The sequence below is a fragment of the Budorcas taxicolor genome, chromosome 25 (assembly GCF_023091745.1).
Source record: "Budorcas taxicolor isolate Tak-1 chromosome 25, Takin1.1, whole genome shotgun sequence".
NCBI lineage: Eukaryota > Metazoa > Chordata > Mammalia > Artiodactyla > Bovidae > Budorcas > Budorcas taxicolor.
Window position 1 is genome coordinate 22,794,477 of NC_068934.1, and position 128,189 is coordinate 22,922,665.

The following is a 128,189-nucleotide window of genomic DNA, read 5'->3' on the forward strand; positions in this document are numbered from 1 at the left end:
AGTATACCTGTAAAGCTGATCGATAAAGAAAGGTAAAGAAAGAATTCTCTTTATATTTCTAGCATAAAGAAATGGAATTATTTTTCAAGAATATATTTTCATCACTAGAGTAAGGCAACAATAATCAGAGTAAGACTGAATGAGATCAGAGTAAGTCTGTAGTGCTTACATATTAGGATCTTTGTCATTTCCTTTGACACAGATAATTTTTCCAGAGATGCAGGCTGGAAGTTTCTATGCTGCTGCAGAAATAGGAAATAGAAGCAATAAACAGGTGACTGGAATATTTCGTATAAGGAAATACAACTCAGAAAAAGTGAGGGCAAAAACAGGCTGAAGTGTTGACCTCACTGAGAAAAGAGATGTCAATTTCAGTTACTGTGAAACTATGTGTTTTCTGATTGTGGGCCCAATAAAGTGTATACAGGGTTACAGGTTGTAATTCAACTCACTTTACACCATAAAACCACTCTAGAATTCAGAGAGAACGGACATAATGTTTTCAAAAAATGCTTTGCAATCTCATCTTCAAATCTATGATCTATCCTTCTTAGAAAGCTCCTTGTAGAAGAGGGTGACTTTATCAGCACCCAAATGTTATACTCATGAAAGTTTGTCTTGCCTGAGAGCGGATATTCTCAAGGTACAGGTATGGCAAGGGGCTGATATCGAGGAAGATAGAAAGAACAATGAAGGAGTGGACAGATGCTCTGAACAGATACATCACAAGGAAGAATATATGAACGGACAATAGGCACAAGAAGGAATTGTTCATTGGGGAATGCAACCTAACCCCCAGTGTGATACCATTCCTCTCACCCTCAAGAATGGCTAAAATCTACAGGATTGACTACACTGAGTGTTGGTGAGAATGTGAAGCAGCTAGACCCCTCATACATTGTGATGGGAACATAAAATGATTCAACAACTTTGGGAAAAATTCTGATCACTTCTTATAAAATTTAACACTCATTTATTCTATGACCCCTCACTTCTACCCCAAGAATTACCCAAGATAAATAGAAACATATGTTCACAAAATACCTTGCCACAGATCATCTACAGCAGCTTTCTTCATAATTGGCTGAATCCCAGAAGCAGTCCAGGAGTCCATCAACAGGAAAAAGAATAAGCCATGATATATTCATACAATAGAATACTACTCAACAATATACATGCAACAACATAAATAAGTCTCAAAAATATCATGGCGAGTGAAAAAAATCTATATCAGGCAAGTATCTCCAGAGAAACAGAACAGGATCAATAAGTACACACACACACATAAAGAGGTTATAAGAACTGGCTTATGTATTTGTTGAGGTAGGCAAGAGCCGGGTGGCAAGCTGGAAGCATAGACTGCAGCCTTCAGGCAGAATTTCTTCTTCTTCAATAAATCTCAGTTTTTTGCTCCTCAGGCTTGGAACTGACTGGACAAGGCCTACTGACATTATTAAGGGAATTTGCTTTACTGAAAGATAATTGTTGATGTTAACCGCATTTCCAAAATGCCTTCACAGCAACACACAAATTGGTGTTTCATTACATAACTGGGCTAGCCAATTTGACACAAAAAATTAATCATCACAGAAGCCTTACCAAACAAGACTGCATTCTCTGATTTTATTTATGTGGAATTCCAAAATAGGGAAAACTAATATAAAGAGGTATAAAATCAGAAAGGAGTTTGTCTTTGGGGGTTGGTAGTGAAGATGCACGAGAGAACTTTCCAGGGTGATGATAACATTCTATGTACTGACAGGGGTTTGAATTACACAGGTGTGTACATTTGCCAACAGTCAGGGAATATATATTTGGGATTTGTGCGTTTTATATATGGAAACTGTATTTGAAAGGAAAAAAAATATCTGCAAGCAAATAGTGATCTTTATTTAATAATATAAAGGAAATGGCAACCCACTCCAGTATTCTTGCCTGGAAAATCACATGGATGGAGGAGTCTGGTAGGCTGCATTCCATGGGGTCTCAAAGAGTCGGATAGGACTCAGCGACTTCACTTTCTTTCACTTTCACTTCATGCTGAATATTGAAGGAAGTACATTGATGTACTTTTAAAGGCTTTGAAAAGTAACTGATAGATGGCTAGAAGGGTAGATAGTGATAGACATGTGATAAGGTGAGTTGGGGAGTGTTCGTGGCAGAGTGAAGATGTTTTTGTTGCTTAGTGGCAAAGTCATATCTGACTTAGTCATTGTTGCCCACCAGGGACTCCTCAGGCCATGGGATTTCCCAGGCAAGAGTATTCAAGTGGGTTGCCATCTCCTCCTCCAGGGGATCTTCCAGACCCAGGAATCAACCCCGGATCTCCTGCACTGGCAGGCCGATTCTTTACCACTAGATGAGTTATACGCAAAAGTTCACTGTATAATGCTTTTGACTTTGCTGTATTTTTTTAAATTGTCATAACAAAATGTTGGGGGAAAACATCAGTCTCTCAAAATAAATTAACATGTTTGTATCTTTCTTCCATCAACCGGCTGGAGTCAAGTGTCAACTCCAGTGCTATATCAAAGTACTCTCACTAAGACCATCAGCCTCTACACTGCTAAAACTCACGGCACTGTTCTAGACCTAGCATACTTTAAATTTCAGAGAAAGTGGCCCTGAGCTTAAGAGGTCATTAAATATACTTGAAAAAGGAGTGTTGTCTCAACTTTAAATACTGGCTTGCTTTTCTTCACAGCCACTGATTCTTCTGCCTTTTCCTAAGCAGAAAACTATCAACATCAATCTCTTTTAATTTTCTGTGTCCTAGAACCTTGCTACTCAAAGTGTGAGTCAGCAGCACTGGTATTAGCTTGGAACTTGTTAGAAATGCACTTCTCAACTCTGAGCTACTGAATGAGAATCTGCATTTAAACCAGAAGGTGACACAGAAACGTATTAAAGGATGGGAAGCACTGACTTCTAGCTTAGCTGCCCAAGTTCTTTGTTGATCTAAGATATCACTGTTTCCTGATTATCCACCTGCTGCTCTGGATCCTCCTTCGCAGGCTCCTTTCCTTCTCTCCACCCAGTGTAAATTAGAGTTCCGTCCAGATGTTCTGATGCTCTTCTTCCTTTATCCCAGTTTTGGCCATCTGCCCACCTAAATATTGGAGACTCCCATTTTTCTTTATCCACTTCCTTGAGGCCCGGGCATGTATATCCAATCTGCCTATTGACAATTTCTCTTTGAATGTCCCACAGAAACTTGAGACTCATTGTATCAGCAACCGAGTTCAACTTTTCTTCTACTATGCACCCTTCTCCCCTTCCCCAAACTGCAAGGCTCAGTTAATGGTGCCACTGTCTAAGAGGAGAGTCATGGTCATGCCAGAGCCTTTCTTCTCTACTTTGTACCATAACCAGGTGCCATTCACTCAGCTTTCTAAATATCTCAGATTCATCCCCATCTCTCTCACTTCTTAGGCTTTTTTTCCCTCCATACCTAGGCTACTAAAAACCTTCATAACAGATTTCCTGCCTCTGGTGAACCACTCCTCCATTCAACTGCTTCCAGAATGGTTTACCTAAAGCTAAACTTTCACCATTTCTTTATCTTGCTTTTAAAATCTTTCAACAATGAGCCTCACGTTCAGTATAAATTTCAAACATCTTGGGCTATACTTACATCTCACACAGTAAGCAAATCCCTTTCCACTAGCTCACCCTGGAACTTAAAAACTCTGCTGCTTTTTATTTCAGTGGGGTTGAGTTCAGACTGAATCCTTGCCTCTCTCTTTAATTGTAAAAGCCTTGAATAAAGTCATCCATGCCTCTTTAACTTTGGTACAGTTTTTGCTTCGTCATTTGGTAATTGTCATTTACCCTTTGAAGAGAGCTTAAACACCACCTTTTTTTTTATGGAAAATGCAATTTTATTTGATTATTTAATCTCTACTAAAGGCATTGTAAATGAGCTGATTTTTTTCCCTCAATTTTATTTTATTTATTTATTTTTTTACTTTACAATACTGTATTGGTTTTGCCATACATCAGCATGAATCCGCCACGGGTGTATATAAGTTCCCACTCCTGAACCCCCCTCCCACCTCCCTCCCCATACCATCCCTCTGGGTCATCCCAGTGCACCAGCCCCAAGCATCCTGTATCCTGCATCAAACCTAGACTGGCGATTCGTTTCTTATATGATATTATACATGTTTCAATGCCATTCTCCCAAATCATCCCGCCCTCGCCCTCTCCCACAGAGTCAAAAAGTCTGTTCTGTACATCTGCGTCTCTTTTGCTGTCTCGCATACAGGGTTATCATTGCCATCTTTCTAAATTCCATATATATGTGTTAGTATACTGCATTGGTAAACACCACCATTTTAAGGAAGACTTCCGTAATGATCTCCAGGCTTCCTTCCTCCAGTCTACAACAAAGATTTGGTTGTCTTTCTTCTAAACTTCCACAGTTGGTACACACTTAATAAAACCATGTTTCTTTTTATTTATCTGTCTTGTCTCCCAGAATGGGAGTTCCTTAATATATAAGTATGTCTTGCATCTCTCTATCTCCCACTTATAGAACAACTTTGAGTCTATGATGAACTTCAATTAATGGTGGTTGAATGAATTTATAATTAAATGAACAAAAATATCAGGTCTTTTCATAACATGATACTGAGCAAAGCATGACCAGCAGGCTGCATTCTGCTTATTTAATGTCTGAAAGATCTGAGGCAATCATGAAGAACAAGTTATCTGATAAATGTAACACACAAAAAATCTGGGCTAAGCAAGAAAGAGAATGAATATCCCTCTTCCTTCAGGAATATATCTCATTTTATGTCCTGTACTAATTACTAGCATCTGAGGATCTCAAATGTCTCTCTACTTACTAAGCTAAACATTTAGTTTAAGAAACATATATATGTTAAATTTTTTTTAAACTTTGGATAAGAAAAATAGTATTCCTTAGCTCAGTTGTTTAGGCTATAACTTTGGTAGCTGAATGTTAGAATATTGTGAGTTTCATGTGTGTCTTTGACAATGTTTTCCTTAAAAGGAAGACAGTAACCTCAAGTTTATGCCTCAAGACTTGTACAGGTTAGAGAAAACAGACTTAAAGGTTTACAGAGCACATCAACTTTACCACATTCATGAGGAACACAGCCTATCATATAATGGGTGCTAATTAGAGGAAAGACATTGAGCAAAGCATTTTATAAGCACTATTTCATTTAAATACCAATTCTATGATTCAGATACCATAATTATTTTAATTCATCAAGCTCATCTTATTGAAATCTTCCTTTGTTTACTTTGTCCCAGCCATACGACCATTCTAGTCTGAATTTCCCATCTCAGAGCTCCTGGCATGCGCTATTTCCTCCATGGGCACTCTGCTCCTTAAGAATCTTTGTTTGGCTGATTCCTTCTCATCCTTCAGGCATCAGCTAAATTTCACCTTCTCAAAGATGCTTTTCCTATTATCCGAGTTAATACTCTTTCCAAGCTACTCTCTACCACTTCCTCCTGATGTAACTTCCTTATAGAAGAGGTTCTCAAAATGTCCTTTGCAGTCCAATGGGGACCTCTGAGACCCCTTTAGGGAGTCCATGAGGAGAACAATATTTGCATCCTAACACTAAGATGTTATTTGCCTTCTCACTGTATTGACACTTGTACTAACAGTGCAAAAGCAGTGGCAGATACAAGCCTAATGCTTTAGTATGAATCAAGTCATTGGCACTAACTAAACTCGTGGTCATTGTATTCCTTACTGCAGGACACAAAGACAAAAAATAAATACAAAAAAACAAGCTTAAGGATATCCTTGATAAAGTAATAAAATGTATTAATTTTATGAAGCCTCTACCCTTGAGTATAAACTTTCTCAATATTTCATGTGATGAAATGGGTAATATGCATAAAACACTTTTGTTGCATACAAAGTACGATTTTTCTCAAAGAAAAGCACTAGGATGACTGAACTGAGAACAGAATTAGCTTTTTCTTTTTTCATGGAACATTTCTATTCAAAAGCACAACCTAGAAACTTGGGTATTTGGCAGACATTTTCTAAAATGTAAACCAAATGAATCTGTCACTGCAATGAAAACAACTGACAATATTTGTTGCCAGTAATAAAATTTGAGTTTTCCAGAAAAACTCAGAATTTAAAAAATTTATATGTGCCACCATGAGCTTGAAAGCTTCCAGATACTTGAAGACTTTTCTCATAATAACTGTGGTGATATTAACAAATGTGATTTTTTATGTTGTCTGTACACGTAACTCAGTGAACCAATGTTTTCCAAATGACCAATGCATAATGTTATAAAATCATGTGTAGATTAAAAAAAAGCCATTGAAAGTAAAAGACAGACCAAGGTTATTGTTGTAACAGAATATGAAAAGTTTATTGATATGACTTTGGATTCTACATTGCAATTAACATTTTAAAAGCTGCCACTTGACAATTTTTATTCCTTGTTTACATTCTATTCCATATTTGTAATTATTGCTATTGTTTGTCTCCAATCATCGACTATTAACCATAAGAATAGGGTCTGCATCCATCTTATTCATTGTTATCACCTGTGCCTAAGAGAGTGCCTGGCACATACTAGGTGGGTGACAGGTATTTAGTTGCATGAATAAATTTCCATTTTAAAGTTGAAGGAATTTAGTCATAAAGACATAATGTTACGTACCCAAGGTCACAGATCTACTAAGTGACTGAGGAGGAATTAATTTCTGTCCAACTGCAAAGCTTATGTTCTTAATTAAGTTCCTCCACCAAACTACCTCTCGAGTGAAGATGTGGAAAGGTTTTGTCACACAGATACCTAGGTTTAATATCAACAGACTTCGAGCTTTTGTGAACTTTTATAGCCTCTTATGTTTGATATGAACTTATTTTAGAACTACAGGAAAGCAGTATTTGAATCCAACTTCTCACAGACTGACCCAGAGTTAGTTATTCTGAAAAACAGCCCTGGGCTTCCATCCAATCCCATGGCCACGTGTGGAACTGAGGCCACGGAAGTTGCATGAAACAGTTTTCACTTCTCCAGCTTCATCCCAGGCTCTTTCTTTTCTAGAATCCCAGATGATGAGGAAAAGTACAAAAGAAAGGGGGCCTGGAATACTAAATTGAGGACTTTAACTTTCTAACCATAGTAGACATTTTTCCATAGCTGACAATTAACTCAAACATCTTTCAGAGATATGCTTTGATAAATGGTGACCAGCTACACCAACCAGGGCCACTGCTGAGAGACTGAAGCCACTAAAATGGAAGCATATTCTGAGAACAAGGAACTTTGGAAAGGTTCTTGCCAGGTCTCTCTTGCAATTTAATTACTTTCCATTTCTAGATGACATTTAAACCAACAACAAAATATTTTATTGCTAAATTATTTCACATGCTACATGGCAGCAACCAAATCAAATGCAACTCAAATTGTCCCTAAAAAAGATGCGTATGTGTGTCTTCACAGGTAACATAGCTGGGAAGCTGGAGAATAGAATGAAAAACAGCCCCGTGCACTCCTACTCTCTGCCCTCATGGTGGTGAGGGCAGTATTATCAGACACCAATTCCAGTGCTTAGGGAATGCTTGAGTGCTTCATCAATGTTGACCTTAAGCTGTGAAGGGCTACTTAGCATGGTAAGATCACCAGCTCCTAGCCCAGAGCAGATGATCAATACATGATCATTAAATGACTAATTTTCTACAATGCCAGTATATATTTCACACATTCACCATGAGTAGGCATCCTTTAAGCTGGAAACACTATGGTTGTACTGAAGACCAAACAATTCCTACTGTCTGTTGCAAAGAAGGTCAAATTTGTAAATTATGGTGGTTTATATACTTCCGCCAGTAAAGATGATAATATTTTACCTTTAGAGAGATCTGATATCCAGATCACAGCTGTCAGATGAAAATATTGACTTAGCCTACAGCCCTACTACAAAATATAAAATAGTGCCATCTACCTCTTCTAGAGGAAATTCAACCATATTATCATTTGGGGTAGGAGTAGGGGAGAATAATAAAGAAACCAGATACATGACTCAGATTAATTGAGGCTTAAAATGATTCCAATTAATACATTTGCTAATTATTTTCTCTAACTTTGATATTATTTATTTTATTTCTAGATTTCAATCTGTGTTACATCCAGACACAAGCACAAAATAAATGCTTCATAAATGTTTGTTGAATTAATTTGATACAATGGTTCTCTGAGTATGGTCTGAGGAGCCCTTGAGATCGTGGTGTGCTGCAGAAACTTCTGTCATCTCACAAGCAACAACTATCACATTCGTGAGAATTTTATAAGTCAGCTGTTAAATATGATAGTTATTAAAAAATAAATTATAAAAATTTGCAATTAAGTTATATAAAAATAAAGACAATAAGTACTCAAAAACCCATCATTTCCTAAATATCTTACTGCATTTCACTATTTCTAAGTTCTTGAGGTTTTTAAATCTGTTGTATTTCTATGTAGAAACATCTAACAGTGTGCTACTCTGCATTCCTTCCCAACTTTTTATTATCATTCATTTTGGGAAGATTTACAGCAGAAATATTAGCAAATGCTGCCGATGGGGCTTTTCTTTCCTCCTTGATGAGCTGGCTATCATAATATTTACTAACACTACTTCCTGAGAGTTCACAATACTCTTTCAGGTAGTCTACCAAGTCCTCCTCCTTAATGTGAGAGAACAGATTTTCTACATAAATATTAACCAAAACAAAGATTTAAACAGATTGAATGCAGAAACAGATATGAGATTCCAACTATAAGCTAGATATTAAAGCAAATTTTGAAAAATGTAAAATTATGCCCTTCTTCTCACTACTTTTTTTTTTTTCATGAAAAAGTGTTGTGTTATGCTAAAGACAAGATAATAAGCCCAAGATGGAGTTGCATATGCTAAACTCCATTTCCCCAAGTGAAGACCTAATTACAGTTTCAGCTCCCACAAAAATGAAATCTTAAGCTAGTCAATCAGGAACCTCCCGATCAGCATTAATTAAGCAATTTACCTGATAAACCCCTACAATAATAAAGTAACTTTGCAACAATCAACCTGCTTTTAGTGCAATCCCCTTATTCTTGCTCACTTCAACCTAAAAAATCTCTACCTTGTATACCTGGTCAGAATGCCTTTCTATCTGCTAGATTGAATGTTGGCTGATTCATGAATTGACCACTGAATAAAGCTAGTAAACATCTTTATAATATGCTTAGTTGACTTTTTTGTTTTTAATAGTTAATGTAATAATGTATTTTTTTCATTTATACACTAAATGGATCCATTTATACTTATTCTAATATGGTAAACGGAGAAGGAAATGGCAACCCACTCCAGTATTCTTGCCTGGAAAATCCTATGGACAGAGGAGCCTGGTGGGCTACTGACCATAGGGTTGCAAGAGTCTGACACGACTGAACAACTAAACCACCAATATGATAAACATTGACAAATATGTCAGAAAAGTAAAAGCTCTTTGGGGTCTTCAAGAATATATTTTAAGAGTGCGAAGGGGCCTGAGATCAAAACTTTGAGAATCACTGACTTAATAATGCAGTAAACCCCATATAGCGCTATTTGACCTAGTGTAGTTAAACTAGAAAAGCAGGTCTATATTCTCAGGCCTTTGTGACCTTGGGAAACTAATGATTGACCTTTTCAATTTTGTATTTCTCCATTTGCAAAACGAACAGGGCCAGACAGCATGACCTCAGTGAACCTTTTTTTAGCTCTTAGATTCTGTAACTAGCAGAATTATAAACGAGCTCTGCCTCTAGTTTGAAAGCAGGGGAAATCTTTTTGCTTTGTCATCTTTTTTATACCTCCAACCCACATCGTCACTGTCTTTAACAATCTTTATCCGCCTAAGCTCCTGCCTCCCAAAGGATTTAACATTAGATTACATCACCATAACTACAGAAGTCACTGCTTCCAGTGTCAAAAACTCAGACCACTCTTGGACTAAACTATGTCATATAGCAGACACAAAAACGCTCTGCAGACCAACAAAATGCCACGGTTTAGTGTCACTCCATCCATCAGGTGAAAAATGAAATTCCTAAAGCAGGCACTGTGACCGAATTTAATAAGGCAAACTTTCACCCAAGACCTGCTTTGCATCTCCCACAGCAGCGGAGTGACATGAGTGTTTTCTCCTTTCTGTGCAAGTACCACAAATTAGTATTTGCTTGCCATCCTTTAAAGTGTGTGAATTATCCCTCTTAATTCTAGGCAAGTCCGTGGAGGCTTGCCTTCCGAGCTCACTGCAGCAAAATGCAAATGATGTATATAATAATAAAAAAAAGCCCTTGCCAAGTGAAACTGCAGCCTTCACTTTCATATCACATCTGCGTCTCCTTTCCTCCAGCGTACCCATAGCCAGAGCGAGACGTGAAATCGCATCCCAGTCTGCCGGAAATTCAATGTCCGGATCCCCTCCCGACGCCGAACAAACGAGCAGAAAAAGCAAGCCCGCGGGGGGCGAAGCTGCGGGGGAGGTGAGAAGGGTCAAGGGCAAGCGGGGCTGAGCCGGCTCTGCGGGGCTCCCGCCTCCCATCGCGGGGCTTGGACGGTTCTGGGTACCACCAAGCCCTGGCCGGTTAGGGGCCCAGGAATCAGAGCTGCGCTAAAATGGCTGCCGGAGGAGGGATGCTCAAAGCCAAGGACAGACTGCCCTCCTAGGCTGCCCTGCCGCCAGGGAGCGTCCGCCTCCCAGCAGCAGGCGAGACGCGGCCGAGGTGCCCCAAGCCCAAGGCGAGGCGACCTGCGCCTTCATTTAACTCTGCAGACGGTCACCGCAGCACCACCCTTCTCTGCGCGGCGCGTGCAGCTAGGCATCGCCATGGCAACCTCTCCCCCACGCCCCTCCCCCCATTATTGAACAGCTGAGACACAGAGCGTCTCTCAACCTGTTACTGCGCAAGTTAAAGCAGCCCTCCGAGGGCTTAGCTTCCTAACTCTTGTTCTTTGCGCAGCTGATGGCTTCTTGCAGTTAGAAGAACCTACCCGTGCTTTTCCAACGTTCTCCCCACCACTCCTGGGCCAAACGTGTCAGTGCATCTTATCATTCTCCTCCAAAGAAATGCAACTTGGGGGCAGGAGTCAACTTCAACCTCAATTTCCTGACACTAATCTTGGAACCATGTTACCGTTTGGAGGCCTCAGTTTCAAAAGATATAGATCATTAATAATTTAGATATAGTTATTATAAGTTATATATTGATAAATTATAGGAAAAACCTCTCCCTCTTGCACCTATAAATGTTTGAAGATACAATATTCTGTCTAGCTTCAGCCTATCAGAATGCGCAATGAAATGGCATTCTGGAAAGTAAATTGATAAGCAAGTATTTCTTTTAATTGTGAGTAATTGAAAATAACGACCCTTTAGGACAAAAGTGTATGCTCAATGATCAAAGAAATGCAGATTATAATAACTATTTAGTAAAATATGCTATTTAGTAAGGATTCTTTTTTGTCTGTTTTAAATAATAGCCAGTGTTGACAAGGGGTGGCAAAACTCATATACAGGCTTAGTGATGGTGTAAACTGATACAATCTTCCTGGAGGCAGTTTTTTCCAAGAAATAATTAGAGCTGTGAACAAAATATAGCTACAAGTTGCTCATAGCAAAAATGTTTATGATATATATTTTTTAATCCAGCTAAACCTACACTGAGGATTGGATAAAGAAATCAATACAATGAGATATTGTGTATGTTTTTAAAATGAAATAAAAGAATACCTAATTCCTTGAAAGGTTTTTTAATAATTTATTGCTAAATGAGAAGTAGATATTAGACAGTAATTTGGTCTAATTTTGTTTTATTTAAATGTATTTAATAAGGAAAATGTCAACAATGGTTATCTCTGGGTGGTGAAATTACAGATGACTTTATCTTGTTCCTTACTCTGTGACAATGGCAGGCATTTTTTAAACTTTTATATATTTTATATATTTTTATATTATTTTATATATTTATATATAACAATTTTTTAAAAATCAAACATGTTTTGCCTGATGTTTTATAAGTAAATAAATATAAATATTTATAATAATATAATTATAACTTAGTTATACCTAAGCTATAGTTAAATATATTTTTCTCACAGGAAAGTAGATTTTAATAAAGAATAGAGATCTGGATTACTCTAGTCATTTTTTTCCTTGCCCCTGCCCCCTCAGATATCTGAGCACTTGCATCTGATTTGGAAAGGAAATATTTCTTCAATTCTTTAGGTCCTACCAAAGGAAACAAAAATGAGTTTCCACTGAGAGCATAATGACATTAAGGAATACTCAAAAACATTTTAGTGTCATACATCTTCATTAAGGATTAAGACTTTCATTTTGTTCTTGTTCTCTGGCTATAGAATTGCAAATTGAAAAGCAGTTGTGGGTTTAAAGTGGAAATTCATGAGTGATGATGTGAGGCCTGTCTCCAGTGCCAGACTGTACACAAAGCAGAATCTTTCAAAATAGCCTTCTCTGTGGTCGCTGCACCCAGGCTGCAGAACAGCAGAGAACCGCCCATCATCCCATTCACACATGGCTACATGATCTTCCAGGGAAACTGCTCTCTTCTCACCCTGGGGAGAGTACCTCTGATGTGAGAAGCCCTGCAGAAGTACACTCAAGACACCTCATTTCTAAGGAAGAACCCAGGCCTGACCAATGGTTGCAATGCAACCAGTTAAAGCTTGAGAACTGTTCCTTGTGAATAATCCCGAGGAAAATAAATCATACACATGGGCAAAGATATAGCCACAAGAATGTTTGTTGTTATAGTATTTTATAACAGTAAAATCTTACCATGTAAATGTCCAAGAGTTAAAGAAATCACATTACAGCTGAATGATAAAGCTGTATGTTGCCATTAAGACTGAAGACAGGAAAGAATATTCAGTAAAGCAGGAACAGCTCAGTGCAGTGTTAAGTGTAAAGAGGCAAGTTAAATATAGAATGTACAATGTGACTTCATTTTTATAAAATATTTCATATTACACACTATATTTAATGTTATATACATAATTGGAAGCAGAAGCTCAAATCCAAAATTATGTATTAGCAGTTATTTTTGTTTTAACATCTATAATAAGTCCATTAAAATATGCTTTTCATGGTTAAGGAATTATTAATAAGGTATTAATGGGAAAAAATGTGATTTATTAGAAGGAAGGGCTCTGATGACTTTTCAAACATGCATTGGCAGGCACCTGGAAACACTTTCAGAGCATACATTTTATTTGTTTAGCAATTAGAGGATGCACTGCCATAGTTACATTACCCACTTCGTGTATACATTCCTCTGGACTAAAGTACTTGGACCATGTCTTTCTCTGCAACCTAATTGTTAGAGCAGATAAGACACCAGTCAACTGAGCACATCTGTTTACAACATTGAAAAGAAGTCAAGTTAAAGGTTGCCTAATAAGCACATTCTATGCATTCTCAGAGTGCACACATACTCTGGATTCTGGTCTGATTTTCCTTAAACCTCTCGTTTATAAACGGAGAAATGGCCGACCATATGACTCTCTAATTGGCAGTCCACAAATGTTAACCCATCAGTGTGCAGGGCCAAGCTTTTCAGACTTGCAAAATCTTTATTGCCTGGTCCCTGCCAACCAGCGGAGCACCTGGTCCCAACTCTGCCGTTTCCACCTCCTGAGCTTGGTTGTAGTGATTCAACAGCAGCTAACACGAAACTGAACCTTATTACATTCTTGACTTTGTTCTAGTTCTCTAAGCAAATCTATGGAGCAAGTATGACTCTAAGAGTGTTCTTCCCATTTTACAGATGAATAAACTAAGGCCCTGAGAAGGTAGCCAATCTCACCATCCAGAGTTAATAAGCATTAGGATCTAAACCCAGGAAGCTTGGCTCTGGCTCTTAACTGTTATACCATCACCCAAATAATGTATACTGTTTGTCAAATAAGTGACTAGTTTCACTGACTCTCCACCTTAGTCTCAGTCCCTCTCTATAGGAGTCCCTTCCGCTTAGCCAAACTCAAACTCTTCTTTCAAAATACAGATGTGATGTATTGCCTCTGAAAACTCTCCCTCAATCAAACTTAAGGAAATTCCTCTCTTTTCCTATATGTACCTTAGTTATGATACTAATCATGTTGCTATAAGTCATATTTATTTACCTACTTCCACCATTAATGTGAGTCCTTCAAAGCCAAGATTTAAGTATCTGTTACTCTTTATATTGCCAATGCCTCCCATAGTATCTGACATAGAGAAAGTTCTTAATAATTGATCTATGAATGAATGATTACAAAGAATACCATAGAGTTCTGCTTGCCCAAATATGTGGTCTTCAGTTTCCCATCATGACAGCCACTCTTGCTCCATTAGAGTAGGTGCTGTATAGATGAACACTGGACTAGCTGTCAAAAGACCAGTGTCATGTCAACTTTGCTCCCAAAGTACAATCTTCGCCTTGCTTGGCTCTTAAGTGTTCAATGTTAGGACTTCCTTGGGGATCCGGTGGCTAAGACTCCATGCTCCCAGGGCAGAGGGCCCAGGTTCAATCCCTGGTCAGGGAACTGGATCCCACATGCTGCTCTAAGAGTTTGCGTGCTCCAACTAAAGATCCCGCTTCTGCAATGAAGATGGATGATCCCACATGCTGCGACTAAGACCCAGAGCAGCCAAATAAATAATAAATATTTTTTTTTAATGTCCAATGTGTACCTATCCTTAGGGACGGAAGGGAAAATGTTAGGCAAACCTATTAAGATATTATTGGGTATTTATTTTGACAATTTTGAGCTATTCTGTTTGCATAAAGGGCCCCAAAAAGGTGGGACAAGAGGATATAAAGTCATAAAGGGTTTAGGGCTCAACGTGTAACCAAAAAGGAGTTTCACTTTGATGAGGCTTTGTAGCCAGCAGTCTGAAAACATCACCAGATCTTTCTGCTCCAGGTAGTTCACACTTCTTTTCCTGACAATCTGCACCAAGATAAGCATACCAAACTCATGGTCTTTTGGTATCAGTGGTCTTCAACAGGAAAAGATTATTTGTGCTGGTTTCAGTGAGGTCACTAGCAGGACTGTGAAGCAGTAGAAGGTAACTAATACTTATACATTAAAATCAAAATATGATGAATGTTTAACACAATGTTTCTGTTTGATCATTACCATTTGCCTCATCTTATGGTCCTCCTGCAATGCAGGAGACCTGGGTTCAGTCCTTGGGTTGGGAAGATCCCCTGGAGGAGAGCATGGCCGGCCACCCACTCCAGTATTCTTGCCTTGAAAATACCCCATGGACAGAGGAGCCTGGTGGGCTACAGTCCATTGGATCGCAAAGAGTCAAGCACGACTGAACGACCAAGCATAGCACAGCACAGATGTTCCTGCATTTTATTAAGCTATCCCAGTTTGGGGATGAACCTAGGAATAAATAAATATATAATATGAAAATAAATATACCTTTGATTCACTTTGAGGCTCTGGTTTGAACTTTGTTTTGGACTTCTAGGTTTATTTGTGACCACGTTTCTCAGAGAATGTAGGGTCCTCATGGAATGCCAAAAAATGCCTTGAAAGGAAGAATCAAACACCCAGGAGTGAAGTAAAATTAATGTCATCTCCAAATATTTCCTGCCTTCTGATTATACACATTGAGGCTTGGCTATTTCTCGGCTCATTTGACCACCAGGGAAAACTCTAGCTTTTGTTATAATGCTGTTGCTTTTTTAACTAAAGGTTCTTTTCTGAAGTTTTGCAAAGTCTCATAGATGTCTAGTGACTCCTTGTGGAGTTTTCTCTCTATGTGTAAAAATTCACTAAAAAGTTGGGAAATTAAAAAAAAAGTTGGAAAATCATAAGATCTCAGAATTGAAGGGGCCATAAAGGACTTAATGTAACTTTCACCCAATTTTGCAATAACTGTAAAAGGAGGCGGAAAATATCTGGTGACAAATAAACATCTTGTGTATTACTACCCCTTCTCTTCTTCTCTCTTGTTGAAATAGACTCATAAATAATATTGCACAAAAGTAACAATTTCAGCAGGATCCAAATGAAAGAAAAAAAAGGAAGAGAAGGGAATTTCACATTTTCAAAATCTATGACAGCCATTCTATCGGGGAACTAGATCCTCAAGATATTCTGGTCTTAGTTGGTAAACAAATAGTCAGTAATCAATGTTCCCAGTACAATGAGCTGTCTCTAAAATCCACTATCCCAAATCCCCCCTAAATTGTCCTTCTACTCTGAAATATTATCTCTAAGGTATGCTTTTTGATATTTTATTAATATCTAACAATCCTGGTTGTAGGGACTTGTCATTTGGGTCTCAGCACTTAAGCCTCTTCCCTAGGACTCTATTTGTCTATTGTGGAACAACTTCCTTCCACACTGGGTATAGGCAGTGTAGGTGGTCAAATTGGTTGCCACTTCCTACGCTGGTACTCTTGCCTAGAAAACCCCATGGATAGCAGAGCCTGGTGGGCTACAGTCCACGGGTTGCAGAGTGGATGACTGAGCGACTAACACATGCACAAACGCATACACACTCTTGAAGACTCAGGACCAATCAGATGGTTATTATAGCCAATTAGATAGTTTCTCCAGGACACTGAACTTTAGCTAGGAATTTAAGACCCCAAGAAGCCCATTTGAGATTGTCATTGCTACAGTGGTACTCTACCAGACTCTTCTAGTTATGAAACCATGTCCATACCCCACAGGGCTATATTGAATCGAGACTAGTTCCAAGGCTGATCCCATCATTTTGTGGCATTCTCAATGTTTTTCTAGTATGGTTTCCTTTTTTTTTTTTTAAGTAAGCCAAATTCTAAAATTGATTGTGGTGATGGTTTGGTTGAACAAATCTGTGAATATACCAAAAACACTTAACCGTGCACTGTAAATGGGTAGGTTATTTTGCACATGACTTGCATTTTAATAAAAGCCCTTTTTGTAAAAAAAAAAAAAAAAAAGAAGAAGAAGAAAGAAAGAAAGAAAGAAAAGGCAGCCAGAGTTGGTTTCTACTGCTTGATACATACAAGAAATAATTGATATTTTCTTGTCAGGATAAAACTATTTAAGCTGGAAAGGATTGCACATTCTCAAGTTTCTTTAACAGTGAGTTCACCAAGAAAAATTAATGGGGCACTAGCTTTTAATGAGGGTTGAATAAGTCTGACAAATACAGTCTTCTTCTGAGGGGGCAGGAAACCAGGAGCTACCACATAGGAGAGATTTTAGATGTCCAGATTTGCCCAAGGACATTGAATGAGGGGGATGATGAAGTCAGATCAGAGGGTATGGATATATGTTGTGATAGTCTGCCAGGAGGGGTAAGTTTTATTGTCATTGGTTCTAAATCCATATTTATTTGAAGTTATACACTTAGTGCCAGGCTGATTACTCCTCTCTCATTATTATCCATGCTATTATTTCTAATAGCAAGTGTAGTAATGTAGGATAGAGAGCACATCTGTGAAAAACACATAATTAACTATTGTTGCACATCGCAAACCCTAGGGTAGAATCTTTCTGTGTTTTATTTTATTTAAAATTCACGACAACCTTGCACCTCTACTGACAACAACTTCGTGGTTTTTCTCAAGGTTACAGAGCCAGGAGGTAAAAGAGTCAAAATTCAAACTCAGATCCATCTGATTCCAAACATCAAGGTTTTTCTTTTTTTTTCTACCCTATAATTCTCTGTCAGCTTTCTGAAATGAAATCTTTCAGTCTTAAGTGGGGGCAAGAAGTAAGTAATTATATATACACATAAATCCTGACCAATAAAATATTATTTTTCAATTAAATGAACACGATGAGGGGTATTCTGAACTTTTTCACAAACATAAATACACGCACACACACAAACAAACACATACACACACACACACAAACATACACACACCCTAAAACTCCCATATTTTCTAAGGATATAAGGTTCATTCAGTCTACCCCGGCTTACTTCTTGGCCTCATTTGTTCTTCCCTGCACCTTGTTCCCTCAATACACCATGAATTATTTACATGCTGTGTTTACTGAAGTTTTCAAAGATTTTTTTTCTCTCTGCTCAAAGTACTCTTCCTCTACTGCTTCTATTTTTGCTTAATCATTTCAAGGAAAATGACTAGTTAAATCATCCCTTAACTAACCCTTCACCATGGATCAACTAAACACTCCCTACCTTCTGCAGATTTCCAAAGTATCCTGTGTCTGCCTCTAACACAGGACATTTCAGTCTGTATTATATTGGTTTCTCAGTTCTTCCTGCCACTAAAGGGCAGATTCTTGAGTCTAGACACTGAATTTATTTGTCTTTAAACTTCAGTCCCTGGCCAGTGCCTGGAATACATTAAGTACCCAATAAATGCCTGTTGATGAATTAAACAATCAATCACTTAGTAGTCTGGAAAACTAAAACTTATTTTCGTAAGTGTAATAAAAGTTTACTATATGATAGAATGTTCTGCTTAAGCAATCTGTTTAAGAGATTATCTATTACCATAAATGTTAGCAAAGAACTATCATATCACAAATGCATGAAAACTCACTAAACATAGCATAATTTTTCTTGAAGAAATAGTTTTGGATATTATGATGGTTGGGGATACAGTGGGTCCCCACTGGTTGTCATCAGTAGGATGCTTCAACATCTTTTAATAAAGAGATCTGGTTAGCTATGTCTCAAATACTAGGGAACTTATTATATAGTGTTGTCACTGTTGTCATCCCAAGAACTGATCCAACCTGGGGGAGGGCAATGCTTATTTTAGAAGAAATTAAAGAGATTATACTCAATGATTTTCTTGTTATCTTAACCTTTGATATTGTCACCCTGACGCATTGAATTTAACAAGTATGTGAGCAATAGGTTTCTCTTGTGGCTCAGCTGGTAAATAATCGTCCTACAATGTGGGAGAACTGGGTTGGATTTCTGGGTTGGGAAAATCCCCTGAAGAAGGGAAAGGCTACCCACTCCAATATTCTAGCCTGGAGAATTCCATGGACTGTATAGTCCATGGAGTCGCAAAGAGTCAGACACGACTGAGCAACTTTCACTTTCAGCAATATGTAGGTTGACCTAGGCCAGTGGCACCCCACTCCAGTATGCTTGCCTGGAAAAATCCCATGGATGGAGGAGCCTGGTGGGCTGCAGTCCATGGGGTCGCACAGAGTCGGACACAACTGAGCGACTTCACTTTCACTTTTCACTATCATGCATTGAAGAAGGAAATGGCAACCCACTCCAATGTTCTTGCCTGGAGAATCCCAGGGACGGGGGTGCCTGGTGGGCTGCCGTCTATGGGGTCGCACAGAGCTGGACACGACTGAAGCGACTTAGCAGCAGCAGGCCAAAGATCATGTTTGAAGGCTAAGCCAATGATCTCGTGCTTATATTTTCCCAATTCACTTATACTATTTTTATCAACCAAATCCCAACTCTTGTTTTGAGATCCTGACTTGATATCATATTTTGTCCCCTCCCATTTTATAACCTTTCAGATTCTGTCCCTGGCATTGAGGACTTCAGTAATCAGCAAGGGCTGATTGGCTAAAGTCCCTCCTTAACTTTAACGTCCCCTGTTGCCTATGGAGGAGACTCTACTTCAATTGGGAGTGTCTTTCTTTGCCTTGAACAACCCCTCCCACACACACACACACACACAAAAACACACACCAGCTTCTTCCAGAGAGAATGGAAGTACAGAGAGATTAGACAGGCAAGGTTTTGACAAGTTGGTTATTCCTTTTTGCCTTCATAAATGTGGGATTGGTCTTTTATCATAGGATCCCAGTTGACTCTTAGCCAACATTAAATGACAGGCAATTAACAGTGAACTTTTCATAGGGAAAATTTGTGTTCTCAGCATTTCCTGAATTCTAATCCTTACTTTGAATACTTGCATGTGTGCAAAAGCCAGACAATTATCTTTTGTGTCTTCATGTCACTATCTGTAAAACTGATTATAAGAACAGCTATCTCCTAAAAGAGAAAAAGAAAGATCCTTAGATTAACTTGTTCACAGAGCGTTAAAACAGAATTTAAAAAGGACTCTATATACTAAAATGATGGCTCACTCTTATTTCATTTGGGGGAACACCAAGAAGTCTTGCTGGGACTTTAGTGAGTCATGCACGTATGTGTGTAATGCTATGAAATATTTATATAGTAAGTTATGTCATATGAGCTCGACATAATTTTTAGAAAAAAATTATTATGTGTGTGCCATATAGTCACAACCATGGGTGTGCTAGGGTAGGGAGGGGGGAAGACAAGAAGTCATAGCAATGAATTTCCATTTCTCAGTTTCCCCTCATGCTTGTTCATCAATCATTCCTGTTTTTAAAGACAAACTACAGAAAATATAAAATATTTAGAAATATATATGGGAGGATTTTATGAGCCAATCCTTGTCTCAGAAAATCATTGCTCATTTTGGAAGCAGAATGTTCCAGTTTAGTTCACTGAGCTCCCAAGGGCCACACCAGCGTAATTTCAGAACCAACTGTGCTCACAGCCCAAAACCAGCCTCTAAAGCAACCATTCTTCCTACTTTTTTCCTTTAAATGATCTGCAAGTTAAAATAAGGTGATTTTACCCAGGTGGGGATTGAGATGCTAATGTTTCCAAAGAGAATAAATCCAGAGTTTAACATAAATACATAAAATGTACATTTCTCATTTTTGATAGTCTTTTAAATGTTGACATAGAACATTCAAACTGCATTCATTCACGGAATCGGTGCCTAATTTGAACCATATTTTCCATTGGGGAGATGATTTTATATGGAAAAGGAAATAACTCTCTCTGTCCCTCTGTGTATATTGAAAGAGAAATCTGGGGCCTTTATACAGTCTGTGCTCAGGTTTTGATTAAAAGATACCATGGAAATCCCATGAGAGCTCAGCCCAAGGTAGAGAATTTGATTTGAGCATACTGAAAAAAGATTGGGTGCCCAAATACCAGTCTTAAGTATCTTTTCTTACCAAACTGTATAATAAACAATCCACATAAATGTAAAAACCAGCAACTTCCTGAATAATAGTCACATCTGTTTTCCAGTCAAACTTAAATCCCCTATCTGTAAATTTAGTGAACAATTCATTTTAGAGCTAGAAGAGAATTCACTCCAATTCCTTCATATTACAGATGAGGAAATTGAGGCACAGAGAGACTTTGTAATAACATTACTAATCCCTCCAGTCTCAGCTAAGAGTAGTAACTCCGTGGGGAACCCTTCTCTGATTTCTACCACCACCAAAAGCTTAGGTCCCCCTATTTTATTTATACTCACAAATTGCTCTGCTTTTTCCTTCATAGCTCTTAATGTAACTTGTAATTATGCAATATTTTTTGCCATGATATTTTGGTTTAGGGTCACAATTTTCACTTGCCACAAGTGAAAAGTCCATGAGGCTCCGTGACTGTTCACTTATGGACACATGCCAGGACCATAGAGGGTTCCCAGTAAATGTTTAACAAATCAACATTCAAGGAACATGCAATGACACAAATACATATACTACTTCCTCTATAAATGAAAGAGTAGACTAAAACATCTTTAAAATTTGCTCCAACTAAGAAAACTTTATGAATGCTCGGTTAAGTCAGCTATTCTCAGAAAAAAATGGAGAAATAAAGGAATGGGCAAAGTCATCTACCTCTCAAGACCTATAAGTTCAATGTATGGTAAATCTGTCCCATTCAAAGAGTGGAAAGTACATTGAGAGGTTGAGGGGGCAAGTTTGCCTTAGTTTCAGTCACTGGTGAGACTTCACATGCCAGAGCCCTTAGGCTGAGCCAGTGTCTGATCTGTGTAAATTACAAGTTCCATACACAAAGCACTCACAAAATGGGGGCAGATGTAAATGGCATCTTGTCTGATAACACTGAAGGAACAAATGTAATTGGCATTTTGATAAAAATACATATGTTCTCAGGAAGAACCATTTTGAAGCATGCTACTGAGTAGAGATTTAAACTGAGATGCAAATAAACACCTCTTTCATCTTTGACCTCCAGGGAAGCTTGATTTATTAAGAGTGTAGGGAAATGGAATGATTTGATTCCTGGTGTTATCATGGGCATTGAAGTAAAGTCACAGAAGGACAGGAAAGTGGATTGGTTTTAATCCATTAGCCTCATCTCTCTACAGCAAGCCTACAGGTTTCCCCAGCACAAGAGAGAAGTGTTTATTGAATTTTAGAACATAATTCTTCTGCTTGCTGCCTCCCATTCTGTGAATCTCTGGTGAAGAAAGAACACCTTTTGAATTAAGAAACAGGCAAGAGTGAGAAAGAGGTGAAAATTGGACCGACATTTTGAACATGGAAAAAAGAAAGAAAAAGATAAGGCTGCCTTGTATTATAGATAGTTCATATTAGAAGGAAAATATTTATGATTTTAAATCCAGCCATAATCCAGGGAATAGTAATTAAGAAGGCATAGATGTTGAATACATCAAGTCTATTTCTGGCCTGAGCAAATAAAATAGTTATACAAAAACTGTAATATTTAGCCACTCATTCCTCAGACTTTAAACTTTACTTCATAACCATGTGTTAGGACCCAAGCTTGTGAACTAGGACAAAAATACAAGATATATACCAGCCTCCATTTGTCATTATTTGTTGTGCCATCCAGCTAAATTCACTGGACTTGACTATGCTGGCCATTTTGAAGGGTCTGTATATCAGCTATTTGCTAACAATGACCTTTTTATTCCTTCATTCCTTCTTGCATTTCTTGACATACTCATGTCCTCAAAAAGTTTTTTGAGAACCTTTCAAATTCCAGGTACTGTTCTAGAAACCTAGGCTATAAGAAGGCAAAGAAGAAGGAGGAGAAAAAACAAAGAGAAGAAAAAGAAGGAGGAGAAGCAGAAAAGAGGAAGAGGAGGGGAAGGAGAAGGAAAAGAGGAAGAGGAAAAATTAATTAGAAACTTGCAGAGTACTTTGTTTTGTTGAACACTAGCTCGGTATAATAGTTAAATTTATGTGTCAACTTGATGAGTGTATGGTGCCTGATTGCTTGGCCAAACACTAGTCTGGATGTTGCTAGGAAGGTATGCTATAGCTATAATTTAATATTTAAGATTAGTTGACTTTAAGAAGATTACCCTTGATTATGCAAGTGGGCCTCATCCAATTAGCCAAAGGCCTTAAAAGCAAAAACAGGTTCACCAGGAGAGAAGGAATTCCGCATCCAGACCATAACATGGAAGTCCTGCTTGAATTTCCTACATACCAGTCAAATTTTATACTAAAGATTACAGTATCAATTTTCCCCTGACTTTCTAGCTTGCTCTTCTACCCTGCAAATCTTGATTTTGCCAGCCTCCAGACATGTAAGCTAGTTCCTTAAAGCCTCTGTCTCTCTTCTTCATAGAAGATACATTCCTATAATGTTTTCTATTTACTTAAATATCTCATTTAATCTTTGTCACCAGAGGCAGATCCAAATATTATGCAGCTTGCAGGTAGGGGGCCCTTCATAAGAAAAGCAATACAAAATTACAAATATAAAATCAAGTACTCAATTTGGAGAAAATCTGCACAGATGATGACTTGAAACTTATCCTTTACTTGTATCACGGTAAATCCAGTTCTTCTTATAACAACCTATGAGAATAGTACTATTATTTTATTTCCAACTAATATAGAAGGGAAATGAGATTTAGGAAAATGACTTGCCTCACATCTTGGAGCTTAGGATAGGGCAGTGTAAAAATCTAGGCTAAATTACACCTCACGTTTAATGCTGTTTATGCTAAGTATACCAGGTGACATTTCAAATAGGAAGTTTCTATTTTGGGTTGAAGAAAGGCAGTTCTGAGAGGTCTGCACCATCCTCACCAGCCTCATAAAAAGTTTGATGTGCCTTTTTAATTTGTAATGCCAAAGTGTACCATTATGACTTCTGACCAAGCACAGAACACAAAGAAGCAATCTACTGCGTGATGTACCCGAAGGCTTGAAACTCACATGGTGCTGGCACATTAGGATTTATGGGCATGAAGGGATAATTGAACACTAAAAAAAACCTGAAGCAAAGTGGAGTGATTTTAGTACTTATGGGAATGAAAACCCATTTCTTTTTCTCTTAGTCCTCATTCCCAACCAAATGTTATATGTTAAAATTAAGATACTTGGCTTTAAAACAAATGTGTATGTACCTACACTAAGCTTTGAACAAACTTTAATATTTTGCCAATTTGTTTCAATTTTTTAAATAAAATATTACAGATGAAAGTTAAACCACCATGGTATACTCTTCTCAAACACATTTCTCTTCACCTCAATAAATATTTGTTGAATAAATGAACAGATACAATTGCGATAATATCTTTCCCCCCTTTCCTTCTCAGTCGCTCAGTCGTGTCCGACTCTAGGCCTCCACGCTCCTCTGTTTATGGGATTCTCCCGGCAAGAATACCAAAGTAGGTTGCTATTCCCTTTTCCGGGGAATCTTCCCGACCCAGGGATCAAACCTGGGTCTCCTGGATTGCAGGTGGATTCTTCACCATTTGAGCCACCAGGGAAGCTGTGTAATACAAAAAAATTATGGCCCAAAGGTCAAGCAAAGCAGAATTTAAGGAATATTGAGAAGAATCAAACAGTTAATAATAAAAAATTCTAGGCAGCATCTACTTTTGTGTAAGTGTAAGATTATCATACAGAAAACTTGTTCTAGGGAAAGTATCCTCTAGAAAGAGAAGAAAATATAAAGAAATAGACTATGTTAGAGACCTAGTTAAGGGCCCTCCTTTTACAAGTTAGAGACTGAGACTCAGTCTTACTAAGTAACGTGTCCAGGACACATCTCGACGGTAGAATCAGGACTGATTCCTAACCCCGACTTCTATTCTGGGCTCTTGTTTACCTTATCTGTGTTCTCGCATTTTACGGCCGAATCATATTATTTATTCACTACCTTTTTACTTTAAATTTGGAAAATTAACAAATGAAATGTCATCTACCCAACAATTCTCTAGTTCCTATCCTCTGCTTGACTAAAACACCAATAAATGAGCACACCCTGCAGATTGAAGTGAAGAAACTTAAGGTGGATGTTCGGATCTATCAAGAATGTCAAAGAACTTTATTGGGGCATACATTCAGTTATTGTAAAACCCTACTGGGAAACCTTGACTCAACTCAAGCTTGGTCCATTCCTTAATCTGTGACCAGCTTGCAGGTCCTGAATGCCTCTGTCTTTCTAAAACTGCAATCAGTTGAATCTCCCCACATCCATTTTTAGAATCATAGAATCACATCTCTTTAATTTCTAGTCAGATCTATAGGTTTAGCTGATGACTAAATCACCAAAGTTTGTGAAAAGCCAGCATCCATGTGTGAAAGTCACTTTTAGCATGAAAGGTGTGATATTTTATACTCTGTTGGAAAGAAGAAGATGATATAGACCTTGGTAACAGAATCACATCAAAGCTTTGTGACCTACAACATCTGAAAAACTCTGGTCTTTGAGTTCTGCTCTGGTTTTCATGTTCATGGAAGAATTGCTTGCAACCTCTGGCTGGCCTTGAACATTGCAGAGAGAGAGAAATGAGCTGCTTCCCACCTCACCAGGGTTCAGAATTCTTCAGTGAAGGGAAGTAGAAGTCTGGTCTGTAACTGAAAAGAGACTTTAATTAAATTAAGTCTCCATAATAGGCAATGGCTCAAACCCTGAGCCAGGAATGCTCGGTTTGGAATCCTGACTTTCATATACCTTGCTAACTGTATGGAGCCTGGGCCAGTTGCCCCTTCACTGTAACTTAGTTTCTTCCTCTATGAAGATAATAATACTAACTACCTCATTAGGTTAAGAGTTAATTAGATATTTCATCTAAAGTTTATTGCATTGTGCATGTCTTCTAGTCAGTGTGCACCAAAGGTGGTTTATTATTGAGTACTCTATAATTAGTATTTTTAAGAATCAGTAACTTAATGGCCTCTCCAACTCCCTTTCCTTTCTGGAAACTTTTCCACCATCAAAGTCACTTCAGAAGTCATCATGTGAATACGTTATGACCTCACTCCCTGGTCACTGTTGATGATATAGGGGTGGGCATCTGACCAGTCCTTTTCTGAGAATTTTGGAGCTAGAACTGAGAGAAGCTAACTCTCTTTGAGTCACATCTGCGAAAGATAAAAAAACAACTCAGAAGCTGGCTTCTTAGAAAGTCATGATCATCTACGCTGAATAAAAAGCTGGTGTTCAGCTGTGGGGGGATATAACATCCACTTGCAAATGGAAACAGATATGAGAAGCAATAATGTCCTAATGGCATTTGAATTTCTGACTGTGGTTGGTTCTGAGATGCATCATATCCATGTACTTCATAAGGTCTTCAAGGTCAATGGCATATCCCAATAATGTACCCTTTCTACTTAAACTGGCTGAAGCAGAGTTTCTATCTTTGCTAATAATGGCAGTACTTTATATGTGTATTATCTTATTTGTTTTTCAGTAACAGTGAGATAAGTGCTATTATCTACCTTTTACAAATAAGAAACCTGAGGCTCAGAGAAGGTAAGTGGTTGTTCAAGGTCAAACCACTAATAAATGGTGGAACCAGAATGGGATGTGCCTCCAAACTTTTTATTCCTGCTTTTCCCTTCCATCCATCACATTCCTGCCTATTCTTTTTGTTCTCTTTTCCTTCATCTAACTTCTCTTGATCCTTCAGGTGCCAGTCTGTCATTTTTTCAGGAAAGTCCTTGATTCCAAGGTAATGTTTCTATTACCTTGGGTAAATGTTTCTATTTGATGCTCCAGAGCCTCTATTCTTCCCATTATCATAATATGTATCTCCTTGTTCAGGCTGGTTTTAGAAAAAGTAGAGGAACCAGAAATCAAATTGCCAACATCCACTGGATCATCAAAAAAGCAAGAGAGTTCCAGAAAAAACATCTATTTCTGCTTTATTGACTGTGCCAAAGCCTTCGACTGTGTGGATCACAATAAACTGTGGAAAATTCTGAAAGAGATGGGAATACCAGACCACCTGACCTGCCTCTTGAGAAATCTGTATGCAGGTCAGGAAGCAGCAGTTAGAACTGGACATGTAACAACAGACTGGTTCCAAATAGGAAAAGGAGTACGTCAAGGCTATATATTGTCACCCTGCTTATTTAACTTATATGCAGAGTACATCATGAGAAATGCTGGACTAGAAGAAACACAAGCTGGAATCAAGATTGCCGGGAGAAATATCAATAACCTCAGATATGCAGATGACACCACCCTTATGGCAGAAAGCGAAGAGGAGCTAAAAAGCCTCTTGATGAAAGTGAAAGAGGAGAGTGAAAAAGTGGGCTTAAAGCTCAACATTCAGAAAACAAAGATCATGGCATCCGGTCCCATCACTTCATGGCAGATAGATGGGGAAACAGTGGAAACAGTGTCAGACTTTATTTTTGGGGGCTCCAAAATCACTGCAGATGGTGATTGCAGCCATGAAATTAAAAGATGCTTACTCCTTGGAAGAAAAGTTATGACCAACCTAGATAGCCTATTCAAAAGCAGAGACATTACTTTGCCAACAAATGTCCATCTAGTCAAGGCTATGGTTTTTCCAATGGTCATGTATGGATCTGAGAGTTGGACTGTGAAGAAGGCTGAGCGCCAAAGAATTGATGCTTTTGAACTGTGGTGTTGGAGAAGACTCTTGAGAGTCCCTTGGACTGCAAGGAGATCCAACCAGTCCATTCTGAAGGAGATTGGCCCTGGGATTTCTTTGGAAGGAATGATGCTAAAGCTGAAGCTCCAGTACTTTGGCCACCTCGTGTGAAGAGTTGACTCATTGGAAAAGACTCTGATGCTGGGAGGGATTGGGGACAGGAGGAGAAGGGGACGACCGAAGATGAGATGGCTGGATGGCATCACTGACTCGATGGACGTGAGTCTGAGTGAACTCCGGGAGTTGGTGATGGACAGGGAGGCCTGGTGTGCTGGGATTCATGGGGTCGCAAAGAGTCGGACATGACTGAGCGACTGAACTGAACTGAACTGAACTGTACTCTGAATGTTTATCTTCCTCTCTGTATGTTCCATTATATTAGAAACTATCTAAAAGTAGGGAGAGGTCCCTTTTCCATCTTTGTATCTCATACAAGAAACAGCCCCTGGCAAAAAGTATACATGCATTTTTTAAAATTAATTAAGTAATTGTTGGAGGAGAGTATGTCAACCCACTCCAGTATTCTTGCCTGGAGAATCTCATGGACAGAGGAGCCTGGTGGGCTACAGTCCAGGGGGTTTCAAAGAGTCGGACATGACTGAAATGACTGAGCAATTCATGTATTCATTTTTTAATGGTTAAGCTAGGTCTTCATTGCCGTGCACAGGTTTCTCACTGCAGTAGTTTCTCTCCTTGTGGAGCAGGGGCTCTAGGCGAGTGAGTTTCAGTAGTCGTAGCCCACTGGCTTAGTTCTTATGCAGCACGTGGGATCTTTCTGAACTGGGGATCAAACCTGTGTCCCCTGCATTGGCAGATGGATTCTTAACCACTAGACCACCAAGGAAGTTCCTGTATTTTTAATTGAGTGAATAAATATATACGTAGAGGAAGAAGAAGGGGAGATTTCCGTGTCACCAAAGTGACGCAGCAGGTGAGAGCCACTCACTTTCTCATACAGAAGATCAGCCCAATAGTCAGAACCTTGTTTTCTTGGTCTGGATGCTCCTAGCTAATGAGCTAAGTGTTATATACTCAATTGTGTCCCACTCTTTGTGACCCCAGGGACTGTAGCCTACCAGGCTCCTCTATCCATGGAATTTTCCAGGCACAAATACTGGATTGGGTTCCCATTTACTATTTCAGAGGATCTTCCCAACACAAGAATTGAATCCGAGTCTCTTGTGTCTCCTGCAGTGGCAGGTGGATTCTTTACTGCTGCACCACCTGGGAAGACCTCCTAGCTAATAAAATAATGCAGGTCATTTTGCTTACATCCCCCTCTCCCACTCCTTTCCCAGTTTCCCGAAGCTTTGCTGTTCTGCTCTAATTGGAAGGTGAGCGTGAAAGGGACAAATAAAGATAATTTTAAACATTCTGAGCCACCTCACAGCAGTTATGCAGCATGGAAAAATGTATTTTGGGCTAATGATTGTCACAAAATTTCTGGCTTTAAATTCAGTCTTGTTGTCCTTGTAATTCTGAAGGACAGAGCTATTGTTTTTCATTTTTATTTTAGAATATCAAAAATACCTGGTTTGAATATTTTTTCTTAACATCCACGGAAATTACGCATAAATATAGCATAAACATACACACATACACACACACACTGAAAGAGAATATATATTTTAAATAAAATAACTAAAATTTAAAATAATTACAATATTATCAGTTTCCTCAAAATTAAATCAATCACTGCATGAAAAGGTTAAAGCATAATATTCAAGAAGATACATTTTTGATGAGCATGGTGTGCACCTAATTAAACTTTTCTCCTCAGAAATGTTCTCAAGCAAAAAAAAAAAATTGAAATGGATGCTAAAATGAGTTTTCAGATATGAAGCTTTTTAATTTTTTTGGTATTTGACTTGGCAAGTCTCACGTCTCAGCTTGATGAGAAGACAGAGTGCCTTTGTATAAGAGACCATACTGAAAATGGTTTTTGAATCATTAGAACTTCTGGTAAAATTGCTTATTTTGGACAGGTAAACCGTTCTGAAGCTCTGAGTCTGTCAGGATCCTCATTAAATAAAATTCTGAAAGATCAAACCCTGATGCAAGTTGGGACCAGCAGCTTTCAAACAGCTGCTGAGCAGTGAGGAGCGGACTTTGTGACCAATCGCCATCCAAGTTGTTCTTTGAAAGCATTGTCTCCCCAGCAAAATAGAAGGAAGGGGACAAGAGCTCTTGAGCACTACAGAGGCCACAGCAAACAAAGAGACATGTAGTGTGAGTGCTTCAGAGTGGGGTAGCTTAGCTCCACACCACATGGGATGTTGTCTTTCGTCCTGCAGAATTGGGGGATGGGGGAAAGAAAGACGTCAAAGACATACAGAGGGTTTACGTAATTAGACCCAAGCTCTTATAACATGGAGACACGAGCTTTAGTCAAGAAATATATTCACCAATCGCTGTCAAAACTCTTTTCCACAGGAAGCTTTTGGGTTCTCAAGTCCAGAAGACTTACTGTGTTTAAAAACTTCCTCTAGCTGTTTACCCTCCATTCATCTTTCTTTTCACTGAAAGGTGCCATTTCTAAATTTTGGTGTGAAAGACAAATCTGTTCAAATGTAGCTCTTCATTTGCTGATTATAATAAGGAAAGGGTGAGTTGGTTTACAAATACAATTAATCATGAAAGATGCTAACTCAAAGAGATAAATGGAATGGATGTTTGTATTTATCGCTGTGAAGATGAAAAGAATTACTTGGAAATGAGCGGCAGAACTGCTCCAATCAGAATGCAAGTGAAAATCAATAATTCATTCTCATGCATCTTCCTGCACGTTGCTGGCAATTGCAGATGAAATTAACGGCAACCCTGACAGCCAGAAGGAATGACTCCACAATGTCTCCCCAGGAGGGATGCACCGTTTCAGTCTCACTCACATAGTCTCTACATGTTTCACACTCTTGGCTCCAAGAACTTATGAGTCAGATATTTCCTGTGACTTAGCTTTATCTATAATCTGGGCAATTATTATTTTTACCTAGCCAAAAATAAGACATTTCTGTCTGCTAAAATAAAAAACAAAAACAGTCATTCCTTGAGTTTACCAGAGGCAAAATTCAGTAAAAATCGAATCAGTCAAGACCACTTGGGAGCTGTAGGAAGGGGCATCAATATTTTACAAGGTTTGTGGGCTGTGGTGAAGGAGGGGACATCAGGTGTCATAAGCAAAGATCGCTTGCTCACCAAGAACAGAAACCCATTAAAGCAAAACTAGGTAGAACAGAGTTCAGAGCAAGGAAAGAAGAAGCAGTCTCATGAGCCCGTAAGGACAAGAAAATGTCCTAGAGTACCTAAAATGTTGTCAGAAACTGCTTTTTCTTTTGAGGTCATTTCATGGAAGGAGAGTGGACCCCCATTTACAATTTAGTTTTAATGCTGAGAACGATAATGCTACACACACACACATCAAGAGATTATGAAAAGATCTGTTTTTCACATAATAATGCTATCTGGGGAGAGCAGGGCAGAGTTGCAAGAAGTTCCAAAAATGACTTGAGAAAACAGGGTAAGAAAAGGACTTCGGAGTTTATTATAGCAGGGGGTGGGACTGGAGTCAGGGTTCTCAAACTGGGCCTTGCATATTCTGGACTTCCTACAATGCCAAAGGAGGCGGTACCTGGTCTTCCTTACCAGCTTGCTTAGGTGCAGAGCAGAAGAAAAAGGAGGGGGATGCTTAAAAACATTAAAAATGATGCATATATGTGGAATCTGGAAGAGTGGTACAGATGATCTTATTTGCAAAGCAGAAACAGAGACATAGACGTAGAAATGCAATATATAGACACCAAGGGGGGAGGAAGGGGGTGGGATGAATGGGGCAATTGGAGCTGACATACGTACGCTATCGATACTGTGTGTAACATAGATAGGGCTTCCCAGGTGGCTCTAGTGGTAAAGAACCCACCTGCCAATGCAGGTGATGTGAGACACAGGCTCAACTCCTGGGTCAAGAAGATCCCCTGGAGGAGAACGTGAACACTCACTCCAGAATTCTGGCCTGGAGGACCCCACAGACAGAGGAGCCTGGTGGGCTACAGTCCATGGGGTCACAGAGTAGGACACGACTGAAGCAACTTAGCACGCACACACGCATAAAATAGACAATTAATGAGAACCTACATATAGGTCAAGGAACTCTGCTCAGTTCTCTGGGTGACCCAAATGGGAAGAAAACCCAAAAAGAGAGGAGATATGTGTGTACATAAAGCTGGTTCATTTTGCTGAACAGTGGAAACTAACATAAGGTAAAGCAACTATACTCCAATAAAAATTAATTTTAAAAAATTAAAAGCAAAATTGCGGGCCCAGTCTTTATTATGCTATCCCTCTCCCATTGAGAGCCTGGGACCTCAGCTTCTCTCTGCACATCTGTTCCTCTATCTTCTTTGAGGATCTGCTCCTCCTGTAAGTCACCCTGTCTCACAGGGAAAACATTCCCTGTGTCTCTGGAGGCTGTTGTTAGCGATGGAAAACTAGTCGGAAAAACCAGTCATAACTCTCAATAACCTGTTAATATTAGTGACTATCACACGATAAGTGGCTAAACCTCTGTATCTAAATTCAAGAACAACAGAAAGAATGGGAGACAGGAAAATAAAGAGACAGACATATAGAGAATGAATCCCATGTTTGGATTTCCCCTGGGCAAAGTTTCCACACTGACACATTGAATTCTGTCCAATGCGGTCAAGTCATGTAGTACAACTATGGCCACTCAAATGCCCTCTTTCTAAAGGTCTTATAGTTCAGGTCAATTTTTAAAAAAAGATTGCTGACAAGGAAAATATTATGGCATCTTGGATTCATTAAGTCAACATCATGAATTGCACTGCAAGATAAAATTGGGAAACCATTGTCTTAACATTGATCACAAAAGATAAGAGGACAAAAAGAGATATGGTCGACTAAGGACATTATAATTCAGTACACAGTGTGGTATGCTATACAAATTAGGCATGGAAGTAACCAATTGATTATTGACTGAATGAGGTCAGAAATAAAGAAAAGGTCAGTGATATTAGTAAAGAGAGACAGGTAGATCCATCATTCAATAAATGCTTATTGAGAACCAAATCTAAGTATTTTTCTAAGCACTAGGGATGTATCAGTAAACTAAACAGAACATGAGGTTTTGGTCAGGAAAGGGAGATAATTAATAAATAAATAATTCATAATATAATGTCATATATATATATAGTGAAAAGAATATTTTTATGAGATGTAAACAGTAGAGTTTACATCTCATCTCTTGAGAGTCCCTTGGACTGCAAGGAGATCCAACCAGTCCATCCTAAAGCAGATCAGTCCTGGGTGTTCATTGGATGGACTGATGTTGAAGCTGAAACTCTAATACTTTGGCCACCTGATGTGAAGAGCTGACTCATTTGAAAATACTCTGATGCTGGGAAAGATTGAGGGTAGGAGGAGAAGGGGATGACAGAGGATGAGATGGTTGGATGGCATTGCCGACTCAATGGACACGGGTTTGGGTGGACTCCGGGAGTTGGTAATGGACAGGGAGGCCTGGCGTGCCACGGTTCATGGGGTTCCAAAGAGTTGGACACGACTGAGAGACTGAACTGAACTGAACTGAACTGAAACAGTAGAGTTCTATGTAAGTGAATTGGTTGGCTTAAGTCAGTAACCTTCAAAGCCAAATGGTATAATCCCAACTGGGAACCAAACTCTACATCACTCAGAAGCTCCTTTATTAATTTTTTTTTTCATTCTTTCTTGATAGTGTGATAGGGAAGTCGCTCAGTCGTGTCCGACTCTTGGCGACCCCATGGACTGTAGCCTATCAAGCTCCTCCGTCCATGGGATTTTCCAGGCAAGAGTGCTGGAGTGGATTGCCATTTCCTTCTCCAGGGGAACTTCCTGACCCAGGAATCAAACCCGGGTCTCCCGCATTGCAGACAGACGCTTTACCGTCTGAGCCACCCAAGGGGGAGACTCTTAAAATTATTCAACCTGTGTAAATGATTTGTGGTTAAATTGGGAAAAGATGAACTCTTTAGAGTTACCCAGATTTCTTTGGGGTTTGGGAGAACTGATTTATAACCGTATGGCTTCTTATATAGGACTCTAAACAAATTTGTAGGGTTGACCATCATCACATGGATGACCTCAACAAACACACACACACTAATATCCATAACCTCATTGTCTGCTCCATGGAAATTTTCCTGCCCCATAATTTATCTTTACAGACTAACTCCTCTCCTGATGAGCTGGCAATGTTTAGAGAAAAAGTCAAAGAGTTTTTCCATTTCTGTCTTTTTTATTTTCTACACAGACCAATTAAATAAAATACAAAAACACCTTTGATTGAAGGCAAGAGTGAGCTGCTGGGGCAGCTACAACTTGAAGTACCAAACTCTTGGAAAGATTTGAACTTCACTGAGGTGTCTAATATCATTTCTCCAGTTAAAATATGATCTGCAGTTCTTTCTAAATTCAGGCCTGTGGCTCACATTAAGGAAGATGAAGTATTATTAAGATTAAATGCAAGTGGATATTGATGTTTATCCTTGGGTGTCTCAGCATCTGGTGATGTTGTTTCCTTCCTGAGCCCTCCATAAGCTGTGATATCCAGGCCCAAGAAAGTTATTTGAGGTCCTAATTTGGACTTGAAATTCTGGTATGCTTCAGCCCCAGGGATACAGCTGCGTTTTGGGTATACTCCATAATATCTACCTAAAATACATGAAGTTTCAAAGAGCAAGTGTCAAAGAGATTTTTTAAATCCCTCTGCTGTATATTTATGGCAATCTAATTAAACAGGAGACTAAAGCAAGGAACACAAGATATCAGAGGACAACCCTTATCTTCCCATCAAATCAGCTATTCTGCAGGGTTCCCATCTCAGTTAATGAACCCTCTATCCGACTTATGCCAGAAACTTGAAAGTAATCTTTGATATCCCCCCAACACGTAGCTCTATTGTTATTAACCCTTGACAACTCTACAACAAAAACATCCAATTTTAATAAAACCCAGTTAACAATAGGGTTTTCTTTTATAATGGAGCTTCCCTGGTGACTCAGATGGCAAAGAATCCACCAGCAATCCAGGAGACCTGGATTTGATCCCTGGCTTGGAAAGATCTCCTGGAGAAGGAAATGGCTACCCAGTCCAGTATTCTAACCTGGAGAATTCCATGGACAGAGGAGCCTTGTGCGCTGTAGCGCATAGGGTTCCAAAGAGTCAGACACAACTGAATGACTTTCACTTTCACTTTCTTTTATAATGAGTGTTTTTTGTATCCCTTTAAGAAACATTTGCTTAATTCTCCTGTACTTTTTCTAGAAACTTTATTATTTAAACTTTGCCATTTTCCATTCAAATAGTCAATTTTCCCATTTTGCTTATTGGGAAAAAAAAAATCCTTTCTCTATTAAATTGAAAGTGGCAAATTTGTAGCCAACCAGATGACTATATATGTGTGACTAGGTTTCTAGGCAATATGCTCTATTTCACTCATCAGTTTGCCTATTTGGATCTGGCTTATTTATGTGACATTCATCCACGTTAGTGAATATAGTAATATTTATTCTTTGGTTGCTGTACATTATCCCATTGTATGGATATACTGTATTTAATTTATTCAGTCTACTATTTGCACTCTTTCGTTGCTTCCACTTTTAGCTATTATGACTAATACTGTTATGCATGTTCTTGTACATATCTTTAGGTACACATAAACCCTCTTTTCTGTTGGATATATACCCTGGAGTAAAATTGATAGGTCTGTAATATCTTTGATTAACTTTAGCAGGTATTATTAAGCAGTTTTCTAAAGTGATTATACAGATTTCTATTCGAATCATCAAAGAAATAGGTCCAGTTGCTTCACATACTCACCAGTATCTGGCATTACTAGGTATTTTACTTTTAGCTGTCCTGGTGTGAAGCTGTGATATCTCATTGTGGTTTCAATTTGCATTTCCCTGATGACTAATGATGACCATTAGCTGATGTCCTCTCAGGAACACACCAAAATCACGACTATCTCCAGAAAAGCTAGCAATGAAAATGGATGAAACTTACCAGGAAAGACCTACAACTAAAGACATAAAGATGTAACCACAATGAGATAGATTGGAGGAAAACAGACTCACAACATATTCAGATTCCATATCCCCTGTGTAGGTGACCCACCGACTGGAGAAAAATTATATCACAGAGACTCTCCCATGGGAGTGGGAGTTCTGAGCCTGACATCAAGCTCCCCAAGCCCAGTCCAGTACCAGAGCCTCTAGAGCATTTGGCTTTGAAGGCCACTGGGGCTTAACTGCAGGAGCCCCACAGAACTGGGAGAAATAGAGCCTTCATTCTTAAAGGGCACACACAAAAACTCACACACACCCAGACTTACAGCAAAAGGAGTTATTTGGTAGGAGCCTGGGCCAGACCTACCTGCTGGACTTGCAGAGTCTCATGGAGAGGCAAAAGGGTAGCTGTAGCTCACCCTGGGCACATAGTCGTGGGTGCTAGATACATCGGGGAATATTCAGCCATGTGAAGACAGCGGCTGCCATCTTGACTCATTAGTACCAAAACTTGGCCCCACCTAACAGCCTGTAGACTCCAACACTGGGACACACAGGTGAAGTCGCTCAGTCATGTCTGACTCTCTGCAACCCCATGGACTGCAGCCTACCAGGCTCCTCCATCCATGGGATTTTCAATGCAAGAGTACTGGAGTGGGGTGCCATTCATTCTCCAGGGGATCTTCCCAACCCAGGGATTGAACCCAGGTCTCCCACATTGTAGGCAGACGCTTTTACCATCTGAGCCACCAGGGAAGTCCTGAGCACTGGGACGCCTCAGGACAAACAACTAACTGGACGGGGACACAGCCTTACCTATCAGCAGACCAGCTGCCTAAAGACTAAAGAGCCCACAGTTGCCTCTAGATACAACCCTGGACATGGCCCAGCCCAGCAGAAGGCCAAGACGTGGCTCCACCCATGAGTAGAGAGGTACCAGCCTCTCTTACCAGGAAGCCTGAACAAGCCTTTAGACCAGCCTCACCCACCAGGGGTCAGACACCAGTAGTAAGGAAACCTCAATCTCTCAACATAGCCCAGACCTGACCCTGGAACCAGGTGGGCCCTGGCCCTGCCCTCTAGCAAGCCAACAGAACCTTCAGGATATCCTGGACCCCATACCTAATACCCAACTGTGTCAAGAATGGGTGTCCACCCACCAACAACCTGAAATAAGTTCTGGGATCCCCGGGCCCAGGAACCAGGTTCCAAGAACCAGCTCTGCCCACCAGTAGTCCAGGACTAACACCAAGGCCTGGCTTCACCTGCTAGGGAGTAAGCAACAGCCTGAGAGTCTCTTAGACCCTGACTCAGTTGTCTAGTGAGCAAGCACTAGCCTTGGGGTCCCCTAGGATCCTGTAGCCACCTCGTGACCAGCCATCACTAAACAGCCAGCAGCATCCACACAAGTGAGGACCTGGCAAGCAATCCAACTGGGAGCCAACCAAGCCTAGCAGACCACTCACATAGTCAACTCACCACAACAGAAGGACCTAAGCAACCCTCTTAGGGAGAACCCTAAAGCAGGTAGCTCAGGCAATGAAAGGGGAGTGCACTCTGGGACATAAAGGACACCTCCTATGTAGGTATATTCTGGACCTTCTCCAAGGTCCAGAAATGTAACTAACCTACAAAAATACAAATAGCAAAGTGATTCAGTTATACATGTACATGTTTCTATTCTTTTCCAACACTTTGCTGTCCACCTGAAACTAACAAGACATTGTTAATCAACTATATTGTAATATAAAATTAAAAATTTAAAAAACGCGAATAGCAGCTTAGACCAAATAAAGCAATGGAGGAAGATGTTCCAGATGAAGGAAGAAGATAAAACCGCAAAAGAAGAACTAAGTGGAAACGGGCAGTCTACCTGAGAAACAGTTCAGAGTACTGTTTGTAAAGATGATCAGAGAATTTTCAGGAGAAAAAATGGATGTACAGAGGGAGAAGTTAGATGTTTCTAACAAAAAGTTAGAAAATATAAAGGATGGCAAAACAGAGAACACAATAACTGAAATGAAAAGCACATTAGAAGAAACCAATAGTGGACTAAATGATTCAGAAAAAGATACTCAGACAGTTGTAACCTCCACTATGGTCCATCCACAAAGGTGTTTCAACACTGCAGCTGCTCTATAATAATCCATTCCTGTCCCTCCCTGCCTCCAATGTAGTTCAGTTCAGTTCAGTCACTCAGTCATGTCGGACTCTTTGCGACCCCATGGACTGTAGCACGCCAGGCCTCCCTTTCCATCACCAGCTCCCAGAGATTACTCGAACTCATGTCCATTGAGTCGGTGATGCCATCGAACCATCTCATCCTCTGTCTTCCCCTTCTCCTCCTGCCTTCCATCTTTCACAGCATCAGAGTCTTTCCCAATAAGTCAGTTCTTCACATCAGGTGGCCAAAGTATCAGAGTTTCAGCTTCAGCATCAGTCCTTCCAATGAATATTCAGGACTGATTTCCTTTAGGATGGACTGATTGGATCTCCTTGAAGTCCAAGGGACTCTCAAGATTCATGTTGATGTATGGCAAAACCAATATAATATTGTAGAGTAATTAACCTCCAATTAAAATCAATAAATTTATATTTTTTTAAAAAAGAGTCTTCTCCAAAACCACAGTCAAAAAGCATCAATTCTTCCACTCTCAGCTTTCTTCATCAACACATGACTACTGGAAAAACCATAGCTTTGACTAGGTGGCCCTTTGTGGCAATGTCTCTGCTTTTTAATATTATGTCTAGGTTGGTCATAACTTTTCTTCCAAAAAGCAAGCATCTTTTAATTTCGTGGCTTCAGTCACTGTCTGCAGCAATTTTGGAGCCCAAGACAATAAAGTCAGTCACTGTTTCCATTGTTTCCCCATCTATTTGCCATGAAGTGATGGGACCAGATGCCATGATTTTAGTTTTCTGAACATTGAGTTTTAAGCCTACTTTTTCACTCTCCTCTTTCACCTTTATCAAGACGCTCTTTAGTTCTTCTTTGCTTTCTACGATAAGGGTGGTGTCATCTGCATAACTGAGGTTATTGATATTTCTCCCAGCAATCTTGATTTCAGCTGTGCTTCATCCAGCCTGGCATTTCTCATGATGTACTCTGCATAGAAGTTAAATAAGCAGGGTGACAATATATAGCCTTGACATACTCCTTTTCCTTTTGGAACCAGTCTGTTTTTCCATGTCCAGTTCTAACTGTTGCTTCCTGACCTGCATACAGATTTCTCAAGAGGCAGGTCAGGTGGTCTGTTATTCCCATCTCTTTCAGAATTTTCCAGTTAATTGTGATCCACACAGTCAAAGGCTTTGGCATGGTCAATAAAGCAGAAATAGATGTTTTTTCTGGAACTCTCTTGCTTTTTCGATGATCCAATGGATGTTGGTAATTTGATCTCTGGTTCCTCTGCCTTTTCTAAATCCAGCTTGAATATCTGGAGGTTCAAAGTTCACATACTGTTGAAGCCTGGCTTGGAGAATGTTGAGCATTACTTTGCTACTGTGTGAGATGAGTGCAGTTGTGAGGTAGTTTGAGCATTCTTTGGCATTGCCTTTCTTTGGGATTAGAATGAAAATTGACCTTTTCCAGTGCTGTGGCCACTGCTGAGTTTTCCAAATTTGCTGGCATGCTGGGTGCAGCACTTTCATAGCATCATCTTTTAGGATTTGAAGTAGCTCAACTGGAATTCCATCACCTCCACTAGCTTTGTTTGTAGTAATGCTTCCTAAGGCCCACTTGACTTTGCATTCCAGGATGTCTGACTCTACGTGAGTGATCACACCATTGTGATTATCTGGGTCATAAAGATATTTTTTTGTATAGTTCTTCTGTATATTCTTGCCACCTCTTCTTAATATCTTCTGCTTCTATTAGGTCCATGCCATTTCTGTCCTTTATTGTGCCCATTTTGCCTGAAACATTCCTTGGTATCTCTAATTTTCTTGAAGAGATCTCTAGTCTCTATTGCTTTCCTCTATTTCTTTGAATTGATCACTGAGGAAGGCTTTCTTATCTCTCCTTGCTATTCTTTGGAACTCTGCATTCAAATGGGTATATCTTTCTTTTTCTCCTTTGCCTTTCAATTCTCTTCTTTTCACAGCTATTTGTAAGGCCTCCTCAGACAACCATTTTGCGTTTTTGCATTTCTTTTTCTTGGGGATGGTCTTGATCACTGCCTCCTGTACAACGTCATGAAACTCCATCCATAGTTCTTCAGGCACTCTGTCTATCAGATCTAATCCTTTGAATCTATTTGTCACTTACACTGTATAATCATAAGGGATTTGATTTAGGTCATACCTGAATGGTCTAGTGGTTTCTTCTACTTTCTTCAATTTAAGTCTGAATTTGGCAATAAGGAGTGATCTGAGCCACTTTCAGCTCCCGGTCTTGTTTTTGCTGACTGTATATAGCTTCTCCATCTTTCTGTAAAGAATATAATCAATCTGATTTCGGTATTGACCACTTGATGATGTCCATGTGGAGTCTTCCCTTGTGTTATTGGAAGAGGGTGTTAGCTATGACCAGTGCTTTCTCTTGGCAAAACTATTTTAGCATTTGCCCTGCTTCATTTTGTATTCCAAGGCCAAATTTACCTGTTACTCCAGGTATTTCTTGACTTCCTACTTTTGCATTCCAATCCCTTATAATGAAAAGGACATCTTTTTTGGATGTTAGTTTTTTTTCAGCTCCAGAAAGAATGAAGAGACAGAGGCAAAGAAAAAACAACACCCAGCTGTGGATGTGACTGGTGATGGAAGTAAAGTCTGATGCTGTAAAGAGCAATATTGCATAGGAACCTGGAATGTTAGGTCCACGAATCAAGGCAAATTGGAAGTGGTCAAATAGGAGATGGCAAGAATGAACATTGATATTTTAGGAATTAGTGAAATAAAATGGACTGGAATGGGTGAATTTAACTTAGATGACCATTATATCTACTACTGTGGGCAAGAATCCCTTAGAAGAAATGGAGTAACCATCATAGTCAACAAAAGAGTCCGAAATGCAGTTCTTGGATGCAATCTCAAAAACAACAGAATGATCTCTGTTCATTTCCAAGGCAAACCATTCAATATCACAGTAATCCAAGTCTATGACCCGAACAGTAATGCTGAAGAAGCTGAAGTTAAATGGTTCTATGAAGACCTATAAGACCTTCTAGAACTAACATCCAAACAAATGTCAAATGCAGTAGCCACATTGATAATTTTAAAACATAAATCTTACTTAAAATCCTTCAACGGTTCCCACTGAATTCAGGATAAAATCCAACATTTTAACTTGAACCATAGACTTTACCTAATTTTTCACCTGGCCCTTAGTAACTCAAAATTCTATATAAAATGGGCTTCCATGTAAGGTTCACAATTTGTTTTGATCGGCTTATATAAGATTTACATAGATTTGGTAAAATGTCAAGAAAAAAATATTGCTGATGAAGATTATAAGATGTAGTAGATTGACTTAATGGCTGTCATTCTTCCCCTTGTCCTGTATTCATGTCCTTTGCTATGTAACTTTGGAGTTCCTCCCACAGAGGTTGAAGTAACCATCTTCCTTATCTTTGGCAACAGCTAAAGAATTATTGCCTACGCCAAAGCCTTTGACTGTGTGGATCACCACAAGTTGTGGAAAATTCTGAAAGAGATGGGAATACCAGACCACCTGACCTGCCTCTTGAGAAATCTGTATGCAGGTCAGGAAGCAACAGTTAGAACTGGACATGGAACAACAGACTGGTTCCACATAGGAAAAGAAATACGTCAAGGCTATATATTGTCACCCTGCTTATTTAACTTCTATGCAGAGTACATCATGAGAAACGCTGGGCTGGAGAAGCACAAGCTAGAATCAAGATTGCCGGGAGAAATACCAATAACCTCAGATATGCACATGACACCACCCTTATGGCAGAAAGTGAAGAGGAACTAAAAAGCCTCTTGATGAAAGTGAAAGAGGAGCGTGAAAAAGTTGGCTTAAAGCTCAACATTCAGAAAACCAAGATCATGGCATCTGATCCCATCACTTCATGTCAAATAGATGGGGAAACAGTGTCAGACTTTATTTTTGGGGGGCTCCAAAATCACTGCAGATGGTGATTGCAGCCAGGAAATTAAAAGATGCTTACTCCTTGGAAGAAAAATTATGACAACCTAGAGTCTGAGTGAACTCCGGGAGTTGGTGATGGACAGGGAGGCCTGGCGTGCTGCGATTCATGGGGTCGCAAAGAGTCGAACACGACTGAGCGACTGAACTGAACTGAACTGAACTGACTTATTTTAGCCATCGAACTGTTAGCAGATCTGATAGGGTTTAAATGGGCACTAAACGAAGATCATGGCATCCAGTCCCATCACTTCATGGGTAATAGATGGGGAAACAGTGGAAACAATGTCAGACTTTATTTTTTTGGGGCTCCAAAATCACTGCAGATGGTGACTGCAGCCATGAAATTAAAAGACGCTTACTCCTTGGAAGAAAAGTTATAAGCAACCTAGATAGTATATTCAAATGCAGAGATATTACTTTGCCGACTAAGGTCCGTCTGGTCAAGGCTATGGTTTTTCCTGTGGTCATGTATGGATGTGAGAGTTGGACTGTGAAGAAGGCTGAGCGCTGAAGAATTAATGCTTTTGAACTGTGGTGTTGGAGAAGACTCTTGAGAGTCCCTTGGACTGCAAGGGGATCCAACCAGTCCATCCTGAAGGAGATCGGCCCTGGGATTTCTTTGGAGGGAATGATGCTAAAGCTGAAAGTCCAGTACTTTGGCCACCTCATGCGAAGAATTGACTCATTGGAAAAGACTCTGATGCTGGGAGGGATTGGGGGCAGGAGGAGAAGGGGACGACAGAGGATGAGATGGCTGGATGGCATCACTGACTCGATGGACATGAGTCTGAGTGAACTCTGGGAGTTGGTGATGGACAGGGAGGCCTGGCGTGCTGCGATTCATGGGATCGCAAAGAGTTGGACACAACTGAGCGACTGAACTGAACTGAACTGAACTGAACTGAACTGATGAGCTTGCTGTTTCCAGAGGAAGCATGAAAGACACCAGAAGGTCAACCTCAGTTCATTTATAGACTTGTGAAAGTGAAGTCGTGACTGACTCTTTGCGACCCCATGGACTGTAGCCTACCAGGCTCTTTCATCCATGGGATTTTTCCAGGCAAGAGTAGAGGAGTAGGTTGCCATTTCCTTCTCCAGGGGATCTTCAGTGAGCCAGAAATAAGTGTCTATTGTTGTATCCCACTGAGAATATATATTTATTTGTTAAGCAGAATTACTATTGTGAAATTGGCATGGCTTTGCTTTATTATTCTTGGCAGATAATTTTTTTTTCTTTTTCTATAAATTGAAGGTCCATGGCAACTCTACATCAAGCAAGCATATCAGCACCATTTTCCCAACAGCATTTGCTCACTGTGTGTCTCTGTGCCTAGTTCTTGTAATGTTTCACACCCCCCATCAGCAAAAAGATAACAACTCACTGAAGGCTCAGGTGATGGCTAGCAATTTTTAGCAATGAAGTATTCTTAATTAAGATATGAACTTTGTTTTTTAGACAATGCTATTGCACACTTAATAGACTACAGAATACTGTAAACATAAATTTCATATGCACTGGGAAACCAAAAAAAAAAAAAGTGTTACTCTATTGAGATAGTCACGTTGTTGCTGTGGTGTGGAATCAAACTGAAAGTATATCTGAGGTATACACATGTGCAAGGTGAGAGGGAGACTTCCCAGGTGACTCAGTGATAAAGAATCTGCCTGCCAAGCAGGAGATGCAGGTTCCTTGGGCTAGGAAGATCTCCTGGAGAAGGAAATGGCATTCCATTCCAGTATTCTTGTCTGGGAAATCGCATGAACAGAGGAGCCTGGTGGGCTACAGTCCATGGGGTTGCAGAGTTGGACATGATTTAGTGACGAAACTATAGCAACGTGCATGTATACATATATTTAAAGCAATAAATAGAAACATCTAGAAATTATTGCTTAAATAAATGCAGATATTAGTTTGACTTTCCACTTTGTAAGGGATAAACTCAAAATTTTAAACTGATTATTCAACTATCAAGAAATACCTGCTCTTTGTAATATAGTCAAATAGTAAGCCAATCTGTAGTTAGTCCTGACATTTTAAGAGATTAAGCACTAGGTTATAGTATATACACCATCTTGTTAATCAGAAGGGCTGTTCAGAACAGTACAAATGCTCACACACTTAAGTATTTTATCTCACTATATTGCCATGTGTAGAATATCTGATTTATAAAACTGCTGTTTTTGTAAATTAAGTACTTTCCCCATAAATTATAAAAAAAAAAAAAACCCATATAGTTGACTTTCATTATTTTAGCCACTGCACACCTAGAATTTTACAGAACAGGGAAAGGAAAAGACAAGAAAATCTTTGTTGTATTCAAGCTAGTTATGTCCCTCAGGAACACCGTGAGTCCAACAAGGTCTTCTCAACTCAGACTTAACCACCTTTCCTTCACATGCCTAACATCCTGCTTTCTTCTCAAAATCTTCTCTCAGTTCTTTGCTTCTCATTCACATTTCATTAACTGATAAAACTTGAAATTCCATCTTGAACAATTTATTTCAATGCATGCTAAGTCACTTCAGTCGTGTCCGAATCTTTGCGACACTATGGACTGTAACCCACCAGGCTCCTCTGTGCATGGGATTCTCCAAGCAGGAATACTGGAGTGGGTTGCCATGCCCTCCTCCAGGGGATCTTCCCAACCCGGGGATCGACGAGTCTCTCATGACTCCTGCATTGGCAGGCAGGTTCTTACCACTAGCGCCCCTGGGAAGCCCCGTTTATTTCAATATTCTTCCCTATGTCTTTGAATCCTCTCAAGAGTGGCCCATCAAATACTCCTGAAGCTAAGAATCTTGACACTTATTACTAAATCTCCAATCTTAGCACCATTTTATACCAATAACCTTTGTTTATTGAGTACCTACTGAATGTCAGGGTCTGCCCTAAATCTTTTATGCATTCTCTCACATTCAAGCTTCACAACTGCTATCATGTAGATAAGGTTTGAAAGTGTGTTAGTCTGTCATGTCCATCTCTTTGCAACCTCATGGACTGTGTAACCTGCCAGGCTCCTCTGTCCAAGGGGTTCTCTAGGCAAGAATACTGGAGTGGGCAGCCATTCCCTTCTCCAGTGGATCTTCCTGACCCAGGGATCGAACCTAGGTCTCCTCTATTGCAGGTGGATTCTTTACCATCTGAGCCACCAGGGAAGCCCAAGATAAGGTTTAGGAGGCACCAAACAGGTTTTCTTCTCAAGCTCACAACTTTTAAGCCTCTAGAAAAGCTCACTGCCTCTAGAAAATATTAGTCACAATCCATACATAGTTATTTTATTTGGTGGGAATGCTAGGGACTACGAGCCCGGGAGGCAGTATCTTAGTAGCTCTGAGAAAATTGTTCCAAGTAGGCAGGAGATGGGTTCAGGCTACACACAAGTTTGTATCAAAGGGGACAGACAGTCTGAATATCAAAGACTATTGTTAAGTAGTAAAGAAAAAACAGATATCAAGCTAAGGAATGTAGTGTTCTTCGGTGTATGGGAAGATGCAAGCCTCTGCGCTCACTGAATTTGTTCCTTCCAGAAGCACCTCAGCGACCTGGGGCCGAATCCTGTTTCTTGATTGCTCAAATCCTTAATTCCTTGTTCATCATAAGGGATGACGGGCGCAGTGGATGACTGCTCCTTGCATCCCCCTTCCCAGCTCCTCAGCAAACACCGTTGGGGATGGGATGGCATTTGCTGGAACGCAGGCATTGTGTTCCCTTTTGGGAGCCCTCATTCACATTTGGAGGCCAGAAATCACTGATAGCTGTGACATTTCTTGCCAACCAATATGGCAGGAAATATTTCATTTCACACCACTGAGCTAGTAAAGGAGATCTGTTTACTGTGAGAGATAATGCCCTTAAATTCTGTGTTGTTTTGTGGTCTTAAAAAGGTGTCCAACACGTTTGTTTAATACATCTATTCTAATATCAATTCAGTTCATCTTAATGAGAAATCTGTGGAAACTTTTGGCTTGAAAAGAGTCTCTGTTCCATCAAGACCTGTATTTCTCTTCTTTATTCCAGTTGTTTTTGCAAGGAAGAGATAATGTACCTTGTAAGCCAAAGGACTAATTGTGAAACTTCTCTTGATCATGATTTTATAGGCAGTATCATTCTTATCAAGTGGGTTTGAAATATGGCTGTACTTTAAACTGTCTGTCTTAATCAAATCTTTCTTTTAAATATATGCTCTTCTCTAGTATTTAAAGAGCACATATTGCTGTGGTTCTTAAGCTTATCAAAAGGTCACACTGAGATAAATTCAAGTAGAAGGGAGAAATGGCAAGGGGAAGGAGTGGGGATTAGTGAGAGAAGGAAACAGCAGACCCAGTGGGAAGACATCTGACTCAATGGGGGAGAGTCAGGGTTGATGAATGTAAGGAAGAAAGGAATCCAATGCCCATCAATGTCCATATTTGAAGGACGGAAAAGGGCAGGTGCAAAGCACAGGCCCTCCAAAGAAGGTTTTCTTAGGGTCCAGGAAAAGATCCTGCCTGAAAAGGGTCTGAATCCTTCTTTGAGTACTATCTGTCACTTACTAGATAAGATCTTGCCTTGGGGGAAAGTATACTTTCAATAAATCACCCAAGAATCCCCATGGCAGGCTTTACTTAAAAAAAAAAAAACAAAAAAACCCTATCTAAGATACCTCCTCAGAAGCTTTGGGCTTCCCTGGTGGCTCAGATGGTAAAGAACCTGCCTGCAATGCAAGGGACCTGGGTTCAATCCCTGGATCGGGAAGATCCCCTGGAGAAGGAAATGGCTATCCACTCCAGTATTCTTGCCTGGAGAAACCTATGGACAGAAGAGCCTGGCAGACTAGAGTCCAGAGGGTTGCAAAGAGTCGGACATGACTGAGCAACTTTCACTCACACACTCAGAGGTTTTTCTTGACAGCTAGACACCTTCCCACCATTCTCCATCTCATTACCCTCCTTAATTTTGGCCCTAACACATGCCATTCTTAAAGTATCTTTTTTTTATTCATTTACTTAGAAAAATCTGGTCACCTAGACATATAACAAACTCCATGGCATACCTACCTATGTTTGGAACAATATCTGCTGGTGTGTGGCCACATAGTCAATATTTGTTGAATAAATGGAATTCAGGCATTTAAACTTAGATGAGGAGGGAAATGCTTTCTCTTTCTGGACTTTGATCTCTCGAACCTGGCTTCTGAGATGGGTAGATGCTTTTAAGAAGTTGAAGGGAAAAGGTGATCTTTGCATAGGGACATCAGCTAAGAGGAAGCCAGGGAGTTATTCTTAGCTATTGCCAGCAAATCAGGCTTCTAATGAGTGTGGGGCACCCTAGAAGATGCCTGAGGAATTTCTGAGCCATGTAGCCTCTAATAAAACTCTGAGCCCAGAAATTTCCATCTAGGAGCCTGAGGGCCAAACTGATCTGGAGATATTTTGCTGAGTTAACATTGATTGTTAAGCTGCCATTATGATTGCCAACATTAGAAAAAATTATGAGATTTCTGAGAAATGGAACATTTCCAGCCACAGCAGTAAACGAAGGATGGTCACAGTCATCAGCAATTACAGCCACCATGGAAGGTGATCTGATGAGCCCCGAGGGAACTCAGGAAGGAAAAGAATACCTGCCCTCTAGCAGCTATCAGACTGCAACCACTCCCCAAGGTTGAACCCTGAGGAAACTCAGAATGTGAAAGCGCAGGATACCGGCCCCAGAGAGCTGAAGAATGAATTCAGTGATCCCACACTCTTGCATCTTCTCATACAGAAAAAAAGCCCTAATTCCTTTACTTGATATTTGGTTTTCTTTAATTTACAGTAATCTTTTAACATTCAGACCACCTGTTCTTTGGTGCAAAACTTCTGTATAAACTGGCTCCTTCCCTTGCCTCCTAGGAGCAGTTCTCTCAGGTTTATTTGAGGTTCCTGCCTTCTAGAGTTAAGTCCTCCAAGTTTCTGTCAAATAAAATATAACTCTCAACTTTTAGGTTGCACTTTTTTTTTTTTTTCAATTGACATGTCACAAAAATATCTGGATTTTTAGCCTCTTGAAAAAAAATGGCATCATTCCCACATGACCACTGTCTACTGCAACTAAGGATCTGCTACCCCTTTTCCGGGAGGCATGAGTTTTCCCTGTCACTATATCCACACTAGGATATGGTCTTTCTTTTGCATTATATGCTTGGTCCCTATTTAGTTTCTAATCCCAGTAGTGGGCAGTTGAAAATCACTGTACTGAAAACTTCATCTGTAATTTTGGATCCTTTCTTGGATGAATCTTTGTGTAACAAAATCTTTAGTTTGTCTTGTGGTGTGCTGTGCATGACTGTATGGAGGATTAGAGTGGTAAATAGGAGCTTGTAGAACCATCTCATAACTTCATGCAAGGTGTAGTTTGCACAAAGGCCAGACTCCTGTGTGCCAAGCAATCTATCCTGATATCAATCCATCTAAACTGGTAGGAACAATGTCCCTTTCAAATCTCATCTGCCCCTTTGTAATCCATTCCCCATGGGCAAGCCATAGATAGAAGCTATGTGTGAAGGAGAGCCATACCCCCTCAGGTCAGCATGGGGTAGCACGCTGAAACTTCCAGAAGAAGCACTACCAGTGACCCATGGGTGGATTAGCTCCCTGGTACCAAAAACAGTAGAGGTCCTTTCAGTGACTCAGATACATATGGGAGCCAAAGAGAAGCTCCCCTCAAAAAAGTTGGATGCTGAGTCAGAAGGGAACTTCAGGTTTAACTGTTATGTAACCTCATTCGACCCCAGAAAGAGAACGACCTATAGGTATTCTGGTTTTATTTGATTTTCAGGTAGCTTTTCAGTTTCATATATCCTGGATGTCTCACACTGAGATATACACGGATGTTGATTCTTAAATAAATACTTGCACCAAATAATTACCCCACTCCTGCAGTGACTGCTGTTGCCATTGAGCAGCTGTACTGAATTTTCTGAGCGAGGTTAAGCATAGAGTAAGATACACACTGCCAAATGGAAGAAACCAGTGTCTCGAGTGATTTGAAATCCTAGTCACACAGCCAAGTACACTGGTTTCATGCCCTTGTCTTCGGCGCTCATTTTATTTCTTGCCCTTTCATCTAGGACGTCTGCCACCTGATCCTTGAGGGGATCGACAACATGTCTTGTCAGATGGATTCCTTGTCAGCAGAATGGCCACGCAGTGTCTCTGTGATGTTTTCCTCACTGTCCAGGATGCGTGTTCACCCTCCCATTTCTGGCCATTGTAGCGGCGGGATCGGATGGTCATAGTCCTGCATGTCTTGAAGAAAATGTTGGGAAATCAATGACCACAAGAAGCCAACGGTAACAACATTTTGCAAGAGACATGTTACCCATAGGAAAGAGAGTATTAAAAATAAATGCTTTGTGATCACTAATTGAACAAGCTCTGAAAAACAGAGAGCCTGGTAGACTCTCTTAAGACCAGAGGGAGGCTGTTATAGATTGAATTCATAGGCAAAAGTCCTAGCCGCTGATACTTCAGAATGTGAGCTTATTGGGAAATAGGACCATTGCTGATGTAACTAGTTGAATAAAGATGAGATCATACTGGACTAGGGTGGGTCTCCAATCTGACGTGACTGGTATCTTTCGAAAAGGAATTCCCACGAAGAGACAAACACACAGGGAAAAGAATGCCATGTGAAGATTGGAGTTATACTGCCAATAAGCACAGGAAATACCCCAGACTGGGAGAGAAGCCAGGAACAGATCATCCCCTAGTGCCTTCAGGAAGCACATGGTCCTGTTGACTTCAAAAACACCTTGATTTCAGATTTCTGACCTCCAGAACTATGAGCCAATCTGCTGTTCTGAGCCACCCAGCTTGTGGTACTTCATTACAAGAGCCCAAAGAAACTAGTACAGAGGTGTTCTGAGCTCCCTGCATCTCAATTCTGAATTCATTAGGTGGGAGGCAGAGTTTTGCATAATGTGGGAATATATGAAAAGAAATAAAACATGATTCCTACCTTCAGTGAGTTCACTGAGGAACACTCATTTAGGCACAAACAATGAGACAATGATAAATAAGGGCTACATGGAAATAAAAGTAACTTGCCAGTGGGCAGAGAAAAGCATCATGCACCACCCCAATTCCCTTCCTTCTCAGGGCTCCTTTTCTCCTCACTCCACACGAGGATCCCATGCAGTCAAGTGGCTGCTCCTGCCCACCCCCACTCAAGGGTCTCCCTACTGAATCTACCTCTTCTGGAGAGCAGCTCTTCCCAATTACCACCCCTCCTGGAACTTATTTCACTTGAATCTGTCCCATCTAAGAATGAGTACTGTGGTGTATCTGAATTAGTACTAGTCCAGGGTTCTAATCCTGGATGGATAAATCAAATACTCTCTGAGTCTTAATTTCTTTTTTTTTAATTTGGAAAGAAAGTGGGGAAGGGGGATAACGATCCTTCTCCATTCTACCTTACATCACTGGAGTGAGGATCAATAAGAGAGAATATCTGGAGACACTTGGAACACCTGTTAATATATCATAAAATATTCATAGTTACTAGTGGTATGATATATTTGCATCCAGTTAATACTTCCCTTTTACTGGGAGCCTCTGGGTGTTACCATCATTCAAATGGAGAAACTTGAAATTCCTGCCTTTGCTTGACACCCTATAAAAATTTACAAAATATGCAAATCAAACCACCTCTCATTATGTTTATTAGGGTTCATGAAATATGCATTGTGATACCCATTTTGCAAATGAGGACACTGAATTCAGAGAAATGAAGTGGTTTGCTTATGTGATTACAGGTATGATGTGGAGGCAAGTTCAATACTTGCCTTGTTGTAGTTGCCAACCCCTAGTAAGGGGGATATTTTGGATCACCCAGCACTTTCTATGCTTTTTTTTTTTTTAAGTAAATCCCAATACAGGCAACAATAATGTCCACTGTTACTGATGAAGAAATGTGATTTTGACCTTGAAAGCTCTCTAGTGATACATCAAGTTTTCATTTATGTTTCTAGACACATCATAAATAACTGTGCTTTATCAAGAGAGAAAGGAAGAAATATGACGGGGAAAAAAGCACAACAAAATGATGGGGATACAGCCAAAGCTTAAGGTGAATCTACCCTTAAAGCGAGTGAGCTATCTATCGTTCCCTTGGTTGAATGCATCAATTTCCTTGAGGAAAGAGACTAACTTGAGAAACTTCTGGAATAAATATGCCCCTTGACATGAGAGAGAATGTGTATAAACCTTTAGTTTCATACAGAATTCTGAAAAAGAAGAACAAGAGAGTATTTTCTCAAAAATATTGTGCATGCTTCTTTCTATCTAAAGCTGTGGAAGCCAGGGACAAGTGGATCACCCTGGCCTGGAAACATCGTTCAAGGTGCAGAAAGCGTGAATTGCATATTTGTTAATATATTTTCATTATCCACCTCTTGCTCTGTGGTTTGAGTTGTGAGTGGATAGATATGGAGATGAATATACCAGACTTTTGTCTTGATATCTGCAACTACGCCACAATCCCCAGGTCATGCCATCTCTCCACACCTCCTCCCTCCCGTATCTTCCTTGGCATTCTTGTATGGAACCTGCTTCCAGTCTTGCCTCTCCTCTGCAACATCTTGCCAGATGGAGTAATCACTAATCACTCAGGCCCCACTTAAAATTCCCTCCACTATAAGATAGCATCTGAACACCATACCCCGGCATCTATGGCACTGCAGAGCCAGCTGGCTTAATGCCCTCTCTATCTTCATATCTCCTATGCACACTTGATAGTCCAATCATACTCATTCCTCCAGACACATGCCGTGGTAGATACACCCCCACCATCTGCTAATGTTGGGGCCTCTGCCTCTATGCCTGTTCTCCATTTATAAGGTTGTGTGTGTGTGTTCAGTCACTCAATCGTGTCCAACTCTTTGTGATGCTGCAAATTGTAGCCTGCTAGGTTCCTCTGTCCAAATTACTTGGACTTTCCCAGGCAAGAATACTGGAGTGGGTAGCCATTTCCTACTCCAGGGCATTTTCCAGAATCAGGGATCAAACCCACGTCTCTTGCATCTCCTGTGTTGGCAGGCAAATTTTTTACCACTGAACCACCTGGGAAGCCCCATATAAGGTGGGCAAATAACTATTCCACTTTCAAAATCCAGTTCTATGTCTTCTCTCCCCAACTTCCTTTCTGGAAAGGAGAATTAATTTAATGAGCCCAATAATCTGCCTACCTATATAATTTTCTGTGCATATCAAATATGATCTTTCATTTTTCCATTCATTATTAGTTGAGTTCTTTATTTATGTTAGACCTTAGATATAGCATAGAGAACAAAAGATATACTTCATAGCATTAATGGCTTAGTAGGCATACATACTAAAGTTATAAACAAACACATGCCTAAGAGCAAATTGTGATAAATCATATGTAAAAGTGTTCTGAAAACTTTAAATGGTATAAGGAATAATTGTGAGTACCTTTTGATATGCAGGATTTGCTGTCCAAATGAAAGATAATATATACACAAGCTTCTTTCATTTGCTCTGAAGACATTCTGTACCCATTTCTATGCGTATCATTCTTCATCTCTAAACCATGAATTTCTCAAGAGCAGAGACCATGTTTAATTTATTCTTGTGTCCTCATAGCGTAATATAGGCCTGTACATAGCTTAATAGATGTTGGATGATGTAATGAATAGGCAATGAATAGGCACTGTAGCTCTTGAAAAAACATGTTTTAGCATGCTAGATTTAACCTTTAGTTGATTAGCATTTCTACACATTAGTTAAATTCCAGGTACACTCATTAACATTTGGGGAGTGCTAACACTACCTTGGAAGAAAAGTTATGACCAACCTAGATAGTATATTCAAAAGCAGAGACATTACTCTGCCAACTAAGGTCCATCTAGTCAAGGCCATGGTTTTTCCTGTGGTCATGTATGGATGTGAGAGTTGGACTGTGAAGAAGGCTGAGCGCCGAAGAATTGATGCTTTTGCACTGTGGTGTTGGAGAAGACTCTTGAGAGTCCCTTGGACTGCAAGGAGATCCAACCAGTCCATTCTGAAGGAGATCAGCCCTGGGATTTCTTTGGAAGGAATGATGCTAAAGCTGAAGCTCCAGCACTTTGGCCACCTCATGCGAAGAGTTGACTCATTGGAAAAGACTCTGATGCTGGGAGGGATTGGGGGCAGGAGGAGAAGGGACAACAGAGGATGAGACGGCTGGATGGTATCACGGACTCGATGGACGTGAGTCTGAGTGAACTCCGGGAGATGGTGATGGACAGGGAGGCCTGGCGTGCTGTGATTCATGGGGTCGCAAAAAGTTGGACACGACTGAGCGACTGAACTGAACTGAACACTAAATATTAAAATACTTACCAAGATCTTTCCTTCTTGGAGTCTTTGCACGTACCATTCCCTCTTTTTGAATCTCTCTCCCAATACTGCTCTGCCAGGCTATCTTCATCTCACCTCTGATGTCTCACACTGCATGTGACATCGCTGAAGAAATTTTCCTCAATGCATTGGCTAGAGAGATCAAGTCCCTCATTTGAAACACTCAGAGCACCTATACTTCTATTTCATAACATCTATCACAACTGTAATAGGTTTTTCTGTTCATCATTTTTACCATCTGTCACCCACCGTATTAGGTTCTATGAAGGCAGGATTCATTTAGTCATTTCCCCCCACCCTCTATATTCCTAGGACCAGCCATGTAGTACATTATCAATAAATATTTATTGCTTGAAATACTAACTTAATGAAAGAGTGGTTTTTTAATCTCAAGAGCCCAGTTATGAGTCCAAGATATGACTCCAAGTTACCCTTCTACCACTAGCTAGTTAGATAGACTTGAGCCTTTCTTTTTACTTTTCTGCTCCCAACTTCCCTAACTATAGAAAGAAGGGGTTTGAACATGCATTTCCATCTTTCCAGTGCCAGGACTCTATAACATATTCCATTAAACCAGTAAAAGGTGAGTATGACCTGTTATGGGAAATTCAACTCATGTTTTTCAAACAAATATTTCAGCTCACTGCAGGGCTTTTAATTAATAAGTGGTTTCATGAGATCCTCAAATCTCAGGTCAGGATGAAAGAAGAAGCACAGAATCAAGGCCACCAGGATGAAGCAAACTTTCAATAGTGTCCCTCCTTTTGGCTATTGAGATAGGTGGCTATTTTTTTTAAAGTCACTAGAAAAGTAAGCAGAAAGTAAACATTTAGTCTTCTATTTAGCAGAATTTTGAGAACAATTATAATATTTCACCAAGTTAATTTGAGGAACTCAGCTGTTTATCAGTGAGAATGAAGTCAGAAAATTTCAGAGCTGGGAGGATCTTCAAAACCCATTTAAGATAACCAATCCCTTTATCCTCCAGATGAGAAAGCCCAAGCTCATTGAACCAACATGACTTGCCTTGGGTTATATAAAGGGGGCAGTGGTAAAGAGTTTGAATCCAGACAACTGTGGGTTTTTTGTTTGTTTTATTTTGTTTTCTGTGATCCCATTGCAGCTGGAATTGAAAGGGTTAATGAACCTTTTGAATGGAGATATCGCTTCTTGGCCTTTCGGCTAAGATCAAGTGGTGGCTCAGACGGAAAGTGCCTATCTACAATGTGGGAGACTTGGGTTCAATCCCTGGGTCGGGAAGTTCCCTGGAGAAAGAAATGGCAACCCAATCCAGTACTCTTGCCTAGAAAATCTCATGGACGGAGGAGCCTCGTGTCCATGGGGTCACAAAGAGTTGGACACGACTGAGCGACTTCACTTTTATTTTTTTTCATACTAATTTCCACCCTGAATTCATGAGGAGAGACATGCTCCTCTACCCACCACACTCCTGTTTTTAATCTTCGAGAAGCAGTCCAGTAGAATATGATGAGATCTGCCAGAATGATGGCTTTCATCTGTGACATTTATTCTCAGGCACATTTTTGTTGGCTTTGTGCAGAAGAACTTCATTTGGATTCATAAATCTGTTCATAAATGTGTATAATTCTACCTTTACCCTGACTTTATAAAATAAAAACATTCTCTCAAAGCTATTGTATTAAATTCTGTGGCTTCAGAAAATTGTCAAATGCTCTTGAAGATCATGACAATATCTTCATTGGCAGCTCAGAGATGAGAAAAAAAAAACAACTGGGGAGAAATAAGACTAGTGTTCTCTGGGAATTATATCTTATCTGCTTTTCTTGCTTTAGTACTTCAAAATAAAGAAAATTACCATGAAAATATAATAAAAAGCCACACATGAATTCTGAAAATAAGCAGATATTGATATTTTCTCATATATGCTTCAAATCTTCTTTGAAATTAAAGGATGACAATTATAAATTTCTTTCATTCTTTTCCCAGATCCATTTTCTTTCTTGCTCTCCAGATACAGCCTTAATGAATACTTTTGTATCTTTCCAATCTATGTATTTAACCTCTTACTATACACAGTATACAGTTTCTTAAATTTGTATAAGTATACATTATATTTTACATAAATAGCAATGGTGCTTAGTTTTCTGCACTTGTTTTGTGTCACATAATTGATAAATACAAATACAAAAAAATAATTTAGGGAAAAAGTCTGAGTAATTTAGTTATGGTCAAAAAAAATTTCCTCTGGAGACAGTTTCCAAAATGGTCCATTTTGATGAAGCTGGCATTGAAGTTACACTTGAAGAGTTAATATCTAGTATTTACTTAGTATAATGAGGAAGGGGAAAGGACATTTGTTAAACTCTTTACATGTGTGGCTTGCTGTACTAATAAGCTCTGTTATTTGATTAGATTGCAAAACCAGCTACTAATAAGGTATTAGATTGTCATTTTACAAATGAAAAATTGAGCCTCAGAGGAGTCAAGTAACTTCCCAAAGTCATACAACTCTTCAGAGGCAATGGACAATAGTGATGAAGAGCACAAATCTAGAGCCATATGGCTTGAGTTCACTTTCCGACTTCACTCCATTAGTTATATGACCACAGATAAGTCACTTAACTTCTCTGTGCCAAAGTTCCCTCATTTAAATATGGGGTTGATAGTAGTATTTACCACAAAAGGGTATTGTGAACATTATGTAATAATGTTCGCAGGGTTTTAACACATAAACCCATGAGATTAGTGTCTGGTGTTTCATGAACTATAAATAATTCCTATTACAATTATTGGGCTTCCCAGGTGGCACAGGGATTAAGAATCCACCTGCCAGCACAGGAGATGCAAGAGACAGGGTTCAATCCCTGAGTTGGGAAGATCCCCTGGAGTAGGAAATGGCAACCGGCTCTAGTATTCTTGCCTGAAAAACTTCATGGACAGAAGAGCCTGGCGAGCTACAGTCCATGGGGTTGCAAAGAGTCAGACATAGCTGAGCATGCAGGCACGCATATCATAATTATTATATTTGATCACTAATTCACCTCCTCATTCAAAATAAAATCAAAGGTAATAACACCAAAACAAACCAACAAACAGTAAAAGATGATTAACAAATGAAAATGAGGAAGGGAAATACAAGCAGCAATTGAGCCAAAAAATAAGTCTTTAAGTTCCTTGAGAAGCAGACAAAGGTGCCATGGGGGTGGGAAGAGAGATCCCAGGTTCTTTCCTATCTAAGTGTTGACAGTGCTCTAATGCATCAGGAAAGGAATCCCTCAAACTCTTAGAAATGCAAGGATCTTTATCTAAAGCATGTTAAGCAGGGCAATAAAAATGAGAAAGGGATTTAACAACACTGGAGAGGTTTCTTCACTTTGCTCTTGGTGATAGTCTAGGATTTTATTCAATAAAAGCTGCTGAATTTGGACAAGGGTCAGGGTGACAGTCCAGGTGATGCGGCTTTCAGATGCCTGCTGCACTCAGGGGAAAGCTTGGAGAAGCTGGAGCATTTTAAGGGACTGTATAGCATCGACCAACCTTCACAAATAAAGTGCTTTTGACAGCTGCTGAATGAAAATTGAGGTTTGAGGTCTTGCATGAGGATGGAGAGAAAAGCAGAAAAACCTGCTAATTATAACACCTACAGCAGAATTAAATGTCAATAGTCACTGTGCAGTTAAAAATTAGAGAAGCACTATGTTAATAAAGTGAAAAAAAAGTGAAAGGATAAAATACATAGGTCCTTAGAAACCCAGGGGAGAAGCACAAACAGAAAGAAATTTAGAGAACAAAAGGGTGAGAAAAATCTTTCTTATCGGAAACTTAAAAAAAAAAAAATGACATGGGGAGCACATTGAAAGCAGCTCACTTTAGGTCTTTGGAAGTTTATGAAAAAACCTTTCTGAGGGAGGTTAGTGAGTTTCTGGTATCCAGGAGCTTCTGTGTGGTCAGACTGGGCAACTGGGGTACCACCAATACCTCCAGAAGGGGAACTGGATTCTAGGGTCCAAGACAGAGGTCCACTTTTCTCCCCATCGTATCCTTCCTACCCTGACTGCACAGTGTAGTTGCTTAATAGATATTTATTGAGTAAATAAGTGAACTAGTAAATGAACCCCAGAAAAGCTAATTGCCAGTAGCTCTAGGAACAAAATCTTTATTGTTATTTCTATATCTATATCTAGACACAGAAACAATATCACACTTAGAGAAGTGAAAGGTCTTAATACAGGTGTATAGTATTTCATGTTTCCCCAAAACACCACTGGAGCAGGGAGACAAAGGTAAAGAGATGCAAAAATGAAGTATTCATAATAACGAAGGCATAAATAGAGTAAGTGTAGCCCACGTTATGTAATAGAATATTAACTATAGAACTCTAGTATTCAAATAGGAAAATATGCATGCCATACAATTAAATGAAAAAAAAAATAGCTGGCAATAGTAGGTCAAGGACGACTTCAAATTTGCAAATCACAAAGTCTATGGGTGTTTCCTATGCATTTTTCACAGAAAATAGCCTAAAATGTTAACAGTGCTTTGATTACTCTTATTTTCACAGTTTTTAATACTGTTCTTCCTTTAATGAAGATCCCCTCCCCTTATCCTATATTCATAATCAGAAGAGTAATAAGACTTAAGAGCAAAAAGTAAATTACTCTCCTGCTATAGTCAGATAGTATGTATTCTTGTTCTAATTCTGCCTGGGGACTCTTTAGGAAGTTAATTATACAGCTTAGAGCAAGTTACCTTACTTGGAGAACAGAAATACTAATACGGATATGTGGCCTTTCAATTTTACAAAGCAGATGTGTGGATGGAATGAGAGAATGCATGGAAAACCGTTTTGCAAATTGCAAAATACTGGATGCATAGAACAGTATAGATGGGGAAGGGCATTGGGATGAGGAAGAAAATGAAAGGGAAGATGACTTCAAATGTTTAAGATCAAAGTAAATGAGTGTAGCCCGTGGTAACATTTAGAGGCATCATTAGAACCATTTTCTTATGGGAACTGAAAAAATTATATAAAGTGCTAGATTATGACATTTTCATTCCTGCCATCAAGTTGTATAAAGATGGCATGTGGGCCTCCTTAAAAATTAAACTAGGTCTCTGTTGTTTCATTATACACAAGATCACAGGAAGAGAAAATACACTCCCTCACCTCCCACTCAGAGGTTATGTGAGTAGTGAATAGAAAGTAGTGGTTGAACCAGTAAATATTCGTATTTAATTCCTTAAATAAAAACCTGCCTAAAAAATAAAGGCAAAAGCATAACTAATCATAACAACTTCTTTCCAAATCCATAATATCCTCTGTGTCCTCTTGATCAAGTCCGTTTCCCTTGTTGACCTTCAGGGTCCTCATTTGTTAAATAAGAGGTATCAGCTAAGTCATCCCATAAGTCTCTTTAAATAGTAAGTTCTATGAGTCTCAGTTACCAATCTTATGTAATGATGATCATCCCCTCCTACATATCTGTAAAAATGATGGTCATCCCTTCCTACATATCTGTAAAATAGGGAATCAGAGCAAATGATCATCTTTCCAGTGACACAGACATTTCTCTGGCTTCACTGAGAAATCTTGCTCAATGTTTGCTGATTTGGCTGACACACTATACTAACATGTCATGACTCAATTTAACTTTGGGAAAGTTATTTAAACTTTTTGAGTTTCGGTTCCTTCATTTGTAATCTGGGAACAAAAAGAGTACCCAGTTTGGAGGGTCCTTGTGGTGTTACATAAAATACTCAACACAAAATGATTAAAGCAGTTCAAGCACAAGGTACATGTACAATGAAAATTCAGTAGTATCATTGATCTGACAATTTTTGAGTTTTTTTCCTAATGTTTTAAAGCTCAGCACTAGTTATGAGAAACCAGGCACTGAAAGATAGAATTTGACTTAGAGACCTATTTCTTGATATAAAACTCTCTTTGCAGAATCCCACACAATCTAAAGAATGCCATATTCTTCCATTAAATCTCAAGCGGCTGAAAAAGCTAATCTTCTTGAGCCTACGTTTGACTTCACTGGAGTGTACGCAAGCTAAACTATGCAAAGTTAAGCTACAACAACAAAAAAAATGACCCCAAATTAATATACTGTTTTTGTGCAAAAGGATAAATAGAGCATTTTATTAACACTTTTTTTTGCAGCAACAAAATGATAGTCCATATCTTTTCATTCAACACAGTAAAAGCGATGATCACATTACATCACTTTGAGACACAAAGCAAAAGATATTTTTATTATCTTAAGGTCAAGAATGGTTTGCGTTTTTAAAACAAACTTTTATGTTTTATATTTGCAGTAGCAGGGCCTCCAGTCACTAGCACAATACAATGAACAGATCAAATATCCAGAATAGACAATTAAACACATCAATAATATTTTAAGTTGAATTGGGAAATGTATCATTGTCATTTTCAAACATTATAAAGAGGTCTGATGTTAACTTTTTAAAGGAAGAAAATCATTCCAACCACCCGAACAGCCACCGCAAGCAAAATGAAGATAATATACAGACAGGAAATTTTATGCATTGCACTTATTGCTCGGTACACAAATGTTGCAATTTCTGTTGAGTTATATTAAGAAATGACAAGCAAAATGCCTCTGCCCCATCTAAAATTCTATGACTCTATGAAAAGTAGAAATTGCAGTCCCCTAACCCAACATTAGGTGTATGCTATTTTTGGTTTTTTGTGAAGATCGTTTATTATGTATATGTGTATGGATATGTATAAGATATACAGATATATATAGATATAGTTTTAATATAATTTATTGTCCTATATATTTAAGACAAATATTTTAGTGGGAATTTAAATAATAAAATCATCTACTTACAATATCTCTATTAAGTTTACCTTTTCATATTATATATAGCTCTGTGGCACAAGTTTCATATATATTTAATCAGTAAGGAAGAAAGATACTTCTATCATGTCTATTTCTTTTGCTGTTAATATTGCATTTTAAGGGCTATATCTCCATAGTAAATTTCTTATTAGATTCTTTATGGTGTATGCATCTTTTTTTTTTCCTAATGTAAGTTACAACCAGTACAAAGTTGTAATAAAAAATACATTGAATTCCATTTATTTTTAATATTTTTGCAAAAAAGTTATGTGATATGCTACATGAAAAGTCAGATTTTATTGAAGTGTGAAGTGTTTTATACTGTTAGGTAAATGAATGGAAGAACATGAAGCATACCCCTCACTCTACAACTTCTTTTTCACAGATAAAAGTGTTTGTGCCCAAGCATTTCATATAAAACACTGCAAGATATTCCTCTTGAGAATCAACAAAATAGTCTACATTGTGTAATAACAATAATTATTTAGTACACCTTGCTAGTTGCTAGCCCACAACATTCTTCTCTACATGAGAGATATCTCAACTCTATGATTTATACTCAATAAATGTTGCCAACACCTGATGCAGCCAACATGACAACTTCACCTTTTTTTAACAGGACTTCTGCACAATATCTTGCAATACAGTGTAACAAATATGTAAGTGCATTTTGCATGATCAAGTAGCTTTGGCTTCCTAACCTCTGTAGGATGGGATGTGCCAATTGTTTTAGTTGTGCTTTATTAAATGGTGATGAGTTTTAACTCATATGAATCTAATGAGTAACTACTTGCTTCTACAATTTTGACCAGTCAACCTTTAAATCACAAATGCAAGAATGGATGACTTGAATGGAAATGATGGAATTTCACAACTTCTATAGATTGCACTTGATGGTAACTTCATGAGTTTGTTTTGATTTCATTTTTTCAGCAAGACTTGCCTGGTTGATATGTGTACATGTTTACACCACATCTTTTAAAATTTTTGTGCAATCACAATTAATTTAATCACAAACACTAAAAATAAATCCAGCAATTAGCTTTGTTATGAATAATCATCTCGGTCCTTATAGTTGTATGAGTCTTGTACTTCTTCTTGTACAAATTCCTCTTTCTTTTCCCAACCGTTAGGCCAACCTCCATTGGCCTGTGTTGTGGCACCATAAGACTTAGTGGTACCATAATTTATATAATTTTGAGTAATGTCCCCTGTTTCTTCATCGAGCTCATCTTCATGGATAAAGCCACACTTTTCTTCACTTGTTTCCTCAGGGTCTGCCCAGGGTTGCTTCTCTCCTGAGGCGAATATTGCATAAAATATAACTCCACCGTAGTGGACTAGGGCAGCGATCAGGAAGACATACTGCCACTCTTCACGCGACTGCAGTGACAAAAGTGGCATTGTGAGAACAAACCCCCTGGGTCTAAAAAGCCTAACATCTTCTCTGAATGTTCTACCATTAAGCGTTTCCTAAAATGCTACCTTCAGGGGAAACCCTTGTTCTGATTATATTAAACAAACACTGTGAGAGAAACGTTCTATATTACTGTGACTCTCATTATTCAAAACTTTTTCATCTCAAGTTCTGAAATAGAACTCCAAAGATGTCTATGGTCTGCTAATTTTTTTTTAATTCCTAATCTCTCTTTAAATTCCATTGAGTTACTCAGTTTTTTCTCCCACTTCTTTTATTTCCTTTTGGTAAACCATAATTTAAAAGGTCTACCTATAAAGATAAGTACTGATAACAATATTCTTGTCACCAGAGAAGCCCTAATTTAGAAACTCTACCTATAAAGACAAATACTGATGGCAATATTCATCCATCAATTACTACAGAGAAGTTTAAATTGATGTTTACAAATAAAGCTGAGAAGATTTCCATTTGTCTGTTCAAATGAGCTAGGATGTTGTTGTTTTGCCACACCAGGGATACCAGAAGTATTAGAAGGTGTTGAAAGTATAACCTTTATTGGTTGGAGAAGCAGGCTCCCTCAGAGTTCTGAAAGAGATTTTCTTCTGAGCCTCAGTGATCTCCCCTACTCAGAGATGTGGTGACTGGACCACAAGCAGAATGCCACAAAGAACATACAGATGCTTTTCCTAATCATGAGAGAGAATATTCTACAAATGAACATCTCTTGATCTGTCTTACCTTATTCTTTGTCATTGCACCAACAATGATAGGGCAAACCATTCCTGACAATGTGCCAACACCGTTCGAAATGCCCATTAAGATACTGGCATATCTTGGAGCAATATCCAAGTGGTTGACATTGAAACCTGAAATACACACAGAAGGTGTGACTCAGAGAATTCCAAACCTTACAGAAGTACGTGACTACAGAATATCCTCCACCACCCTCACCTTAAAAGACACCAGGTTCATAGCATGTGCTTAATAACTATTTTTGATAATTTAGCTCAGGGATATAATGAGAATAGAAAGAGGTATGATTTGCTATCCAGTACTTAACACATGATATTTACTCCATAGAGAAGAGGAGATGCTCATTAAAAAAAAAGGAACGGGGGGATAAGCAGGGGGTAAGTAAGTAGTAAATAGTAATGAATCCCAATGTGTTAGTCGCTCAGTCGTGTACGACTCTTTGCGACCCCATAGACGATATCCCACCAGGCTCCTCTGTCCATGGAATTCTCTAGGCAAGAATATTGGAGTGGGTTGCCATTTCCTTCTCCAGGGGATCTTCCCGACCCAGGGATCAAACCCAGGTCTCCTGCATTGCAGGCAAATGCTTTACCGTCTGAGTTACTTTCATCATTGTTATTTTCTAGTGGAAATATGTTGAGTAAACTTTCTCAACAGTCAAAATGTTAGAGGAAAGTAGAATATAAATTTCTTTTTATCACTAGCAAAAGTCAGAATGTTACAAGTACATTTTTTTAAAACAGCATCTTACCAGAAATAGCAAATCCACTGAATCCCACTGCAAGTACCAAGAATGAGATTGCTACCCCTCTAGTATGAGAATAACCAACAACCAGAAGCAGCGTTGCCTCCATGCCAAAACCTTCAGAAACAGACATACGAAAATACTTCAGAAATTTATGTAAATGTTTCCAGTGAGTCAAAACTATTAAAAATGATCACACTTATTTGACCTAGCACAACACTTCAGGGATTCTGTCTTCAAAATAATAATAACAGTAATTTATTCACAGAAGTTACTGAAGCCTTCTTTGTGTTTTAAGAAAAACAACAAAGACAACCTTAAGTTTAAATAGTGGGATGGGTCAAGTTAGTTATGCAATTATCTAAAACTAGAAGTTATGAATATTTGAAGATGGGAGAATGATTATGAATGAACATTGAAGGTACAAATTTAATAGCATATGTGATATGCATAGAAAAAGTTGATTCATGTCGATTCGAACTTTGTTAAGTAAAAACATTCTTAACATACTTACCACCACAATTCATGATCTTCCTTACTGTCGTAGTTGAAAGAATTTGCTTGCTTCTTAGAAAATCTGCAATCTGCCCTCCAATAGGTACAATGATTGTCATTACTAAGTGTGGCACAGCAGAGAGCATGCCAACCTGATGAAAAACAAAAAGGAGAGAAATAAGTAATGTGGGCAATTTATTGGTCTTGTAAGCTCTTTATGGACAAAGGAAGGAAAAACTACTGTCAGTAAATGACCACTTACTCATTCTCAGAGTAGGCAATAACTTCCACAGAATAAATGAGAAAAGTTACATAAATTTACTTTGATTCTTTTTTCTCTTCCAGATGATAACACTTCTTTTCTGCTATGAGTCAGTAAATCTTGAGTTTCTGAGTAAACTATCCTGAATTTTATCACAGAATGATTCACATTTATGTGCCTATTTTATAGTCTTAAATACGTTTGTAGAAATTCATCATTAGCAACAGAGGAAAAGAGAGAGACAGAACCAGAGAGAAGGGAAATACATTTGACAAACCTTGAAGAGACTATTTTAAAATTTGTTTTTAATTCACAATAAAGATAAAATCTTAATTGCATGCTAAATATATATCTCTTATGAGTTTTATATTTAGTTTCTATAGATTAAGAGCTCAAAAAATCCAGATCGATTCTCAGTTTTAGGCATTTTCCATGTCAAATACCAATATTTGGTTACAATGTCACATAGCATTCTTAGTTTCTGAACTAATTTCATACTAAATGGCCCAATCTAAAACCTAACCTGCCAGCATCAATTCAACATACATTTTTTTGATCAACAATTACATGTAAAACACTGTCCTCTGGGCATCAGGCAGGCAGAAATTGTGAATAAAATATATTTCAATTGTGTATTACCACACATAGGGACTTAGTAAATTTCATATACATCAATATATAAGGAAGATTTTTACTAAACATACTTTGAAGACCAATTCCTAGAAAATAGTAAATACTAGATAAATGTTCATTATTTGTATAAATGTGTCCTTCTAAACTAGATTACTAAGGATTAATAAAAGATTCTGTTTTATTTTACAATGCTATACACAATGCTATACACAATGCTATACACTGCGGTGTCACGACCATGGGCTTGGGATGACTAATGACTAATTGAGATATTAAATGACTCTAAATAGCTTAAATATCCAGGCAATTTTATTCTTTCTTTCACTCCAGACAGAAACTTTTAATATTATTATCTTCATTGCAGTGATGAAGAAACTATGACTTCAAAGGATTATGCCATTCTCAAGGGGTTGGGAAGTTTCATATACGAGTATAGGCTGAGACTCTGTATGTGTGTGTCTGTGTGTATATGTATACACACATACGAAAAAGTCATTGCATTTGTGGTTTTATCTGTAGGATACTCAGTTTAACTAAGGTTGATTAAAACAATACTCTGTACAAATACTTTAGTTCACTTAAAGTTTCCTGCGCTTCTGAAGCATGGTCTTTTTTAAAAATTAATTTTTATTGGGGTATAGATGCTTTACAATATTGTGTTACTATATAGCACAGGGAACTCTACTTAATATACTGTGGTGAAAGACAGTCTTAATATTGTTATTTACAGGTCAGAAAACTGAGGAGACAATTATTCAAGAACAGGACCAAGGTTATGTATCAATACTCTCTTGTGGAGCTTGGATTTAGGACCATGTCAGCCTGGATCCAAACCTCGTGTTTTATTGCCTCCATCATCTCCTTTTCACATACTTTAGATAAGTCAGTAATTTTTAAAAACCAGTATAATCAAAATCTTCAGGCCGATTTGTGTGTGTAGAATTTATCAAAATTGTAATTAAAATATAATAAGTGAATTAGATCAACATAAATGGTGATTACATTTAGGTTTTGCAAAATATCATTTACTCAGGCGTTTTCTGTTAATTGGAGCTAAGGGCCAGAATGACCACACAGTTTCATTAACATCAGTTGGTTCCCTCACTCTCCCTGATGAGACTAGACTTTATTAATAGCCTCTCAGTGTCATACTTGTCCTAGATTGTGAAAATGGACTCACACCTCCAGCAGCCTTTGTTGAGACGTATAACACCTCTCAGAGCTCCCAAAGGCTACCCTGCAATGTTTGATCAGCTCCAGAGAGAAGAGCCCTGTCTAAAGCAGTCATTCTTCTCAGGCATGGAGGAAGCAGTTTCCTTAGAAACAGGGATTACAAAAGAGCTCTTAGAATAGCTACTCCTAAACTCGGGTTTTCTTCAGTTTCTGGCCTCAGATAGTCATTCAAAGAGGCATAATATGAATAGCGAGCCCAGCTGGACTTATGTAATGACATGAAGAGAAATGGCAAGTCCACGGCCAATGCAGACAAATGTATTCAGCAAAGCACTTGTCACAGAGATGGCATTGAGCAAATACTTGCTTCATGTTTAAATGAATTATGGTTTACCTGAATTTGAATGGCATAGTAAAGGGAACTGAAACATAAACCGAAGCATATGGGCTTAAACTTAATTCTGCCACTTATTGTTAGCTTGCCCTTTGATAATTTAAATACTTTCCCTAGCTTCTGTTTCTCCATCATTTCAATAGAGATGATGATAGTTATTCAGTTGGTGGACAATATACGTTATTCATGAATATGAGAAGAGCTTGTAAATTTCACTATATTGCAGTATTTTATGTTCATTTAATCCTTACAAGAATCTTAAAATGATTATATTTTCATACCTACAAATAAATGTCTGTAGCATTGAGCATGCTGTGCTGTTAGTTGGAAATGTTTTATTTTTGTCTACACCACCAAGCTGTGAACACTTGAGGAACCACATTTTTATTTCTCAATATAACACATACATCTTCACATATCATGTTCAACAAATGCTTGCCAAATGATTAAACTGGATAAATAAGATACAAGATTGTTTTCAGATATTTTTGCTATCCTCAAATCTTTAAGCCAGATAGATTTCTGAGGGTGTCGAAGCAGAGTTAAATTGATAATTATATAAATTCAATTCCATTTAAATGAAATATTTTTTTGTTCACTGATGTATTGCCTTTGACCTGAAACTTAAAGGGAATTATGCTTGTTTACAAGAAAAAGACTATGTTGTTGCCCATCCCAACCAAGAGGTAAACTCTGTGAGGGCAAAGACTAGGTCTGTTTTGTTTATCCCAGCAACAGTTTTTAGCAGGCATTTAAATGTAGTAGGCACTCAGATGCCTAGTTTAGTCTTTAATTACTAGAATTCATTTGTAATTCTAATTTGCAAGATAAAATTTAGGAGATAAAATAATGGCAAAGGAACTTAATAGTCACTAAAGTACAAAAGTAATGCTCTATTTAAAGAAGGATAGTTTTTACATACCTTGCTGATTTCAAATCCAAAGACTTCCTCAAAATATGCTGGTTGACTAATAAGCAATAAATAAAAAGTCCAGCTTCTGCAGAAGTTTGCAACAATTATTGCATAGACTGGCATAGATGTAAAAAATTTTCTCCATGGAGTCTTGAATTTCTGAAATTCCAAAAAAAAGAGCCATTCTGATCATTTTAAATATTTCCTAACTTAAATGAGAACCATAGATACCTTTGCATTTTTATGATGTGTATGCTGAAGCATGAATAGGAGATAGGCAGGAGGTAGTGAGTCATTAATTGCAACAGTCCAGTTAACCTTAGCTTCATAAATAATTGTTTGAAGAAGAAAAGAAGACACGGTTCTCCTTCTGATTAAATTGTTTCAGTTTTAGAAATATGTAAGATTCTATTTTTCTCAAAAAGTAATTCCAAATGCATAGACCCTAGTTTCCAAGATTTTTGTTTTATTTTGTTTTGGCAGTGATAGATCAGGCCTCAGCTAAAACTCGCTGCCAAATCAATGACCTTGTTGGTATCTGACATATTTTATATAAAATGTTGAAAATTCAACGCAGTTAGGAGAAGAAAAATAAGAAAAATGTGCAGCATTCTAAACCCCATCAAGAGTTAATGACAACATTACCTAACTACAAATTCTCTTGGTAGCCAGTGGATATCAGTATCAATTCTGTGACACTGAAGTGTAAGAGTCTTTAAAATTCAGATGGTATACATCTGGGTTAAGCATTTGGCCACCCAGCACACCATAACTAGCTATTTAAGATATGCAAGACATTCAAAATTAACTTAAATATGATTGGCTTTGCTTATGACACTCATTAAAAAATTACACCTGGTATATTTAAAGATGCTGTGTATGCCCAATACAAAGCAATTATCTTCCCTCAAGATTAATATTTTTAGACCTTAAAAAATCTCTCATAGTTCCAAACACTTCCTCAGTTCTTTATTTTGAACACAGAAATACTCTTTAATGTTTATCACTAGTTTTGGAATTTTTTTAGTATTATTTATTTATTTTGGCTTTATTTATTTTAATGTTATTTGTTTATTTAGGCTGTGCTGGGTCTTCGTTGTTGTGCAGGCTTTTCTCTAGTTGTGACAAGTCGGGGCTACTCTCAAGCTGTAGCTTCTCATTGAGATGGCTTCTCTTGGTGAGGAGGAGGAGCTTAGCTGCTCCCCAGCAGGCAGGATCTTCCCGGATCAGGGATCGAATCCGGGTCTCCCGCATGGGCAGGTGAACTCTTTCCTTCTGAGCCACCAGGGAAGCCCTGTCTTGGATTCTCAAGCTGAGAAGTTAGTAAAAGAGGTGGCAAACAGTTTTTTACAAGATTTAGTCATTATTGCTGAGTGTAGAGCCTCATAATTACTAGCAGTGGTTGTGAATCTAATGAAACTTTTTACAGATCACTTTAAAGTGATGTCACTTTAAAGTGACATAGTAGGAAGATACATTGTGTTGATCACAGGGAACAAATCAAAAAACAAAAACCTGTCCTAATAATAAATAGTGAGTATTTTGGCTTTAGGTAAAAGTTTCTAGTGCCACCATCATAGATGGATTCAAAAAGTGCAAATTTAAAAGAATTTTTTCCTGATAAGTTCTAGAAAAATGGTGCCAAATAAATATACTTATTTCAAAGATAATAAAAATGACCAAATACAGGAATGTCTATTATAGCATTGCCTTTTAATAAGTAATAACTTCAGAAGATTTTAAGAAGAAAATATTTTTCTTGCCGAGAAGGTGTTGTTTTTAATTTATATCAGGATCATCTTCATTAAGTACTTTTTCTTCAGGCCACAAAGCACTTCATCAAATGTAAAAGAAAGTGTCTAGTCATCTCTCTTAAAAAATTGTTGGTGGCTGTAGGGGGACTTATGATATTTTGATAACATTCTATTTATTGAACTGGTTGTTTGCTTCATTGGCGTGTTTAATTTGTAAAAATTCAGCAAGCTATTTGCTTATGTTTGTACATTTTTCTGTTCACATATTTAATTATTTTGTAGAGAAAAATAACAGATATAAAAGACATAAGAATCAACTACAATATATGATCCTTAATTTGATCCAAACTCCACAAACAATGGCTACAAAAGACATGAATATTGATTAGATATTAGGATTGAACTGGGCATCTGAAATTTCAATATGATCTAGTATTGGATAATGCTAGAGAATTACTTTTAGTTGTACTAGGTATGATGATAGTACTTAGATTACAAAGGAAAATATTATTTTTCTAGAGAAGCATGTATTTGTGGGTAAAGTATTATGACATCTCATTTACTTTAAAATTGCTCAACAAAAAGAAAAGTGAAGTAAATAAGGCAAGATGTTAAAAACTTTTGTTTCTATGCAGTGGATATATAGATATTCCTGTTACTTATTCTTTCTGTTAAATGTTGAACTTGATCACAATAAAAAGTTCAAAATAATTAAAATACAAGTTCTATTCCCACTTGATCTCATTTTTAAATTGACTTCAGGAGAGTCAAAAAAAAAAAGCAGCAAGAAGTAAACTATTGAGTGTAGAAAAATAGTGAAGTCTAAGAAACGGAGAATTTGAGTTCACCTATACGGTTTTGTCAATCTACCGATTACTCTCTTTTGAGTCATTTCCAGAAATTGCTTTTCACTTAGACTAAATTTCTTGCTGTTTTAAAAAATATATACCTCACCTCAACACCACACAATCTCTCAAGAACTGGTAAATAAAAGAAGCGTATTTTATCAATGATGATATGGGCTAATCAGAATATTTTGGACTAGAACAGGAAGCTAAGTATGAACCCACCCCCACATCATCACTTGTTTCTTGAGTAGCTACCATCAGAAAAAAAAATTATCAGTCTATTTACAGAAGAAAACAGGAAGGGGTGCATTCTAACGCCAACCTGTTTAGCTAATGGAACAAATACAATGTAAGATTTTTTTTAAGTACGGGCTTAATTTCAAATGTTACCCAATATGGCATTTTCTTATTCATTAAAGGCCAAGATGCCCTCAGCAACAATGGGTGACAGACATTTCTTCCTAGAATGAGATGCCAAGGACAAGCCTTCCCTAACAAATAAAGTAGAGAATCAGAGCTGAAATCAAATACAAAAGTTGAGGGAAGCATAATGCATAAGAGTCATTGGTTAAATGCACAGTAACTTTCAACTCCTAACAAAAAGAAATTGAGTTGATTAGGTCCTGAATTACTGAGACTGTCTATAATATTTTTGCTAAAGGGTTTTATTTTATTTTTACAGCATCAGATGGGTATTCATTAGTTGCTATTTATGATGTCTTAATATGTGTACTAAAATATTTGTATTACTGATATAGAAGTGCATTTCTTTCCCTATCAGCAAATCCTGCCCAAGAAACCAAATTATAATCAGAAAAAGGCTTTACAATATTATAACACTTGATCTTCATATGTTAATCCTAAAAATGGTAATATTTTATCAATAAAAGTGTTATATTATATTTAGAATATTTTTCAGATTAGCTACCTATGGTTGGCATGCTAATGTTTTAGTATTTACTAAATTATGTAAAAATACACATGTATAAAACTTGGATTTAGAATATTCAATGAATAAAAATATCTTCTCCTTTCATGACTGTGTTAGGTGATTTGACATTTCCTGTAATTTAAATTTAACAACTATTGGTTGAATTTTGTTTCATTTAGCTATGTTGAGCTATTTTTAAAAATTTACTGAAGTTTACAGCTACAGTATTAAAGCTATAATCCAGTTAAAATTTGAAGGTGCTTAAGAAAAGTTACAGAAAAAAAGAAATCATAGATGGAAGAAGGAGCAATCATTTCTAAGTCAGGGAATATGCATGGAGTTAAAAAAAAAAAAAAGCAATCATGACTGATACCAAATTAGTTTTGCTGAATAGGGACACATAAAACAATCTGCTTGGTTGAAGAGAGGTGAGATGGAGAACAAGATAGGAATATACACCATAATAAAGTTCTTACTTCCATTGCACCTAAAAGATTTGCACTCTCTCCAATGCTTTCTTCTATGTACCTACGTTCTTCATCTGTAATAGTAGGATGCTTTGCAGGACTCTCATAGGACACCAAAAGCCAAAACATGTACCAGATCATTCCAAAGCTTCCTGAAAGCAAGAGTTCAAAAGGAGGAAGTCAAGGAAAGGCATACTCCCCTAACTACTTCCATTTAACAGTCAGTAGCTGGGATAAAACTACAGTAATCTTGTGACAGGATTATAAAATGTGAATTTGAGCTGATGCTTCTCCAAATGAACCTAGCCATCTCTACTTGCCTTTTGTCACTAGACTTCATGCAATCTGAAGACTAGTGCTGTAGTTTAATCTTTATCACTGTTGAACAATGCTGAAACACAGGAAACTCACAATAGATAATTATTGAATGGTATAGTTTGGAACATGTTTGTACATTCAACAAATATTTACTGAACAGTTACTTTTCCGGGTACCCTGCTGAATGACAGAAATATGATAAACAAGAAAAAATTCCTGTCCTCAAAAAATTTTGCTGGGAGTAAATCCTTTTATTTATGTCTGTCTTTAATGGGGGTAGCGGTCTGCATTTCCAAGGAAAAGACATGCTTTTTCCCCTCTCCGGTGAGGACGTGCAGATCTAGCAATGTGTGTTATGTGTTAGTCGCTCAGTTGTGTCCAACTCTTCGCAACCCCATAGATGATAGCCCACTAGGCTGCTCTGTCCATGGAATTCCCAGATCTGTAAACAGACGATTAAATAAAACCTAAAAGAATATTCTTGGGCTTCTCTCATAGCTCAGCTGGTAAAGAATTGGGCCGCAATTCAGGAGACCCCAGTTCAGTTCTTGGCTTGGGAAGATTCCCTGGAGAAGGGATAGGCTACCCACTCCAGTACTGGTGGGCTCCCTTGTGATTCAGCTGGCAAAGAATCTGCTGGCCATGTGGCAGACCTGGGTTGGATCCTTGGGTTGGGAAGATCCCCTGGAGCAGGGAAAGGCTACCCACTCCAGTATTCTGGCCTGGAGAAGTCCATGGACTAGTCCATGGGGTCACAAAGACTAGTCCATGGGGTCCATGTGTCCATGGGGACACAACTGAGTGACTTTCACTTTCAATTTTCAGAAGAATATTTTAGCCTGAATAGATACTGTACATGAAAAATGGGCTTCTGTAACTAATGTGGTAATACTTAACAGTTTATGTGACTGTATACCACAGCATATACTATTGCCTATGGATCACTGTTTAGACAGATGAAAGTTATAAATTCTAATACAATAAACATGCTACTGCAAGCTCTATTTCATCCCTTTATTTAGCACTTTCACCATTAAAATATGCCCTTATTGTGCAATATAAAACTGAAGCATCAATAACAGAAAAAATTCATATAATGTATCCTGATTCTCATCAACCGGCCATTTCATTTTTTCCTCATACTGTTCTATTTCTCCCCTGGGTAACAATCTAATCCCTGATCACTATAATACTGTATTTTTTTTTTTTGGTGGGGGGGGCTAGTCAATCTCTAAGTGCTTCTTAATATTATAACTTCTGATGTACTGTGCCCTTTTAAATACTGAATGTGATAGCAAACACAATTTGGAATCAGATGGTGTGTGACAGTTTGGTAGAGTGTAGTGGTTGTGGAATATGGTTCTCCTGTATTCAAATTGCAACTGTGTCACTCATTAGCTACATCTTCTAATCAGTAACTAAATCTCTGAAAATCTCTACTACCAAATGAGATAATTCATTTTTTTAATAAGATTTTTGCAAACAGAAGTTACAGAAGGCAATACATAAAGAAACTAGCATAGTGGATGGCACAAGATAAGCACTCAATAAATGGGAACTCCTGTAATTGAGTAATAATTATAATTTCGACTAACTGAATACATCTGAAGTGCTAGACACTCAGCTAATTGCTATATATGCATTATCTTTCTAAAACTTAAGCTGCCATATGGGTCTTATCTCATTAACTAAAAAAATGAATATTGAATATGTGGCTCAAAGACCAAGCTTTTGTCATATACAGCAAGTAAGTAAGTACTATTATTATGATATTTCAGATTGTGCATGCGTGTTAAGTCATGTCAGTCACCGTGTACGACTCTGCGACGCTATGGACTGTAGCCCACCAGCCTCCGCTGTCCGTGGGATTCTCCAGGCAAGAATGCTGGAGTGGGTTGCCATGCCCTCCTGCGGAGGATCTTCCTGGCTCAGGGATTGAACCGGCATCTCTTATGTCTCCTGTATTAACAGGCGGATTCTCTACCACAGTGCCACTTGGGAAGGCATTCAATGATAAGTATAAAATGAGATATAACTTGAAATAATGAGGTAGGTTTTCTTGGGTCCTTTGTGGAAAATTCATATTCTTAAAGTCACATCACATCTTCAATTAAATAATGGACTAAGGCACAAATCAGAGAATTTAATGGATGGCCATACCAACTTTTGGAGAAGGCAATGGCAACCCACTCCAATGCTCTTGCCTGGAAAATCCCATGGGCGGAGGAGCCTGGTAGGCTGCAGTCCATGGGGTTGCAAAGAGTTGGACACGACTGAGCAACTTCACTTTCACTTTTCACTTTCATGCATTGGAGAAGGAAATGGCAACCCACTCCACTCTTGCCTGGAGAATCCCAGGGACGGGGAAGCCTGATGGGCTGCCGTCTATGGGGTTGCACAGAGTCGGAAATGACTGAAGCGACTCAGCAGCAGCAGCAACAGCAGCATACCAACTTTACTATATACCTTGTAAGTAAGTGCTTTAAATAGCTTTGAATTATGGGCTTTAAAATAAAATCAAACAAAAGCTATGGATTAAAATCTGTTAAAAAAATTTCCCTACATTGACATGAATCTGCCACAGGTGTACATGAGTTCCCATTCCTGAATCATGTCAATGTATGGCAAAACCAATACAGTATTGTAAAGTAAAATAAAATAAAAATTAAAATAAAGAAAACATCAACAACAACAACAAGAAAATTTCCCTAGGAAAAAAAATATGTTCTACTGCATATATAGCTCACCATTTAGGGTATTCATGAATTCAAAACCCAACCATGGCTTTTAAACCAGGATAAGATCCTCCACTATTTATATTCTACAAATATAAGAATTTGCTTTGATGAGAATATTTCAAAATGAAAATGGATCATAGCACATTTGGAAGCAGCCAAATTCTGTTCTGTTCTCCTATATGACCTCATTAATCTTTCAGATTCTCCTGCCCATGTCCAAAACTGGTATTAATCAGTGACAACATCAGTTGGAATCCAGATCTCTTATCTTTCTTCTTTTCTCTTTATTAAAAAAGTGTATCTTAGCGAGAGACTATGGGATACTTTCAAGAGGTAAGATTCCATATTCTGGTTAGAAAGTGAATAGAAAGGGAGTTTGGACTTTGGGCTTCCTGTCATTTTTATTTCCTTGGGGGCTTAATCTTCTTTAATCCTGGGGAAATGTGGACTAAAATGTACTGCCCCTGCAGCGACTGCTAATATTTCATCACAAGATTGAATGTTTGCCTTAACACTAATATGGCCTTTCAGCTTCCTATCCCATTGAGTCTCAAGGAAATAGAATCAGGGAAATGACCGAGAAAGCAAGAATCAAAAGAGAAGTTGGTGCTGCCTAGCTTCTTCCTTTTAATCAGCTTTGAATCAAGAGCTAAATTAAACTTTTCATAGTCAAGGGCAACACATACTGTACATTACAAAGTTTCCATCAGCAATGTGATTGCTTTTAAAAATAATAAATAACATTGCAGAGAAAATCACAGATATAGAATATTACCCTTGATCTTAGATTATAAAGAAAAGAATCAATGAAAAAACAATAATGAGTAAACACAGAAGTACATTCATTGATCTATCACACCGCTTTAGTTTAGGCACATTTCTTTTAATTCTATTGTACAGAAATGCTACATACCATAGACATAGAATACGGAAGACCAGCCAGTATACTGCACAAGAATGCCAGCTAAAGGCATTGCAATCACAGCTCCAGCATAGGATCCTAAAGTAGAAGAGAAAATGAGAGAAAGGTAAGTGAAATCGATAGACATTCTTGATTTCATCTCATTTTCCTTGACTGGGTCTTACAAACACATCCTTGCACACTTGGATGTATATGCACTCTCATCCACATACTTCAAACACATATCCAGGAGTACAAGACTACACAAGTGAATATAATCTACACACCCAAGTCAGAGATATAAAATAGTACAACACTATAATAAAAAACAAATTCAAAAAACTATAATAAAATAATTAATGAATATATTTGAAAATTCAGAAGAAATGAATAAACTCTGAGAAAAATACAAAATGTAAGAGGGAGTTGAAGATTTCAGTAGACCAATAACAATTAAAGAAATCGAATGGTGGGTCAAAACCTTTCCTCATGTGCACATACAGACACACCTCAAATGGTTTTACAGATGGGTTTTACAGATGAGTTTTGCCAACTTTCAATTCTTACAAATGTTGTTCCTAAGCTTTTATGCACATAACTGTACCTGCACATAATACTCACCACAAAAGGAGGTGGTTGCCAATCGACTCCTCTCTAAAGGGGGAGCCCATTTGCTCCATATCCCATGACATGCTGGGTAGGTGACACCCTGTGATGGAAAGAGATATATCAGCACTGTTTAGAATCTTGGATCATAGGAAAATAAGTATATTCACTTCTCTGATGTGATGCTGTTTTCTTAGAATGGGCACAGGGTCTCCAGTTGCCATGTGAGGGCCTTTCTTTGCTGATTCCATAAAATTCCATTTTAAAAACTTTCAGCCCAGACCAGGTAAGACATGACCTCTTTTTAGTCACGTATTCAAGTTATTCCCACCCTTTAAGACTTCCTTCTACCTCAGTTTTCTTCTGATTAAGGCCGGAGAAAAGATCCTTTATTATTCAGTTCATCTGCAATTCTGAACAATTTGAGAGACAATTTTGTAAGGAGTTAAACTTAGTGATTCCCAAATTAAAGGAATCCCTACAAAAGGTGCAGCTTAGATCCTTGAAGGTTGTTATACTTCCTGAAATGAGTGTCTAAAACTTAAAATCTTTAAGATATTCTTTTTTGTATTGTTTTGATCCTATCATTTTTTCTTTCTTTTTGGAAAGACAAGAAGCTGTTTTCAGTGCCTTAATACTTTATCTGACTTATCTACTCTCACCGTATTTCATGGAAAGAGAAAGGGCAATAAGTATGCCATTGTCAAGTTTTTAAATGATATTCCTTCAAAGACTACAGGTTAATGGAGCAAAAGTCAATCATTAGAGTTGATGCCCAAAGAATACATTCAATGAAATGTTTTTTGGGTTTTTTTTTAGTGAAAATTCAGATCATGAGGTAAAGCCAAGAGAGACTTGTTATAAAACTCTCCAAACATATTAATTCAGAGGATGGACTTTTTTATCACAGCACATTAACAAAACTGTCTGTTCTTTCTTTAATTTTTTTTTTTTATGTCATTCACGAAACACTTCATCATCACTCAATTCCAGAGAAGTGGGGGTAAACAGCCACAGTGGTAGTCTATCATCATTTAAAGATATCTGGTTTCTAACTTTTCCAATTTTTTTTACCACTGTGTAGACACAACCTAATACAATATATTTATTTGTAGGTCAAAACAAAGATAATCTTCTGATTCTTATTAGCATGCCAACCTTAAAATGATGTCATCCTGTAGTTCCATACCTCAACAAGTCCCTGCAGTATCCTAACAAAGATGACACACCCATAATGCACTCTGGCTGCTGATGGGATTAGCATATTCAGGGTAGAGGTAAGAAGTATGGCAGCTCCGAAAACTCTGAAAAAAAAAAGGAGTTAACAGATCTACATTTCTCAGATCAAGTTAATTACAAGCAATTTCAAGATAGAATTTTTTTTTTCTCTAAAAGAATAAGAATGTTCTGAACTGGATTGGCTAGCCATTTTAAATAGATATTGGACTGTCTTGAATTGCTACATCATTTGAAGCACAAAACTCAACATTCAAAAAACAAAGATCATGGCATCTGGTCCCATCACTTCATGGCAAATAGATGGGAAAACAATGGAAACAGTGACAAACTTTATTGGAGGGGGGGGGGGCGGCTCCAAAATCACAGCAGATGGTGACTGCAGCCATGAAATTAAAAGACATTTGCTCCTTGGATGAAAAGCTATGACCAACCTAGACAGCATATTAAAAAACAGAGACATTACTTTGTCGACAAAGGTCTGTCTAGTCAAAGTGATGGTTTTTCCAGTGGTCATGTATGGATGTGAGAGTTGGACTGTATAGAAAGCTGAGCACCGAAGAATTGATGCTTTTGAACTGTGGTGTTGGAGAAGACTCTTGAGAGTCCCTTGGACTGCAAGGAGAGCCAACCAGTCCATCCTAAAGGAGATCAGTCCTGAATATTCACTGGAAAGGCTGATGCTGAAGCTGAAACTCCAATACTTTGGCCAACTGATGCAAAGAATTGACTTCTTGGAAAAGACCCTGATGCTGGGAAAGATTGAAGGCAGGAAGAGAAGGGGACAACAGAAGATGAGATGGTTGGATGGCATCACCTACTCAATGGACGTGAGTCTGAGCAAGCTCTGGGAGTTTGTGATAGACAGGGAAGCATGGTGTGCTGCAGTCTATGGGGTCACAAAGAGTCAGACACAACTGAGCAACTGAACTAAACTGAATAAATCTGTTTATACATAATTTTAGTCACTTTCTTCATAGATATAATTACAAATTGTAAATAGTTATTTAAACACTGTATATGGTTTGAGTCTATATATCATCTACAATGTAAGCTGCTGAAGGGCAGGAGCTTGCTTTTCAGATACACTGCTGTATCCCTAATGCCTAGCACAGTGCCTGATACATAGGAGATACTCACTGAAGAGCTGCTGAAGAAATAGTAAGTGCCAAATGGAGTTGTGTCTAGTTGCGTCTGATACCTTGAAGTATGGAAATTATAACTCCATTCATAAAATTTTATGAAGGGAATCATATGTAAATTCTCCCCAGATCTAATGATCAGCTCCCACAGGACATATTTTTAAAATAGAAAAAATTAGTACTTCATATATATACCTCAGGTTTGTCTTTCTGTGTAGGTGGTTGAGTGGAGGGGTTTCGGCTACCCCTCTTTTTGCATACATATAAACAATTTAAAATAGAATTGCTAACACCTTTATCCATCTACAAGTAAAAATTATATTCCATTATTAACAAAAAAAAAACTTTCCTGATGTAAAACTAAGCAAGAAATATATCCCCTTAACCAGGTAACTTTGGAAACTTCTCTTGCAGAGAAATCTGGGGACACATTGTCTCTGGTGAGCTAAGCTGTGTGTTCTCAGTAAATTTTTTCAAGGCAAACATTGAACCTTGAGTTCAGTCAAAATTGGCTGCCTCATAGAAGTTCTCATTTTTCCAGGAGCACGTTTAAATGTAACTGTTAAAGACATGAGTTTCTGAAAGAGCCTTGATCATTATTAATCTGCGACTGAAATTTGAGAAATGACTTTATGAAAGGATGAACTAGATCAGCTTTTTTCTATGAATCACAGACTGGGACACAAACTTTTGTTTACTTGCTATAGCCTAATAATCCACCTGTCTTCAGTGGCTTCTCTTCACAGAGTTAAACAGTCACTTAAGAGGTGAATATTCTCTTCTGTTCTTTCTGCATCCTATTTCCTGAATAGGTTATCTTTGGCTCTGAGTCAGAGTAACTTATTTCCTAAATGTTTGGCACAAAATAGAAACTTTTTATTTCTAGAAATGATTATCCCCATTAAAATGCCCAGTGATATTAAACTTCTGCCAACTATGGATTTATTTTCCAGAAATTAAATGCAAAAATCCCATATCCTATCTTTAAAATATAAAAACTTAAAATCATTATTCAGTTCAGTTCAGTTCAGTTCAGTCGCTCAGCTGTGTCCGACTCTTTGTGACCCCATGAATCGCAGCACACCTCCCTCTCCATCACCAACTCCCGGAGTTCACTCAGACTCACATCCATCGAGTCAGGGATGCCATCCAGCCATCTCATCCTCTGTCGTCCCCTTCTCCTCCTGCCCCCAAAATTGTTTTAAAATGTATTTTCATGCTTGATTATTTTCAGTTGACTTTTCAGCTGTCTCAAGGCTGAAATCCACATGCTTTTATGTGCAAACTCCAAAATATTTTGGAGGTTTCCTTTAGGGCTGAGAAGAACTAGATACAAGGGAGTGCGTGAAGCAAGCTTCCTGGACCTAGTGGAAATGGTACCTGATCCCAAAGGCCAATGTCTTTCCCCTGTTCTGGGAGTTTGAATATTGAACCTGTGCACCAGAAAGGGTGAAAGCAGAGAGAGAAAATGATACGGGAGTTTTGGGTTTATGGGTAGGTTTCTGTATACTGGAAAACTACTGTTGTTTCTGTAGATCCATCTTAATTTATTTCTTATGCTCAATAAAAATGAGACTGAGGCTACTTACGACATCAAGGATAAAGAGGACCAGAGCTACATAATGCTAAAGGAGTTTCAAAAGTGTTTATATGAGCTATACATCCAACTACTCCATTCAGCTCTTTGGAAGAATTCCTTCAAATTGTTGTCCATGAACCAGATGCATTAGAATTCCCTGGAGTGCTTATTAAAAATGCAGACTTCTTACTCCAGACTTTCCAAAACAGACTGTGCTAAGAGTGAAGCCTGGAAATTTGTTGTAATAAGCAGTCCAGGTGATAATTGTGCATGTGCATGCTAAGGTTTGCAAATATATATATGTATATATATATATTTTTTTTTTTTTTTAAACAGGCTTAGCTAATATGTGTCTCCTTTTCTAATACTTATTTTGAAAGAATGGTGCATGACATTTATTTTATATCTTTCAATCATCAGTTTCTTTCTGCCTATTTGAAAACATTGCTATCTCTAGATAAACTGGAGAGAGATTAATTTTATCTTTTTTGAGTTTAGGGTTTCTCAACCCCCACACTGTTGATATTTTGAGATGAACAAAATTCTTTATTGTGGGATGTAGTCCTGTGCACTGTATGATGATGTAAACAGCACCCCGACCTTTATGCATGAGATGCTGGTAGCCCATGCATGCAAATGGTGACAACCAATAATGTCCCCAGAAATCACAAAATATCCCTTGGGGGACAAAATCATCTGCCAGTAAAGCCGAATCAATCATGAACTATTTGTTACCCAACTCATATTGTAGTCAGAACTAAATTTAATGAGTGACTATTCAACTGGTAAGACATGCTTATACTTCACATACCAAAAATCTAACAACCCAATGACATGACATTATTAATATACCCATTTTCTAGATGAAGAAACTAAGCCTGAAGTAAGTGATATCACTTGCCCAAGTTGTTAAGCAGCTCCAAGTAGAGGAATCTTGTTTTAAATCTAGTCTATATAATTCCAAGGTCAGTGGGTTTTATTGCTGGGATTTACATCTAATTGTGCACATAATATATAGTCAGTAATGTGTTTCAGAATTAAAACTGAAAATTTAAATACTCATTTTTCACTAAGTTACTTGAAATCACAGTATTCCTGAGATTTAAAATGTCAGTAGATTACTTTCAATGTTTACTTTCCATTCTTAACCTGAATAGTGTTTCTAATTATATAATCTGTGACATTTCCAAATGCTTCCTAGTTTTAACTTTCTTAATTTGTTTAGCTATCCTCTTTATTATTAGTGGCCATTGCATTATAAAAATGGATTGACTTTTTCCAACTATTTAAGAATATAATTCATAAACTTTTCAGAATCTAGTTTTTTCTAATTTTATGAAAATGATATCTAAATCAATATCCAAGTAATTAAAATGATGACTATCAAAATTCTTGGCCAATATGGAACGTGTTTACATTTTTCTTAATGTACTACAGATAGTCAAAATTGAGACAGCCACTTCATTCAACACTGATTTATGCTTTCACACTTCAAACCTCTATGCGACTATATTTAGGGTACTGTGTTGAGGAGGAAAAGGGAGCCAAATTTTACTTGCTATACTTTCTCCACCTACATTAATTCATTTAATCCTCACAACAACTCTGAGTTACACTTTCCTTTCATTTTACAAATCAGAGACTAGAGACAGACTGTGTAAGAGAAAAAAGCAAGCGATAGAGCTGGTATCTGAATTCCAAACTCTCTGACATGGAAATCTGTAAATCTCTGCTCTTTTATCTACAAGATGTAACTTGTTGTTATTGCTGTTTAGTGGCTAAATCATGTCTGACTCTGTGACCCCATGGCCTGCAGCCCACCCGGCTCCTCTGTCCTTGAGATTTCCCAGGCAAGAATACTGGAGTGGGTTACCATTTCCTTCTCCAGGGGATCTTCCCAACCCAAGGATCAAATCTGCGTCTCCTGCGTTGGCAGGTAGATTCTTTACTGCTGACCCACCAGGGGAGCCCACATGATGCAACTAGGCACCTAGAAAAAGACCAGGATGCTCTATGTGTAGTAGGAGAGCAAAAGAAAGACAACTAGCCAAAACACAGCTTACGCTAAAGGCCATAACCAGAGTGCAAATGGAAAGCAAAGGAGGGAAAAGTCCATCTCAGCTGGCGTGGCAAGGAAGCAAGTCCTTCAGGAGGAACCTTTAAAGTTGGGCTTTGGAAGATTAACATGAAGAAATTCCAAAGAGGTAATGAATCAGCAAAGTTTCAAAACATGGAAGAGATTACATTACATATCCAAAACGAAGGCAGAATTGAAAATGGCTGAACATAGTGATACATGTGAGTAGAAGAACATCAGGAGTGAGATGAACAGGAAAATTGTAAGGAGGGTTTAAGTAGGTGTAGGGCAGGCAAGAGAAGAAATCATAAGTCCACGGCATCTTGGAGCTGATAGAGTTTAGGGTGACCACAGAGGGAACGCAATTATGCCCCTAAAGTTAAGTAGACATGAAAAGCTTACTGAAATTGAGGGGGTAGGAAATGATGAAGTCAGGGAGTCAGAAGGTGAGAAGCATACATGTGAGTTCAGATAAGAGGAAGGCTTGCAAGGAAGTAAAGCGGTCAAAGTCACTAAAGTGGGAGAGGAAGAAAAGCTATCAGTATCGTACAGAAATTTTTGTAAGATTCTAGCTTTGTTGGTTAATAACTATGTGACTGGAAAGCTACTTAGCCTCATTTGGCTTCTAATTTCTTGTCTATAAAAAGGAATGTAATGGCCTCGATCATGTTTACTAGGGCCGACATCTGAGGTTCAAAGTCCATTCCCGTCACTTTCTACTTAAGTGATCTTAAACAGTGTACTTTTCTCTCTATGCTTCATTCCTCATCTACAAAACAGGGATATTTATAGAACCTATGATTTATTACCAGTTAAGGACCCAGAAGAATGTCTGACATATCCTAAGCATTTAAAAGGTGTTAGGAGTTGGTCAATGATTGTATTAGTCTATCACACTTCATAGGACTGTTGTGAGGCTAAAAGAGACAATATACCTAAAAGGCTTAGACTGGTGCCTGGCACATAAAAATGAATCCATAAATGTGAGTCAGTCAGGGAGAAATAATCACACCCAATGGTATTGTGCTAGTTGTGTGCCAGTCACTGTTCCAGATTTTCATTTTAAACTAAAAACTATATTGGAGGGCTACTACTACCATTCTTATTTCATGGATGAAATAACCAAGTCCTGGTGAGTTAAATAAGTTGCTGAAGTCACATAGACACTTTAAGTGGAGAACTATGTCTTATAATGACTCAGTCTGGTTGTAGGTTCTAAATACTTAACCCCTAAGCTATATTGTACTTTAATAGAGGCAGAACCAATTCTAGCCCTAACAGTGCCAGCAGCAGATAAAATAACAAAAACTCTGAAAGACCAAAATGTTATTGAAAGATGATTGGCCACAGCGATGGGGAGTGAGAGAAGAGTTCTATTCTGTCCCTCCTATGGTTTGTCTGCTTATTTATTTTGTATAGTTGACTTACAACATTATACTAGTTTCAGGTGTTGAACACAGTGATTCAATATCTTTATAGATTAAAATTCATGCAAAGTCATTATAAACAAATGCCCATATTTCCTGTGATGTGTTTTCCATCCTTGTAACATTTAATGTATACCTAGTAGTTTGATTTGAAATAAGTAGTTAAATAGAGAGCTCATTTGAGGAGGGTTTTGTCCTTTTATGAACAAAATCTAAGCTTCAGAAAAGAAGTCAAAGAAATCGGAAAACTGAGGATGGAAAAATAGTTCTGGAATGTAACATAGTTTAGCACTATGATTTCCAGAGTTCCTCATGTACGAACATCACCTTAAGGAGCATGTTCAAACAGAGGGCTGGACCAGAGCTTCTGATTTCCTAGCTTGGTATGGTGCCTTAGAGTTTGTATTTCTAATAAGTACCCTGGTGGTGTTGATGTTGCTTTTCCTGATATGAGAATAACTGATTTAGCAGTAATTTGCTAGATATTCCCCCCAGCCTTCACAAAAGAGACAGATCTGGGGCAAGGGAAAGGCCCAGAGAGAATGGAGCTTGTCATAGCTGAAATAAGAGCCTTGCCTTTTATTATGGAGGGGAGCAGCAAGGGTGAAGTGGAAACACCTGCTGAAAAGGACAATCTCCTTGATAAAATACAGATTATATGTAGATCATTCAATCAAGGCCAAAAGAGGAGTCCTCTGACCTTGTTTTGACTGTCCTCATTAACCAAATTGGGGGCTTCTCTGAAAGCTCAGTTGGTAAAGAATCTGCCTGCAACGCAGGAGTCCCCAGTTCAATTCCTGGGTCAGGAAGATCCTCTGGAGAAAGAATACACCACCACTCCAGTATTCCTGGGCTTCCCTTTGGCTCGGCTGGTAAAGAATCCACCTCCAATGCAGGAGACCTGGGTTTGATCCTTGGGAAGATCCCCTGGAGAAGGGAACGGCTACCCACTCCAGTATTCTGGCCTGGAGAATTCCATGGTCTGTATAGTCCATGGGGTCACAAAGAGTCTGACGTGACAGCAATTTTCACTTCAGTTCATTAACCAAACTGATAGAGTGCCTGCCATATTTTTCTTTGGGACATATAAACGGTACAACATAACATTAGTTAAGAATACATGTTCTATGGTTACACTGTATGAATTCAACTTCCAACTCCAATTTCTTGCTAGATCTGATCTTGTGCAGTTGTTACTACTTGAATTCTCTAAGCCGTACCTTCTCCATTTGTTAAGTGGAGATAGTGTATCTTCATACTTTAAGGGATTATCATGAAGATTAAATGAATCAATTATGAAAGGAGACAGTATCTGGTTAACAGTAAGTGGTTTATAATATCAGCTATCATGATATAGAAACTCCCTAACATTCAACAGAGTTCTCCAAATAACTGTTATTGTCTTTTTTCTCCAGAATGTTTTTACTCTAATTAATAATGCTATTTCTGTGACTATGGATTCAAAGTTGTCCCGTGTCATCCTGAAATTCTGGAAGCTTAAAGTGCCTGAATCTTGGCTCCCATTCTGAGGGCACATAGTATGGACTGAAATACATCAGTACATTGATCTGTGCCTCAACAGTCTATTTAAAATATCTGACAGGAAACAAGCAAACAAAAATTGACCGTCTTCTTCAGATCAGTTTTACTTGTCTTGGTATCCCCTACACACTTGCCTTCAATACCTACCCACCACACACACACACATGTACACACATACACACCTTTCTTTTCCAGCTGTCTCTCTCAGATATTTCTAAAGCACTGTAGATCACTTTCAAAAGACTTAACCCAAGATCCTCCATATTATTGTGTCTCTTGGACAACACAGTTTAGGTCTTTTATTTCTTCCAATTCCTAGATGGTAGCAGAATATTTTGCATGTGGCATGTGCTTAAGAAACCACCACCAGCTCCTTTTGTATAAAGATTTTAAATCTGAGGAAGTGATATCTTCCCTTCCCTAAATGTAGGTGACGACAGGTCTTTCTTCCTTGAGCCTTCTTTATCCCAATAGCCCTTTAAGATCAGTTGACCATTTATTTGTTCTTGAGTCTTTAATGGGGACAACCTACTGTTCTGGGTATTCTAACAGTCCTAAAAAGCTGAGTTACTCCCTAGAATAACTGTAGGATAGTAGTTCTGGACTAATAGAATTGAGAATATTCCTGTGGATAAATCTGCACTTGAAATAGCAAGTGCGTGGCCCAGTTTGGCCTCATCCTTAAGTCTTCGAAACAACACTGTGGGATATACTAAAATCTACTGCCATTACACTTTCTATTCAGCACATCTTCATCAGCTTCTGAAATGACTCTCTTTAAGTCCTGCTTTCAAAATCAAATTAGGTGGTAATGTTTCAGAGGTGATATACTGTCCTCCTAAAGAATTTCTCCATTTATCAGTATTTAATGTAGTTGTGCTTGTTGTATTATGCTTGACAGTCATCACTTTTGTTTGGCCTGATGTTACAGAAACCAACAAATATAAGCATTGAACATAAAGAAGTTGAAGAAATAGTAAATAGATCATGTACCAAGAAACATTTACTACTCACGTGTGTTTTATTTCCCTAGCACTAGTCTCAACTTTGACACACAACTGCATTTGAAAATAATACCCACCATCATCTGTTTTTCAAGTTTATCCTCTGAGCAAAAGACTTCTCTTCCTTTTACCAGGTAGTGATTTTGGGGAAAGTTACTCTGCTATTCTGTTCAGTCCTCTGGTCAGTAACACAATGTCTTTGAATATATAAGAATGTCTGCCTTATAGAGTTGCTGTAAGGAAGAATGATGATATATAAAAAGTTTAGTGATATGTCTATTTATTAATTTAATTCTAATTGCAATTGCATCTGCCTCCTAAAATGGAGAACTAAGAAAATTATGAAGACAATTTATATTTCATATCCTCTCTCTTCCTACCCCCAATACAAATGTACTGTTTGCCCTGTTTAGGGAGAAGAAAAAATTTTATACCTGAATGATCTACCTCACATTGATTGAAAAGCTCTTGTGATATTCACTCACCCCCTCTCCACTCTACATGATTAGAGTGTCTCTTCTGTGTTGCTATGCAATAGAGCTGGCTTTCTATTTTCCCCCATTTTAATATAAGAGCTAGATTTCTGGATTCATTTTAACTATGGGTTAGGAGAATGTTGTACTCTACAGTATCATAGGAGTTAAACAGCCATGCTACTGCTTGACTTCAGGAGTTCAAAGGAAATATTTATTTTTCAGGTTCATTTTTATAACAACTTTGTCTTTTGAAATTCCACTGTAGCTTTCTTGCAGGTGGGTTTTAAATGTCTCACCATAGGTTAAATGTTAAACTGTAAACTGTAAACTGTAAATAGTAATGTATTTTATCTGAGAATATTTTAATGAATTGATGATTATAGAATATACATTTAAGATATTATTCAATATAATTAATCAATTACACATTTGTAAAATTAATCCAATTTCTGATCCATAGCCTGAGTTTTCCATTTGTTTTTTTTTTTGCTTTATAATCCATTTCAATTAAGAAACTCATGTAAGGTCTGATCACAGCTTCTTCCAAATAAAGGTGAATAATGAGAAGAAAAGTAAACATTATATTTTACATAAAATATTTTGTAGAAATAAATTTCCCCCAATAAATCTATTTTCATTTTAAAATAACTTGCTTAATTTTCTGACTTGTAAATGTACATTATCAATAATATCAGACAATATTTATATCAGCATATGTAATATCAGGTAGTATATTTATGTCAGTATATTTATATTAGTATTATATATAAAAACAAGCAATCAATGCAAATTCTACTAATTTTTTAGCAATGAAATAAACTAAAATATTGCTTTATCTGAACAATAGTCAATATATAAAATCATTAATTAGATAAATATTGATGAACTTGAAGTTCCAAGTAATAAGAGGAACCTCAACTAAAATTATATTTTATTCTGTTTAAAGCCTTTGTCTTTATAATTGGCAACTAAGGTGCTACCTAAAAAAAATCCACTCCTGGTATAAATTTTGGTTGAGGGAAAAAAGCAAAGAAATATGCAAAAGTAAATATAAAAAAACTTGACTTTTCTATGCCTGAAGAACAGGATTAGAAACTAATTTATGCTCTAAATGTATCAAAGAGCATCATTACAATATCTGTGAAATGAAATAACAGCCATTTGCTTATTAAGATTGCTTTTCAAAATGATGAACTACTTGAAAGCTACTTAAAATTGTTTTCCTCATGATTTCCTTTGCAGTAAATGACACACTAAGATGAACTTGATTTGCTTATTTTTAAGTTAAAACCTCATTTTACTTGTTTCTCCTCTGTTATACACACATGTACACACACACACACACACCCTCCAGTGTTTTCTTAAAGTGATTATATGTAAGAGAATATAATCACTTCATACTGTAAGACAAAAAAAAAAGAGAAAAGGTGTGTGTGTCTGTGTAAGTGTGAGTGAGAGAGAGAGAGGATGTTCTATATTATAAACAGATTACCAGAACTGAGAAACAGACAGTATCCCTGATACAGAAACATCTGAAGAAGCAAAGGCAGTTTCTGAAAACCAGCATCACAGCCTGTCTGATGATTAACATTCAGTGTGACCCACAGTGAGTTCGCTGTGAAATTCCCAGTCATCTTCTTTTTCCTATGACCCATAGCCACAAACAATCTCATATCAAGCCCACCCGACAAGTATTTGCCTGGAAGAGGTGACAGGAACACTGGTGACTTGTCATTTCTACAGATGATATCTATTTTGCTGGAATCAATCAATCAGTTTCCATTTGGGTAGCGGCTTGTCACTCAACAAGGTTCCAGTGTTTCTCACCCCAGGTGGGGCACTAATCCTCTTGGAGAGGATCTGTAGGGATAGACTGAGCCAGGCTGTTTAATGGATTTAATCTAATCAAATCAGGGCTTGGGTGCCTCCCTTTGTCACATCTGATGCTCCCATTCCCAAATTAAAAAAGGAATACACAAGTGCAAGCCAGCCCTCTGGGTCCCTTGGTACCTCATTATGTTGTAAAAATGACTTCATCACTCATGACAGAGAAATTAGACAGCCCCAACAGTGGCATATGGCAGCGGGAGCATCATTCTACCAGCTGCCCACCTGACTCTCCTCCTTCAAAATCATGTCCCTCCCCCCAGAGGCTGCTTCTGCACTGCAGTAGTGGGATGTGGCAGCCGCAGCGGAAGCCAGACCTAGTAAGGGTGGGAGGAGAGGAGACTGGAAGGCGAGAGAAGCCCGTGTCAGCAAACCACGTGCAAACCCTCAGGGACCCCTCCTCCCCAATACATCTATTCATCTCCTGGAAAGGGTATTTCTTTTGTCAGAAGAAAAGAAGACCTTTTCTGCATTGCCCCAGATACCAAACCTATAGAGCCCACAATGGGGAAATGGCTAGATGTTTGATAGGCAGCCAGATGACTGAAATAGAGATAGTCACCTCTGGCCCTAAAGGACTGGATCACTATGAACCAGTTCCCTCATAGCAAGATGGTGGTATTTTGCAGCAGGCTTTATAGTCACAGTCTGAATTATTTTCTCACCAAAAGGAATTTGTAAATGCTTCTCACTGGAAGAGTAAAGAAACTCCTGCAGGCAATCAGTGTTGCAGTGGCTAAGTAAGCGTAGAAGACAAAAGATGATAAACAGGTGAGAGACAGAGAAAAAGAGAGTTTGATGATGAGACTTAAGGATCTATTTCCAATGCTTATTATAATAAATATCTTCATTATTTTATTTTTGTGAAAGAAAATGACAGAATAGTACCAGTAACATTATTTCTCTCTGGGCTTAAAGTATGAAGGCATTGTATTTAAAGTACTTTTGTTCCTCTTTCTGAAAATCATTCTCACAAGAGGAGTTTTCATAATCAGGCAAGCCAGAATATTTACCTAAAGTATATAAAATTCCACTTATATAAATGCAAATGCATGTTAGTAAACAGTTCTATAATCTGTACATTAGAATTTGTTAATTTTTAAGTATAAATCCTCTTTTCTTTATAGCGATAGTACAAATTGAGCTGTATCAATTAGAGTTGCAAGCAAGAACCTCTTTCTTCTAGACAGAGGGTCTAAACTATCCCAGTCATGCTCAAATCTCTACAATCTTCTAGAAGCTCAAACTGCCAAAGGGCTGGGTCAGTAGAAAAACTTCCAAATACCATGTTTTTTTCCCTCCAGAAAAATCACACTATTTTTCTAAGTTATTATCATATATGCATTTTGCCTTTTGCAGGGAAAAGAACAGAATCACTTGGGTTATGGCTAAATCATTTGGGAGCCAGTACACACACACAGATATAGTATGTTTCTCCTGCCACAAAAATCTAAGAATCCCTGGGGCCTGCTAAAGGCTTCTCTCTCTAATTCATGGATTTCTGTCCTGGATTTAGGGTATGATGGATTGTAGGCACTCATTCAGAGAGTAGAGGGCTCAACCTGCTACTGAAAGTGAATATTGCAATAAACCATATAATATCAGGCGGAGATGTCAACTTTCAATGCAGAGAGAGGTTGTAGTCATGTATTACTGGACACCTGAGTTTTAGTCACAATCTCTTTGTGACTTTGAACAAGTCACCACCTCCCTGATTTTCTATTTCCTTTCCCAATAGATAAAATGAGAGGATCAAATGAGTTGAACCCTCAGTTCAGTTCAGTTCAGTTGTGTCTGACTCTCTGCGACCCCATGGACTACAACACGCCAGGCCTCCCTGTCCATCACCAACTCCCAGAGCTTACTCAAACTCATGTCCATCGCGTCAGTGAAGGGATCCAACCATTTCATCCTCTGTCATCCCCTTGTCCTCCCGCCTGCAATCTTTCCCAGCATCTGGGTCTTTTCAAATGAGAGTTCCTTGTATCAGGTGGCCAGAGTATTGGAGCTTCAGCTTTAGCATCAGTCCTTCCAATGAATATTCAGGACTGATTTCCTTTAGGATGGATTGGTTAGATCTCTTTGAGGTCCAAAGGACTTTCAAGAGTCTTCTCCAACACCATAATTCAAAAGCATCAATTCTTTGGCACTCAGCTTTCTTTATAGTCCAACTCTCACGTCCATACATGACTATTGGAAAAACCATGTCGGTAAAATGATGTCTCTGCTTTTTGATATGCTGTCTAGGTCTGTCATAGCTTTTCTTCCAAGAAGCAAGCGTCTTTTAATTTCATGGCTGAAGTCACCATCTGCTGTGATTTTGGATCCCCCCAAAATAAAGCCTCTCACAGTTTCCATTGTTTCCCTGTCTAGTTGCCATGAAGCGATGGGATCAGATGCCATGATCTTAGTGTTCTGAATGTTGAGCTCTAAGCCAACTTTTTCACTCTCCTCTTTCACTTTCATCAAAAGGCTCTTTAGTTCTTCTTCACTTGCTGTTTTTTCTGTTATCAGGAGTTCACTATATGCTACAGATACATGTGATGGTCAGTTTGTTATCTGAATAAAGAACTGTTTTCCCTTTAGCAAAAGTCAAGTTAGAAACCCAAGAATACCTGAAAAGATAAAGTGTTCCACTAGGAACTGAACTCTCTTTGAATAAAGGATAGGGGTGTGGGAAATAATCTTTAATTTTTATCAGAGAAGTCTAACCTCAAACTTATATGGATTTCTCTAAGCACATTTATAATGCCTGGCTAGAATTCAAAGATTCCATATACTGAAATTCTATAATCCCTATACTGTTGGCTAAAAGTATTTTTAAAGACAGCTGTTTACAAGCCTTTACGTGAGACTTATGGCACTTTCAGCAAACAATAATTTTAACTATGAATAATATATATGGGAAAATAATTTTAAAGACAGAAATCTGATATGAGAAAAGAGCTATTTTTATCACAAGAGAAATAATCTTTTTGCATTACTAATTCTTAAGGCAAATTTAAACACAAGTGATACTGAATGATCAGGGTCTTTTTCTTTCATTGTTTTCTGAATATAAAATGCTATTAGAAATAAGTAACAGTCAACAATTATTGAGTACCAGGCATGCTTAAGAATTTTACACATATTCTCATATTTAGCCGTCATGATACTCCAGCAGGTAAATAGTTTAACTAACTCCTTTTACAGAAATACAAACCGAGGCTCAGAGAGTTTAAATAATGTTTCATGCCATTCGGTTATTAAGTAGTACATTCAGGAGTCTGAACACAACCCTATTGGCTTTAGAATCTGTAGTTAAAGTGTGAAACACTTTGTTAAGATGTTATTTCATTTACTCAACCAGTATCTATCATAAGCCAGGCACTCTTTGAGATGCTAGAGATATAGTGGTGTTAATATAAGACAAAGCTACTTGCACTCCTGGAGCTCACATTTTACTGTAGAAAGCAGTTATTTCTTAGTTATAGATCATTAAGAAAAATACTGGTATGAAAGCTGGCAGTGGTGCTACATAAAAACTTAAAGCAGAGTTGGGAAATCAGGAGAACAGGAGCAGAATAGGGACTGTTTTTAAATAGTGCTTAAGTAATATTTCCACCTAGACAGAGGCAAGAATAGTCTCTGAATACAACATCATCCACTAAAAACATAATGTTGACCAAACTTCCTTTGATAAATCTGACCTTCTTTGGTTATGCCTTTGCAAAAATTTTGTTGTTTCTTCCATTAAGTCATTGACCAGGCTCCTCATCACTCTCTAAATGCAAGATAAAGATAGTTTTTAGTAATTTCACATTTGTAAGTATCTGAGTTACCATAAGCCCTACAGTCTTATTGTTTAAAGACAAAATTAATTTGCCCCCAATACTTTTTAATCACTGTATTAAATATGTTCTCATCTAAAAACATTACAGGTTTTGTAAGAAATCTTCCTTTGATTCCCACTTTAAAACCCTCTATAGAGGGAGTTGACCAAATTCTCCTATCCAGGGTGTGCAATAGCCCTTTAAGGCAAGGTAAAGAAAATAATGATTCAGGAGCTTTCCTGGAGACCCAGTTTCCTTTCCCCCGCAACTCCCCTACCTCCTCTTCTCAATGAGCAGAAAAGCAAGAATTCTGAGAACTGGACCAGAAAAAGAACCAAGAAATCTGTATTCTGACCAAGAGTGGGGCTGTTTTTGCTTAATTCATAAAATGGAGAAGCCAAATCATTGCTGTTTGTTTTTCATTGAGAAATCTGCCAGGAGGTGTAACCAGAAGCCCTTCTCTCTAGGGGAGCTGTCTCCACAGGCGTCAGTTCTTCTACTCCAGTTCCACCCACAACAGTGATGGCAAACACTTCCAAAGAGAGCTTTTTTTACACCAAGAGGGAAAGGACTCTGTCCCCAGCATCCCACTCAAGGGAAAGCTTGTTCTATTATTAAATGATCTGTAGGGAAGGCAGAATGGGTGCACAATGCTTGTAGGTGGAAAATTGGTCTTGCTATGTTGCTTTTGCTGTTTTGAAAATGGAAACACACATCTTTCAAGCCAATTCTAAAAATTTATAAAACTTCATGTTAAAAAAAAGTCTTCTAAGATAAAATTATACGCAGCATGTACAGGACTAGTTGGACATTTACCAACTAGTCAATGAAAGTGTCTCTGGGTGATTAAGTTATGTAAGATTTTTATTGTCCTTTCTTTTTACTATACTTTTCCTATTTGATATATAACACTTTTGTAATCAGAAAAGGAAATGTTATGCATTTTTAAACCTGTTTTCACAAGAGGTTTCCAGTGTATATTTCTCATTGTGTGCTTTTAATAATATTTTTTAAAATATTAAAAATAAAGCAGATAATCAAAATCTTAAAAAGTGAACAGGTTCACTTTCTTATCTGTTCACAATATTTTACAATAAAATTTGACTTTGTTTTCTCTGCCTTGGATAACACAAAACATTGTATATGAAAAATATTGTTTCTCTCTTCTAAATATCTACTTAAAGATAATGTGGTTTTGGATCCAAATAAAAATTCTAAGCTTCAGGACATTTTCTCTTGAGGAAAATCTTCAAATAAATTAGAACCTGAGTCAGCATCAGCCTTTTCTTTACTAGACATGACACAAGTGATAGCAATGAGCTTGCATTTTTTTTTAACCTAGAAAAACCTGTTTACTGACCTCCCAGTGTTAGAAAGAGTGAAAGCTAAAGCATCCCTGATGTTTTTTCCTGGCAGGAAAATGTTAGCATTTTAACATTTGGCAAGCTGAAGGTTTTGACTCTGAAAAAAACTTAAAGGCATAGCCATTATATTTTTATTTCACCTTTTATTGAGTTTCCTTGTGTGTGTGTGTGAATTTATGCATGGTTTTCCACTGAAGTGAAAAATAGTTTACATATGTATGTTTGGAGTATCTTTCTGGGAAGTTTATTTTGTTTTGGAAAATATTTTTAGGAAAAAATTATCGGCACTGCATTATAGATATGAAAGTCAAAATGTAACAGATTTATTGCCAGTAATATTTAAGAAAATATTCCTTTAAATTTTTCTGCCTTATGTCAATTTTTAAAATTTATCCCATCCATAAAATAGGGTTCTGTACACAGTTAATAAGTTTCAGTTTAAACTGATACCATTTTTAAAAGTATATATATATATGCATATATATATATATATATATATATACACACATACATTTTTAATCCTGTTGAGCCTGAGTATTAGCCATCGCAATGTTAGGGTAAAGATAATATTCAAGAGGCATTATTTCTAGTCTATCGCACTCTCCTCAACATTTTGAGGACAAAAATCCTCACCCTAGGGGCATTAAGCCGAAAATAAATTCCCAAGAATCTCTCCCTAGGTCTTGGAGATGACTGAGAAATTTGGGGCCAGAAACCACCTCTCCTGAATGGGACTGCAGGTGACAAAAGCCAGGGAAGGGGCTTGGGAGATGTCACTGAGGGATGAGAGACCAGTTTAGGGAAGCAGAGAGGAGATCAAGACTAGAGAGGTGCCCAGTTCTAGATCACTTCCCAGAAACACTTAATCTTTGGCGGGGAAGGAGAGAGGTGAAGTCCTAGGTAGGCTCTGAAAGAAGACCCAAAATCTTTATTTGGGGTCTCTATGCAGGAAATGGGCTTCCCTGTTGGCTCAGAGGGTAAAGAATCTGCCTGCAATATGAGAGACCAGGATTCGATCCCGGGGTTGGGAAGATCCCCTGGAGAAGGGCATGACAACCCCCGCCAGTATTCTTGCCTGGGAAATGCCATGGATGGAGAAGCCTAGCGGGCTATCCCCCACGGAGTTGAAAGAGTCCGGCAAGACTCGGCGACTAAACCACCAACCACTATGCAGCAATACCAGGAAAGGCGAGAGCATCTGTTCTTTCTCAGCTTAACACTTAGGTTTAAGTGCACACAAAGAAGCAAGTGAAGCTGATTCTCACCGTCGGAGGGCCAGGCTATGCTCCTTGACACCCCCACCCCACCCCATCAGTCGTTTCGCCTCGCACTTCGGGGTGCCCCTGCAGATGCCAGCGGGGGAACTCGAGGGCTGGCGCTAGGACCCCGGCCGCCGTCACCACCGCAGCCAGGCTGGAGGCCGCTGGACGCAGCTGAGCGCCTTCCCCACCCCGCCCCTACTCCGCCGAGCTCATTAACAGGTGGAATCGCACCCCGGGCGCCTGAAATCCCGCCTGCCTCCATAGAAACAAATCCGGCAGACCCAGAGCACCATCTGGGCGGGCTTTCGATGCGCCCTGCCAGGTCAGCATCACACAGAGCCGTGGTACCCGCGGGATGCGCGGAGCGGCGCGCAGTGACGCCCCCACCCTTTGTGCACCGGGAGGCACGGTCTCAGCTGCCCGGCTCCCCGGCCGGCCTCAGCACCTACCAGGCCTTGGGGCACGTCGACCATTTCATCAGAAGCCGCTGGGAGAGGGCGGCGGTAACCTGCACCAACATCCTTGAGGGCGCCTTATTCTGGAAGGAGGCACCATGTTCCAGCCCCTAGAGTGTATTCCAGGGGACTAGGAGACCTCGTCCAGGAGTTCCCCAGTCCCGCGGGGCTCTCGCCCCGGCCCCAGCTTCCGCTACCCTTCGGGGGGTATAAATCCCACCTCTCTGCGCCCCGTCGGGCCCCGGAGCTTTACCTGTTGGCTGCCAGCCGAGAAGCGATGTAGCCGCCCGGAATCTGGGTGATGATATAGCCCCAAAAGAAAGAACCGTGGATCATCCCTACGGTTTCCGGGTCCCAGTTGAATTTGGCTTTCTATGGAGTAGGGAAAAAAGAAACAGGGGACGAGATCGTTTAGTCAGGGCTTTGGGCTGGAAATTCACGATCAGTAGCTCTCTGCCGAACAGCCCTCACCGCCCGCGGTACTCCCTGACTTCTAGTCGTGGGGATGGCTTAATGTTCGTTTCCTAACAAAATTAAATCTATACCTTCTTACAGAGAAGAAAATCCTCTTTTCACTGAAAAACAGTGCTCGTTTGAAATGGATTCATAGCGAAGCTGGGTGCCTTGACTTTGCTCCCCGACGACTGCCTGGCAGGTCGGATCGCCTCTATGAATGACGAGCCGGCAGGGCTTGAGTTTGGGAAATGAGGACTCTCCGCGAGGAGATTCTGTTCGCTGGCGGGGGACAGAGACACCTGACGGGGATTCATGTAGCCCAGGCCGACCTGTTCGGCTGCAGCGGTGGAATCGCTGGGAGAATGGAACCCAACTGGGAAAAAGCTGGGGAAGAGGGGCTGGGGAGCTTGAGATGGAACGCGCGGAAGTCGGAGGAGCAAGTGGGAAGGATGGTGGTCCCTGAAAAGTGGGGATGGGTCTGGGCCAGAAAGATTTGAAAAGGCCCAGGGAAACCGGGGGAGTTAGTGGAGACGGAGGTGGCACTCAGGGGTAGTCTGACGAGCAGAAGAGGGGTGTGTCTGAAGGTCCTGGCCTAACTCCGCCCTCGCCAGCGTGGCTTGCCATCCAAGGGGAACCTTAAGTAAACTGGGGCTAACTATCCGCACAGGAAAGGTGAAAGAGCCGTTATTCGGCGTGGGAAACTGGAGACCCTTTTTCTAACCCCTTTGAATAAAATTCTGAAACCAAACGCCCTTCGCAGGATCTCCAAGAATAACCCAGGGCCCATCAGCGCTCACAGTTTCCCATCCACAAGCCCATCCCGAATTTATCATCCCAACCCCCAACCCTTGCTCTGCCACTTAAATTCTCTCAGGTCTCTATACAGGAAGTCTCCGGACCCGCGGGTTTCCGTGCCCTTGACTTTGACCGCCCCCCCCCCCCCCACCCCAGGCACCACTCAACGCACATTGTACGATTATGGGAGGGCGGCACTGGATTCCCGGTGACCCTGAGCCTGCCAAGCTCCTCTTTGTTCGCCAGTCAGGGAGGCTCCCAAAGACCTCTTGGCTAAAACTGCCGATAGGTGTGCACAGTTGCTTTGATTTGTTTTTCGGTTTTGTTTCATTGTGGTGATTAAGAATGTTGGGAGAGAACTGCAGAGAGTTGGGGGAAATAATAACTGATCTGCTGCTCTATTCCTCCGGGTAAAAGAAAACTAGTTCGATTTAGATTTTACGGACGGTATTGAGGATCAAGTCCTTGTATGATATCTCTATCCTCAAAAAGCTATTGAGCTTTTTCCACTTTACTATTTTCCACGTTGCTGGGGAGAAAAAGCAGGCCCAGAGAACAGAAGCGGCGTGCTCCAACGTGAACAGGGATCGATAACATTGCCGCGGCCACATCTAGAAGGGCAGGGCTAGAGGGGGCCTTGAAGGGGCAACCACGCCCTCCGCATTCGGCGGGGGGAGAGCGAGGCTCCAACAGGTGAAGTGGGTCTGCGACACCCCCGGGCCAGCCGTCGCGTACCTCCTTGATCACCTTGCCCCCGCGGTGGATGGTGCTGTTGTTGACCATGTCCACGATGGCCACGCCCAGGTTGCAGCGGATGCCGAAGGAGATGCAGAAGCCCAGGCCGCTCATGATGGCGATGATGTAGCGTCGCGGCAGGCCGAAGCACGTGCAGTCGCACAGCGGCGCCTTCTTCTCAGGCACCTCCAGGGGCTTCCCATCCTCCGTCAGCTCGATGGTCTCCCCGGCGTCCTGCTTCTTCTCCAGCACCCTGCGCGGCACAGCGTGGGGAGGCAAGGACGCGGGGTTTAGGCACCCCGCCTACGCCGGGACCATTCCCAGTTCCCGGAACCTGTCAGAGCTGGGGGAGGGGGGCCCTGACTGCCTTGCCCACCCTCAGGAGTTAGGGAGCTGGGGCCACACCAGACTTCAGGGACTCCCGGGCTCCCTCCCCGCGGCCGCATCTCTTCAACTTTCAATAGTTTATCTTCTCTGGCAACCAATCCCCCTTCCCTCGGGGATTCACCCCACAGTGCCTTGATCCACATCCATCACCTGGGCCTGACTTTCCTGTGGGGTCTGCAGTTTGGAAAAGGGTGACCCGAACGGCGCCTTCTCAGCACCTGTGTAGACGCCTCCCCGCCGCAGCGCTCTACCCGAGTCGCTGTCTTACAGCCTCCAGTCTCCCGAGGGCTGCTCCGCGGCGGCTGGCCCAGGCACGCTCCTGCACCCGCGTACCCCTTCCTTTCCGGCTAAGTTAACCCCCCGGGACGGAGGACGCCGGGATACCGTCCCCGGATGAGCCCGGGAGCCCCCCGGGGACCAAGGCCTGTCCCGGCCAGTGCCCCCGCGGAGGTCTGCGAAGGCTCCGTGAGTGTCACGCCCTCTCCCTTCCCCTTCCTCTAACCCCAGGATGCCAGTTCAACGTTCACTCTCCTGTGACACAGCTTACTCTTTTCCCTCTTTTTACTCGAATTTGAAACAAAGGCCTCCGCCGATTATGGCCGACACCAAAGCTTCCTACTGCCAGAACATGAATAATTAATTATTCACAATCTTGCGTCATTACTATCTCAGTTACAAACACCGAAAAATGTCCTGGGCCCATTTGCAAAGACAATGCGACTCCCAGATACACGAACGCGCCCCCAAATCAACTCTGGGAAGATGTCCCACATCAAGGTAGAAGATACCAGATTTATGTTTCTGTTTGTGTGTGTGTGTTGTTAACTTGTGTAGTGTTTCACAAGATTTCACCCCTCTGATTCAATCGCTCTGGGTTTTGTCCTTGGGGGTAGGGGAAAGTAGAGTGATGGAATGGTTTAACTTAGAAGCTGATAGTGCTGTTCTGGTCCACAGTATATCCGTGAAATTTCTATTATAAAGAAGAATGTGAAGGGTAACACATCCTGAACCTTTGAGATGGATATTTAAAAAAAGAACCTCTCAGTTTACAGTTTGCAGATGTTTTCCAATCCACCATGTATCTTGCCACACAGAATCATTTTCATACACATAGAGAAAGCAAAATAGATCAATTTCAAGAATACCTAGCTTGGGAGACAGCTGTTAAGCAATTTGAGGCTACTAGGAAAAAAAGTCAGACTTGCAAATTCTACAAAATACGAACTGGGGAACAGATCATAAAGCTAACTGTAGCTGTGATACTACTTATTCCTAAAGTCTAATTCCAGCATTAGAGCATATGGCGATGTATTTATTTTAGGAGAGTAAAATTCCATTAATGAGGTTTTTTTTTTTTTTTCACATTGGCTTCATCTGCTCATATATGCAAAGTTAAACTCTGCACCTGAACTCCCCACTGATGGCAGTTGGGCTGGGAAAGATGGCTCTTTCCAGGGCATCTGTGGAACTGCAGGGCCCTTGCAGTATTTACTGCCGCATAGGTGCATGATGGTGCCTACAAGAAGCCCACCAGAGCTGGAGAGATTGGGAAAATTGGGACGTGCATTAGTCATTTTCTTTACATTTCCTATACATTTCCAAAGGATTCAGTTTACCAAGTTTGAAGATTAGCACTCTCTTATAGAATCATTTCTCCTTTTGTTTCTGCCCTTTCGTCTTGATTTTGCTCCTGTTATTAAGAAAGGGTGTATTTGTGTCATATTCTTGAACAGATTTAAAGTTGTAAAATTTACAGAATAGTACAGTGACTACAGAGAGGATTTAAAATTTTAAAATGTTTCTAATACTTCCAAAGTCATTTGGCTGATTATTATTATGGCTCTTCTTAAAAGCACTGTGATATTTCCCACACAAGAAATAGACATCTAAGAGAGATCAAATAATTAAAAATATATATACATTGTTTCAGATTTAAAAAGAGGAACTGCTATTGCTATTAATTATTGATATATTTTGATTATTCCTTCAGTACAGAAGGAAGATTCCACTGGGGGATTCTCTACTCAAGTGGTTTTGAAACTAAAACCCAGCTTTCTTTCTGCCACTACTCTTCAGAATTTTATTAATTTTTTAGGTGGTTGTGTTATTTTTTCCTTTTTCTGCATTAAAGGAATTTAATTTGGTGTCACTATAAGCAACAAAAGAAAGGCTCTTTGAACAGGTGCAGGTCACTTCCCAATTGTAAAAAGGATAAATCCTCAGTAGGAAAGGATAAGAATCTGCAGGTACCAAAGCAAAAATCACACACACACACACACACACAAACAGCAGACAGGTTAATTTAGTGCAACATTCCTGAATTAATAAGTAGGTTTCCAGAGCAGCCTCACTTCAGCAATGAGCAAAAAGAAAGATTTTCCGATCGTATTACAATATCTAAGCAACCAGGGTTTAAGGAAATAGCTCTGCAGATTTTTTTTCATGCTGAGTCCCAGGCAAAGATAGGTTTGCTTTCCCTTACCTGTAGATCTGGCCGAGGGATTTTCCAGCAAAATTCTTTAGCCCCTCTTTTCCTGGTGTCAAAATCCTTTGTTTTACCGACTCCATTCTTGCAAAGCTTGGTGTCGGCTCTTGCCAGATTTAAATAGAGATCGCTATGAAAGGCGAGAGTTGCGCATATTGTCTTAATCGCTTAAGGTAGTTGTAGGTGTTTTGTTTTGTTTTTTTTTTTCCTCCTCAGCAGAATGGTATCGGTGTGCCTCTTGCTAGAGGGCTAGTGAGAGAGGGGAGGGAGAGTGAGAACGAGAATACAACAGAATAGCTGCATGCAACCCACGGGTTTCCTAATAGGAGAGTTGGTAGACACAATCAGAAAGTCTCATTGGAAGGGGAGGATCCGGTGGCAAAGGGCGCACGCAGTGCCATGGTATTTGAGCGGGTGCAGATGACTCCTTGTCCTGGAAGTCAGTCCTCTCGAAAACAATGTAAATCCTCGGTTTTAAAAGCCTTGTTGCTGACAAACCCTCTGCCTTTCTAACGCGGGTGGAAATATCACAGAACTCTTGTGTAAGAACGAAGTCAAAAGAATAGTACTTTTTAAAATGGTGCCTTTGCTGTAAGAAGCAGAGCACCTCCGAAACTCATGGGAGCATCTTAGGTCTCAGATGAGCGATGCCGCTGTTAGTTTTCCCTTCTTGCCCATGATCTGCTCCCATCACGCCAGCGCAAACTCTGCTCTGCGGTAGAGTCGAATTAAGATGGAGAAAGCTTGCTGCTCTTTGAGGACGTGAGTAAATAACAGATACACTGTTGTGATTTGGGCAGCGTCAGGGAAGATTTTTTTCAGCACCGCTGACAGCGCCCGTCTGGGCGCTTCTTGGCAAAATGGTTCAGCACCACGGACAGAGTAAGTCTTCGGAAAAGGGGCGGTTTCTTTTGGCTGGTCAGGTTGCCAACTTTCTAGGCGAACTGGAAGGATGGCCCTGACCAAGGACCATACTGGGGATTCAGGAATGGATGCTATGGAAACCAAGTGAGAAGATGTCATCGTCGCCAGGGTTTGCAGGGAGAATGGTGCATTTAGCTCTGCAAGGGAGAAAGATTTTATTAAAAATTGACAAGTTACTTCTAGTTTGCTACATTTTACCCAGCATGCTGATGCCAACGCTGACTGTTTCAGGGAAGGAAGATTACAACATATTTTACTTACTTTTGTGGGGTTTGGGGCACCTGGGCTCCCTTTAATATAAATTATATGTACACAAACTGCATAATTATATTGTTCATGTATTTTGTTTTAACCCCTAAAAGGTAAGAGAAAAAAAAAAAGGTAGAAAGGAAGAAAGAGAAGGAGGAAGCAAGAAAGAGGAATAATAGAGACAGAAAAAGGCAGAGAGAGGGGGAGAGAGAGAGAGTAGAGAAATTTTTTTTTTTTTAAAGAATAGTTGTTCCTCAGTGATCTTGGTTGAATAAAAGGCAAGCAGTTTAATATAAATTCCTTGGAATTGTATGCTTCTTCACTTTTAACTAATTTTCAGCACACACACTACTAAAATATCAATATATTGAGGACATTTGTGGCTACACCTTGTGCTTTTTAACAAATTATTGCTGATGATATTTTCAAGATTTATTTTAAATTACAATCTTTTCAAATATAAATTTTTCTTTTTGTAACATCTTCTAAAGCAGAATTACAGAGACATTCGTGAAAGGCATTTGCTCTCAGGTATGGAAGTATGGCACCAATGAATCTATTTCATTAAGCAAAGTGAGGAAACTATGCAAGATTAATGTTAATTATTAATGCATTTGACATGAATCACAAACCTCTTAGATGTAATTCAGGCAAATAGTTACAAAACAGATTGTCCTTGAGCTACATTCTCAAAGTCAAAATCCTTGAATTTCCTTTAAACCAACAGGGGGAGTAGATTTTTCTTGGGGATTCTGGTACCAAATCTCAGAAATATGGATCTAAATACAGAATCATGTAAGAATATTCTCCAGATGGGACAAATAATACAATGAATATGCATGTACTGAATGGATAGTGGAAAAATTTCAAAAGTAGCTGAGGCCATCTGCTATTATTAAATTTAACATTTATCAAATTATATTTTATTAAGAATATAATAAAGGAAAGGATACTGGAGGGCATCTTTCTCTTATTTTGATGTGCATTTGTGTGTATATATATATATTCTATTAGTATACTAAACAAGATTTTCCTAAAACTCTGGAACGCCTCAAAACAGTATCCATCCCCAAAGGTGATCAACCATAAAAAGAAGGGGGGAAACATTAAACTACCTTATTCCAAACAACCTTCTTCCAGCTTATCAGGACTTGACTCATCTAGTGCTTTTCAAAGTATCTGTTTTTCAAATCTTTCATGACCAAATTCATTAAATTTAATTCATTTAGGGATTTCAGTGATCTTGAAATTCCAGAAAATTATATACAAAATAGAAGTCAGATAAATATCTGTGAAGTTAAGATGGTGATATAAAAAATGATTTTTCTAAGAATTCCTGCCTAAGTTTCAGCCCAAATAACTAGAGATCTAAATCACTAGCAAACCTGATTGCTCAGTGTCATATATATGCGACACAAATCCAACACAAAAGCATTGTTTGTAGTGTAAAATAATTACATTCACCTCATTGAAATCTTTGTCATTTGGCTCTTCTCCATTCTCTTGATGAAAGGGTAAGTGTTTGAATCAGAATTACTGCTAATATTCATTTATTCATTTTAAAAATAATTATTTAGTGCTCAAAATTTCACTAGGTTCTGGGACTGTTCCCTGAAAGATCTCACAAACTACATGGGAAATAGACACATAAATAAAATTACAACTATTTATGGGTGAAATTGGACAAGTTAAGTAACCCAGGCTGGAAGTGAAAGTGTACAGAAAATATTTCAGGAAGTGATGTTTCCTTGTCTGTCTTAATAAGTGAAGAGAAATTTAGTCCTATAAAAATGATGACAGTCCAGGAAATTGGGTGGGGAAAGATGATGGCACTTAGAGAGATCCCAGCTGAGGGGATATCTTGAGCAAATTCATAAACAAGGGGAAAATGTTGTATGTGAAAAATTACAAGAATTGTTACTTGACTACCATTTAGGCTATTCTTAGGTTAATAGCTACACCCAATATAAGAGACATATATTCAGATATTACTTACTAATCTGACATATTTTCTTCATTCATGCTCCCCAAATCTGAACATTAAATATGTACCTTTGTGATCTTAATATCACCAGCTTTCATTTTATGCAAGGAAATGTTCATAGGTATACAAATGATATTAATTTAGGAATACTGAAAAAGTCTTCCATTATCTGGACACCTTCCCTTACCCTTAATATTCCATCCAATTTTAGCCTTGAATTGCATTATTAGACAATTCTCCTAAGAGAATTGTCCCCTTTCTCCAAGCACTGTTATCAATAAAAGGAGGTTTCATTGACTATAACTAATGTGTGTAGTGTTATAATTTATGAATGACTTTCATTTACATGATCTCATTTACTCTTTATAATGATTTTTCAAACTAATTTCATTCCCAGTTTTTTTTTTTAAATTCATTTCCAGTTTACTGAGGAGGGAAATGAGAGTTAATGATTTGCCTGAAGTCATGAAACCAGTGATGAAGAAGCAGCATGGATTAGAGTAGTTTTTCACCATTTAAGATCTTGTTAAAATACAGATTCTGACTCAATAGTTCTGCAGTGGAGACCAAGGTGCAGCAATTCTAACAAGTTTCCAGGGCTGCACCCCTGGATCACAATTTGAATATCAATGGTGCAGAGTAAAAACTGTGAAATCAGCTGACTGTGTTGGATCCTGGTTCTGCTGATTATCATCCCCGCAACTTTGAATCAGTTACTTGGTTTTAATAAACTGATCTTCTTATTTGTAAAAAATGAAGGCTTGCATGTAATCTCTATCATCCCTTCCACATGTAAAATTCTATGACTTTTTCATTAATTTATTCATTGATGTAAAACAGTATTTTTTCATTTCTTCTACCCTAAAATTTTGTTACATGGCTAATAATGAACTGAAAAAAATGTCCAATGACATAGAGCAATATATTCCTTTCCGAAAGTTCTATCTTCTTATATTTTAAAGAAGTCAATTTATTGCTTGTGTTTTACTAGGTATTATTGTTTTATAAGCAACTGTTTAAATAATTATTATCATCATCAAATTTTGTGTTCTTCAAAATTACAGAAGATATTACCCAATAGCAGTGTTATAAGTTTGCATTTGTTTATATTTTTGTGTTAGGAAATGCTTTTGAGAGATCATTTAAATGTCTTGCAAATGTCGCCCTCTGGTGGAAGGATATGTTATCATTTTAGAAGCAATTGTCTATGTATTAATAATTAAAACTGTTTTCTTTCTTTCCTTCCTTCATTTTTTCTCTCTTCCTTTTTTTTAAAAAATTATTTATTTGGTTGCACCACATCTTAGTGGCAGCATGTCGGATCTAATTCCCTGAAACAAAAGTAAAAGTGAAGTCACTCAGTCCTGTTGGACTGACTCTTTGCAGCCCCATGGATTATAGCCTACCAGGCTCCTCGGTCCATGCGATTTTCCAGGCAAGAGTAGTGGAGTAGGTTGCCATTGCCTTCTCCAGGGGATCTTCCCTACCCAGGGATCGAACCCAGGTCTCCTGCATTGCAGGTAGATGCTTCACTCTCTGAGCCACCAGGGAAATTCTGACCAGGGATCAAACCCTAGCTCCCTGTATTGGGAGCACAAAATCTTAACCTCCAGGGAAGTCCCTTCTTCTTTTCTTCTCTACTCTTCCTTTCCCATTTCCTTCTTCTTCTTTTTTTGGTACTTGTTAAGATCTACACCTAAAAATATGAAGTATCCTTTGTGGGCAATGTGTTTCCAATTGTGTGACCAAGTACTTAATGTCCTTGGAAATAATTTGGTTGTCTGGGAATCCCTCAGTTAATGAAAGAGTCATTATACTTCACTCTGTTAAGATTTAGAAATGACATGGCAATCATGGGGGTAAAAATGGGCTAATGTTTTTTACTCACAATAGAATAAGTTGTAATAGCTATAAGTTTTTTGAAATAGTAATGTTTGATGTTTCCTTTTTATCATAATTAATGTTATTTATCAATCACTGGTAAGGTGTTTCTAAAGCGAATTTATTTTGAAGAATATTTCAACGAGACTAATTCTGAGGCTGTTTTGAATGCAATATTTTCTGTTTACTATCAACAAATATTCACCCAACAAATATTGCACCCACTGTGGGCTAGGTGCTTTCCTGGGATATAGTAAACTAATGGACTTAGTACAGTTTATAGCTTTCTATACAGGTTGTACAGCTTGCATATTCTTAAAGAGAAAACTGCTTTGAGAAGCCTTTTTATAGTATGACTTTATTTGACTTTGCATTCTTTAATCAATGTTTATTCTAATTACATACTTCTTTCAGGCTGAAGCATTGCAAATTAGCCCTAGGATTCATCTGTGACTTTTTTCTTACTAAGGGTTTTTAAGTGGACAGTTTTTAGTTCAGCTTTATTTGACTTTTCTTTGCCGTGTTAGCTTTAGAGAAATTACCAATAAATTATGGTACAATTTCTTGAGAACCAGAGATAGAAGAAATAATTTAGTTTGTCTTACTCACATCTGTGTATATAACTCAGTACTCTGCACTTCTATATTTAATGGCCTAATATGAATTATGTTTTGATTTACCTGTGGTCTGTCTGATTAAAAATTTGGAAGTAGGAAGTTTTAAATAAATGTAAACTGTAATCAAGTATATATATATATGTATTAACTACCAAAATACATATTAGCCTTTTCTATGTGCATCTTACTCTCTATAAATAAGTTACCATTAGAAAGATATATACATTTTATGCCATTCCTTTCCTTGTGTACCCAAGGGGAAAAAATCCTTATTCACTTTCACAGCATTGTGCCTTGGAAAAATCCAAGTGTTAAAGTGAAGGAAGACCAACTATTGTTCTTCTAATTTCAGAAACATATTCCTTGTTTTGAAACCCATACTATCGGAGAAGGCAATGGCACCCTACTCCAGTACTCTTGCCTGGAGGGTCCCATGGGTGGAGGAGCCTGGTAGGCTGCAGTCCATGGGGTCGCTAAGAGTTGGACACGAGTGAGCGACTTCACTTTCACCCTTCACTTTCATGCATTGGAGAAGGAAATGGCAACCCACTCCAGTGTTCTTGCCTGGAGAATCCCAGGGACGGGGGAGCCTGGTGGGCTGCCGTCTATGGGGTCGCACAGAGTCGGACACGACTGAAGCGACTTAGCAGCATATATACATAGAGCAATGGGATATATTACAAAAGGATTTTGAAAACATTCGCTTCTTTAAACTCTCAAAAATTTTTTCTTAAAGTAAAAGTTATGATTGAATTTAAAAAATTGGGAAAAATTAATGAGGTGCCACTTGTAAAGAGAATAAAATAAACACTTCAGCATGAAGAAGTCTAAAACAGAGAACACCCTGCCTTAATGTATTTTACAGACTAATAAACAGACAAAGTGACAAGTATTATAATATGGAAATTTTTATGCTCTGATGAAATATTACCTAATTGAAATCTCTCTCTCCTATAAGGACGCTATTTGGCTTTCATCATCATTCCAGATTATGGGATATTATATTCCTCTAAGGAAAGCATATAACATTATTGAAATCTCCCACTTGGCTACACACACCAGAGACTGTCAATTTAACTTCTTCACTCTGCTTTCTAAGTTTTTCTTAAGTAAGTTATGAGAGGCAGAAGGTGAAAAGCTTTCACTTTTAGAATATTTAAAGTGACACTTTCCAAAGTAAATATATGAACACACAGTTTGTTAATGGTATAGAATATTTAAAATATACACTGTTGAACTGCTGTAAGCATACTCTGGTCAAGTAGTAATTTTGGAGAAGAAACAACAAAAATGTAGTGAAATGCAGTGGCGGCTATTAATGTTTTCTAACTGCTGCCCTCTAGTGCTCAAATAGAGAATTTTCTTTGGGCTAAAAGGGCTAACCTAAGCGCCGAAGAATTGATGCTTTTGAACTGTGGTGTTGGAGAAGACTCTTGCGAGTCCCTTGGACTGCAAGGAGATCCAACCAGTCCATTCTGAAGGAGATCAGTCCTGGGTGTTCTTTGGAAGGAATGATGCTAAAGCTGAAGCTCCAGTACTTTGGCCACCTCATGAGAACAGTTGACTCATTGGAAAAGACTCTGATGCTGGGAGGGATTGGGGGCAGGAGCAGAAGGGGACGACAGAGGATGAGATGGCTGGATGGCATCACTGACTCGATGGATGTGAGTCTGAGTGAACTCCGGGAGTTGGTGATGGACAGGGAGGCCTGGCGTGCTGTGATTCATGGGGTCGCAAAGAGTCGGACATGACTGAGTGACTGAACTGAACTGAACTGAACAGCAGGTTGGAGAAGGAAATGGCAACCTATTCTGTTGTAACCACTCACTCTGGGAAACAAACTCACTCGGAAAGACAATCCAGATAGTGGAGTGCAGTTTATTACACCAGCGGGCCCAAGGCAGAGTCTCCCCTTAGCCAAGGACCCCAACCGGTTTTTGTGAAAATCTTATATACCCTAAGTGTACATGCCCAAACCCACCTCCCCAAATTTCCTGAAACTAGTCTGAACAAAGAAAAAGAAAGATATAATCAAAGTTAACCCGTGATTCATATGCTTTAAGCCTAGGTAGTTAACAGTGGACAATTATCAATAGACCTGTGGTCATACCCCAAAAAGCATAATAGAATGCACGATTCTATTCGGTTACACAGATAATTAGGGTATTCTTTTAGGTGACTGAGAGTCTAGGTAGGAGCCCTGGGGCTCTTCCTTCATGGGACTTGGTTTTCCAGTTGGTATGTCATTTCCATAGATACTGGGCATATAGCTCAAAGACCACAGTCCGGCCCAAGATGAAGTCCTGCTTTCAAGATAGAGCCTGTTCTGTCTGTTTCCTCCAACTCCAGTATTCTTGCCTGGAAAATCCCGTGGACAGAGGAGCTTGGCAGGCTGAAGTCATGGGGTCTCAGAGAGTCGGACACAACTGAGCAACTAACATACACCAGGAGGTTAATTTTAATTCTTTAAAAGTCAATAGGAAAACATGTTTCAAATAATATTTATATGTGTGGTTTTTCTGTTACTACAAAGAATAGCAGGGCACTGATAAATCATAGTTGAATAATCCTATGCCATCTACACAATTGTTTGTGCCTGCTAGTGGGATTATAATAATAGTAAAAATACCATTGGTGGCTCAGTGGTAAAGAATCTGCTTGGCAATGAAGGAGACATAAGAGGCACAGGTTCAATTCCTGGGTTGGGAGGATCCCCTGGAGAAGGAAATGATAACCCACTCCAGTCCTCTTGCCTGGGGAATCCCATGGACAGAAGAGCCTGGCAGGCTGCAGCCCATGGGGTTGCAAGGAGTTGGACACGACTTAGAAACTGGACATGACTTAGTGACTGGACATGACTTAACTACTGAGTATGAGCAGGAGACTCACCGTTACAGCATGGTGAGAACCATAATGGGCAGGTTTTACTGTGTAAATTGCAGAGACTGTGATCATTCACTGAGATCCTGAGTGCCAATACCTTCGGTCATCCATTGTGCTTTGGTTGCTGCTGCTGCTATGTCGCTTCAGTCGTGTCCGACTCTCTGAGACCCTGTGGACGGCAGCCCACCAGGCTCCCCCATCCCTGGGATTCTCCAGGCAGGAACTGACTAGAGTGATTTTCCAAGTTTTTGAGTCAATGAATCCTGTAATCGGGAAGGGTTAGTTTTCAATTTATGCTAGATCTGCTTCTGTGACTTTACCCTCATCCTGGTGTTTTGTTGCTGTTGTTGTTACTGTAGACATACATAATGGGCTGCCTCAGGGAGATAACCTGAGCCTCCCACCAGTGAAGGACTGTAAGGAAATGAAATTAACATCTTCCCCTGCCAGAGGCTTGCCCTTGAATAGTCTTTAGTTTCCTCAGTTCAGTTCAGTTCAGTCGCTCAGTCGTGTCCGACTCTTTGCGACCCCATGGATCCCAGCACGCCAGGCCTCCCATCCATCACCAACTCCCGGAGTTCACACAGATTCACGTCCCTAGAGTCAGTGATGCCATCCAGCCGTCTCATCCTCTGTCGTCCCCTTCTCCTCCTGCCCCCAATCCCTCCCAGCATCTGAGTCTTTTCCAATGAGTCAACCCTTCTCATGAGGTGGCCAAAGTACTGGAGTTTCAGCTTTAGCATCATTCCTTCCAAAGAAATCCCAGGGTTGATCTCCTTCAGAATGGACTGGTTGGATCTCCTTGCAGTCCAAGGGACTCTCAGGAGTCTTCTCCAACACCACAGTTCAAAAGCATCAATTCTTCGGTGCTCAGCTTTCTTCACAGTCCAACTCTCACATTCATACATGACCGTAGGAAAAACCATAGCCTTGACTCGATGGACCTTTGTTGGCAAAGTAATGTCTCTGCTTTAGAATATGCAATCTATGTTGGTCATAACTTTTCTTCCAAGGAGTAAGCATCTTTTAATTTCATGGCTGCCGTCACCATCTGCAGTGATTTTGGAGCCCCCCAAAATAAAGTCAGCCACTGTTTCCACTGTTACCCCATCTATTCCCCATGAAGTGATGGGACCAGATGCCATGATCTTCATTTTCTGAATGTTGAGCTTTAAGCCAACTTTTTCACTCTCCTCTTTCACTTTCATCGAGAGGCTTATTAGCTCCTCTTCACTTTCTGCCATAAGGGTGGTGTCATCTGCATATCTGAGGTGATTGATATTTCTCCCAGCAATCTTGATTCCAGCTTGTGCTTCTTCCAGCCCAGCATTTCTCGTGATGTACTCTGCATATAAGTTAAATAAGCAGGGTGACAATATACAGCCTTGACGTACTCCTTTTCCTATGTGGAACCAGTCTGTTGTTCCATGTCCAGTTCTAACTGTTGCTTCCTGACCTGCATATAGGTTTCTCAAGAGGCAGGTCAGGTGGTCTGGTATTCCCATCTCTTGAAGAATTTTCCACAGTTTATTGTGATCCACACAGTCAAAGGCTTTGGCATAGTCAATAAAGCAGAAATAGATGTCTTTCTGGAACTCTCTTGCTTTTTCCATGATCCAGCAGATGTTGGCAATTTGATCTCTGGTTCCTCTGCCTTTTCTAAAACCAGCTTGAACATCTGGGAGTTCACGGTTCACGTATTGCTAAAGCCTGGCTTGGAGAATTTTGAGCATTACTTTACTAGCATGTGAGATGAATGCAGTTGTGCAGTAGTTTGAGCATTTTTGGCATTGCCTTTCTTTGAGATTGGAAGGAAAACTGACCTTTTCCAGGCCTGTGGCCACTGCTGAGTTTTCCAAATTTGCTGGCATATTGAGTGCCACACTTTCACAGCATCATCTTTCAGGATTTGAAATAGCTCCACTGGAATTCCATCACCTCCACTGGCTTTGTTCTTAGTGATGCTTCCTAAGGCCCATTTGACTTCACATTCCAGGATGTCTGGCTCTAGATGAGTGATCACACCATCGTGATTATCTTGGTCTTGAAGATCTTTTTTGTAGAGTTCTTCTGTGTATTCTTGCCACCTCTTCTTAATATCTTCTGCTTCTGTTAGGTCCATAGCATTTCAGTCCTTTATCGAGCCCTCTTTGCATGAAATGTTCCCTTGGTATCTCTAATTTTCTTGAAGAGATCTCTAGTCTTTCCCATTCTGTTGTTTTCCTCTATTTCTTTGCATTGATCGCAGAGGAAGGCTTTTTTATCTCTTCTTGCTAGTCTTTGGAACTCTGCATTCAGATGCTTATTTCTTTCCTTTTCTCCTTTGCTTTTTGCTTCTCTTCTTTTCACAGCTATTTGTAAGGCCTCCTCAGACAGCCATTTTGCTTTTTGCATTTCTTTTCCATCTCTGACCCATAAAACAACCTGGCGACCCAGCCCCTGCAAGATGGTTATTGTGAGGTGCTAGCTGCCATCTTCTGGGTCAGCCAGCTCCCTTAATGACGCCAACACTTCATCTGAGATTCATTGACTTATCTTGAGGTGAGCAGAAGGAGCTTGGACTTGGTAACAATGCCATTTAATTAACACTCAAGCCAATTGGAATTAGATTTTCCATTACTTGCAACTCAGAGTATTTTGATTTATCATCTTTGAAAATATCTATGAATGGATAAACAGATGAATGAAAAAAGGATGGATAGACAAATCTGAAGTTTAAAATACAAATTAAAAACACTAGAAAGAGGGAAGAGTCATACAGGAGTAATTATAGGGCAAAATATTAGAAAAGCAGATTGGGGTAAGACAAAAGAAAGCCTTAAATTTCAAGTTAATTCAGTGAAATCTTTGTTAATATTTCTAAGTCTTAATTACATGCTCAATCGTTTGCTGGATGCTACAGAAGAAGAAAAAAATAAGACACATACTTACCCTCTTACTCTCAGAGACCTCAGATTTTAATTAAGAAGTTTAGATTTTTTTTCCTTATGAATAATTGGAAAAAAGTTATGATTTTATCAAGCACAGTAATGTTCTTAGAAGTTTATCAGGCTACAGTATGATGAATTGTATATGGATAGAAGATAAAGCAAAAGGGTCAGAAAGTAACTGCTGTAATAGTTGTGTGTAAGCCAATAAAGTATTTAAAAAATAATAATCTTCTTTTCCCTTTTATCATCAGACTTTTAACTCATTCAGGGATTGAGGAAAAATTACCTATAGATACATGGATATAGTACACAACAGCTATCATTAGAACACTTGCTTAGATCAGTTTGAAAATTGTGGACTCAAATGGCATTGGGAGATTGCTTCTGTAAGATAACTTAATTTCTAAAAAGTATATTCTATTTCTCCCTAGCCCACTCTCCTGTTTCAACCCTGGCATGATCCCAGACATTAAAAAGAAAAATTAGCAGTTTCATTTAGTGAGTGGAGAAAAGGAAAATGTCAAAGTAAAATGCCATCCATTAACAAGTCTTACTTTTCTACCCTTGTCAGTTCAATTGCTTAGTCATGTCCGACTCATTGTGACCCCATGGACTGCGCAATGCCAGGCTTTCCTGTCCATCACCAACTCCCGGAACTTGCTCAAACATGTGCCCATCGAGTCGGTGACGCCATCCAACCAGCTCATCCTCTGTTGTCCACTTCTCCTCCTGCTTTCAATCTTTCCCAGCATCAGGGGCTTTTCCAATGAGTCAGTTCTTCACATCAGGTGGCCAAAGGACTGGAGTTTCAGCTTCAGCATCAGTCCTTCCAATTAATATTCATGACTAATTTCCTTTAGGATGGACTGGTTGGATCTCCTTGCAGTCCAAGGGACTCTCAAGAGTCTTATCCAAGAGCATAGTTCAAAAGCATCAATTCTTAGGTGCTCAGCTTTCTTTATAGTCCAACTCTCACATCCTTACATGACTACTGGAAAAACCATAGCTTTGACTAGGCAGACCTTTATCAGCAAAGTAATGTCTCTGCTTTTTAATATACTGTAGAGGTTGGTCATTGCTTTTCTTCCAAGAAGCAAACATCTTTAAATTTCATGGCTGCAGTCACCATCTGCAGTGATTTTGGAGCCCAAGACAATAAAGTCTGTCACTGTTTCCATTGTTCCCCCATCTAGTTGTCATGAAGTGATGGGACTGGATGCCATGATCTTAGTTTTTTGAATGTTGAGTTTTAAGCCAACTTTTTCACTCTCCTCTTTCACTTTCATCAAGAGGCTCTTTAGTTCTTCTTCACTTTCTGCCATAAGGGTGGTGTCATCTGTATATCTGAGGTTATTGATATTTCTCCTGGCAATCTTGGTTCCAGCTTGGGCTTCATCCAGCCCAACATTTCTCATGATGTACTCTGCATATAATTTAAATAAGCAGGGTGACAATATACAGAATTCATCCTCAGGACAGAAGTAGCTAACAGTGGATCTGAAGTGGCTCATTCCTTTCAGACTGAGATGACTCGGGAGCAAGTGAACCCCCATTCATTGGCCACTTGTTCTTTTTATTTTGGGGAAGGTCCTCAGGATTGAAATGAATCTTGAAACAATATCAGAACATGCAAGTTGCGTGTAAAAAAGTTTCCCCCATTTGACTGGAACTCAGCTTTCTTACAGCCCTTCCTACCTCAGAGTCTATAGATCAGAAGAGGGTAAGAGGAGAGGTGGTAAGAGGAGAGCAATTTTCAACAGCTCATGATTTCCTATCCTTGTTGTTCAGTTGCTCAGTCGTGTCTGACTCTGCGACCCCATGGAAAGCAAAATTTTGGTAATAACAGAAATTAAAGCACTTTTCTATCATAGCAAGTAAGACAATACAAAAACATCTTATATTTACAAAACAAAAACATTTTATATTTAGTCTAGCTTTCATTAAAGAATCCACCTATAATGCAGGAGACCTGGATTGGGAAGATGCCCTTGAGAAGGAAATGGCAACCCAATCCAGTATTCTTCCTTGGGAAATCCCATGGACATAGAGTCCATGGGGTTGCAATAAGTCGACAGGACTGTGTCATGGAGTATTTCCTGCCAAAATCAGTAAACAAAGATGTCACAGTTTTTAGGGATTGCAGCCCTCTGGTGTGAGGTGGTAAACCCTAAAAGAATTCAGGAAGGAAAATACCTACTATCTAATAGCCATCAGACTACAGCCACTCCTGTAGATGGGGATGTGAAAAAGCAGGATGCTGGCCCCAGGAAGCTGACATGCCTATGAAGGAAATGATTTCAGTGAGCCCAAAAGCTTGGATCTTTCCATACACAAAAGAGTGCTAAATTCCTTGAGATATCTGATTTTCCTTAAGTAACAATAATCTTTGATACTCTTTGATACTGCTTCCCTGGTAGCTCAGATGGTAAAGAATCTGCCTGCAATGCAGGAGACCTCAATTCAATCCCTGAGTCAGGAAGATACCCCGGAGAAGGCAATGGCAACCCACTCCAGTATTCTTGCTGAGAGACTTCCATGGACAGGCCAGGGGGTCACAAAGAGCCAGACACGACTTAGCGACTAACATTTTCTACTTTTGATATTGATTATCGGCCCCTTTGTTGCAAACTTCTATATAACTTGACTCTTTCCCTTATCTTCTCAGAGCAGTTTATCAGGGCTACTTGAGAAGCTATCTCCCAGGCTTGGAGTCCTAAACATTCCTACTGAATAAAACAACTCTCTAACTTTCAGGTTGTGACTGTATTTTTTAAGTTGGCACAACTTAGCGACTAAACCACCACCACCATCTTTGACTCATTTCACCTACTGATGATTCTTGCTACTAGCCGACACCACTTTTATGAAGAAGATTAAATGAGTGATTGTGTGTGTGTGTGTGTGTGTGTGTGTGTGTGTTAAAGGATAATCCTTATACAGAATAAGTATGCTCTGTATGTGTCAGCTATTAAAATCATTACACTGCTGTTGGCTGATTTTCAACTTTTGACTTGTCCTTCAACATTCTTCTTTGGAAGATGAGGAATTAAATTTAATTCTGCTTCACATCTCTCCCTCTCTCTCCCTCTCACTTGCACACACTTGCAATCCCCCATCCTCTCATTGATATTATTTAAATCAAAATGTCATGTTAACATAACAACCAAAATAATAATAACAAGCAACACTCATATGATCACACAGTTCAATGGCAAAGTTAGAATTTCAACTCAAGCCTTCCATCTCACCCCACTCACAGCCAAGCCACAGGGCTACTTTGCTTTCATTTCCTTTCTCTTATACACTAGTTTCTTTTCCCTAGTGTTCAAAACTGTACCCTTCTATGTGTTGACGTTGTTTTATTATGTTTCTATATTCCTGTCATTAATCTATCTCAAAACATGCCAAAAGAACTACTTTCTCTTGATATACTCAAGCTCATGAGGTAATCTATCAATTCTGCTTTTTCATGGATGCATTTCTCCTGGAGCTTTCTGTCCTTCTACTTCAATCTAGATGCCTTCCAGTTTTGTTATACAGATGCCAACCTGGAGTCCTCGGTCACTGTCTTCTGAAAGGTCTTTCCAACTCTTTTCTGTGTCACCTTCTTGCTTTCTGGATCCTGCATCCTTCCTGGATTACATACTCCCATGGTTTCCTGAAATAGGAGTCTGTTTATATATAAATAGGGGGTCTGCTATTTATTTAATACAAGGCTTGTTATTTGAAACCTTGCAAATATGAAAGTTTACTTTCTCTACCTTCACACTTGATTGATAGTTTTGTTTCCCTGAGTTTTAAGTATAACACTTTTTTCCCTGATACTTTTGATCAACTGTCTCATTAATTTCCATCTTATAGTGTTCCCATTGGGAAGATTAATTCCATTATGACTCTTGAAGAAGTGTGTGTGCATGTGTGTGTTTTGTTTTTTAATCCTTCTATGGAAACATTATGGTACTCTATCTTTATTGTTTGGAAAATTGAATAAGGGACATTTTGTATTCTTTGTGCTTGTCACTAAGAGACAGAGTCTTTCATGTCCTCAAATCAGTAAACATTCTTATTTAATCTTCCTGATGATTTCCCCTCCTTCTTATCTACATCGGAGTCCTCTAAGATTTTTCCTGGAGAAGATCACACATCTGGTAACCAACATTCTGGAAGCTGAATAGAGAAAGGAGCTGGGGGTAGAGTCTTACTATTCAGTATGAAAACTTTGATTTTTCCTTTTAATTTCAGTACGGCATGTCATCTCACCCCAGGCCTCAGTTATACCTCTCTCCTTGAGGTGTGGAACCATATGATCACCCTGGAGAGATACATTTCCATATCCTTTCATGACAGGTGAGTTCATGTGCCTGTCTGGGTGGGTCTAATTCCTCTTGTTATACAATTGCAGCAGAGCTCCTGTTTTTAACCCTGAGCCAACTATCCTGCTTTCAGAGTTCTCTGTTCATTTCAACTCCCGAGCTTTTCCTTACTTTGTGGATGAATCAGATGACTTCTGGTTGGCTTCCACTGGAAGGCATTTGGAGATCACCCTTCCTCACTCTTTAGGTCACTTTCCACTTGTCCATCAGCTTTCCATCTTCTGAAAGCTTGGTAACATCTTCTAAATATTGTTGCCTGGTGTCCCGTTCTCATTTTCCTTGGGGCTTTATTGTTTTTTAAAAAACTTTTTCTTTATCATTTTAGTGAGCCACTAGGAGAAGATGAACACAAAGAGTATGTTCAATTATCCCAATTTAATTGGAAGCCTGTGTCCCTTTTATATTTAAAACAAAACTCAGTTGAAAAGTTATGTCCACAAAAAAACCTGCACTTGAACATTTTTAGCAGCTTTATTCATAATTAACAGTTAGAACTGGACATGGAACAACAGACTGGTTCCAAATAGGAAAAGGAGTATGTCAAGGCTGTATATTGTCACCCTGCTTATTTAACTTCTATGCAGAGTACATCATGAGAAATGCTTGGCTGGATGAAGCACAAGCTGGAATCAAGATTGCTGGGAGAAATATCAATCACCTCAGATATGCAGATGACACCACCCTTATGCCAGAGAGTGAAGAAGAACTAAAGAGCCTCTTGTTGAAAGTGAAGAGGAGAGTGAAAAAGTTGGCTTAAAGCACAACACTCAGAAAACAAAGGTCATGGCATCCAGTCCCATCACTTCTTGGCAAACAGATGGGAAAACAGTGTCAGACTTTATTTTTCTGGGCTCCAAAATCACTGCAGATGGTGACTGCAGCTATGAAATAAAAAGATGCTTACTCCTTGGAAGGAAAGTTATGACCAAGCAGAGACATTACTTTGCCAACAAAAGTCTGTCTAGTCAAGGCTGTCTTTTTTCCAGTAGTCATGTACGGATGTTAGAGTTGGACTATAAAGAAAGCTGAGTGCCGAAGAATTGATGATTTTGAACTGTAGTGTTGGAGAAGACTCTTGAGAGTCCCTTAGACTGAAAGGAGATCAAACCAGTCCATCGTAAAGGAAATCAGTCCTGAATGTTTATTGGAAGGACTGATGTTGAAGCTGAAACTCCAATACTTTGGCTACCTGATGAAAAGAACTGACTTATTGGAAAAGACCCTGATGCTGGGAAATATTGAAGGCGGGAGCAGAAGGGGACGACAGAGGATGAGATGGTTGGATGGTATCACCGACCCAATGGACATGAGTTTGAGTCAACTCCAGCAGTTGGTGATGGACAGGGAGGCCTAGCATGCTGCAGTCCATAGGGTCTCAAAAAGTCAGACATGACTGAGCGACTGAACTGAACTGAACTGATTCATACTTATCAAAACTTGGAAGTTATCAAGATGTCCTTCAGTAGTTGAATGGATAAGTAAACTGTGGAATATTATTTATGTCAATGGAATATTATTTAGCACTAAAAGTACATGAGCTATCAAGCCATAAAAAGACATATACGTGTGCATGCATGTTCAGTGGCTCAGTCGTGTCCAACTCTTTGTGACCCAATGAACTGTAGCCCTTTAGGCTCCTCTGTCCCTGGAATTTTCCAAGGAAGAATCTGGAGTGGGTTGCTATTGACTACTCCAAGGGATCTTTCTGATGCAGGGATCAAACCCACATCTTTTGTGTCTCTTGTATTGGCAGGTGGATTCTTTACCATTTCGGAGGCATATTAAATGAGTATAACCAAGTGAAAGAAGTCAGTCTGAAAAGGCTACAGACTGTACGATTCAAATTGTATTAAACTATATGACATTCTGAAAAAGGCAAAATTATGAAGACCCTCATCGGTTATGAGGGTAAGGGTGGATTTGTGGGGGAGAGATGAATAGTTAAAGCAAGTGGATTTTTAGGACAGTGAAAATATGATATCATATTGATGGATACATGTCATGATACATTTGTCCAAACCTATAGAATGTAGGAGACTGAGAACAAACCCTAAAGAACCTACACAGACTGAGTGATTATAATGTGCCAATGTTGGTTCATCAGTTCTAACAAATGTACCACTCTGGTGGGGGATGTGGATATGGGGGAGGCTATGCATATTGGGGGAAGGGAGTATATGCGAAATTGCTACATAGTTCTCCTCAATTTTGCCATGAACCTTAAACTTCTTTTACAAAAAGTCTTAATTGAAAAAAAAATCCCTTCCTTCACTGTGTAAAACTTTAAGCAGGCCCATGTTTCTCTTTTTTAGGCATAGAAAAAACATAATATTCATCACAGAAAAAATTAGTGTCTGAGCTTATCCCATTCTAAATTTCCTCATTCAAATCAGGGTTAGATGAGCTCATGAAGAATGTTGGTGTCTCCTCTAATGAAGCCCACCTCTTCATCTCCATTTTAACTATTAATCCTTCTTTGCCTTAAACACCAAGAACACAGATCAGGTGTTATAACCTTTTCAGTGGTTCACTGTCATTATCCTTCCAAATTTTTTCTTCACTCTAGATCATAATACTACCCAAAAATATCTTGGCTTTTTTTTTTTTTTTTTTACTATCTGGTTTAGTTACCTGTTGCTGTGGTACTAAGTGAACACAGCTTAGTGGCTTAAAACAACAGAAATATGTTATCTTTGAGTTCTGTAGAACTTTCTGGCGGACACAGTCCTTAGGAAGCTAAAGTCAAGCTGCCAGCTGGGCTGCATTCTTCTAAATCCTCTAGGAGGGAATCTGGTCCTTGTTTTTTTTTTTTAATCATTGAATGTTTGTTTTAAATAAACTGCTGTTTATTTTCAGTCAACCGTATTCCATTTTTCTGTGTGGAGCCCATGGAAGAAGAGCTTAAGACCACCCAGTGGTCATTCCTACCCATTCAGTGGCCTGAGCAGTGCGAGTTCCAGACCAGTCTCTGAGAGTGGCTCAGCCCTGCTGTCTGCCCTGGAGAACTGGTGACTAGGCAGAGAGTGCTCATGGTTTCACACTGGTCTGTAACCTCCAGTTGGGCATGCATGCATGCTAAGTTGCTTCAGTTGTGTCCAACTCTTTGCGACGCCATAGACTGTATCTCACCAGGCTCCTCTGTCCATGGAACTTCCCAGTCAAGAATACTGGAGTGTGTTGCCATGTCCTCCTCAAGGGGATCTTCCCAACCCAGGGATCAAGCTCGCATTTCTTGTGTCTCCTGCCTTGGCAGGCGGATTCTTTACCACTAGTGCCACCTGGCGGAGAAGGTACTGGCACCCCACTCCAGTACTCTTGCCTGGAAATCCCATGGATGGAGGAGCCTGGTAGGCTGCAGTCCATGGGGTCGCTAAGAGTCGGGCACGACTGAGCTATTTCACTTTCACTTTTCACTTTCCTGCATTGGAGAAGGAAATGGCAACCCACTCCAGTGTTCTTGTCTGGACAATCCCAGGGACGGGGGAGCCTGATGGGCTGCCGTCTGTGGGGTCGCACAGAGTCAGACACGACTGAAGCGACTTAGCAGCAGCAGCAGCAGCAGCAGCAGCGCCACCTCGGAAGCCCAACCTCAGGCTGAGCTGTAAATGCAGTAAACCCAGGAGCTGAAGCAGTACACTCACCCCGAAATTCCTCCTGGGTCACAGCCTTTCCAGCAGCAGCTTGTGCTTTCTTTTCAATCTCTCCAGGATTCTGCAGAAGTAGAGATAAGACGTGCTCTGATGGACGCTCACATGGCACCACACATGCGCAGAACTTTCTGGGCCAGTGTCCCTCCCATCAGACCCACTGTTGTTGTAGAGGATGGCATGTTCGCAAAGTGCAGAGTCTGACATAGTGTGATGGCAGGGAGGCTAGTGGTCAGTCCTGGGATCAGTAACCACTAGAAGGCATGGCTCCTGCAAGGCTTCCTGGATCTGACTAGTGAAGTTTCCAGAAGCAAAGTGGCCAGCAATAAAAGTGGCTCTGGCAGGAGTAGCAAACTTCAGCCCAGCCCCACAGCCAGTTTTCCTAGGGGATATGATGCTGCTATCAGCCAGATTTTCAGTGGCAATAATCATACAAGCCCTCAGTGGAAGCTTCTCTCAGGTCTTCAGATTTATGCTGTAAACACCATCACTTATTTCCTTTCGTAGATGTACAGTTATTTGAAAGCCGCTGAGTATATTCCTGCTGCAAGAACTTTAAGAAGGAGAATCCTCCTCCTTCATTTGCAGGATATCAAGTGCTCCAGACAAGTTTCCCTTTAAGTTATGATGTGAATCTTAGACATTTTCATATGGATCCCTACTTGGGTAGCACAGAAAGGCTCAACAGGTGTTTTTAAATAAAAGAGCAGTTGGGGTTGACCTAAGAGCTGCTTTCTGAGGAATGTGAATGCATTTTGTCCCTCTCTCTCTTAGAACGTTTGGCTCCTAAATGGTTATTTGGTCATCAGTCTGTGCCAGCCACCAGTCTGCTTCTCACATCCTGTGGGATTCATCTCCCTGAAGCAGCAATCGGATCATTTTGCTTGGTTTGGCACAATCCTTCTGATCTTCAGTCTCTTCAAAGAATAATTTCCCAGCTTCTCCTGACATTTGCTCATAGGTCAACAATTGGTCTGAATCTACCATTCCAAATAAATTTCCATGTTTCTTTTTCAGTGTACCATACATCCCAACAAATTGGAGCACTCTGTTACTAACAAAAGGCCCATTTTCTGTTTTTCTGCCTTTTTGCTCACTGTTAATGCCCACACATCCTTTTCCTTGCCTTTCATTCATCAACGCCCAACATTACTCATCATTCATGACCCAGGAAATAAGTGATGGCATCTACAGCATAAATCTGAAGACCTGGGCGAAACTTCTGCTGATGGCTTGTATTCTCTTTAAGTTCCTTCCTTTATCCTCTCAGTGGAAATTGAGATCCCACCCTGCCATTGGCAAAGATATACAACCTTGAAGAAGGTAATTAAACTGTCATGCTTCAGTTTCTTTATCTGCTAAATGCAATAAGTTATATATACCTTTTTGCACATTAAATTAATGTATGTAAGTAATCACTCACAGTGCCTGGTACATATACTTAATACATGAGAGTGATTATTACTATTATTATTATCATTAATCTATACTTTTATATGACACCTATCAGCTCCTGCTTTGCAGTCTTTGAAAGTGGATACCATATTTGCATCAGGTGTACCTTTCATAATTCACATCAAAATATCTGACAAACAGCATCAACAGTGAATAAGGCTGAATAAATAAATCCTCCTAAGCTTTTTTATTGGGAGCTCCCCTGTGCCAAAGAGTATTGTATTATTTCTCTTGGGCTGCCATAATCGACTACCACATATTGAGTGGCCTAAAATAACAGAAATTGACTCTCTCACTGTTTAGGAGGCTAGAAGTCCAAACTCAAGGTGTCAGCACCAATTGCCTGTGAGGGGAAAATGGCCTTATATCTGGGCTAGTTTCTAGTGTTTAAGGGGGTGGCAGAGGATAAGACGGTTGGACAGCATCACCGACTCAACGGACATGAGTTGAGAAAATTCTGGGAGGTAGTGAAGGACAGGGAAGCCACGAGTGCTGCAGTCCTTGGGGTCACAAAGAGTTGGATATAACTTACGACTAAACAAAACGAAGACGATAGATGTGTTCCTCAAATCTGTGCTCTCTCTTTTCATTCCCTTCTCTGTGTCTCTGTGTCCTCTCTTATTACAAAAGCATCAGCCACTGGATTTAGGGCTCAGCCTGAATCCAGAATGATTTCATCTTAAGATCCAAATAAGGTCACCTTCCAAAGTTTGAGTAGCGAGTTTTGTGGAAACACTATTCAACCCATGACAAGTTTCAGCTTCTGCATGAAATAAGGATAAATAATAATATCTACCTTAAAGTGTTTCTATATGGATTAAAACAGATAAGTCTTATAAAGGACTTAGTAGAGTCTAGCTGTTTTGAATCAGTCAATAAATGTTGGCCTCTTCCTTTATTTATTTATTTTTATTTTTACAGGGTGGGTCCCTTCATCTGAAAACCTCACCACCCCTCACACTTTTTACATGACTGCTGCTGCTGCTGCTGCTAAGTCACTTCAGTCATGTCCAACTCTGTGTGACCCCATAGACGGCAGCCCACCAGGCTCCCCCGTCCCTGGGATTGTCCAGGCAAGAACAATGAGTGGGTTGCCATTTCCTTCTCCAATGCATGAAAGTGAAAAGTGAAAGGGAAGTCGCTCAGTTGTGTCCGACTCTTCATAACCTCATGAACTGCAGCCTACCAGGCTCTTCCGTTCATGCGATTTTCCAGGCAAGAGTACTGGTGTGGGGTGCCATCGCCTTTACTTGACTAACTCCTTCTAAATAGTTGTGCCTCAACTTAAGTGTCACTTCTTCAGCAGTGTTCTCTGACATTTCCATAGAATCTAATAGTCCTCAATCCCTTTTCTCATTCTTGATCACGATTGTGTAATGACTGGTTAATTATTATGATCAAATAGTAACTGAATGTATTTAGCTAATTAAACTTTAGTATCTGGCTCCCTATGGAGGTACATGCTCTGTGGGGACAAGAACTCTCTTTAGTTTGATATGAACTCAGATTACCTGGGATGAATCCTACCTCTTCTTCCTTGAGTAAATCCCTTAATCTGCTTAAGCTTAGGTTTCCTCATATGAAATGGCTCTAATAACATAACTTGCATGAAGCAGTTGTATGGATCAAATGAAATCCTGTATGTAAAGCACAGCTCATTGTACCTGGTGCCTTCAAGTGCCTAAAAACTGCTGCTTAGTATTATTTTCAGTTCCTGGCATCTAGTTGAGGAAGTGAATGAATTAATATTGAATGAATGAGACAGGTTATTGGCCAAATCTAGGAATTCAACCTGCGCCACAGAACAGTGTGGCAATTTAATATGTTCCAGTGACCTTGGCCTTATTAGAGATTTTCTCTAACCAAACGAACTAGAAAGCCCCAGGGAAGAGGTGCTTAACACCACTGCCCCAAATAATTTCCTCCATTATAACCTTTACAATCCCATTAAAGCAAGAATTCAAAATAAAAAAAAAAGGTTCATTGAATCCAATTTGTTTCTAGCCCCAGGGTGGTCTTTTGGAGATGGACAAGGAGAGGAGGGCTGTGAAAAAAGATCAGCGGGGTCCAGGTCCTTAACAGATGAAGTGTGTGTCTGGAAGCAACAGTGCTGTCGTGTGAGAAGGGATAGAAAGTCATCGGGACTTTGCAGCTTTTACTGTGCTTCTCTACAGTTTAAGGGAGGAAAACCAATGTTGTATGGACATAAAAAGCAGCTTCAGTATCAGAAAGAAAATTATTCACTATCCTAAGAATATATTGCTCTTCACAGAATAACCATGCCCTTTGAAGAGCAAGCAGTATTTATGTCCACCTTGCCTATACAGCAGAAGAGATAATTCCGTGGTACACCTCTGCCATCAGACTGACCTGGTTTGAAACTCTGGTGGAAACGTCACTTTCTTTTTAAAATGAATCAGGAATCATACAGGGTCTTAAGTTTTCTTTGGAGGGTAGAGGAGCTGACAGTTTGATTCCTGAAGTCATTTTATATTTCCTTAAATAGGGGAAACTGAACCAATGACTTTTTGTTGCTGTTGTTGTTGTTGTTGAGACACATATTTTTAGAAATTAAAGATTATTTAGCTCAAATATCTTAATTCACAAATGGTAAAGCTGAGGAGAAGAGAGATTAGGTGATTTGACAAGGGCCATCCTGCAGTTTGGTATTTTGGATTCAGAATTCAAAGCTAGATCTATGCCACCGGTATCAGACCTCTTTCCCCTGTGCTTGGCTCACCTACTATGGGCAGCTATTTCACTGAAGGATAAGATGCAGCATCAGGCAAATCCTGGACTAAAAGGGCATTGGAAGACTTCCCTGGTGGCCCAGAGGATGAGAATATGCCTGTCAATGCAGGAGACGTGGGTTCGATCCCTGGTCTGGGAAGATGCCACATGCCAAGGATCAGCTAAGCCTGTACGGCACAACTACTGAGCCCCCCTGCTGCAACTACTGAAGCCCACATGCCTAGAGCCCATGCTCTGCAACAAGAGAAGCCACTGCAATGAGAAGCCTCCACACAGCAACTTGAGGGGAGGCGCCGCTTGCTGCAACTAGAGAAAGTTTGTGCAAAGCAACGAAGACCAAGCCCAGCCAAAATAAATAAATAAATGAAGTGAGAAAGACATTTTGTTTTTTTTTTTAAAAGAAGCACACTGAAGATTTATTTTTTTCTGCTTGCTGAGTTTCAAGTTCACCTGTATGATGACCCAGGAAATACGGATTCTCTCTTTTAGTAACAAACAGTGCTTAATAACTGGGAATGATATGTGAATATAGATAAAAATGGTTTCATTTATAAACATACACTACTTTTAGATGTATTTACTTATTTTTAAAGGAGAACTCTGGCTTCCTTTGCTCCACCTCCCTTCTTCCTCCTCCCTCAGAAGAGACTTGATTCCCCACATGAAATGTAAGATATCAGTGAGGGCACAGGTACCCACGGGCCAGGTTACCAGGTTAAAGTATCAACAACCTCTTTGTGTTGTTCCTTTGGCACCTCTTTCATTAATGCAACTGAGGGAGAAAATGAAACAGATTTGGCCTGCGGTGGTGACTGATTCTCGACAGTGGTGAGGTAGAGAGACATACACCTTGGGTTGGCCAGGGCTTTCACGGTTTGCCACCAAAACTCTGTGTCACCAGGAACCTGCTCAATAGGAGGCAAACCAGACAGTCAGTTAGGGTAAACAGCTGTCAGGTTAGCCTCACAGTGATCAGGCAAACTCTCCTAGTCAGGGAACTTGATGCAGATTTAATCATACACTCAAGTTTCAGTAAAACCAAGTCCTAGAACTTCAGTTCAGTTCAGTCGCTTAGTCGTGTCCAACTCTTTGCGACCCCATGAATCGCAGCACGCCAGGCCTCCCTCCATCACCAACTCCCGGAGTCCACCCAAACCCATGTCCATTGAGTCGGTGATGCCATTCAACCATCCCAACCGCTGTCATCCCCTTCTCCTCCTGTCCTCAATATTCCCCAGCATCAGGGTCTTTTCAAATGAGTCAGCTCTTCACATCAGGTGGCCAAAGTATTGGAGTTTCAGCTTCAACATCGGTCCTTCAAATGAGCACCCAGGACTGATTTCCTTTAGAATGGACTGGTTGGATCTCCATGCAGTCCAAGGGACTCTCAAGAGTCTTCTCCAACACCACAGTTCAAAACTGTCAATTCTTCGGTGCTCAGCTTTCTTTATAGTCCAACTCTCACATCCATACATGACCACTGGAAAAACCATAGCCTTGACTAGATGGACCTTTGTTGAAAAGTAATGTCTCTGCTTTTTAATATGCTGTCTAGGTTGGTCAAAACTTTCCTTCCAAGGAGTAAGTGTCTTTTAATTTCATGGCTGCAATCACCAAACTGTTTCCACTGTTTCCTCATCTATTTGCCATGAAGTGACGGGACTGGATGCCATGAAGTGACGGGACTGGATGCCAAGAAGTGATGAGACCGGATGCCATGATCTTAGTTTTCTGAATGTTGAGCTTTAAGCCAACTTTTTCACTCTCTTCTTTCACTTTCATCAAGAGGCTCTTTAGTTCTTCTTCACTTTCTGCCATAACGGTGGTGTCATCTGCATATCTGAGGTTATTGATATTTCTCCCAGCAATCTTGATTCCAGCTTGTGCTTCCTCCAACCCAGCATTTCTCATGATGTATTCTGCATATAAGTTAAATAAGCAGGGTGACAATGTACAGTCTTGACGTACTCCTTTTCCTATTTGGAACCAGTCTGTTGGTCCATGCTCAATTCTAACTGTTGCTTGCTGACCTGCATATAGGTTTCTCAAGAGGCAGGTCAGGTGGTTTGGTATTTGCAACTCTTTCAAAATTTTCCACAGTTTATTGTGGTCCACACAGTCAAAGGCTTTTGGCATAGTCAATAAAGCAGAAATAGATGTTTTTCTTGAACTCTCTTGCTTTTTCCATGATCCAGCAGATGTTGGCAATTTGATCTCTGGTTCCTCTGCCTTTTCTAAAACCAGCTTGAACATCAGGAAGTTCACGGTTCACGTATTGCTGAAGCCTGGCTTGGAGAATTTTGAGCATTACTTTACTAGTGTGTGAGATGAGTGCAGTTATGCTAGAATTTAGCATTAAGTAAATGCAGTGGCTAAAGTTTCTGGTGTGTTTTGTAAATGGATTTTGAGATTTTCTTCTCAAAGCTGAACTATGGATCTTTTCCCCACCCTTCCGATGGTTTCATGAGCTGCTGAATATACTGCAAATTACTTTTAAGCTTAAACTAGTGACAGCATATTTGTTATTTTCAACTCAAGTCCTTAACTAATATAACCTTTTCCTACTTCAAATCCCATCACGACACCTACAGATATAGTAGCCATCTTATAATAGGAAATAATGATAACGAGGATAAAAAAAAAAAAACAGGTAAGGATGGTAGAATGGAAAAAAGAAAGATCTGTGTTCTTGCTGGTATAATTGAAACAATGAGAAAGTCTTGCAACTGCCTGTCTCTAAGATGTCCTTACCTGAAATAATAAATATTTGAGCCTAAGTCATTGTGCCGCAGTTAAATAACTATCTTAACTGATTCAGGTTCACATTAAGAATGCTATTATGTAAGTTGCTTTTTTGCTCACTCACTCAACAGTATGTGAATTCATATTTCTCTGCCAATAATATAGATTGACAGCATCTATGATGACGGTGAAGCCTAAATTTCCTTGGATATCCTAGTCCTCATTTCCCACCCGAACTTAATTTACCCGTATTTTGAGCTGTTTTAGAATTTTCATATTACTGTCTCATATAAGTTTCTTGGTAAAATTTTAATAAAATTTAACAGTAAAAGTATTAAGTTATCTTTGACTATATGGATAACCAAAAGATATAAAATAGCTTTAAGATTGTTTCAAAAAACTTGCAATTGAAAAGTTGGTAAATAATTTCTGCTCATTTCTGCTGCAGGACAGATTTCTGAAGAACTAAGGAATAACTTTAGTCTTTTTTGCTCCTTCAATACTTTATTTCCTGACTGCAGAATTGGTTCTAGAAGGGGCAACTTAGAACGTCTTCTATCTCTTCCAAACAAGGAATGAGATGGCTTTCAGTTGTGAAAAATTTCACTGGATTACTCTGACCAAATGATTAAAAGGGGATGGGAAGTGAAGAAAAGGAAAGGAAAGAAATAAAGGGGGAATGAGAGAAAGAATAAAGGAACAAAATTAATGAAGGACATAGGAAAAGAAAGAGCAATACAAACTGGAGTTCCAGTATGAAAAGCAAGTGGTTATGAACACACATAACTGACTTGTTAATAAGCTAAACCCCCATTCATCATCTTATTTAAAAACTTTCAGTTCAATCTTATAATTTTCTCTTCCTTCAATGTTAGTGAATCCACATAATGCAAGGTGACCTCCATCTTCCCAGAAAGAGCATTTTACCAAATCAGGAAACTGTCAGCAAGCACGTTGCTTCCAGCCTGTATCTCCCTTCATCCTGGAATCTTCCCAGCTGCAATGAGTGATGCAGACAATTCAGACACCTTGTTACTACATATTAAGCCCTTTCTCTCAGGGTCTGCAATCTATTGGAGACTCAGCAAAGGGACTTGCTGCTGATGTACTGGAGTTGACTCGTTATCAGAATCTGAAGCCACCCTATAGCATAGCCCCTTGTTAATATCTTTAGTTCCCCTCAACCTGCTGGCTCTAAAATCGTCCCTCTTGCCTTCATGCTGTTTGTGAGAATAAAAAGCAATCATCTCTGATCCAGTATGTCAACCTATATAATTGTCTGTTTCTTCCTGGTTCAGTCTTGGAAGATTGTACTTTTCTAAGAATTTGTCTGTTTCTTCTAGGTTGTCCATTTTACTGGCATATAATTGTTTGTGGTAGTCTCTTATGATCCTTTGTGTGTCTGTGGTGTTGTTTATAACTTTCCCTTTTTTAAATTAATTCTTATTGGAGTATATTTGTTTTACAATGTTGTGTTAGTGTCTATTGTACAGTAAAATGAATTAGCCATACATCCCCTCACTTTTAGACTTCCTTCCCTTCCAGGTCATCAAAGTGCATTAAGTAGAGATCCCTGTGCTACACAGTATATTCTCATTAGTTACCTATTTTATAGAACCTGACTTCTCTGGTAGCTCAGCTGGTAAGGAATCCGCCTGCAATGCAGGAGACCCTAGTTCTTCCTGGATTGGGAAGATCCCCTGGAAAAGGGAAAAGTCACCCTCTCCAGGATTCTGGCCTGGAGAATTCCATGGATTGTATAGTCCACGGGGTTGCAAAGAGTCACTCATCACTAAGTGACTTTCACTTTTCTTTATGGGACCTGGAGGATTAACTTTTTCAATTTCTGATGTTATTAATCTGAACACTCTCCATCTAGGCTTTAAAAATTAATCTATTTGTTATATAATCATTGGAATAAAATTCATATGATAACCAATGTCAGAAACTTAAAAATGGAAAACAGGCTAAGTCATTTCAATTTTGTCAGACTCTTTGTGACCCCATGCACTGTAGCCAGCCAGGATCCTTTGTCCATGGGATTCTCCAGGCAGGAATGCTGGAGTGGGTTGCCATGCTCTCCTCCAGGGGATCTTCCTGGGGGATCTTCCAAACCCAGGAACAAAACCCCTGTCTCTTATGTTTCCTGCATTGGCAGGCAGGTTCTTTACCACCAGTGCCAGC

General features: G+C 39.2%; 1 protein-coding gene and 1 pseudogene across 1 annotated transcript; both read right to left on the reverse strand.

Moving 5' to 3' along the window:
• Nucleotides 1-61,144: 61,144 nt before the first annotated feature.
• On the reverse strand, nt 61,145-99,652 carry SLC17A6 (solute carrier family 17 member 6). Its single transcript, XM_052662149.1, has 12 exons — nt 99,567-99,652; nt 96,698-96,950; nt 94,965-95,083; nt 76,638-76,752; nt 75,464-75,551; nt 74,855-74,941; nt 70,895-71,037; nt 66,895-67,044; nt 63,530-63,662; nt 63,022-63,132; nt 62,256-62,383; nt 61,145-61,480 (listed from the first exon to the last, which is right to left on the reverse strand). The coding sequence occupies exons 1-12, from the start codon at nt 99,650-99,652 to the stop codon at nt 61,145-61,147; spliced, it is 1,749 nt and encodes a 582-aa protein (XP_052518109.1).
• Nucleotides 99,653-114,569: 14,917 nt separating this feature from the next.
• Nucleotides 114,570-120,194, reverse strand: LOC128069102 (40S ribosomal protein SA-like; annotated as a pseudogene).
• Nucleotides 120,195-128,189: the final 7,995 nt, after the last annotated feature.

Coding starts and splice junctions, on each gene's coding strand:
- SLC17A6 (XM_052662149.1), bottom strand. CDS start 99,652: ATGGAGTCGGTAAAACAAAGGATTTTGACACCAGGAAAAGAGGGGCTA. Junction 95,084..96,697: donor GGGGCAAGGTGATCAAGGAG/GTACGCGACGGC, acceptor CCTACTCCATAG/AAAGCCAAATTCAACTGGGA. Junction 75,552..76,637: donor TACTGCAGGGACTTGTTGAG/GTATGGAACTAC, acceptor TTTCCATCACAG/GGTGTCACCTACCCAGCATG.